Source organism: Passer domesticus, unplaced genomic scaffold (genome assembly GCF_036417665.1).
Source record: "Passer domesticus isolate bPasDom1 unplaced genomic scaffold, bPasDom1.hap1 HAP1_SCAFFOLD_102, whole genome shotgun sequence".
Classification (NCBI taxonomy): Eukaryota; Metazoa; Chordata; class Aves; order Passeriformes; family Passeridae; genus Passer; species Passer domesticus.
In genome coordinates this window covers 83,341-221,081 of record NW_026989903.1, presented here as the reverse complement: position 1 = coordinate 221,081, position 137,741 = coordinate 83,341, and the positions used below count along the sequence as shown (strand labels likewise).

At 49.8% G+C, this 137,741-nt stretch overlaps 6 protein-coding genes and 1 long non-coding RNA gene across 13 annotated transcripts; 1 reads left to right on the top strand and 6 right to left on the bottom strand.

Annotated features, from left to right (window-relative positions):
- Window positions 1-6,741: 6,741 nt before the first annotated feature.
- Window positions 6,742-15,147, bottom strand: LOC135291686 (serine/threonine-protein kinase PAK 3-like). Of its 3 annotated transcripts, XM_064405944.1 has the most exons (8): window positions 14,511-15,135; window positions 13,651-13,699; window positions 12,300-12,409; window positions 11,360-11,477; window positions 10,426-10,525; window positions 9,803-9,999; window positions 9,342-9,476; window positions 7,397-7,827 (listed from the first exon to the last, which is right to left on the bottom strand). In XM_064405944.1, exons 3-8 carry the CDS (start codon window positions 12,341-12,343, stop codon window positions 7,783-7,785), a joined length of 639 nt encoding a protein of 212 aa, XP_064262014.1. In that variant the 5' UTR covers window positions 12,344-12,409; window positions 13,651-13,699; window positions 14,511-15,135; the 3' UTR covers window positions 7,397-7,782. The 3 variants fall into 3 exon arrangements, with proteins under 3 accessions (XP_064262013.1, XP_064262012.1, XP_064262014.1); XM_064405942.1 differs by lacking the exon at window positions 13,651-13,699 and having other exon boundaries at window positions 7,382-7,827; window positions 14,511-15,136; XM_064405943.1 differs by lacking the exons at window positions 9,342-9,476; window positions 13,651-13,699 and having other exon boundaries at window positions 6,742-7,827; window positions 14,511-15,147.
- Window positions 15,148-17,160: 2,013 nt separating this feature from the next.
- LOC135291692 (uncharacterized) lies at window positions 17,161-19,916 on the bottom strand. The gene is made up of 6 exons (XR_010354444.1): window positions 19,855-19,916; window positions 19,582-19,653; window positions 19,396-19,494; window positions 18,838-18,951; window positions 18,044-18,209; window positions 17,161-17,519 (listed from the first exon to the last, which is right to left on the bottom strand). It is a non-coding gene; the product is annotated as an uncharacterized LOC135291692 (long non-coding RNA).
- A 179-nt stretch (window positions 19,917-20,095) lies between these two features.
- On the bottom strand, window positions 20,096-23,384 carry LOC135291690 (uncharacterized). The gene is made up of 9 exons (XM_064405946.1): window positions 23,329-23,384; window positions 23,056-23,127; window positions 22,867-22,968; window positions 22,321-22,437; window positions 21,930-22,001; window positions 21,770-21,841; window positions 21,581-21,682; window positions 21,026-21,133; window positions 20,096-20,369 (listed from the first exon to the last, which is right to left on the bottom strand). Exons 3-9 carry the CDS (start codon window positions 22,940-22,942, stop codon window positions 20,272-20,274), a joined length of 645 nt encoding a protein of 214 aa, XP_064262016.1. The 5' UTR covers window positions 22,943-22,968; window positions 23,056-23,127; window positions 23,329-23,384; the 3' UTR covers window positions 20,096-20,271.
- Window positions 23,385-31,443: 8,059 nt separating this feature from the next.
- On the bottom strand, window positions 31,444-41,913 carry LOC135291676 (uncharacterized). Its single transcript, XM_064405935.1, has 25 exons — window positions 41,841-41,913; window positions 41,411-41,482; window positions 40,989-41,045; window positions 40,716-40,787; window positions 40,527-40,616; window positions 39,982-40,098; window positions 39,591-39,674; window positions 39,431-39,502; window positions 39,242-39,343; window positions 38,674-38,781; window positions 37,946-38,017; window positions 37,777-37,857; window positions 37,588-37,689; window positions 37,042-37,158; window positions 36,651-36,722; window positions 36,491-36,562; window positions 36,302-36,403; window positions 35,745-35,852; window positions 35,021-35,092; window positions 34,599-34,655; window positions 34,326-34,397; window positions 34,140-34,238; window positions 33,582-33,695; window positions 32,788-32,953; window positions 31,444-32,265 (listed from the first exon to the last, which is right to left on the bottom strand). Exons 2-25 carry the CDS (start codon window positions 41,466-41,468, stop codon window positions 32,208-32,210), a joined length of 2,124 nt encoding a protein of 707 aa, XP_064262005.1. The 5' UTR covers window positions 41,469-41,482; window positions 41,841-41,913; the 3' UTR covers window positions 31,444-32,207.
- Window positions 41,914-54,590: 12,677 nt separating this feature from the next.
- On the bottom strand, window positions 54,591-86,258 carry LOC135291679 (TOG array regulator of axonemal microtubules protein 2-like). Its single transcript, XM_064405937.1, has 24 exons — window positions 85,546-86,258; window positions 84,715-84,752; window positions 83,237-83,340; window positions 82,164-82,302; window positions 77,296-77,456; window positions 76,806-76,852; window positions 74,164-74,378; window positions 73,150-73,310; window positions 72,650-72,696; window positions 70,905-70,993; window positions 69,806-69,953; window positions 68,550-68,711; window positions 67,691-67,823; window positions 65,944-66,049; window positions 64,973-65,208; window positions 63,806-63,958; window positions 62,547-62,664; window positions 62,054-62,098; window positions 61,481-61,584; window positions 59,897-60,101; window positions 58,508-58,724; window positions 57,338-57,424; window positions 55,470-56,046; window positions 54,591-54,988 (listed from the first exon to the last, which is right to left on the bottom strand). Exons 1-23 carry the CDS (start codon window positions 85,619-85,621, stop codon window positions 55,811-55,813), a joined length of 3,027 nt encoding a protein of 1,008 aa, XP_064262007.1. The 5' UTR covers window positions 85,622-86,258; the 3' UTR covers window positions 54,591-54,988; window positions 55,470-55,810.
- A 2,963-nt stretch (window positions 86,259-89,221) lies between these two features.
- LOC135291688 (uncharacterized) lies at window positions 89,222-95,910 on the top strand. 3 transcript variants are annotated; one of them, XR_010354441.1, is made up of 5 exons: window positions 89,222-90,058; window positions 90,146-90,311; window positions 94,599-94,771; window positions 95,016-95,107; window positions 95,568-95,910. XR_010354441.1 is itself a non-coding variant. In XM_064405945.1 (5 exons), the coding sequence occupies exons 1-5, from the start codon at window positions 90,005-90,007 to the stop codon at window positions 95,585-95,587; spliced, it is 525 nt and encodes a 174-aa protein (XP_064262015.1). In that variant the 5' UTR covers window positions 89,222-90,004; the 3' UTR covers window positions 95,588-95,910. The 3 variants fall into 3 exon arrangements, 1 of the variants encoding a protein (XP_064262015.1); XM_064405945.1 differs by having other exon boundaries at window positions 94,996-95,107; XR_010354442.1 differs by having other exon boundaries at window positions 90,146-90,308; window positions 94,599-95,910.
- Window positions 95,911-105,300: 9,390 nt separating this feature from the next.
- LOC135291680 (TOG array regulator of axonemal microtubules protein 2-like) lies at window positions 105,301-131,510 on the bottom strand. Of its 3 annotated transcripts, none has more exons than XM_064405938.1 (23): window positions 131,440-131,510; window positions 131,072-131,241; window positions 130,184-130,255; window positions 128,370-128,530; window positions 127,893-127,939; window positions 125,274-125,485; window positions 123,793-123,953; window positions 123,324-123,370; window positions 121,648-121,736; window positions 120,547-120,694; window positions 119,294-119,476; window positions 118,436-118,568; window positions 116,688-116,793; window positions 115,718-115,953; window positions 114,551-114,703; window positions 113,287-113,404; window positions 112,793-112,837; window positions 112,220-112,323; window positions 110,636-110,840; window positions 109,249-109,465; window positions 108,080-108,166; window positions 106,233-106,787; window positions 105,301-105,751 (listed from the first exon to the last, which is right to left on the bottom strand). In XM_064405938.1, exons 1-22 carry the CDS (start codon window positions 131,501-131,503, stop codon window positions 106,552-106,554), a joined length of 2,994 nt encoding a protein of 997 aa, XP_064262008.1. In that variant the 5' UTR covers window positions 131,504-131,510; the 3' UTR covers window positions 105,301-105,751; window positions 106,233-106,551. The 3 variants fall into 3 exon arrangements, with proteins under 3 accessions (XP_064262008.1, XP_064262009.1, XP_064262010.1); XM_064405939.1 differs by having other exon boundaries at window positions 105,301-105,691; XM_064405940.1 differs by lacking the exons at window positions 125,274-125,485; window positions 127,893-127,939; window positions 128,370-128,530.
- Between the last annotated feature and the right edge of the window lie 6,231 nt (window positions 131,511-137,741).

Here is a 137,741-nt window from a genome sequence, read left to right as displayed (position 1 = left end):
ACATTGAAAAGACCTCTTCCTCTCTTATTTGTGCTATCAACTGATGTTCTCATCCAGAAGGTCAGGCTAACCAAAATTCTTATCAAACCCAAACCGTAGAAGGAATAGTAGAAGTACAAACAGTCATAAAAACAACACCAGCATTAAACCAGCCACACAGACAATTAATTTCTGGGAAGTATTTTGTCTCCAATGGCTGGTGACAAGTCAGGAGTCTAAAGGGAATCTAGGAAGCCAAGTGTTCTCATCAGTTTGGCCAGACTAGCACACACACCTTCACGGAGTCATTGGCTGGGTTGCAGCCTTCTGCTGCTTGCAAAACAATCCCTGCTTTTGTCTTCACTGCACAGGAAAGCTCAGGCAAAGCCCACCCACTCCCAGCTGATCTCAAAGGCAAAAGGAATGCCCCAAAGTGCTGCCTGGCTGTCCCCGAGCACAACACTGGCTTCTGAGGGAGTTCACAATGTCTCTCTGACACCAAAGGCAGGAGGAACATGTGCTCCAGCCCATGCTGAGGCACACACACCATGCTCTGCTCCATCAGACAAAGAACACACAGGACGTACTCAGCAGCTTCAGGCACCTCCTCAGCAGCCTGACAGCCAGCCTGCTCCCACAGCTCCAGCCTGGCTCTGCAGGGAGCTTCCTGGGGGACCTCCCTCCTTCTGAGACACAGCTCTGCCTTTCCCATTCTATTTGGCCTGCTGTGCCATTCCTGCCTTCCTCAAACCTGCACTCTGGTAGCCTCTCACCTGGCCAGTCCTTTCCCTAATGGCACAAAGGTCTCTCCAGCACTGTTTACCAAGAGCCAGCATGGAGACAAAGCCACCCAGACTGACAGAGCGCAGAGAAACAGTGCCCATAAGGAGTGCAGAGCAGCCCAAAACAACACACAAGCTCTCTTTTCACACCATTTGCCTTTTGACTGCCTCAGCTTCATACCTCTACTTGGTCAGCTTGCATGGTGGCAACTTCCTGCTTCATCTCAAGCAGCCTTTTCTCCTGCTCCTTCTCTACCTCTGCCAGGAAGTTTGCCCCTTGTGCCAGCAGCTGTTGTGCCTCCAAACGCTGTCCTTCCAGCTCCTGGTGAGGGAAGGAAGACACTTCCCATGAAGTCCCAGCCAAGCTCCCCAAATAATCAGTGGAAGCTTCATGCCTCACACCACCCTCCACCAGAAAAGTGCACATCAGTAGTGACTCTGTGCCGTCCAGAAATGCTGTCCTAAGCAGAAATTCAGCAGATGGGAGAAAAGGAGATGGCACCTTCCTTTCCTGCTCTGATGGCTGCCTGTTTTCTGACCCCTCTCTCCTCAGGATTTCTACCTGCTCTCAGAGGCTCTGTTCTCCAGTGCTGAAGTGGTCCTTGTGACACGATTCGTCCTAAGGACGTGATTCGTGTAGGTTCTTTTTCACTGATCTCAGGGTGCAAAAACTGACACGACAAGGTTATTTGCAGTAAAATCAAAATACATGTACTTTTATTAAATAGCCATAGCGAAGATGCGTTAGAGAGAAGGGGAATGAAGAAAGGGAAAAGAGTAAGGAAAAGAAAAAGAAGAGAGGGAGGGCAAGGAGGTATATAGCTACCAGACGTGCAGATGACAAAGTCCCTCGAAGTCCGGTCGACGAAGAGGCCTGTCCTCTTCACGTCAGGGGAGATCTCAAAGGTGTCAGTCAGGTCTAACCTTTTTTATAGTCCTTTTGAAATGGGGGAAGGGGACCCATTTCAAAATAGTCTATTGATAAAGGGTACAAGGAATCCATCAGTAGTCCATCAGGAACAGGCGTCATCAGCAGCAGATGTCGTAGGCAGGAACCATTGTCTTCTCGGTCCAGTGGTCGCTTGCAAAACTTGCTTTGGTCCCCACGCATACCTTCCCTCACCCTACGGTGGGGATTTCAGTCTTAGTCCTTTTGGGAAAAGAGGGAAGATTTTCCATGTAGGGGTCGCACGTCTCAGTCCTTGAGGGGAGAACCTTCTCCCATCTCAGTCCATCTGTCACGGTGGTTGATGTACGGTGAATGGAGGGTCCTTTTGTGGTGACCTCCGGAAAGGTCATTCCAGAGAGAAAGTCCAGCCAAGTCAGAAGGGTTGAGAAATTCCAGCACTAGCGTTGCTAGGTGATGCAGGCGAAGGAGAGCACACTGCCCCTTCTTGGGTGCAGTGTTCCATGAGTTGAGCAAACACACCCATAGGCAATAATCTGGCTTGGTGGACCAGACAGACCTGGATTTTCAGAACAGGATCTTTCCCTTTCCCCGGTGGTCTTGGCTTTCATGATGATCGAGAGGCAAAAAATGAGGGAAGTTTCGGACAGACTCTCACATGACCCCGTGACTCACGATTGTCTTGAAAGGATCTTCATCAGCAGGTCTTCAAGTCTCCTTCACGCTGGTAGCATACCTCAGAAAATAGGGACAGTATGACAGAGGGAGAGGAATAGAGGAAAAAAAAAGATAAGAAGAAATAAAAGAAGGGTGAAAAAGAGAAGCAATTAGCAAAACAAAATCAAAACAACTTTTTTAGCAAATAATTAAATAATAATTGAAAATGATCAAAATAATAATTGGAACAAAATCACAAATTATTATCTTAAATAATTGAAAAATCACAAATGGTAATCAAATAATCAAAATAAAATCACAAATGGTCAAAAGTAAAAGCAGTAATAAAATGAATATAAATTTAACAAAGTTACAAAATGGAAGATAAAAAGTTATTTCAAAACACATCTACTGATTCATAATTATCTTGTGTCAATTGTCTTGGGGACGTCCATAGTAAAAAGGACATCAGCCAAATTGTGTGCATTAATTATGGACGTCAGTCTTGTGAACCGTTTCTCCAATTCATGACAAACAAGATTGCTGACAAAACAAAACCAATCGAAACCAGGATCAAAAGGACAACAATAGGATGACACATGGTGTTCAGGACACTTGTGGCAGTTGGTGACCACCCAAAAAGAGTATCCCACCACTTGTGCTCGGCATCTCTCTTTACTCTTTCCCATGACACGGTGTATTTGTTTTACATTGTGATGAACAGTTACTAGGGTCTTCTGCCCATCTTTCTTGATCTTTCCCAGAATCTCAGCCAAGTCTTGGTGGAGCAGCAACTGCTTTACCAAAGTGAGGTTCATCCCAATTGGAGTAGGTATTAATTTGTGAATCAGGGTGTAATTAGATTGCAAAAGCTGGTGAGAGGTAACTGGAGCTACATAAGAAAAATCACATCCTACAATTCTGGTAAAATTACAAGCACAGAAATTTGAATGATTCCTAGTATCCACTACTACATTTTCTACAAATACAAGATCACAGGCAGTTCTGAAGCATGTACATCCATTGCCTATGTATATGAGAACCCTTTCAGAAGTCTCGTTAGGATGTATTTCAAAGTGACAGATATTCTGCTCTGTGTCCAGACAGATGTCCTGGGCTATGATTGCATTGCTTTCACAGATGAACCCTTGTTGTTCACGGACAATACAAGATTCCAGATTGACAGTTTGCCATTTGTTGTTAATCTGACGGGCCCATTCCTTATGCTCCGAAGGATAGAGGATAGCTCCGTCATGATTTATCCCTAATGCTATAATAGGAAAAACCAAATGTACTGAAGCACTACGTATGGTTAACACAAAAGCTGTGGCCGTGTTTGAAATGGGGTTATAAGTGAAATTCACCAAATTCCACCAGAATTGGAATTCTCTTTCAAAGTCAGTAGCACTGTCCCAGATTATTTTTCAAATTTCAGTGGGAAAAGTGCCTTCTTCACCTTCTTTTATAATTGAGCAACTGACTGCATCCACAATTGAGCCTGAATACAGCTGAGAGACAAAGAAACATTATTTTGTGTGGCATTGAGTGCATCAATCACCAATTTGTGGTCGTTTACATTTACCTTTTCCCAATTTGGTAGTATGTTTGATAGCAGCCACTGATGTGTTAAGGATGATTGCAGTGGTTGCTGTAATTTGGTCAGATTTTCACTCATAGCGGCCAATTTGTTCAAGTTTACTTAATTTACATGTTAAGTGTAATATTATCACTTTGTGTTACCATAAAGGGAAAGGAAAACATTATATTTGTTGTATAATGCTAGTGTTATCATGGTTTCTCAGGTCTTCATGTCCCACAGAGTTCTTCTGTAAAAAATAAGCACAACAGAATCTGCCACGAAGAGGCAGAAAGAGTTAGAATAATGGGATTGTCAGAGAGGTTTTTAACACCAGTGGTACTTCCCCTACAATAGGGGGTGGTCCACCAAAACCAGGTTGTCCAGGGTAATGTGCTGGGTTCTTGAAATCATCTGGTCCGTGTAGTGAAGGAATTATGCTTGGAGCTGTCAGACAAAAAGCAGTGATTTTAGGACACCCATTTGCCCCCCATCTATCATAAGGGGTGTGAGAAGTCCATTCAATCCCTTCACCTTTTGCCCAATCCTGCGCACTTTTGACCGTAAAGTGAGAAACATTATCAGATTGAATTTCCTGTGGGGTTAGGAAAATTCCAAACCATCCCTGTATTGCTTTAACAGTATTATTTCCTGTAGCTCTTTTAAAAGCATTGGCCTGAAACAACACAAATACAAGTGCGGCATAGGACTTGATGTTAATACCGACAAGAAAATAATTCTGTCCCTTACACTGGAAAATACTACAAATGGTTAACAGTTCCTCTACCTGAGCACTGCCTTCTCCCTCTCTGTTAGCAGAAGTGGGGAAGAAAGGAGGGGTTGCTTTAATCACAGAGGCAAGCTTGTTTTGGCTGCTACCCAAGCTCTCAGTTTCTTGTATTGCTAAGTTTTTTTCTACTCCTGTGAGAGTTAAGCCAACCACAGACAAACCTCTTTCCCAGGTAGAGTATCTTCTCTCAGCATCTTTGAAACCATGGGAATAAAAACCAACAGGCCTTGTCGGACCCTCGGGACCCCGCTGCCCAATGTGTACTGATAACCCTGAGGAGGCAAATCCCCACTCTACCTGAAAGGGATCTGTAGGATGGATAGGGTCCAGTGCTTGGTGAGCTGTTGCTTCAAAAATCAGCGATTGCAGTGCTTTCTCTTGAGAAAGACTCCAATCCCATTTTATCCCTTTTCTTGGCAAGTCATAAGAGGGAACAAATGAGTTATTCTGGTTACTAAGAAGTTTATCTGGTGTTTCTATAGGGGACATAGCTGCTATGGGTTTTTGAGGGAACATTGCTATAGGTTTAAGTGTTTCTGTAAACCTTTGAATTAAAGAGGTCATAATTTTAGACTTTACAGGTGATTGCATTGGTGACTCATAGCTTGTAGTTGGTTTTCTTTCATGCATTATTTGCAAGCAGGCAGCTTTGTGAATGTTTTCCAGGAGTTGGTCAGGGGTACCAGCTATGGTTAAAAGGTTTCCCCTTTCCGAGGGGTTAAGCCCCTCTGTCCAATAAGCTATATGCTGAATTAGGGACCATGGGATGCGTCTGTCTCCCGTTGTTAAGAACACTCCATGTCCCCAGTACCCACTGGCTTCTTGTTCTGACAAATGTGTTTGAACTTTCCCAGTGAGAGATTTTGTTTCAGTTTTGTGGGAGAGAAGCCCATACTGCTTTGCAAGTTTTGTTAATTCAGTAGCAGTGTATGGGATTTCTTTAGTGATTATATGTGGGTCAAAATCCTCATCATTAATATAGTTGCATTCTGTTTTAATTTGAGGTTTCATGCTATTGCAACAACAGTGTTCCCCAAAATTTTTCATCAGAACTAATTCTTTTTGGGGGTAATTTTGATTAAGGTGAGAAGTTTCCTTCTCCTCTGTTTCTTTTGAGGAATCAAAGTTCTGTGAATTTTTAACATGTACCTCTCTCAAGGCAGCCCGTAATAAATTATTTTCATTTCTTTCTTCATCTAATTGTTTTTGCAAAACTCCAACTAAGTTTTGAAGGGAGTCTATTATAGCATTTTCCTCACTTCTTCGCTTAAAGCGAGTTTCTATGGCTGCTGTGAGGCAGGCTCCCAAAACTGAGCAGAGGATGGTTTTATCTTTACCAAGTTTAAATTTTGTTTCATGCTGCAGAGAACATATTCTACCAACAACATTTTCTAAATTAAACCAATTGTTCTTTGCCCAGGCCTCTCCGCCTGGTGAAGGTTTTGCATTGTGTTTAGCAAGTAGTGTGTAAAAATCAGTTTTTGCCTTGGCACCAAAATCTTCATTCATCTTGTGAAGGGACTAGGGACCACAACAGGGAGGTGTTTTCGGTTACACAATCACACACTGTGTTTTCTCTTCACTCAACTTTTTCCCTGGGTGGCTGAAGAGACAGAGTCAATCTGAGAGGCCCTGCTTAGTTTCTTCAAGGTGTCTCTTCCTTCCCAGACAGTTAAACACTCACACAGAGTTGAAGAGACAGTATCAATCTGGGAGGCCCTGCTTAGTTTCTTCAAGGTGTCTCTTCCTTCCCAGACAGTTAAACACACTCTTACAACAGAAACAGTTTTTGTTTTGTTTTTTTTTTCCCCTTTTGCACCAAGAGATCTTTTGTGATATTCTGGAGACAGAACCTTCAAAAAGAGTTTGGAGAATGATTTTTCCGCCTTGGTTCGTGCAGTATGCGGGAAATTCGAATCACAGCCCTTGCTTTCTAAATCCGTTCAACCCCTTTCGGGAAACTTGACGGTTTAGGTGCGGCTGCCGTGAAACATCCTTCCCCTGTTACAAACTACACGTAGTTTGCAGACTCCTCCGTCCCCAGAACCCAAGATCCGTGACCCAAGATCCAATTTATGACACGATCCGTCCTAAGGACGTGATTCGTGTAGGTTCTTTTTCACTGATCTCAGGGTGCAAAAACTGACACGACAAGGGGATTTGCAGTAAAATCAAAATACATGTACTTTTATTAAATAGCCATAGCAAAGATGCGTTAGAGAGAAGGGGAATGAAGAAAGGGAAAAGAATAAGGAAAAGAAAAAGAAGAGAGGGAGGGCAAGCAGCTATATAGCTACCAGACGTGCAGATGTCCCTCGAAGTCCGGTCGACGAAGAGGCCTGTCCTCTTCATGTCAGGGGAGATCTCAAAGGTATCAGTCAGGTCTAACCTTTTTTATAGTCCTTTTGAAATGGGGGAAGGGGACCCATTTCAAAATAGTCTATTGATAAAGGGTACAAGGAGTCCATCAGTAGTCCATCAGGAACAGGCGTCGTCAGCAGCAGATGTCGTAGGCAGGAACCATTGTCTTCTCGGTCCAGTGGTCGCTTGCAAAACTTGCTCCGGTCCCCACGCATACCTTCCCTCACCCTACAGTGGGGATTTCAGTCTTAGTCCTTTTGGCAAAAGAGGGAAGCTTTTCCATGTAGGGGTCGCACGTCTCAGTCCTCTAGGGGAGAACCTTCTCCCATCTCAGTCCATCTGTCACGGTGGTTGATGTACGGTGAATGGAGGGTCCTTTTGTGGTGACCTCCGGGAAGGTCATTCCAGAGAGAAAGTCCAGCCAAGTCAGAAGGGTGGAGAAATTCCAGCACTAGCGTTGCTAGGTGATGCAGGCGAAGGAGAGCACACTGCCCCTTCTTGGGTGCAGTGTTCCATGAGTTGAGCAAACACACCCGTAGGAAATAATCTGGCTTGGTGGACCAGACAGACCTGGATTTTCAGAACAGGATCTTTCCCTTTCCCAGCTGGTCTTGGCTTTCATGATGATCGAGAGGCAAAAAATGAGGGACGTTTCAGACAGACTCTCACACCTTGTCATCTCCTTTGCTTCTTGCATTCCCTTGCTGCAGGGATGGCAGCAATCAGGCTGTCAGAAGAGGCTTAAGAGAGGCTCCGCTGATTGCAGAAATGGATGCTGCCCAAAGGGAAAAAGAAACAAAACAAACCAAATTAAAAGAGACAAAGGAAAAAGGAACCATTTTTCCAAACTGAGTTCCTAACAGGGTCGACCTGGATTCCTCCAGCACCCAGAAATACACAGACATGGGACTGAGGGTACCAGCAGCACAGCTGCCTTCATGTCCAGCATGCTGCTGGCACAGGCAAACACGGCCCAGAACTGCACTAGTCCATTCCTCATGGTGTCGTCACTTGCTGGGATTTTTGTCCTGCTATCACTGTGGGATATCTGCTTGCTGTCCTAAGGATTTATTCCTTTCAGGAAAGTCACCAGACTTATTCAAGCTCCTCTTTTCTACAGACATGGGCTCTTTGAGTGTCCAAGAGAGATGTGGGGTATAAGTCAAGAGACTCCCAAGAGCTCTGAAAAATGTTGATCCCACGTGTTGATCTCAGGAAAGCTGGACATTCAGGTTTTCAGCAGCAAGCCAGGAGCAAGGACACAAGCAGCAGGGTGCAGATGTGCTCAGCTCTGGCTTGCAGGAAGAGCAGTGTCTGCCTCAGCACACCCCACTCCCTCCTGTGCTGGCTGGCATCTTCCTTCACAGCAGGCACAGCCAAGGAAGTGGCCTGGTCACCAGCTCCTTGTCTGCCACCAAACCTGGCAGCAAAGCCACAGCCATTCTCATCTACTTGATGGGGCCAGGCAGCACATGGGGCTGGCACAAATCCTGCACAGCTGTGCCTGTTTGGCTGGCAGAAACCTCCAAGGGTGGGCCAGGCGGGACAAGCTGGGTGCCCTCGGATGCTCACAGTGAGCTCCACCCCAGCTCCCCCCTTCCCACAGACCAATCTAAAACTGCTTGGCAGGGACTGCTTTCATTGTGTTCCTCAAGCCCCCGTCCCCAGCATTGCAATACTTCAGTTCCTTTGCTACCAGGCAAACCTGAGAGCACCTGAGAGCAAAAGAGGGACACAGAAATGACCAGAAGGTAGGAGCTCTCCTCTGAGGAAGGGTTGGGAGCCTTGTGCCTGTTTATCCTGGAGAAGAGCAAGCCCCAAGGAGACTTTTCAATATTTTCAGGGGCTTCTAGGAAAGTTGGGGACATTTCTTTTAGCAGGGCCAATTGCAAGAGGACAAGGGGGAACGGCTTTAAGCTAAAAGACACTCAATTCAGATTGGCTCTGAGGAAGAAACTGCTTGTGAGGAGAGTGCTGGAACACTGGCACAGGCTGCCCAGAGAGCTGGGAGGAGCCCCAACCCAGCAACATTCAAGCTCCGCTTGGATGGCCCTCTGAACAACCTGATCTACTTGAAGATGTCCTTGCCAGTGGCTGGAGTTCTGGGCTAGATGACCTTCACTGGGCCCTTCTAACCTCAAGCAGTCAAGATCCTACTTGGTTTTCATTTGAAAAGCACCCAGAGTGGAGATTACTCTGTGGGGGGCCCATCTGATTCCCTGGAGTTTGGCCAAGGAGCAAACCCTGGCAGGGAACAGCTGTTTGGCCTGCAGCCGCTTTGTCTTGTACCTGCAGAAGTTCCTTGGCAGAGCCTCGCCTGTCCACATCCATCTGCAGGCAGCAGCCCAGAAATTCACACAAGCCAGGGGGTAGCCTGAGCTGGTGCAGATTTGGAACCCCTTGCTTGCCTATCAGGTAGCTGGCCTGAAGCAAAAGGAAACATGAGACTCTATGTGATTCTTCCATATCCTTCAGGGCTCACCTAGACTCCATCTTTAAAACTCCAGTCTGCAGTGGCAATTTCTTGCCCAGCAGATGCTTAGAGATGAGCCTTCTCTCGCAAAGGAAAAAAGGCCCCAGTGCAGCCCCAGCTATTCCAGCACCAGGTCTTGCCTTGACGGCTGATGTGAGCCCCAGAGACCTTTTTTGAAGTGGCCCTTGCTGGAAGCACTTCAAGCTGTGGGAATGGGATTTTCTCTAATGGACATGGAGCAGAAGGACACGGCTATCTGAGCACATTTGCACCTTACCTTGTCACTGGTCTCCTGCATATAAGGAGCCTCTCCTGTGGCCATTTCTATTCCCACAATGCCAAGGGACCAGGTGTCCACTTTGGGGCCGTAAGGCTCTCTTCTCACCACCTCGGGTGCCATCCAGTAAGTGGTCCCGACCATCGACCTCCGTTTCCTGTGCTCAGGGCTGAGCACAGCACAGAGGCCAAAATCAGCTGAGGAGGAAAACAAACACTGCTTCAAGTAGGAAACCAAGGAAAAGGGCTTCTCACTCTCAGTCCCAGAACGCAGTGCTGAATGGAGCTGGAAAAGCAGCTGGGCTTTCCTTGCTCAGGGCTGCAGCCAAGGACATGGGCAATTGTACAGGTAACAACCCACCCACGATTCCCACAAAACCTTGGCTTTTCCTGGTTGCCCTGAACGTTTACACTGTAACTCTCTCCCTTTGGAAGGAACACCCACAAACCAAAGTTACTCTGGATACCTGGTTGCTCTCTAGACCACTCAGCACCTTCCAGCTGCGGCCTGGGCTTGCGCAGCGCTCCCTGCACTCTCAGCAGCCACTGCTGGCACCCGGCAGCCTCTCCAAAGCAGCCCCACACCGCCTCCCCGCAGCGCTGCGCCTCAGCAGGAATACCCACCCAGCTTGACGGAGCCGTCCCGGCCCAGAAGGATGTTGTCGCTTTTGATGTCTCTGTGGATCACCTGCTTGGCATGAAGGAAAGCCAGGCCTTGCAGGCACTGCCAGGGGAAAAAGAAAGAGGAGGCCAAGAGTTAGCCTGATCTGATTTCATCACATGCAAAAGGAGGCTGTTCCTGAAGATTCACAGATCTCCAAGGAGCAGTGAGTGCTGGCAGGAGGAAGAGCTTGCTGCTGCAGCACTAGGAGAGCAGGATCTTTCCAAGGGAAGGCATATTAGCTTTGGAGGGGGAAGCATCAGTCAGTCGTTGCTCCAGACTGTCCCCTGCAAAGCCAGCCAGAATGAGCGCTGCTGCAGCGGATGCGCTCTCCCCGTCCGGACGACAAACAAGGGTTTGCCAAAAGAGGAAAACGTCCCTGCCTTGGATACCAAGGGGATCACTGTTGGGTGGGAGACTGGAGGACAAGGGTTCTACGGCTGCCTCGACAGCAGACTTGGAAGTAGCTCTTTTGTCAGTTTGCAGCAGCAAGCACCATGCTGGGTGCCATGCCATCCTTTGGAGTGGAGACCTGTGACAGATGAGTCTCTCTTTGGCTTGGCCTCTGGTTTAAAACTCTTACAGCAGCACCTTTGCACTTACAGGCAAAGAAGGCAGTGCAGAAAGGCTCTGGGCAAAGGCTTGGGGAGGCAAAGTGCAGAACAGAAAATAAAAAGGAAAAAGAGAGAGAGAGTTCAATAATGGTGGATAAGAGTGAAGAACAGAGTACAGGAAGGGCAGGGACACTGGCAGGCAGTTCAGTCCAGATGCTCTTTCTTCTCTGAAGCAGAAGAACAACACAGAAAGAAAGCTCTGAACATGAAATCACTCACTTTGCAGTGCTTTCAAAGGACTAGCCTTGTCCAAGCCATCCCAAGCACAAGCAGGACCCCTTACCTCCCGACACACTGTTGCTATGTGTCCTACAGCCATCCTTCTCACAGTGACCACATCAGCTAAGGAGCCTCCATCCATATATTCCAACACCAGCAGGACAGCCTCATCCACAAGGTAGCTGCAAGAGGAAAGCAACAGCGTAGAGCTGAACGTGCACAGCTGAATTGCTGTGGGGAAGAAAAGACTACAGCTGAGTTTTCTTTCCAGGTCACTGGTAAATGAAGATGGAATCAAATGAAGACACACTCCACCTAGGCTAGCCAGTGCCTGCCATCTGTGCCACCTAAAGGAGGAAGGCACATCCATGGAAAAGGAGACGGCTTAGGTGGCAAGCAGGGGAAAAAGGAGGTTTAGTGAGGAAAAAGATCAATCTGGAAGTGGACACATCCCAGCAGCTGCTTCATCATCTTCAGACACAAATTGCCCCATTCCCTCCAGCAGCAAGGAGACACAGTTTTCACAGCTTTTACTAAAGGCAAGTGGGTGTGCAGCACTGCCAACACCCTTTGGAAAACCTTGCAGAAAGGACAGTCACAAACAGGAAAATAATTTCAGACCTGGCAAATTATGTGTCTCCTAGCCTAGTCTTTTGGCATGCAAGGCTATGGAAAATAGTGGGAACAAGGTGCATAATCTCTGGCATGTTTTCTCCTCCAACACTTGGAAAAAATCATGCCCCAAACCAGCAAAACCACATGCAGCAAGTGAACATACAGGCTGCTGGCTTAGTAAGAGAGCCAGGTTTCTGAGATCAATCTTCAAGCTGTTTATGTCAGGAAGCATTCATGGGGACAGAATGCAAACTCCTCCCATGCCTGGTGCAGGAGTGGATTGATGTTCATTGAAAGATCCATTTTCTGCCAGTGACTAAAGAGCTTTTAAATCTTTGCCTTGCAAGTATGGAAATGAACGTTCCCAGAAAATCACCAGAACTACTTACCTTTCTAAGTAGCTGACAATATTGGCGTTCTTATTTTCTCTCATGAGCAGGATTTCTTTTAATATTCCCTCACAGCCCTGGTGCTGGAGATAAAGTTCCTTTACAGCCACCTACAATGACATCAAAAGCTCTTAGGGACAGACATGACCACAGCCTCTTTCTCCGGGCACTCACGGGCCCGGATGCCTTGTCACCTCGGATAAAAGGGACTCTAAACCATCAACCACAAAGCGCTGACACCACCCTCTGCACCCGCAGGCTTCTCAAATAGACTTTGTTTAGCACTACTATTATCATTTACACACGCTTTGAAAGCCAAAAGTAATTTTTCTCCTGTGAAGAGACGGCTGCCAATTCAATTGTGTGCCAGAGTAAACACATACAAACATGATGGGGAAAATGCTGTCAAAAAAGAACTGCAAAGTGACTCAAGGTAAAGTTACAATCCCAGCACATCCTCACTTCTTCAGTTTGGCTTTTGCAACTTTGAAGAACAATCTTTAGACTTGAAATTATTGAATGGGTTTAAAAATGAATACCCCTTTCTGTGGTACACTATGGATGTGCCCCAGGTTCTAAGCACAGGGCTCAGGGCATTCGGACGCCTCCAAGACCTCCCTCCAAGTGCAGTTCCTGAGCACAGCTCTGCAGCTGGATAAGGAACTACCTTCTCTAATTCCTTACTATCAAGGAAGATGGAATGTATTTCCTGAGAGTAAAAAAGGAGAATTCAGGACTTGGAACTTCTAGCCCCAAAGAGCAGCAAGACTCTCCAAGACACCACCATGCCTGGTCAGAACAGAGAGCATCTCTCTAGTGGAACACAGGATCAACACAAGGTTGTATTATTTAAGGCTCTTCATCAACTTCTTCTCATTCATCTGTGCACGTGTCTCTCTGTGTCTCTGTGTGTGTAGGTGTGTGTGTATGTGAACTAGGTTCCCTAGGACTGAAAGGCAAAACTGTGCTCCAGACAAGATCTCTCTTTCTGAAGGGCTTGCATTGTATTTTCCAACTGAATCACGTGATAGAAAACAAAATATCTGTGTCTGATCCTGGGCTTAAGAGGAATTGGTCTGGAATGATGGCTCTTGCCATCAGCTAATCTATGCACATTTATCCAGTAAGTCCAAGCTAGCGTGTCCTCTGAAAGACACCACGGCCATCCTTGCATTCATTCAGGTAGGTAGGAAGGACAAAGTCTGTCCCAAATGCATTTTGCAGCCTGCCTCTAGACAGACTGCTTCTGCAGAGCAGCCTCTGCAGCAAAGACAGGCGGCCCAAAGCTCTGGCCACAGATCACATCACAGGGAAAGCACTCAAGAGCTGCAAGATCTGCATGGGCACTCACCGCTTGTCCTGTGGCAGTGTCGAAGGCCTTATAAACAGCTCCAAAGCCCCTAGAATCAGAACAGTAGCAAGAACAGAGAAGTTGTTCAGTGCTGAGGAGCAAAAGGCAGCCCAGGCAGGAGCTCTCTGCTGCCTGCAGTGGCTCTAAAACACTGGGCTTTGTCTACTCTTCAGCCAAGGGCACAGCAGCCCAGCAGCCCTCTGCCATGCAGAGTGTCCAAGAGAGAAGCTGGCTCCCACAGGAAGAAAAAGGGCTGCTAGAATTCTCCAATGCACACACTAGCTTATGCATGTGGGGGGGTTTTCTCTGCCTTTTTCTTCTTGTGTCTGTGCCTGTGACGTGCTTTTCCAGGCAATGAAACACACAGTGCTGCTGGGCCTTCTCACCGCTCTCTTTTCATCCTACCTGCCAAACTCAGGCAACGCCACACAGCCTTTCTTATTTTCCTGACCAGTGAATATTGTTTCCAGAAAAATACTACTAAGAAATGCTACTGAGAGCTGTTATCTGACAGCTATCTGGTGGGAAACAACACACAAAACCTGCTCTCTCAGGTTTTCCTTCCTTCATGAGTGTGGCCATATTACTTTGAATCATACAAAACCATGTCTCCTGGGAAAATAGGCAAACTGGTGCCCCATCTTGGAGGGACAGGAGGGCTTCCAGGTCCTGCTCCTTGAGGCAGCCAAGACATTGTCAGCATCCAGTTATCTTTGATGATGCCTTGTACTGCCTCAGTAGTGAGACAGGGACAATCTGCAGCCAGGCTCTGAAGATGCTTGCAGCTTGCCTGACTCCCCACATGCTATTGCACCACCAAAACTCCTGGCCCGTGGTTCTGTACTCCTGGCTGCACTCACCCACTGCCAAGATGTTCCCATCCAGTGTACTTCTTTTCTGGATCTTCCACACTCACCACACACCCTGAAAGAAACAAAATGCAAGAAGCAAAGTTCAAAACAGAGAGATTGAGCTTGCAGGAGATCTGAAACCCAGCTCCACTCTCTGGGGCTCTGAGCAATTTGTGGTCTTTTAGCTAATGATAACATCAACAAGAACAACAACAACAGCAGCCCCAGCAAAACAGGCAGCTCTGCACAGAGTCTGATTCTCCCACACTCCTTTGCAGGGTTGCCTTGAGGGGAAACTAAGCCCATGGAAAAACCATCAGAGCAGACAGAAATCAGAAGACAAACAGGCACCAAGGCAAGTGGCGGTCATCTACAAACGGGAAGGAGGGCTGAAAAATCAGGAGTCTTCATTTTCTTGGGAAGAAACACTCTTGGGAGATTCAGCACAAGGTTACATACTTCCAAAGATTCAGTGCACCCTGGGATCTGGAATGAATTTTTATCAACATCTGCTTTTTTTGCAGAGCAGAAAGAATATTGCAAAGTGAATTCCAGGAGAGGAGGGGATGTTCCCTTCCTCTCAGCAGTTTGCCTAAAGAATGCCTTGACATTTTCAGAGAACAGCAGCTCATGCTACATCCAAGAACAATGACTCTAAGAGTTAGAACCCTTTCATTTAGGAGCAGGCTAAGTTCTGAAGACCACTTTGCCCGTTCCTCATTTAGTGAAGAACTACAAGTGCTGGTCTTCAGCCTGGGCTGCAGCAGCCACTGGCACTGGACTTGGCCCCTTGAACACCCACGTGCCCCATCTTCCCAAAGAGCACAGCCCAGACGGGTCACAAGGACAGCGCCGCTCCTCAGGCGCTGCCGTGACACAGACACCTGCACAAAGGAGATGCTGATCCTCTCACCAGCCCAGGCAAAGCTGCAGCAACGGGGCGGCAGCTGCAACCCCACAGCTGAGGAAGGCTCCAGCCCCTGCAGGCACAGCAGCTGTCAGTGGCAGGGCAGGATGACAAAAAGCTTGGCAAAGCCCACGAACGGCCACTGACAGCCACTGTCAAGAAGCCAGAGGCACACCCAGCTCTGTTACAAGCTGTTGACCCCACTCAAGGTAGAACATGGTTGTCTTTATGTTCAGACCCACGGAGGAGTCAATCAATCCACCTTTTGTCCCAACAGCTGATGGCAGACACTGAGTAAACTGGGCTCTGCTCTGTGCCTGACCCGTTAGTCCCTGACAGCACTGCACTGGCAGCTCTTACTAGTTGTAAGAAGCAACTCATCTGTACTGCAGAGTCACCAAGGCCTTGGTGTGCTTGTGTTCCTCGAGTGCAGGAATCTGTGCAGGGATTGAGGCCAATGCTTAGTATTCCAAGAGTGTTTACCAGCTGGGCATTAGCAGTGACAAAGTGCCTGCTACTGGAGGAACACGCAGCAGAGGGGCTGCAGGCTTCCTCCTGAGAATTGCCTGCAGGGCAGTTCTGTCTGGAAATGCCACATGGATGTGTCTCTTTGATGCAACTTCCTAAACATACAACTAAAATATCCAACAGGGATTGTAAAAAAACGTCCTTCTTCTCTTGAGGCACAATGAAAACAACACTTCCTATCTGATACCTCGGGATTGTTCTAAGAATGTAATGTTTTAACTTTTAGGGCACATTGAAAAGACCTCTTCCTCTCTTATTTGTGCTATCAACTGATGTTCTCATCCAGAAGGTCAGGCTAACCAAAATGTCGAATTCTTATCAAACCCAAACTGCAGAAGGAACAGTAGAAGTACTAACAGTCATAAAAACAACACCAGCATTAAACCAGCCCCACAGCCTATCAAGTTCTGGGACGTATTTTGTCTCCAATGACTGGTGACAAGTCAGGAGTCTAAAGGGAATCCAGGAAGCCAAGTGTTCTCATCAGTTTGGCCAGACTAGCACACACACCTTCACAGAGTCATTGGCTGGGTTGCAGCCTTCTGCTGCTTGCAAAACAATCCCTGCTTTTGTCTTCACTGCACAGGGAAGCTCAGCAAAGCCCACCCACTCCCAACTGCCCTCAAAGGCAAAAGGAATGCCCCAAAGTGCTGTCTGGCTGCCCCCAAGTACAACACTGGCTTCTGTAGAGATCCACAATATCTGTCTTGTTGCCATGATAATTTAGGGAAAAAGCCTCTGCTAGGATTTTTCCTGTCCTGAGGGGCTGAGAGCCTCAGGAAAGAAATGTAAACAATAACTATGTACTGCTGTGGAATGCCATGGGTGCATCTTCCATTAGTTCATGTAGATTGTTTTCAATCAGTGACCAATCACAGCCACCTGTGCCAAGGCTGTGAGCAGTCACAGGTTTTTGTTATTGATTCCTATTCTATTCTTGTCTTTGTAGCCTTCTGATCTTCTTCTCTCTGTTCTTTTAGTATAGTTGTAATGTAGTATTTTAGTGTAATATAATAAACCAGCCTTCTGATGAAAATGGAGACAAGCCTCGTGTCCTCGTCCAAAGGGTCGCAGTTTAAACAAGAGAGCCTCTCACTGGTTTTGCTTTCAAACTAGGACACAAATCCATCTCTTTATTTGAACACAGGAATGGGCCATTGCCTACCCTGCAAGCGGGAGTTGGAAGTGGGGGGAGGGTGGGGTGGGGTGGGGTGTCACCTTCAGTGTTGCCTAGAGGGCAAGGCCAGGGGGCTCAGGGGCAGAGGAAGGGATGCGTTGGTCTCAGGAGGTGCTGGAAGGTGCTGGGCTGGTCCTGGGGTCCCTAGCGGAACTCGGGTTGGCTGGGATGGGACAGACTGAGAGAAAAAAAGGAATGAAGGCAGCTTGGGGAGGCCCATGGGGAGAGCAGGTGGCAGTGGGATCTACGGGGCAATAAGAGGCTTCCTTGTTGACGGTTGTTCTGGGGTCCTCTTCACAGAACACTTGAGAGGGCTGTCCAGGCCGTTCCTGCTGCTGGAGGGGCTGCTCACACTGTCTGGGTGTGAGGTGCAGCCACCGTCTGCCAACTCTGTCCCGAGGTGCTCCTGTGCAGAGAGGAGGTGGCTGAGGCCCCAGCTGCCAGTGGCACACAGGGACCCTCGTGCACAGCAGGGCCCAGAGCTGGCAAGGCTCCCCAGCACGGCTGGAGCTGCTGGCACAGCTGGGCAGAGCTGGACAGCTGCCCCTCAAGGCCCCGGCCAGCAGGGCACGGCTCTGGGCAGGGTCCCTGGCCAGGAGTGGGCCCCAGAGCGCCTCTGCCTTTCAAGGGCAACCTCGGCCCTGCTCTTTCTCCTCCCCACCTCGCTCTGCCTCTGCCCCGTGCCCCTGGGGCTGCTCTTGGCCAGGCAGCCTCAGTGGGAGCCAGCTCTGGCTGCAGCCCCAGCCCCAGGACAAGGCCCAGCAATTGAGAGGCCAATGGAAGCACTGGGCAGCAGCAGAACCCTCAGCAGAGTTATTTGGACAATCATGGACTGGCCACAACCCCACTGCAGTCTCAATGGGAATGTTCCCTGACCACGTTAGACTTTCAAAAGAAGCTGTTTGAGGGGGAGAGCAACAAAACACTCACTGTTTTCTCTTCCAGGAATACCCGATTCCAAAGCAGCCCAACATGAAGACAAGCTCCAAAGAAAGCACGCCTCCCAGTAACCCTAGCCAGCAGACTGTTCCCTGACAGAAACCCCTTCCGAGGCCATCCTGGGCATCGGTAACAGGTCTTGTGGTGCCGGCTGCATCTGTGGGAGCGATGGGGAGCGTGAGCCCATGCTGTGCTGCACTGCTGAGCTGGCAGCACGGTGGATACGGGCAGGACGTTCTCTGTTTCCCCCAGAGCTGGGGCCTGCAGGCACCTTGCCGGCCCTGGGAAAAGGCTGTGCCAGCCAACAAAGCCCAGCAGGCCGGGAGGAGAGCCCGGGGGCAGCGCAGCTGCTTGGGCAGTGGCTGCTGCCAGGGACACGGGCCAAAGCCATCCCTGAGCAGCCACTGCCACCCCTGGCCCTCCCTGCCCCGTGACAGCACCCCCAGCCCCAGGGGACAGGCTCAGGCCCTGTCAGGACCGAGCGCAGCCCCTGCTCAGTCGGGAGCCAGGGCTGGCTCTGGCCCTGGGCTGGCGGCAGGGCTCCCGCTTGGGGCTGCTCCTGTGCCTTGGGCCTCTGGGCACTCAGGGCCAGCTCCGCAGCAGCTGCAGTGCGAGGGACGTTGCTGCACCAGTCCCGTTTCCCCGGGGCTCTGAACGAGCTCCAGAGGCCTGGAAGCCCAGGCGCCTCCAGCTCTGGCTGCTGCCGGGCCGGGCAAGGGCAGGCCCTGGGGGAAGAGCTGCTGCCACACAGCCCCGGCCAGGGCTGAGCCCGGCACAGCAATTACCTGCTGTGCCTGTGCCCGTGTCTGGCATCGCCTTCCTTCCCGCAGCAGGGGCTGCCAATGAGCCACTGCTTCTCCCTGAGTGTTCCTCCTCCTGAACAGCCTTTTGGTCCATCACTTGAAAAAGGAAAAAAGGGACAACTGGATCAAATGGAAATATTCCCCCCTGGGGAGGTGGCACCTTCAGGAGGCAATGCTTGTCTAAGTCACAGGTAAAGATCAGGAAAAAGCCCAGGTAATTGGGGCTGGGCCAGTGCACTCCCTTGTGCAAACAGCTGCACCGCCTGATCTTCTCAGAGACTGGGAAATGGCAGGGGATCTCAGGCCCACAGTACAGTTGGGGCACCCAATCAGCTAATGCCAAATTCCATCCTGCAGAGGCTGGGGAGGAATTGCAGCCAGGCCAGGCTGGGAAACAGCCCTGCAAGGTGTGAAAGCAGCAGCGGGGCAGCGAGGCTGCCATGGATCCCTTCACGCTGTGCCGGGCACGGCGTGTCCAGATGTGCAGCCAAAGCCCCCGGCTGCTGAGTCCCAGGGGAAGCATGAGGGAAAGGCACCCACCTTGTCCTCCGGGTGCTTCCTTCTGTGTTTGTCTCAAGAATTCATCTGAGTCATGAGAATTTTTGGCTGCAGTATCTTGGGTCTTTCCTTTTGGAGGACCTTAAGAGAAAGTAGTTCCATTTCCCAGGAATGGATCCCACAAAAGCGGGGCTCAGCCTGTGGGGTCAGCAGGGACACACTACTCACCCCTGCCATGGGAGCTGGGTTGGGGCCAAGCATCCACCCCTGGAGCTGGAGAAGTCCTCCCTGCAGACACACCTGTAACTCAACAGCCACAGAAGCTTCTGCCATCTCTGCTGATCTGCACGGGCACCACTGAGCCGCAGCAGCGGTGAGGGGATCGTGCAGGGCAAGGGCACACACGTGCATGGTTCTGTGCTGGCACCTGCAGCGCTGCCTGCCTGGCCCAGCTTTGGGCTCTGAGCTGGCAGCTCTCCCAGGGGAAAGGCCTTGACCTACCCTCAGCATCTCCCTGAGCCTCAGTCCTGGATGTGGGGCCTTCACCGGCAGGTTCAGCTGCAAAAAAGGCAGGACAGAAGAGCTCCTGTGGCACTGCAGGAGATCCTCAGGCTGCCCACAAGTCTCAGCCCCGGGGCACAGCCCTGGGCCCGGCCCCTTCCCTCTCTGCTCTTCTCTTTGACTGCACAGAGCACAGGGAAGGACACACTGGCACAGCACACAGGAGGAGGACTGAAAGATCAATGCTCCTTCCTCCCACTGACAGTGATCCTGTGGGATCCCTCAGGGATCCAGAAGGGAGCAGGGAGGGATCCAGAAGGGAGCAGGGAAAGATTCTCAGAATCCTTCAGCCCTTACATAATGTTAAGGGAAATGGTTTATAAATGAGCTTTTGTTGCATTGATCCTGATTATTCACTCAGGAAAGGCAGAATGAAAACTTGCCTCCAGCATCCTCCAGGAACTTCAAACCATCCTTCATCAGGACTTCCTGAAAACCCATGTCACGATTCCAGGCTAGAAGGGAGCAGAGATCAGAACCATTTCCATGGTGTGCTGGGATCCCCTTCTGCCACAGGGAACTGGGCAATGCAGGGGTGTTGGGTAAGGCTGTGGGAGCCAGATGGGAATGGACATGGCCAAAGCTGCACAGGGGCCTGGGGAGCTCTGGGCTGGCTCCTGGTCACTCTGCACACTCTTTCCCTGCCCTCAGCAACATCCCGGGGAAGGGTGGCTGGAGTAGCCCAGGGCCCTGGGGCTCTCTCCCTCAAACTCAGAGGAAATCCTCCCTAAAGCCCTGGGGCAGACTGCAGCAGGCAGTGCCACAGCTATGCCTCCCTACCTCCCTCTGTCCCTCCTGCCCTCCTTCTGTGGGGACACCCCCCAGATCCCAAGGGCAAACAGCCAGGCCCTCTCAGGACACACTGGAGCCTTGCTCTCCCTCTCTGTCCTTTCCCCACCGTGGGCACCCCGTGCAGTCACTGCCAGGTTTCAGGACATGTCTCCCATGGAGGGACCCCAGCAGGACTGCTCAGGACCCGAGTGCCCTGAGCCTGCTGGGGATAATTCCCCTGGGCTGCGCAGCTCTAGTCCAGGCTGTGCCCGCACTGCCAAGCAGCAGAGAGGGCAGCTCAAGCCTCAGCAGGGCTCAGGCCCAGAGGCACAGCAATTACCTCCTGTGTCTGTGCCTGGCATGGCCTCCCTTCCTGCAGCAGAGGCTGGCACAGAACCACTGCATCCTCCGGGAAATGCTTCCTTCTGCACAGGCTCTCCTTTCATTTCTGGAAAATGGAAAAGAGACAGCTGGATCAGATGGAAACATTCCTGACTGGGAATGGGGAAGGTGAGGCATCACTTGTGAAAGGAATGGATAAGGATCAGAAAACACCCAGGATTTTGGGACAACCCAAGGCTGCTTCCTTCCTCAAACAGCCCCAGCTTCTGATCTGCCTGGACATCAGGAAATTGCAGGGGATCTGAGGGTGGCCATGGACTGTGGTGCAATTGGGGCTGCCTGTCAGCTGATGCCAAATGCCTTCCTGCAGAGGCTGGGCAGAAGCTGCAGCCAGGCCAGGCTGGGAAGCAGCCCTGCAGGGCGTGAAAGCAGCAGCGGGGCAGCGAGGCTGCCATGGATCCCTTCCCGCTGTGCCGGGCACGGCATGTCCAGATGTGCAGCCAAAGCCCCTGGCTGCTGAGTCCCAGGGGCAGCATGAGGGAAATGCACCCACCTTGTCTTCTCTGCAGACATTCCTTCAGCATTTGCCACATGATTTCTAATGGGTCCTGGAATTTCTTGCCGGCCATGTCTTTGGTTTCTCCTGTCGTAGGACCTTAAGAGAAAGTAGTTCCATTTCCCAGCAATGGATCCCACAAAAGCAGGGCTCATGCTGAGGGGTCAGCAGGGACACACTACTCACCCCTGCCATGGGAGCTGGGCTTTTGTGCAGCATCCAGGGTAGGAGTTGGTGAAGTCGTCCCTGCAGACACATCTGTAACACAACAGCCACAGAAGCTTCTGCCACCTGGTCCTGACCAGTCAGTCAAACATTACGCCTTGTTGGGACAGTGAGAACATACCTGCAGAATGCTCGGAGGGCTTCACAACTTCAGAGCGCCAGGCTAATGGGGAATCCTTCCCAGCCTCCCAGTCTGGAAGCAAACCAAGATGAGAACTGTTTCCATTGTGTGCTAGGGCTGGCTCTGGCCCTGGGCTGGCGGCAGGGCTCCCGCTCGGGGCTGCTCCTGTGCCTTGGGCCTCTGGGCACTCAGGGCCAGCTCCGCAGCAGCTGCAGCGCCAGGGACGTTGCTGCACCAGTCCCGTTTCCCCGGGGCTCTGAACCAGCTCCAGAGGCCTGGAAGCCCAGGCGCCTCCAGCTTTGGCTGCTGCAGGGCCGGGCAAGGGCAGGCCCTGGGGGAAGAGCTGCTGCCACACAGCCCCGGCCAGGGCTGAGCCCGGCACAGCAATTACCTGCTGTGCCTGTGCCCGTGTCTGGCATTGCCTTCTTTCCTGCAGCAGGGGCTGGCACCGAAGATGGAGTGCTTCCTTCAAGAAATGCCACCTTCCACTGAAGCACTATGTCTATCTCTTGACAAAGGAAGGCAGACAGCTGCATTAGATGGAGCTGTTCCCCACTTGGGCGGTGGCATCAGAGGTAATATTTGTGAAATTTATGGAGCAGGAAAATGGCCAGATTACAGTGGCATGATGTGAGCACTTCCACCTCCAAACAGACACCCTTTTCCTAATCTGCAGGGCTGGTTATAGTGGGGGATCTCAGGGTGTGTTACAGTTTGGGCTGCCTGTCAGCTGATGCCAAATGCCTTCCGGCAGAGGCTGGGCAGAAGCTGCAGCCAGGCCAGGCTGGGAAACAGCCCTGCAGGGCGTGAAAGCAGCAGCGGGGCAGCGAGGCTGCCATGGATCCCTTCCTGCTGTGCCGGGCACGGCGTGTCCAGATGTGCAGCCAAAGCCCCCGGCTGCTGAGACCCAGGGGAAGAATGAGGGAAATGCACCCACCTTGCCTTCTCTGTAGACGTTCCTTCAGCATTTGCCACATGATTTCTAATGGGTCCTGGAATTTCTTGCCTGCCATGTCTTTGGTCTCTCCTGTCGGAGGACCTTAAGAGAAAGTAGTTTCATTTCCCAGCAATGGATCCCACAAAAGCAGGGCTCAACTTGTGGGGTCAGCAGGATCACACTACTCACCCCTGTGATGGGAGCTGGGTTGGGGCCAAGCATCCAGCCCTGGAGTTGGTGAAGTCCTCCCCGCAGACACACCTGTAACTCAACAGCCACAGAAGCTTCTGCCATCTCTGCTGATCTGCACGGGCACCACTGAGCCGCAGCAGCGGTGAGGGGATCGTGCAGGGCGCGGGCACACACGTGCATGGTTCTGTGCTGGCACCTGCAGCGCTGCCTCCCTGGCCCAGCTTTGGGCTCTGAGCTGGCAGCTCTCCCAGGGGAAAGGCCTTGACCTACCCTCAGCATCTCCCTGAGCCTCAGTCCTGGATGTGGGACCTTCACCGGCAGGTTCAGCTGCAAAAAAGGCAGGACAGAAGAGCTCCTGTGGCACTGCAGGAGATCCTCAGGCTGCCCACAAGGCTCAGCCCCGGGGCACAGCCCTGGGCCCGGCCCCTTCCCTCTCTGCTCTTCTCTGTGACTGCACAGAGCACACGGAAGGACACACTGGCATTGCACACGGGAGGAAGATTGAAAGCTAAATGCTCCTTCCTCCCACTGACAGTGATCCTGTGGGAGCCCGCAGGCCTCCAGAAGGGAGCAGGGCAAGGTTTCCAGATTCTTTTAATCTTAAGATTTTGTTAAGGGAAATGGTTTATAAGTGAGCTTCTGTTGCACTGACCCTTATTATTCACTAAGGAAAGGCAGAATGAAAACTTGCCTCCAGCATCCTCCAGGAACTTCAAACCATCATTCATCAGGACTTCCTGAAAACCCATGTCACGATTCCAGGCTAGAAGGGAGCAGAGACCAGAACCATTTCCATGGTGTGCTGGGATCCCCTTCTGCCACAGAGAACTGGGCAATGCAGGGGTGTTGGGTAAGGCTGTGGGAGCCAGATGTGAATGGACATGGCCAAAGCTACACAGGGGCCTGGGGAGCTCTGGGCTGGCTCCTGGTCACTCTCCAACTTCTTTGCAGGCCCTTTGCAACATCTCTGGAGGGGTGGCTGGAGTAGCCCAGGGCCCGTGGGGTCTCTCTCCCTCCCACAGAGGAAACCCTCCCTAAAGCCCTGGGCAAAACCATCCCCAGCGCTTCCCAGGGAGCCGGGAGCGCTGTCCCGGGAAACGGCAGCCAGGCTGCCGGCTCACCTGCTCGCCGCGCTTGCAGCGGTGCAGCCTGGGCAGCCCTGGCAGGCAGGGCCACGGCCAGGAGCAGCAGGAGTAGGAGGCGCAGAGCAAGGGCCATGGTGCCTTGTCCTCCGCCAGTCCCGCAGCTCTTGCTGCCACCGCTGTCCCGACACCGCTGTCCCAACGTCAGCACCGCTGCTGCCACCGCCGCTGCTGCCGCAACAGTTGTGCTCAGGGACTGAGTGCTGGCTCCTTGTGCTGCTGTGCAACCACGGGGCTCTGGCACCTCTGGCACCTCTGTGACCTCAGGGCCTGCTGAGAGCTCAGCCTGCTGTGACCCCAGAGCCCTGCTGTGACCTCATGGCCTCAGCTGTACCCCCAGAGTGTGCGCCCGTCTGCATGAATGGACTGCCCTGATTGTAAATGTTTTGCTTCATCAAAGGGCCATTGCAAAGCAAAACCTTTCTTTTGCCTGCTGACATTGCTGGTCAGGCTGCGTCCCTCAAGATGCTCTTATTGTTGCAGTTCAAATTTATTTTATTGATTTCATTTTAAGTGTTGTTTAAGGGCTCTGTTGTGCCCCCATTTTTTTCCTGACTTGGTTTACCTGTGGGTTTTACCCTCCCTCCAAACTGTCCCTCGTGCCCTTCCCCACCCCTTGTTCCAGCTCTTTCCCTGCCTGTCAAGGCAACCCAGCCCCTTGGTTCCCAAACCTTTGGGCCAATCCCTGACTGCAACTCCCCTTTGGAATTCCCCTACTCCTGGGAGCCCCATTGGCCCTTGTGACCCATCCTCTCCACCCTCCTACCCCAACTGGCCCCAGACACTTGATGTAATCCCCTCACTCCTCTCCTGAGCATTCCCTATTGGTTCATTGTTTGCATCCACCCCATGACTTGTATGTGTACAAAACCCCTTGGGCAGTACAGCTAGGGGCTTTTCATCCTGTTCTCTTTGCCTGGACTAAGCTGTTCCTTGCGGAACCTGAAGACGGGACGCCTCCTCCTTTCTCCTGTGCCTCGTCCCTGTCGTGAGTTGTGTCTGGCACTGGAGAGCAAGTGGCAATAAGGCTCTGCCTCTGGTAAATCCCCATAGCGAGGCAGTTCCCGACTCCTGCCGTAGTGCCAGAGTTCTAAGAGCTAGCCCAGGTTCCAGCACTCACTTCACTAATGTACCGAATGCCCCTTCTTCAGAGCCTGCTCTGGTGCTCTGCCAGCTCACACAGCAGAGTGAGATTCACATACTGCAGCCCAGAGTTAGGTTGTTGCAACATTGAAATGGGTGTGGTTGGCAGGATGGCTGGGCATAAATCACTACAGAACTAAAGCAAAGGCGTGCACGGTCCCAGGCTGGACTTGAATAGACACAGGAATTGTGGAAAGATGAGGACAAGATAGCAGAGAACAATGGAAAAACCAGCTGAAAAGGAGGACATGCTAAAGGAGTTATTTGTGCACATTTGGGGGTATATTTTTCTTGGGTGCAAAGCAAAATGAAAAGCTCCTAAATGCCCAAAAGATGAGAACTGTGTGTGGTAAATAGATATGATTCATGCTGACAAAATTGAAAGAGTAATCAATATTAATAAAGTAATTAATATTTGGAAATAATAAAACAGTTAAAGGTGTAATGCCAAGCAAGAAAGGGAGAGGAGGGTTTATCCCTCTCCCCACCGTTCTCCTGCAGCTGTTCAGAACAGGAAGAAGCAAGAGATAACAATTACTGAATTTAGTTGGAAGGGAGGAGAATTTGGTTGGACACCAGGAAAATGTTGATTATATGAGATCCACTGCTTTAATGTTAGAACACAATATTGGTTTATACAGTACCAGCTTGGTGCACATGTGTAATCCAAAAGATGAACTCCAGGACATGGAGGAAGAGGAGAGGCCTTCCTCAAAGAAGATCCCCAAAGAGTGGTACAACTTACTTAAAGAATGGTGGAGCATGAGTGGTAAAGGTGATGATGAGGGCGGTGATACAAGTGTGATGAATCGAAAATGGGAGGAGATGGTAATGACATACAGCATAAAAAGGGGAGTTTTGTCTTGACAAGCTAGTCCATGAGGTGACGGGGGTCCAAAAGCCCTGCACTCCCTACCCCACGCATACCCCGCATGGTTAGTTTTGCTCATACGCTATTATCAGGACCAAATTATTCGTAATTTAAACCAAATTATATAGTCAGTGTTTTGAGTTTATTCAATTGTATATATATTAAGTTATATAATTAAAATTGCTGTTTTATTTAATTTTGTTTGGGTTTGTTTTTTTGGTTTTTTGATTGGAAAATTGGGCAAATATGACCTGTGGAATGTCCTCCACAGCAGAGTGTCAGACCTCTGGATCTTTTTAAACAATTTTATCAAGGTGGAACTGTGGCAGCTTCAGCTGGTGCCTCTGGAGGACCTTGAACAAAGACCTCCTGAGCTTTTCTACCCTCCCAGGTGAAGTGTGATAGTCTGGGGTCTTCCTGCTGTGTCCGAGTGCCAGGCCACTGGCTGGCACCACAGGTCCCCAGACCCTCTGCTGAGGCATCCCTCTCCTAGAGTCAAGTTTAGTCTGTCACATTTCGCTTTTCTCTCTGATCCACCGCCAGGACCAAAGATCACACGGTCTTGAGGATGTAAAAATGCCTGTTCCTTCTGGAACATTGCTGTTGTGTGACAGCCGTGCAGGCAGAGCAGGCAGCTGTAGGGATACTGACTCAATTCCCTGGTGCCAGCCGTGCTGCATCCATTGAGCTGCTGGGTGTTGATGCTCGCTGGGACGCGGCCCAGCCCGGCACCACGGGAGTTAGGAAGGGTCTTGAAGGAATCCCCACGCGTTAAAGCAGACGATTTAGCCTGGGATTTTAAGTTGTTTCTCAGTTAACCTTGTAAAAGGCCAGAACAAGTCTCCTATGAATTCTGTCCCTGTCAAGTTCAGTTCTGCCCCGAAAGCCCCTCAGCATTCTCAGGGCAGTGGCAGGAGCCGGGTGCTGGCCCGGAGCCTAGCTGGCTGGGGAGAGCACGGCCCAGAGCGAGCCCCTGCTGCCCGGGATGGCCACAGGCCCGGGGGAGCCGGGCGGGCAACGCCAGGGCCCTGTACAGGGCTCCTGGTGCTCCTCTGGCATCTGTTCCGTCCCCTCGGGCGCTGAGTGGTGCCCGTCCCACGGGGCTGTCTGTGCCCGGCCCCAAAAGAGGCAGGGCCGGGGCTGTGGCCCCTGGGCTGGTGGTGCCGACTGCCCGGCGCTCAGCACCGCCCGTGCCGTGCCGGTGCAGCGTGACCCGGCGGGGCAGCTCCGCCTCGGCGCCTCGCCACCGCCATCCCGGCACGGCGGCTGGCCCTGGGCCGCGGCAGCCCCGAGCCGCACAGGCCCGGGAGGGACTGCCGGAGGTCCCCGTCCCCTGCGTGCCTCAGCAGACACTCCGGCCCCACTGTGTACAGCAGGAGGGACACAAAGCACCTGCACGCTTACGAGAGTCCACAGCCCTTTCTACATGTGAAATGAGACCCCAGAACCGTGACATGTGCCTCAGGAGAGATCCCAGCACCCTGCACACCTTGGGAGAGATCCCAAACCCTCTGCATGCCTCACACAGGATTCCAAATCCCTTGCATGACTTGAAGTGGACCCCAGTGCCCTCCATGCCTCAGAGGAAACCTAAAATATCCCTGGGTGTGCCATGAGGGACCCCAGCCCCTCGTGCACCTTACTGGGGACTCCAAAGCCCCCACGTGCCCTACAGGGAAGTCCAGGCCAGCTACGCCGAGTGTTTTGACCTGGAAAACAAGCATGGTTGGACCTGGGTTGTTGTGTCTCTGGGGCTGCTCACCAGCCCTGTCGGACCCCGAGGCCACACAGCCCTTCCCTTCCCTTCCCTTCCCTTCCCTTCCCTTCCCTTCCCTTCCCTTCCCTTCCCTTCCCTTCCCTTCCCTTCCCTTCCCTTCCCTTCCCTTCCCTTCCCTTCCCTTCCCTTCCCTTCCCTTCCCTTCCCTTCCCTTCCCTTCCCTTCCCTTCCCTTCCCTTCCCTTCCCTTCCCTTCCCTTCCCTTCCCTTCCGCCCTCGCTGAGAGCAGCAGACCCTGTGCAGCACCCTGCATTGGTGATGGCCCATCAATTAGGTCCTATCAAGTGTGTGTTAATTAGGGAGGAGCTTTGTTTTGCCTGCTGACATTGCTGGTCAGGCTGTGTCCCTGGAGATACTCTTGATGGCTTCCCTCTTTTCCTGGGCACGGCACTGGAGGAGGTCTGGGCCCAGATGATCCCACGGAAGGAAATGTCCCTCAGCCCAGGGACGCTCAGCATGGGCTGCCCCATCCCCTCGGGGCCCCACCACTGGTCACAGTGAAGCCATATGCAGAATAAATAGACTCCACTGTCGCCCTGGTTTTTAATGTTCTGTCCTGGATTCGGGTAAATCTGGGAGAAAACCTCCAATGGGGCCCCCCAGAAAGCAACCCCACATGGCCCCTTCCCCCCAGCGGTTCGGGAAGGATTCCTTGGAGAGAAGTGGAAAGAACCTGTTTATTTGACAGGCAAAACACCCCCAGCACACAAAATGAACAATAGCAGATGACAATGCTTTCACCCATCTGAAAAGGATGACAAATTCAGAAAGTCTTTCCTGGCAGTGGTGGCTCTCTTGTTGCTCCATCCGGCACTGGGGATAGCTGCTGCAGCCAGAGGATGCAAACTCTCAATGTTTCCCAGGTCCCAGTCTGGAGCAGGTGTGAGTGGTTCCAAAAAGGGAAAGGAAAAACAGTCCAGGGAAAAATTTGGACTGCTTAGCTAAACTAACTAACAAGCAGAAGCCAAAAAGCAAAAGCAAAGCGGGAGCACAGCAGAAGCAAGAGCAAAGCAAGCAACAGAAAGCAAAGCAAAATGCAAAAGCTGCACTATGTACTGCGCCGTCTGTCTGTCCTGCCAGCTGTGGGGGAGCAGGCTGATAACAAACCAAAACAAACCTTGCTCTTCAGGGCCAGTCGTGAAGGCACAGTACGTAATATCCAGCATTAACAGAACACACGACTGGGGATGCAAGCATCATAACCTCACCCTAGGACAAGTTCTTCTCAGCCTTCTGATGTTTACATTCTTGTAACAAACTTTCTCACACACTTTATGCAAATAACGTATTGTTATGCATTCTTTTCTGCAGGAGGAGAAATTTGATGGACTGTTGGTTTGTCCAGTGTCATTGGAGAGGTGGCACTTTCACCCTCCAATCCACTCTCACATTTGGAAATCTGTAAATGTTCGAGTCAGAAATTTAACTGCCCCCTTTTCTACCTTGGAGAGATGCGTGTCTGCGTTGCTTTATTTCATGTCCTATAGCGACACTCCACAACCTGATGTAGTTATGAAGTGGGGATGCGTGTCAGGGCCTGGCACAAGTGAGATGGCTCTTGTGAAAACTTGTGCCCCGAGCCCTGGTCCGAGCCACATCTTTGTTCACAAACATGTTCCATATGCAATGCATTACACAATCTCTTCATGCACATTCAACCCCTGGCCCCGCCTGTCCTCCCCTCACATGGCGATGAGATCCACGCCCTTCTGGGCACGCGTTGTTTCCTGTGGTGGTCACACTGGGGTCTTTGGTGGTCTCTGAGGCCGAAGGCTGTGGTCTTGGTCATGACTGAACTTTTGAACTTTTCTCCTTTGTGCGTGCACTGTGGTCCCCTGGTGCTTATCTGAGTACGTCTGTTGGTTTGGATCAGCTTGGAGACAGAGGAGCTCCTTAGTCTAGGCTTCCTGCATTCCCTGGTCTTCTCCTGGTGTTATGAGTAAAACAGTTATCTGTAGCTATGATATTTTATTAAAAATCCTTTCCTAGGATTTTTCCCCTCCTGAGGAGCTGAGGGCCTCAGGAAAGAAATGTAAACAATAACTATCTGCTGCTGTGGAATGCAAGAGGTGCATCTTCCATTGGTCCATGTGGATTGTTTTCACTTGATGACCAATCACAGCCAACTGTGTTGAGCCTGTGAGCAGTCACAAGATTTTTGTTATGCATTCCATTCTATTCTTCTTCTTTGTAGCCTTCTGGTCATTTTTTCCTCTCTGTTCTTTTAGTATAGTTTTAATGTAGTATTTTAATAGAATATATAATAAATCAGCCTTCTGAAATGGAGTCAAGTCTCGTGTCTCCACACCTGGGGTGTTCGCCCCAACAAATTATCCATTTTTTTTAAGGCTGCAAAGTTAAACAAGTTGGGCCAGTTGTTGTGAGTTGAAATGTTGACTATTTGTTGTTGATAGCTTCATGTTGCAATCACCTCTTGTTAATAGTTTTTCTTCAATTACCTGTTAATGGTTAGAAATCAAGCGCAATTGTCCCCCTGCTGCTTCCCCAGAGCCTGCAGGTAGCAGGGTGGGGGGGGGGGGACATCAGAGCTAGTATGCAGATGAGAATGCATTTCACCAAATTTTGCAATTTTCCAGGAAAAAACCCCTAAAAACAATGAGCCGACATAAAATTAAGAAACCTAAGTAAGGTCTAAAGGTGAGGAACTTAATCCTTAGTATCTGCTAAGATCCTTTTTACTCCTCATCCTAACCTGAAAGGATGTCATCTAGAAAGAGGACCTGGAATGTTAGACCAAAAAAGCGGAATTCCCACTACTCCCTCGAGGATGGAAGCCCCAGCTCTGCCTGCATACCAGCGGACACAGCTGCATCATCCTCCTCCTCTGTGCCACTCCTGGGAGCAGTGGGGTGCGGGTGACCTGTCCTTTCTCCCCAACGTGAGCTGAATGTTTTTAATAAAGGCATTAAAAAGGAGAAAGATCTCCTGCCCTATTTATGACACTGGTATTGTCCTTCATAGCAAGAAGCTTCAGAAATTTGCATTTTCCTATGCCCTTTGTACCATGGCAGAGGTTTCTTAAGTAGAAGGGTAAAATTCAACACATAATTCTACAATTTAAAATTTAAATGCTTAGTCCATATTGCTAACTTAATTGAACCCCCCAAAACCTCCATTTTAACAGCAGCCCCAGCCTGGCTTCTGCCTGCCCACACCGTGGGCATCCACGGCTCCTCCTGGGCATGGAGCTCAGTCAGTGCTAGTGCTGGGTGGGCTTTGCTGCTGCTGCCACCTGGACACTGGGGTGACCGCTTGTCCTGGGTTGCAGTGTAAAGATGTATTCTAATGCCATCCTGAAGAGCTGCTGAAACCAGGAGGGGCATTGTTTCTTCCTTATCTCCTGTTAATGGGCCCATCAATGTCTTGCCACATGACTCAGAGATAACTCCCTCCCAGAGCCATTTCTCTTTCATGGCTAATCAAGGACCCACAGCATGAGGCAGAATGATATCAGCCCACTGTGAGATGCTCTGCCCATGGGGGAGGAGCTAAGCATCCCCAGCTGGATATAATCTGGGTTTTGGGACACAACAAGCAGTCTTTCCACTGGATTCCCAGAGGAACTGCTGCCCTTACCCACTGCTTTTCCAGAGGATGAGAGCTACCAGATTGTTTCTACAGGATCACCACTACCACAAATCCATTTCAGCTGGACTGCTACCACCACCCTAAGTAGCAGGGTGTCAGGCTGTATTCTGACCCTGTCAGTGGTTTTTCTTTTGTATTATTGCATGTATTTTGTTTTTTTTTCCCTTTTCCTAATAAATTGTATTTCTCACTTGGAGCCTCTCACTGGTTTTGCTTTCAAACTAGGACACAAATCCATCTCTTTATTTGAACAGAGGAATGGGCCATTGCCTACCCTGCAAGCGGGGGGTGGAGGGGTGGGGTGTCACCTTCAGTGTTGCTTAGCGGGCAAGGGCTCAGGGGCAGAGGGAGGGATGTGTTGGTCTGAGGAGGGGCTGGAGGTTGCTGGGCTGGTCCTGGGGTCTCTAGAGTAATTTGGGATGGCTGGGATGGGACAGACAGAGAGAAAAAAAGGAATGAAGGCAGCTTGGGGAGGCCCATGGGGAGAGCAGGTGGCAGTGGGATCTACGGGGCAATAAGAGGCTTCCTTGTTGACGGTTGTTCTGGGGTCCTCTTCACAGAACACTTGAGAGGGCTGTCCAGGCCGTTCCTGCTGCTGGAGGGGCTGCTCACACTGTCTGGGTGTGAGGTGCAGCCACCGTCTGCCAACTCTGTCCCGAGGTGCTCCTGTGCAGAGAGGAGGTGGCTGAGGCCCCAGCTGCCAGTGGCACACAGGGACCCTCGTGCACAGCAGGGCCCAGAGCTGGCAAGGCTCCCCAGCACGGCTGGAGCTGCTGGCACAGCTGGGCAGAGCTGGACAGCTGCCCCTCAAGGCCCCGGCCAGCAGGGCACGGCTCTGGGCAGGGTCCCTGGCCAGGAGTGGGCCCCAGAGCGCCTCTGCCTTTCAAGGGCAACCTCGGCCCTGCTCTTTCTCCTCCCCACCTCCCTCTGCCTCTGCCCCGTGCCCCTGGGGCTGCTCTTGGCCAGGCAGCCTCAGTGGGAGCCAGCACTGGCAGCAGCCCCAGCGGGGCCCCCAGGACAAGGCCCAGCAATTGAGAGGCCAATGGAAGCACTGGGCAGCAGCAGAACCCTCAGCAGAGTTATTTGGACAATCATGGATTGGCCATAACCCCACTGCAGTCTCAATGGAAATGTTCCCTGTCCAAATTAGACTTCTAAAAGACGCTGTTGGAGAGCACAAACACTCACTGTTCTCTGTTCCAAGAATACCAGATTCCAAAGCAGCAGAACATGAAGACAAGCTCCAAATAAAGGACGCCTGCCAGTAACCCTAGCCAGCAGACTGTTCCCTGACAGAAACCCCATCTGAGGCCATCCTGGGCATCGGTAACAGGTCTTGTGGTGCTGGCTGCATCTGTGGGAGCGATGGGGAGCGTGAGCCCGTGCTGTGCTGCACTGCTGAGCTGGCAGCATGGTGGATACGGGCAGGACGTTCTCTGTTTCCCCCAGAGCTGGGGCCTGCCGGCACCTTGCCGGCCCTTGGCACAGGCTGTGCCAGCCAACAAAGCCCAGCAGGCCGGGAGGAGAGCCCGGGGGCAGCGCAGCTGCTTGGGCAGTGGCTGCTGCCAGGGACACAGGCCAAAGCCATCCCTGAGCAGCCACTGCCACCCCTGGCCCTCCCTGCCCCGTGACAGCTCCCCCAGCCCCAGGGGACAGGCTCAGGCCCTGTCAGGACCCAGCGCAGCCCCTGCCCAGTCGGGAGCCAGGGCTGGCTCTGGCCCTGGGCTGGCGGCAGGGCTCCCGCTCGGGGCTGCTCCTGTGCCTTGGGCCTCTGGGCACTCAGGGCCAGCTCCGCAGCAGCTGCAGCGCCAGGGACCTTGCTGCACCAGTCCCATTTCCCCGGGGCTCTGAACCTGCTCCAGAGGCCTGGAAGCCCAGGTGCCTCCAGCTTTGGCTGCTGCCGGGCCAGGCAAGGGCAGGCCCTGGGGGAAGAGCTGCTGCCACACAGCCCCGGCCAGGGCTGAGCCTGGCACAGCAATTACCTGCTGTGCCTGTGCCCGTGTCTGGCATCGCCTTCCTTCCTGCAGCAGGGGTTGCCAATGAGCCACTGCTTCTCCCTGAGTGTTCCTCCTCCTGAACAGCCTTTTGGTCCATCACTTGAAAAAGGAAAAAAGGGACAACTGGATCAAATGGAAATATTCCCCACTGGAGAGGTGGCACCTTCATGAGGCAATGCTTGTCTAAGTCAAAGGTAAAGATCAGGAAAAAGCCCAGGTAATTGGGGCTGGGCCAGTGCACTCCCTTGTGCAAACAGCTGCACCGCCTGATCTTCTCAGAGACTGGGAAATGGCAGGGGATCTCAGGCCCACGGTACAGTTGGGGCACCCTATCAGCTGATGCCAAATTCCATCCTGCAGAGGCTGGGGAGGAATTGCAGCCAGGCCAGGCTGGGAAACAGCCCTGCAGGGCGTGAAAGCAGCAGCGGGGCAGCGAGGCTGCCATGGATCCCTTCCCGCTGTGCCGGGCACGGCGTGGCCAGATGTGCAGCCAAAGCCCCCGGCTGCTGAGTCCCAGGGGAAGCATGAGGGAAAGGCACCCACCTTGTCCTCCAGGTGCTTCCTTCTGTGTTTGTCTCAGGAATTCATCTGAGTCATGAGACTTTTTGGCTGCAAAAACTTGGGTCTTTCCTTTTGGAGGACCTTAAGAGAAAGTAGTTCCATTTCCCAGGAATGGATCCCACAAAAGCGGGGCTCAGCCTGTGGGGTCAGCAGGGACACACTACTCACCCCTGCCATGGGAGCTGGGTTGGGGCCAAGCATCCAACCCTGGAGCTTGAGAAGTCCTCCCTGCAGACACACCTGTAACTCAACAGCCACAGAAGCTTCTGCCATCTCTGCTGATCTGCACGGGCACCATTGAGCCGCAGCAGCGGTGAGGAGATCGTGCAGGGCGCGGGCACACACGTGCGTGGTTCTGTGCTGGCACCTGCAGCGCTGCCTCCCTGGCCCAGCTTTGGGCTCTGAGCTGGCAGCTCTCCCAGGGGAAAGGCCTTGACCTACCCTCAGCATCTCCCAGACCCTCAGTCCTGGATGTGGGACCTTCACCGGCAGGTTCAGCTGCAAAGAAAGGCAGGACAGAAGAGCTCCTGTGGCACTGCAGGAGATCCTCAGGCTGCCCACAAGGCTCAGCCCCGAGGCACAGCCCTGGGCCCGGCCCCTTCCCTCTCTGATCTTCTCTGTGACTGCACAGAGCACACGGAAGGACACACTGGCACAGCACACGGGAGGAGGACTGAAAGATCAATACTCCTTCCTCCCACTGACAGCGATCCTGTGGGATCCCTCAGGGCTCCAGAAGGGAGCAGGGAAAGATTCTCAGAATCCTTCGGCCCTTACATAATGTTAAGGGAAATGGTTTATAAATGAGCTTTTGTTGCATTGATCCTGATTATTCACTAAGGAAAGGCAGAATGAAAACTTGCCTCCAGCATTCCCCAGGAACTTCAAACCATCCTTCATCAGGACTTCCTGAAAACCCATGTCACGATTCCAGTCTAAAAGGGAGCGGAGATCAGAACCATATCTGTGGCATGCTGGGATCCCCTAATGCTACAGGGAAAAGGGCACTGCCAGGGGGTCGGGTAAGGCTATGGGACCCAGATGTGAATGGACATGGCCAAAGGTTCTTAGGGGCCTGGGGAGCTCTCGGCTGGCTCCTGATCACTCTCCACACTCTTTCCCTGCCCTCAGCAACATCTCAGGGAGGGGTGGCTAGAGTAGCCCAGGGCCCTGGGGCTCTCTCCCTCAAACTCACAGAGAATCCTCCCTAAAGCCCTGGGGAAAACTGCAGCAGGCAGTGCCACAGCTATCCCTCCCTCCTACACTCCCTCCTGCCCTCCTTCAGCTGGGACAGCTCCCAGATCCCAACGGCAAACAGCCAGGCCCTCTCAGGACACACTGGAGCCTTGCTCTCCCTCTCTGTCCTTTCCCCACCGTGGGCACCCCGTGCAGTCACTGCCAGGTTTCAGGACATGTCTCCCATGGAGGGACCCCAGCAGGACTGCTTAGGACCCGAGTGCCCTGAGCCTGCTCGGGATAATTCCCCTGGGCTGTGCCGCTCTAGTCCAGGCTGTGCCCGCACTGCCAAGCAGCAGAGAGGGCAGCTCAAGCCTCAGCAGGGCTCAGGCCCAGAGGCACAGCAATTACCTCCTGTGTCTGTGCCTGGCATGGCCTCCCTTCCTGCAGCAGAGGCTGGCACGGAACCACTGCTTCCTCCGGGAAATGTTTCCTTCTGCACAGGCTCTCCTTTCATTTCTGGAAAATGGAAAAGAGACGCTGGATTAGATGGAAACATTCCTCACTGGGAATGGGGAATGTGCGACATCACTTGTGAAAGGAATGGATAAGGATCAGAAAACACGCAGGATTTTGGGACAACCCAAGGCTGCTTCCTTCCTCAAACAGCCCCAACATCTGATCTGCCTGGACATCAGGAAATTGCAGGGGATCTGAGGGTGGCCATGGACTGTGATGCAATTGGGGCTGTCTGTCATCTGATGCCAAATGCCTTCCTGCAGAGGCTGGGCAGAAGCTGCAGCCAGGCCAGGCTGGGAAACAGCCCTGCAGGGCGTGAAAGCAGCAGCGGGGCAGCGAGGCTGCCATGGATCCCTTCCAGCTGTGCCAGGCACGGCGTGTCTAGATGTGCAGCCAAAGTCTTCCCCAGCTGCTGAGACCCAGGGGAAGAATGAGGGAAATGCACCCACCTTGTCTTCTCTGCAGACATTCCTTCAGCATTTGCCACATGATTTCTAATGGGTCCTGGAATTTCTTGCCTGCCATGTCTTTGGTCTCTCCTGTCGTAGGACCTTAAGAGAAAGTAGTTCCATTTCCCAGGAATGGACCCCACAAAAGCAAGGCTCAGCCTTTGGGGTCAGCAGGGACACACTACTCACTCCTGTGATGGGAGGTGGGCTTTTGTGCAGCATCCAAGGTAGGAGTTGGTGAAGTCGTCCCTGCAGACACATCTGTAACACAACAGCCACAGAAGCTTCTGTCACCTGGTCCTGACCAGTCAGTCAAACATTACGCCTTGTTGGGATAGTGAGAACATACCTGCAGAATGCTCGGAGGGCTGCACAACTTCAGAGCGCCAGGCTAATGCAGAATCATTCCCAGCATCCCAGTCTGGAAGCAAACCAAGATGAGAACTGTTTCCATTGTGTGCCAGGGCTGGCTCTGGCCCTGGGCTGGCGGCAGGGCTCCCGCTCGGGGCTGCTCCTGTGCCTTGGGCCTCTGGGCACTCAGGGCCAGCTCCGCAGCAGCTGCAGCGCCAGGGACGTTGCTGCACCAGTCCCGTTTCCCCGGGGCTCTGAACCAGCTCCAGAGGCCTGGAAGCCCAGGTGCCTCCAGCTTTGGCTGCTGCCGGGCTGGGCAAGGGCAGGCCCTGGGGGAAGAGCTGCTGCCACACAGCCCCGGCCAGGGCTGAGCCTGGCACAGCAATTACCTGCTGTGCCTGTGCCCGTGTCTGGCATTGCCTTCTTTCCTGCAGCACGGGCTGGCACCGAAGATAGAGTGCTTCCTTCAAGAAATGCCAACTTCCACTGAAGCACTATGTCCATCTCTTGACAAAAGAAGGGAGACAGCTGCATCAGATGGAGCTGTTCCCCACTTGGGCGGTGGCATCAGAGGTAATATTTGTGAAATTTATGGAGCAGGAAAATGGCCAGATTACAGTGGCATGATGTGAGCACTTCCACCTCCAAACAGACACCCTTTTCCTAATCTGCAGGGCTGGATATAGTGGGGGATCTCAGGGTGTGTTACAGTTTGGGCTGCCTGTCAGCTGATGCCAAATGCCTTCCGGCAGAGGCTGGGCAGAAGCTGCAGCCAGGCCAGGCTGGGAAACAGCCCTGCAGGGCGTGAAAGCAGCAGCGGGGCAGTGAGGCTGCCATGGATCCCTTCCCGCTGTGCCAGGCACGGCGTGTCCAGATGTGCAGCCAAAGCCCCCGGCTGCTGAGTCCCAGGGGAAGCATGAGAGAAATGCACCCACCTTCTCTTGTCTGCAGGGGTTCCTTCAGCTCTTGCCTCATCTGTTTGGAAGTTTGCAGGGACATCTTATCTGTTGTATCTTGGACTTTCCCTGTTGGAGTACCTTAGAGAAAAATATTTCCATTTCCCAGGAATGGATCCTACAAAAGCAAGGCTCAGCCTTTGAGGTCAGCAGGGACACACTACTCACCACTGTGATGGGAGCTGGGCTTGCGTATAGCATCCAAAGTAGGAGCTGGAGAAGCTGGAGAAGTCCTCCCTGTAGACACATCTGTAACACAACAGCCACAGAAGCTTCTGTCACCTGGTTCCTGCCCGCTTGTCTACAATTCTTCCTTGGTGGCACACTGAGAACATACCTGCAGGAGGCTCCAAGGGCTTCAAAACTTTATTCATCCAAGCTGATGGAGAAGCCTTCCCAGCAACCTCATCTAGAACGGAGCACAGATGAAAACACTTTCCAGAGTGTGCTGGGATCCCCTTCTGCCACAGAGAACTGGGCACTGCAAGGGGGTCGGCTAAGGCCGTGGGAGGCAGATGTGAATAGACATGGCCAAAGGTGTACAGGGGCCTGGGGAGCTCTGGGCTGGCTCCTGGTCACTCTCCACACTCTTTCCCTGCCCTCAGCAACATCCCAGGGAGGGGTGGTTGGAGCAGCACAGGGCCCTGGGGCTCTCTCCCTCAGACACAGAGGAAATCCTCCCTAAAGCCCTGGGGCAGACTGCAGCAGGCAGTGCCACAGCTATGCCTCCCTACCTCCCTCTGTCCCTCCTGCCCTCCTTCTGTGGGGACACCCCCCAGATCCCAAGGGCAAACAGCCAGGCCCTCTCAGGACACACTGGAGCCTTGCTCTCCCTCTCTGTCCTTTCCCCACCGTGGGCACCCCGTGCAGTCACTGCCAGGTTTCAGGACATGTCTCCCATGGAGGGACCCCAGCAGGACTGCTCAGGACCCGAGTGCCCTGAGCCTGCTGGGGATAATTCCCCTGGGCTGCGCAGCTCTAGTCCAGGCTGTGCCCGCACTGCCAAGCAGCAGAGAGGGCAGCTCAAGCCTCAGCAGGGCTCAGGCCCAGAGGCACAGCAATTACCTCCTGTGTCTGTGCCTGGCATGGCCTCCCTTCCTGCAGCAGAGGCTGGCACGGAACCACTACTTCCTCTGGGAAATGCTTCCATCTGCACAGGCTCTCCTTTCATTTCTGGAAAATGGAAAAGAGACGCTGGATCAGATGGAAACATTCCTCACTGGGAATGGGGAAGGGGACAATTTCAGGAGGCATCACTTGTGAAAGGAATGGATAAGGATCAGAAAACACCCAGGATTTTGGGACAACCCATGGCTGCTTCCTTCCTCAAACAGCCCCAACATCTGATCTGCCTGGACACCAGGAAATTGCAGGGGATCTGAGGGTGGGCATGTCCGTTGGTCCAGTTTGGGCTGTCTGTCAGCTGATGCCAAATGCCTTCCTGCAGAGGCTGGGCAGAAGCTGCAGCCAGGCCAGGCTGGGAAACAGCCCTGCAGGGCGTGAAAGCAGCAGCGGGGCAGTGAGGCTGCCATGGATCCCTTCCAGCTGTGCCCGGCACGGCGTGTCCAGATGTGCAGCCAAAGTCTTCCCCAGCTGCTGAGTCCCAGGGGAAGAATGAGGGAAATGCACCCACCTTGCCTTCTTTGCAGACGTTCCTTCAGCATTTGCCACATGATTTCTAATGGGTCCTGGAATTTCTTGCCTGCCATGTCTTTCGTCTCTCCTGTCGTAGGACCTTAAGAGAAAGTAGTTCCATTTCCCAGGAATGGATCCCACAAAAGCAAGGCTCAGCCTGAGGGGTCAGCAGGGACACACTACTCACCCCTGCCATGGGAGCTGGGCTTTTGTGCAGCATCCAAGGTAGGAGTTGGTGGAGTTGTCCCTTCAGACATGGCTGTAAAACAACAGCCACAGAAGCTTCTGTCACCTGGTCCTGACCAGTCAGTCAAACATTTCGCCTTGGTGGGACAGTGAGAACATACCTGCAGAATGCTCGGAGGGCTTCACAACTTCAGAGCGCCAGGCTAATGCAGAATCATTCCCAGCATCCCAGTCTGGAAGCAAACCTAGATGAGAACTGTTTCCATTGTGTGCCAGGGCTGGCTCTGGCCCTGGGCTGGCGGCAGGGCTCCCGCTCGGGGCTGCTCCTGTGCCTTGGGCCTCTGGGCACTCAGGGCCAGCTCCGCAGCAGCTGCAGCGCCAGGGACGTTGCTGCACCAGTCCCATTTCCCCGGGGCTCTGAACCAGCTCCAGAGGCCTGGAAGCCGAGGCACCTCCAGCTTTGGCTGCTGTTGGGCCAGGCAAGGGCAGGCCCTGGGGGAAGAGCTGCTGCCACACAGCCCCGGCCAGGGCTGAGCCCGGCACAGCAATTACCTGCTGTGCCTGTGCCCATGTCTGGCATTGCCTTCTTTCCTGCAGCTGGGGCTGGCACCAAAGATGGAGTGCTTCCTTCAGGAAATGCCAACTTCCACTGAAGCTCTATGTCTATCTCTTGATAAAGGAAGTGAGACAGCTGCATCAGATGGAGCTGTTCCCCACTTGGGCGGTGGCATCAGAGGTAATATTTGTGAAATTTACGGAGCAGGAAAATGGCCAGGTGAGAGTGGCATGATGAGAGCACTTCCACCTCCAAACAGCCACCCTTTTCCTAATCTGCAGGGCTGGATATAGTGGGGGATCTCAGGGTGTGTTACAGTTTGGGCTTCCTGTCAGCTGATGCCAAATGCCTTCCGGCAGAGGCTGGGCAGAAGCTGCAGCCAGGCGGGCTGGGAAACAGCCCTGCAGGGCGTGAAAGCAGCAGCGGGGCAGTGAGGCTGCCATGGATCCCTTCCCGCTGTGCCGGGCACAGCGTGTCCAGATGTGCAGCCAAAGCCCCCGGCTGCTGAGTTCCACGGGAAGCACGAGGGAAATGCACCCACCTTGTCCTCCCTGCCGCATTTTCATCAGCTCTTGCTTCATCTGTGTGGGTGGTTCCAGGGATATCTTGTCTCTTGTGTCTTGGATCTTCCCTGTCAGAAGAACTTAGAGAAAAATACTTCCATTTCCCAGGAATGGATCCCACAAAAGCGGGGCTCAGCCTGTGGGGTCAGCAGGGACACACTACTCACCCCTGCCATGGGAGCTGGGTTGGGGCCAAGCATCCAACCCTGGAGCTTGAGAAGTCCTCCCCGCAGACACACCTGTAACTCAACAGCCACAGAAGCTTCTGCCATCTCTGCTGATCTGCACGGGCACCACTGAGCCGCAGCAGCGGTGAGGGGATCGTGCAGGGCGCGGGCACACACGTGCATGGTTCTGTGCTGGCACCTGCAGCGCTGCCTCCCTGGCCCAGCTTTGGGCTCTGAGCTGGCAGCTCTCCCAGGGGAAAGGCCTTGACCTACCCTCAGCATCTCCCAGAGCCTCAGTCCTGGATGTGGGACCTTCACCGGCAGGTTCAGCTGCAAAGAAAGGCAGGACAGAAGAGCTCCTGTGGCACTGCAGGAGATCCTCAGGCTGCCCACAAGGCTCAGCCCCGGGGCACAGCCCTGGGCCCGGCCCCTTCCCTCTCTGCTCTTCTCTGTGACTGCACAGAGCACACGGAAGGACACACTGGCACAGCACACGGGAGGAAGATTGAAAGCTAAATGCTCCTTCCTCCCACTGACAGTGATCCTGTGGGAGCCCGCAGGCCTCCAGAAGGGAGCAGGGCAAGATTTCCAGATTCTTTTAATCTTAAGATTATATTAAGGGAAATGGTTTATAAGTGAGCTTCTGTTGCACTGACCCTGATTATTCACTAAGGAAAGGCAGAATGAAAACTTGCCTCCAGCATCCTCCAGGAACTTCAAACCATCATTCATCAGGATTTCCTGAGAACCCATGTCACGATTCCAGTCTAAAAGGGAGCGGAGATCAGAACCATATCTGTGGCATGCTGGGATCCCCTTCTGCCACAGAGAACTGGGCAATGCAGGGGTGTTGGGTAAGGCTGTGGGAGCCAGATGTGAATGGACATGGCCAAAGCTGCAGAGGGGCCTGGGGAGCTCTGGGCTGGCTCCTGGTCACTCTCCAACCTCTTTGCAGGCCCTTTGCAACATCTCTGGAGGGGTGGCTGGAGTAGCCCAGGGCCCGTGGGGTCTCTCTCCCTCCCACAGAGGAAACCCTCCCAAAAGCCCTGGGCAAAACCATCCCCAGCACTTCCCAGGGAACAGGGAGCGCTGTCCCGGGAAATGGCAGCCAGGCTGCCGGCTCACCTGCTCGCCACGCTTGCAGCGGAGCAGCCTGGGCAGCCCTGGCAGGCAGGGCCACGGCCAGGAGCAGCAGGAGTAGGAGGCGCAGAGCAAGGGCCATGGTGCCTTGTCCTCCGCCAGTCCCGCAGCTCTTGCTGCCACCGCTGTCCCGACACCGCTGTCCCAACGTCAGCACCGCTGCTGCCACCGCTGCTGCTGCCGCAACAGTTGTGCTCAGGGACTGAGTGCTGGCTCCTTGTGCTGCTGTGCCACCATGGGGCTCTGTCACCTCTGGCACCTCTGTGACCTCAGGGCCTGCTGAGAGCTCAGCCTGCTGTGACCCCAGAGCCCTGCTGTGACCTCATGGCCTCAGCTGTACCCCCAGAGTGTGCGCCCGTCTGCATGAATGGACTGCCCTGATTGTCAATGTTTTGCTTCATCAAAGGGCCATTGCTCAGCAAAACCTTTCTTTTGCCTGCTGACATTGCTGGTCAGGCTGCGTCCCTCAAGATGCTCTTGATTGTTGCAGTTCAAATTTATTTTATTGATTTCATTTTAAGTGTTGTTTAAGGGCTCTGTTATCCCCCATGTTTTTCCTGAGTTGGTTTACCTGTGGGTTTTACCCTCCCTCCAAACTGTCCCTCGTGCACTTCCCCACCCCTTGTTCCAGCTCTTTCCCTGCCTGTCAAGGCAACCCAGCCCCTTGGTTCCCAAACCTTTGGGCCAATCCCTGACTGCAACTCCCCTTTGGAATTCCCCTACTCCTGGGAGCCCCATTGGCCCTTGTGACCCATCCTCTCCACCCTCCTACCCCAATTGGCCCCAGACACTTGATGTAATCCCCTCACTCCTCTCCTGAGGATTCCCTATTGGTTCATTGTTTGCATCCGCCCCATGACTTGTATGTGTACAAAACCCCTTGGGCAGTACAGCTAGGGGCTTTTCATCCTGTTCTCTTCGCGTGGACTAAACTGTTCCTTGTGGAACCTGAAGACGGGACGCCTCCTCCTTTCTCCTGTGCTTCGTCCCTGTCGTGGCTTGTGTCTGGCACTGGAGAGCAAGTGGCACTAAAGGCTCTGCCTCTGGTAAATCCCCATAGCGAGGCAGTTCCCGACTCCTGCCGTAGTGCCGGAGTTCTAAGAGCTAGCCCAGGTTCCAGCACTCACTTCACTAATGTACTGAATGCCCCTTCTTCAGTGCCTGCTCTGGTGCTCTGCCATCTCACACAGCAGAGTGTGATTCACATACTGCAGCCCAGAGTTAGGTTGTTGCAACATTGAAATGGGTGTGGTTGGCAGGATGGCTGGGCATAAATCACTACAGAACTAAAGCAAATGCGTGCACGGTCCCAGGCTGGACTTGAATAGGCACAGGAATTGTGGAAAGATGAGGACAAGATAGCAGAGAACAATGGATAAATAGATATGATTCATGCTGACAAAATTGAAACAGTAATCAATATTGATAATTAATATTTGGAAATAAAAAACCAGTTAAAGGTGTCATGCCAAGCAAGAAAGGGAGAGGAGGGGTCCACCCCCAACCTTCTCCTGCAGATGTTCAGAACAGGAGGAAGCAAGAGATAACTATGACTAAATTTCGTTGGAAGAGAGGAGAATTTGGTTGGACACCAGGAAAATGTTTATTGTAGCAGGCACAGGGCCTGCACGGCCTCCCTGGCGATCAGAAGCCTGAGCTAGGAAATGCCAAAGAGTAGCATGACTAAGGCTTTAGAAACCCCTCTCTTCCGCCTTTCCGGACCCTGTTATCTCCCTGTATATCCATAGGTCACTTTTCCCCTGACCCTTACTATTGGACAGTTTTCAAAACCCCTGTAAGGTATAAATCCCCTAACTCTGCCCACTTCGGGAGAGAAGAGCTGTCACTGGACCCTTCGCGGAGACCCGAATAAAAGAACCCTGCGGAACCCATACAGCGCTTCTCCCTCTCTCTCTGCGTCTGCTGCGGCGGCGGTACCGACGGCACCAGGCAAGCTAAAAGAGCTGAAATCACTAAAGAGCTGACTGCAAATCACTATAGCCTGCCTGGGTTGCCTGAGCCCCCCGCTGAGCTATCCTGGCCCTCCGCTGAGCTATCCTGGCCGGCCGGCATTCCCCGCTGGGCTTCTGCCCTGAGGGTAATAGCCCAGCCATAGATGGTGCACTGAACATAGCGGACGCCCGAACAGCGAGGGGCCCCTGGGCCGACATCTGAACCGCCGTGATATCCTGGCCGCGGAACTGAATGCCGGACCTGGCATTTCAGAGGAGCAGCATTTCTTCGTGAAATTGTCACTGCCTCCGCGCCAGAAATCCTGGAAGGAGAAGCTCTCCGTTATAGAAGGACTCTTCTGGACAGGAGGTCAGCCGACCCGCACCCCGACACCTGAACACTTGTTCATGGAGGCTGATAAGCAGACAACCCCCAGCAGAACTTTGACCCACAACAGGCTGAAAAGTGTAAGTTTAACACAGCCTTTCTTGCGCACAAAATATTTTTCCTTGGGTCCTTTTTTTTTGGGTTTTTTTCTTTTTTTTTTCTCTTTTTTCTGCTGGCGGGAACTGAAAAATGGGATCAAAGCTTAGTACGTTTAAGCCATCCCAGAACGAGAGAGATTTATATTCCCTAATCCTAGAAATCCTATCTTCTAACAACTTTTCTTTTTCTAAAGGTAACCTTTCAAAAACTAACCTGAAAAAATTTATAAAGTGGATTCTCTGCCACTTCCCAAACACTAATACACAGACTATTACCTTAGACTCCTTTTGGGATACAATTGGGACCACGATATATAAGTTTCAAACTAACCAAGACTTTTCTGTAACCCGGTTTTTACCTATATTTCACGCTATCACTAAAGCTGTAGAAAAAACTAACAAAAAGATAGTAACTTCAGGGCTAACTTCTGTTGAACGAAAGGGGAAGTTCTTATCTGACTCAACAGAAGCGCCTATTTCAAATGCTAATCGAGGAGATAACACCCCCTCCACCATGGATTCCAGTACTCCTCTGGATCCAAGCGTCCTGCCATCTGCGCCGCAACCCCCCGACCCTAGGGCGCCCATGGCCCCTGCCCACCCCCTCTTCCCCCCTGCCTGCCCCTCGGGAGCCACATCCTGCGTGCCTCCTTGCTCTGTGTTATCTCCGAGAGCATCTGCGCCAGTTCCCGCCAGGACCGACCCAAACCCCACCCCTCCCCCTGCTCCCCCCGACCCTACTGGGCCCCCCCCACCCCCTTTGCCGTCCCTCCTGCCCCTGCCATGCCCGCCCCCACTCCCTCCCCCACCCTCGCCCCCCCCGCTACCATCGTGTCTTTCCCTGCCCCCGGCATCATCCAGGCTGCTGCAGGGGATCAGCCTGCCTGCGTATCCGCGCCCCCCCCACCATCGCGCTTTCGCCTGCCGCCGGAATCGTGCCTGCCCGCGTATCGGCCCCAGACCCAAGCCACCCTGTATCCGCCGCACCCTCTTCCAGTCCCGCCGCCTCCTCCATCCCGCACCTCCCCTGCCCCCATACCCACGCTCCGCAGCCCCCGGTCGGGACCCCCCAGACTTCCTTCAGTTCTGCCCCCCCTCCCCACGCCCCCCAGTCCTGTGCCTGCTGTATCACGCATTGCATGGCCACTCCAGCCCTGCTGCCTCCCTGTAGCCACGTTCTGCCATGTGCTGCCTTACACTCTCCACAGACACATGCACCTCTGCCAAATGTTGCTCCAGCCAGCCATAAGAAACATAAGGCAAGGCCTGATAGCTCTCACTTCTCGTCATCTGATGACAGCAGTGACAGCGATTCTGATTTGGAAATAGAATATGTTGATCCTTGGGCAATAATAAAAATGGAAGCCACACAGGCAGGGGAGTGGCAATTAGCTCAGAGAATTACTGCCTTTCCAGTAGATTATAAGAAGGGAAAAAGAGGAGGTGCCACTACTAGAAAGACATGGGAACCTATTACAAATAAAGAACTTGTGCAGTTAAGAAATACAGCCACAGAACATGGTAGAAGTTCACATATTTTTAGAAATTTCCTAGAGGCTACGTTCTCAGCATATGTTTTGGTACCCCACGATATTAAAAATATTGCCCAGTGCCTCCTTTCTCCCGCCGAGTACATGCTTTGGGAAAGGCATTGGAAAAAGCAATTAAAAACATTATCAGATAACTACACTGCAGATGCTGATAAGTCAAATTTTACACTCGAACAGCTGGCTGGTGAAGGGGATTTGCAAAAGCCCTCTGACCAAGCTGATACTTTACCTAAGGCAACATTACAAGACGTGGCTATAGCAGCAAAAACCTCCTTACTCCTTACCCCTGATGACCCTACCCCTACCCAATATTTTTCCACTATCAAACAAGGAATAGATGAAAGCTTTACCAAATATGTGGATAGAATTAAGGATGCTCTGGAAAAACAGATAGAGAGCACAGAGGCAAGAAAAGAACTGTTGTGTAAACTTGCCACGAGTAATTCAAATGAAAAATGTAAAGCAATTCTGAGAGCCTTACACTTAGACACAGAACCTACCATAGAGCAAATGCTGGAAAGCTGCACACGCCACTTGTCCACTGAAGATACAGTGGCCCAAGCAGTAACTAAGGGTGTTGCAGAAGGAGTTTCTAGTGCATATGCAGTAATAGCTTCTAAAGACCAGGTCCGCTGCTACTGAAATAAATGGGCAGGAGATCTTTCTCCTTTTTAATGCCTTTATTAAGAAGAATCAGCTCAGGTGTGGAGAAATCGACGGGTTGCACCCTCGCCGCCGTTGCTCCCAGGCGTGGCACGAAGAAGGAGGATGATGCAGCTTTGTCCGCTGGTCTGCAGACAGAACTGGGGACTCTGTCCTCACGGGAGAGTCGTGGAGTCCTTGGTTTGTTTGTTTAAAAACCCGGGGGATCTCTTTAATCAGTTTCTTTTCAGGTTAGAGTGAGAAACAAAAAGGTCCAAGCAGGTACGGGACTATGCTCCCATCTTTAGACGTCACTTAAGTCACTTGCTGGCTGGTGATTTTAGGGGTTTTTCTTGTAAAAACTGTAAAACTGTAAAAACCCAAGGTGCACTGCATTTCTTATTTGCATACTGGCTCCGATGTCACTCCTATTTTCTTTACCTTGGAGGGGTCTGTCCTGGTGTCTTTTTTTGGCAAGTGGCCAGCATCAGGGAAACAATCAGTTAATCACCGGCCATTAACGGGTGATTAAGGGCTTTTCTTTGGCAGCACACCTAAAGAAGTCTGACAGGTTTGACTTGCTTTTTTTTAACTCTGAAACTAAAAAAAATACAATTTTCTATTCATAACAGCTCCCCCCTTTTTTTCTTTGATCAGGCTTAAGCTTAAGCTTGCATCAACTTATAATTTTTGGCTCATTAACATAGAATTTCCTATATTTTTTATATTGATTATACTTTTCCTCAGCACTGAGGTGATCATATTTACTAAACTTCATTACCCTTTTTGGTTTTTTCAGGTTAATTCCTTTAGAGATCCTTAAGTTATTCTGTACAGCAGATGTCACTATTTTTGTTAAACATGGAAATAAGAACAGACTAACAAGTGTGCCCACAGTGAAGGTTATAGTTTTCCAACTTTTTTTGAAAATCCATAGATTATCCCACCAACTGGAATCAAGTGTAAGAGTCCTTTGATTTCCTAAATATGCAATTTTTTTTATTTCGTTTAAAGTGTTTCTAATGACTGCTACAATTAATTTGATTTGATAAACTACTGTTTTGGTTTGGTTGAGTTGGTCATTAATATGATTAAGAGCTAATGCGGTCTGATTAGATATTACTTCTAATTCTGATTGTAGCTTCAAAATTTTGTTTAACATATATTGTTTCTTCAGTTTTGTTTTTCTCAAATCCTCATATATAGGAACTCTTAAACTTGATCCAGATTCTTTGTGTAATATAAAGACAGTTTGTTTTAGAATTCTAATGATGCCACCACTAGACCAGCCTCTTGGCAATTCAGTGGATGTTGTGGTACCATTGACCCAAAACAGGTGTTTATGGGTTTCCTGAAAGATATTAATTTTTGTCGTGCCCTCCCAATATTTAGAAATACTTTTTCTTTTTATCAGATTTACCAGGTTTGCTTCAGTAGCATCACATTCAAAGCACCACCAGGTTTCTCCTACAGGGTGCTCTCCCAGGAGTGGCTGCCTAAAGGTGGCAGTGTTCCGGGTCATCCAATATATTTTTTTATTCTCTTGATAAAAGATCAATTGGGAGAGGTTAACACAATTGTTGTGGACTCTCAGCAAGGAGCTTACTTCTTTCTCATAGAAAGGTTGGTAGTACTCATTGCACAGCTCTCCTGGGCTCTCCAGAGCACCACTAGCAATCAGAGCCAGCACTATTACCCTTCCCAAGAGTCCGGTATGGGTCATCATGCACAGCGTGCCCACCTGGCCTTGCCTCTTGAGGATTTTACTGAGAAGAAGTCTCCAAGCTCTTTAGAGTCTCTTGCTCCTCTGGTTAAACCTCTCTTGATCTGTCCGTGCTAATTTGGTCTCTCCTAGGGGAGCACTCTGGAGAAGATTAACCTGGGGTCTTTAGTACTAAGTTGGGACGACTTAACCAGAATTACTTATTAACAATTTTTAACTTTTACAAATATCTTAAAACACTTCAAGACATGTTATGATTCTAAACTTTTTTCTTATGCAGTTCATCAGTCTTTTTGAATGTCAATTTTAAGTCATTTGGTCCTTTTATAATAGTATATTCAGCTGAATTAACTCCTGATGCAGTTGAATCCTGTCCTGAGTTAGAGTGTGAGGGTGGTGTGGAATCTGGTCCAATACCAGAGGGAGACACTGAAGAATTTTGTCCCATGCTCGGGGGTGGGACTGGTCCTTTAATTCTCGTGATGTGGGTCCAACCTTTTTCTCTGGTTCGCACAGCCGAATTAGTGATGAGGAGTACCTGAAAGGGGCCTTCAAATTTAGGCATTAATGGTCTATAATTCCAGGATTTTATTAAAACCCAATCTCCTGGGTTGATGTCATGTGCTTTTGTATCAAGAGGGGAGGTTTGGGGGAGGTATCCTCTCTTTCTAAGTCCTTCTAGGGTTCTTCCAATTACTTCTAAATATTTCCTTGTAGCTTCTTCTCCTTCCAGATAGTCTCCTGTGCTATAGGGTGTTAACAAGAATGGCAATCCGAACATTATTTCATAGGGTGAAATCCCTATATCAGACCGGGGTCTTGTTCTGATGCGCAAGAGCGCTAGGGGCAAACACTTTAGCCAATTCATTTTTGAGAGTTTTGTTCATTTGCTCCACCCTCCCAGAACTCTAGGGGTGCTACGGAGCGTAATCTCCATTTTATTCCTGAAGCTTCAATTATAATTTGCAATGTTTGGGCCACAAAATGTGGACCTCGGTCTGAGTCTATGGTATTCACTATTCTATTCTGGTTCACTTTTTGGCAAGTTAAACACTCTTTTATAATTGTTTTTTGCTAGGTCATATACGCTTATGCACAGGTTATTTCTTAGGAAATAATCACATAGTCCTTGGACTCCCCAGTGGGTTAGTTTCTGTAGTTCTGTTAGCACCATCCCAGCAAGTGCTTTGTTTAGCAACACCCGTCCGTCAGATATTAACCACTCCCCCATATCCCTTGATGTAACTTTAAATTTCACAAAATATGAGTTCTTTTTTTCTTTTTCCCTTCTCGGGTGTGGTTTCTGCTTAAAAAAACTTTTACCAGATCTTCTGGTCTTAAAGCTGCTTCCTTTGCTATCTTGATCAGCTAGCAAAGATTTCACAACTTTAGGCTAAACAGTCTGAGGGGGGTCCAGTTGCTCCACAGTAATAGCAGCAGCTTTCACTCAAAGGGACTCGAGGCCTCTCCATGCCTCCTGCCCCTGACAGTACTGCCGTATCCTTGCCTGCTCCTGGTGGTGGACCCCCCCACTCTTTTGTGGCCTCGTACTGTAGGAAAGAGTTGTTTGCTCCCACACTTTCTCTGGCTATAGCAAGCATGATCTTAGCTTTGGCCTTCGCTTTTTCTTCTTCCCCCCTTAAATACACTTTCAATGCTTCCCTCAATAACTCGTTAATATCTTTTTCTTGCCAATCCTCTATCTTTTCCAGTTTTCTCCGTATATCAGGCCAAGATTTAGTAACAAATTGGACTTTTAGTAGCATTTCACCTTCGCTGGTGTCCAGGTCTGTTTTGGAGTACAATTGAAAGTTCCGCCTCAGGCGATTAAGCCAAGTGGCCGGAGTTTCATCTTTCTCCTGTATACCTTCAAATGCCAGTTTTGTATTAGTTCCTTTGGGAATTGATTCTCTTATCCCTCGAATTATCAAGGACCTGTACTCCATCATGGCCTTCCTCCCTTCCTCCTGGTTAGGATTCCAATTGGGATCCACTAGTGGCAATTTTTCTTCTCCTGATGGCACTTGGGGCCCTGGACGGTTATCTTTTTCCCAAACTCTTATGCTTGCGGCCCTAATCATTCGGGACTCTTCTGGGGAAAATAATATATTTAGCATTTGAGGGGTATTAGCATTAGCTTGGACTTGCTGTAGGCTAATGGCTGTACCTGGTGATAAGGGGTTACTAGATAAGGAGGAATTTGTGTCCCAGTTAGGAGGAGGTGGAGGGACTGCAGTAGGAGGGGGAGAAGAGCTTGGGTGCATATTAGGTGGAGCTGGAGAAGGGGTGGAGCATGCAGCAGGTGTAGTAGGTATTAGTGGTGGTGCCGAAGCAGCTAAAGGAGTCAAAGGGGGTGGTGAGGGAATGGCCCCCATGGCAGCCGGGAGAAGAACTGGATCTGCTATTTGAGGTGCTCGAAGGAGAGGGTTATAAGGTGGAGGGGCATCAGGAGGCAAGTAGTCTAGGGGGTCCCACCTTTTACCAATTTCTTTAATTCCAGCATCTCCTCTTTCATTCCCTTCTTTCTTGCTCTGCACTTTACAAATTTGCACTCCTTCATTCTTTATAGCATTCAACCAACAAGCTACATACAATAATTCCTCAGGATCAGTATCTCGAGCCGTCAGATAGTTACTCAGCTGTTGACACATCCACTTGTCTTTCGTCCCACACCATGGCCATCCTCCTTGCACTTCTAATTCTGGCCACACTTCTGAACAGTAATGAATCATCTTAACTTTATCTAATCCTTCTGTGCCTTCTATAAAGTCCCATTTCTCTAATAGTTCACCTAGGGGACTGTGGGGAGGTATATTCTTCAATCTTTGGCCACTTTTTTTACTACCGCACCCTCCCATATTTTTCTGCCTCTAAACAAATCACAAAGATGTCTTTTTTTCTCTAAAGGAAATATTTAAGAAGTCTTAATTATTTAAGAAGTCTCGACCTCCTGCCAAAACTCCAATTTCACTGACCCTTTTCGTCAGGACTTTGTTAAGACCTTGGCCTTCTCTTGCCAAGACTCAACAAACAATCAAAATACAAAAAAACATCCTCGAGGTCCTGACCTCTGAGGTTTGCCTGACCTCCTTCGCCAGGACTTAGAGAGACCTTGGCCTCCTTTGCCAAGGCTCAAACAGTCAAACCTCGAAACCCTGGCTTCTGAGGGGTGCCTGACCTCCTTTGTCAGGGCCAAACTGCCTGATATCCTAAATCGCCTAACTTCCTTCGTTAGGACCTGTATCAGAGCCTTTGGGGTGCGTGCCACTCACAAAGTATTTCCTCCGCACGCCCGGAGGGCGGTCCTCTTTACCCCTCTGGAGGCGCCTCAATCACCAATTCCACTCGCTTTCCCCTGTTCCCGTCTGGCCCCCTCACGGGGGTGCGGAACCGCGGTACTGAGGGGTCCTCACTCGCTTCAAGGGGCCGAGCTGCCGGCCCTCGTCTCACTCACACACACTCGCTCGCCTCCCTCTCCCACCGCCGGATATTCTCACCAATCCGGCGCTGCTCCGTGTCACTGTCCCAAGCCGATCTTCTCTGGTCCCGATAGCCAGCTGTCCTGCAGGTCCAGGGTGGGCGGCCGTCCCAGTCCTGGTGTCCTCTTCAGGCGTGGCTATCCCGGACGAGTCCCCAAGCTGAAATAAATGGGCAGGAGATCTTTCTCCTTTTTAATGCCTTTATTAAGAAGAATCAGCTCAGGTGGGGAGCAATCGATGGGTTGCACCCACACCGCCGTTGCTCCCAGGCATGGCACGAAGAAGGAGGATGATGCAGCTTTGTCCGCTGGTCTGCAGACAGAGCTGGGGACTCTGTCCTCACGGGAGAGTCGTGGAGTCCTTGACTTGTTTGTTTAACACTCCGGGATGTCTTCTTAATCAGTATCTTTTCAGGTTAGGATGAGAAACAAAAGGTCCAAGCAGGTACGGGACTATGCTCCCATTCTTAGACGTCACTTAAGTCACTTGCTGGCTCGTGATTTTAGGGGTTTTTCTTGTAAAAACTGTAAAACTGTAAAAACCCGGGGTGCAATGCATTTCTCATTTGCATGTTGTCTCTGGTGTCACTGCCCATTCTCTTTACCCTGGAGGGTTTCCCTTGGTATCTTTTTGGCAAAGGACCAACATCAGAGGAACAATAGTTAATCATCGGCCATTAACGGGTAATTAGAAACTTTTTCTTTGGCAGCGAAACCAAAGGAGTCTGACCCGGTCTGACTTGTTTTTTTTTTTTGTTTTTTTTTTAAACTCTGAAACTTAAAAAAAATACAATTTTCTATTCATAACAAGAACGTCCTTGTGGACCTGGGCACGGGCAAGGCGAAGCTCATCGACTTCAGGTGCGGCACGATCCTCCAGGACATGTTCTACACCTAGATGTCAGGTGAGCCCAAAGCCGGGGCCCAGCCGGGCAGGGGAGGTTCCCCCTTTGCTGGCAGAGGGGGAACAGGGAGGGAGGGAGGGAGGGATGGAGGGGGAATACTCCTTCAGCCGGCTGCAGCCAAGTTGCTTTTTGGCGGGGCAGGGGCTGGCTGCTGTGGAACGGGAGCTGGCTGGCAGGGAGAGGGAGCAGCATCGCCTGATGAGCTGCACCTGCGTCCCATAGGAACGCCATAGGAGTCCCATAGGAGTGCAGCCCACCGGAGTGGATCCTCTTCAGCTGCTGCCATGGCCAGCCAGCCACCATCTGATCCCTGGGCATTCTGCTCCATGACCTGGTCTGCAGGCACTTTCATTTCTACAGCAATGAGGACATCGTCAGGGGCTAGCTCTTCTTTCCACCCTGGGTGTCTCAAGACGAGGATGCACCTTCTTACAAACGGTGGCCCTTTTCTACAGGAAACAAAATTCAGCCCCCAGTGTTTCGAGGTCGGGTCAGAGGTGGAGTCTGGAGCTCCAAGAGCACGCAGAGTCCGAGTTACTAGACTGTTGATGTTTGCAATATTTAGAGGCTGCCTATATGCATGTACTCACAAAAGCTTTGCCTCCATCTGGATTAGCTCTCCTTCCTCTGAGCCCCACATGCAGCAGAGAGAAGGAGAATGGGGAAAATGGCACCGGCAATGATGATGACAGAAGAAAAAAAGAGGAGTTGAGTTCAGAGGAAAAAGGATGTAAGGTAAGGAGACCAAGCTAAGTCCTGTGTGGTAGATTTTTGGTTCATGTGCTGTAGGTGTAGCTCTGAGAACTTTTCTTGTGGTGTGGGCCCAGGGAAGCAGCTGGCCAAGGACGAGCTCACTGTGCTTCAAGCTGTGTCCAGAGGGAAGGGATGGCTGGTCCATGGGGACAGCAGCCCAGATCCCAGGCACACGATTGCCTTTGCAGCAGGGCCAGGACGTGCAGTTGTTTTGGGTTTGCTCTGGCATACAGGAGGAGGCAGATGAACAACAGCTTTGGTAGACAGAATGTCCAATTAAAGGTTTGGGAACTTGATTTCAGCCTTGCAGAGAAAGGGCCCAATGTATACAGGAACTGACCCTTTCAGTGTACTTTGAACAGGTCCTGATTTGGCTCTCTAGCTGGGCCAGAAATGATGGGATACTAAGCATGGATGTGCATCTGCCCCTGCTGCCTCCTCCCCCATTCCTGGCCCTGGCATGGGGGCCCTGGAGCAAGTTGGGCAGGCAGAGACCTTGCAGAGAGCAGCAGGGCAGGGAGCTCTGCTGAACTCCCTAAATGGCAGTAAGGCTGAGATGATGGATGTGTGGGAGCTGGAGAGCAGCGAGCATCCCGAGAGCTCAGCAGCAGCATCTGGGCTCCAAGGCTGCTGGGGAAGTGTAGGAGGGAAGGGCAGCAGCAGAAGGAATGAGAGGCTTGAGACAAACAGGTTTGGACATGCTGCAGAATGGTTTTGTGGGGATTTGGCTGGAGATCAGCACTGGCTGTGATACACCTTAGGGGCAGGGAGAGAAGAGTGATCTAAACCCACTTCCATGGCATCCAAAAGGCCAGGGGAGGCAGTGGCACCCCAGAACACCTTGATGTCAAACGTATGGATGCCAGCTGGGAATGCAGCCACACTTGCAGAGCAGTGAGCAGGAGGTGAGCACAGAACTCATCTAGGTAGAGAACTTTTGACTAGACAGGTTCTTTTGGATCCATTGTCCCCCAGACATGTCAATGTGTGGCCCTGTTGTCATGACAAGTCAAAAACAGCAGCACAAGTGACACAAAGAAAACATGGCAAAAGAGGAAGAGGAGAGGCCCAGCAAGGAAGGGATGTGGTGAGACACTGGCACATCAAGTGAGCTGCACTCCCATAATCTCCAGGCTAGGAGATCCTGGTCTCATATTCTCCTTTGGTTTATATAAATTTTATTTATTTTTTTAGTTTTTTAAAATCATCAAAATAAAATATATACAATTAAAATATCTCATCAAAATTTAAATATACAATCAAACACATTTATTCAAAACTATCAGAACACAGATACATCCGTAACTATGAAGCCTAAACCTATTCCAAAATCCTAACTTCTATTGCGGATAATCCTATTCTTGATGAATTCTAACCTGGGTGAATCCTATTCTTGATGAATCCTAATCTGGATGAATCCTATAGTTGATGAATCCTATTCTTGATGAATGCTCTTCTTGGTGAATCCTCTTCTTGATAATCCTAAAGCCTAAATCCTAACTTGAAATATTCTTTGGACAGTCGGCAGCTTCTTCCTGATCTTGGAGAAAGGGCGCTTCTGGACTGCAGGCAAGGACTTTCCTGGTAAGGGAATAGTGGAAATGTCCAGAGAAAACTTCTTGGAAAGACTGTAGCCGGTCGTATCTGTGGAGACACAAAGTTTAACAGAGCCTGGAATGCAAACCTAAAGCATCTGAAGCTCCGTATTTCATGGGACAGATTCCTTGGAAGCTTCTAAACGGCTGAACAGGGAAACCTGCTCCTGCTGGCTGCAGCTTGAAGCAGACCAGGGGGAAAACCCTGCCCCACTTCCACAGAGCTGCCACAGGAACAGCCTGGCCTCTGGGCTGCCCTGGGACAGCAGGGAGCCCAGAGCCCTGTGCTCTCCAGGCATGGCTCAGCTGCACATGCACCCTGCTGCTGCTCTCCCTGCCCCACAGCTGAGCAGCCCTACAGCTCCACAGGGCACTGCCACCAGCTCAGCTCATTGCAGGTGCACATGCAGGGCACAATGTGCACAGCCATTGTGTAATTCAAGCCAGTGTTCCCTGCCAATGTGCACAGCTTCTCTGGGCTGCCACAAGACCCTTCCCCCCAACAGAGAGCAGCCCAGCTCCCACCTCACCTCTGTGTGAGGCAGATCCATGCTTGGTCTTCACCTTGTCCTCAGTCTGCAGTTGCTTCAGGCTGATTCATGCTTAGTCTTCACCTTTTCCTCAGTCTGGGTTCACTTGAGGCTGATCCATACTTCATCTTCACCTTGTCATCAGTCTGCAGTTGCTTCAGGCCCCCCATGTCATGACTAGGAAGGGCAATGCTGATAACAGAGTGGGGGCAGATGCACAACAGAGTGGGGGCAGATGCACACCCTTCCTTAGTATTTTGTCATTTCTGGCACAGCTGAAAAGTCACGTCTGGTGGTGTCCAGCTCAGAAATTTGTCCGCTTTCTGGAGAACATCAAACCTTCACCAGCCCAGAAGGCTGTTGAGGTTTTCCTGCACGTGTGGAGGTGTGCTGTCAGCAAACTTAATGATCTGGCTGCCCAGTGCCTCGCAGAGGGCACAGGCCAGCTTGGTGACCACAGCGCAGACGTTGGCGCTTCGCACAGGCAGCGCCTTGTTCTCCAGGCAGGACCAGAGCACGGGCAGGGCGTAGCGCTCGACCGCTTCAGGGCTCCTGGCATGAGCCCATTCCACAAGCACTGCCGGGAGAGAGACACAGCTGCTTACCCACCAGCCTCCATGCAAACAGGGATCTACCTCTGCTCTTGCTTCTTGGAAGCCTCTTGGGCCAAGATCAGTGAAACAGCACACACAGCCCCGTGACCCAGAAATGGGCAAAGCCGCTGATCATCCTTGAAACACAACCACCAACCCCTCGGGACTAATATCTCCAACCAGAGCCTTGTACCTGTGGCAGACTTTGTACCTTTACTCAATTATTGCACAATTTCTTTCTGCATGAACAATGAATGAAACGTCAAATTGCCTACTATTTCCATTAACAAGTTGTCTAAACCCACGTAGAAGATTTGGAAATGCACCCTAGAGAGACAATTGAGAGATTTCTAATAAAAGCAATGATTCCATTTTTGTAACTTTGATGTCAAGGGCCAAAAGTCTAATCTGGCTCTCCCCTTTGCTCTGTGGCCCACAGCAAAGGGCAGTATTAGAACACACTTCAAAACTCCAGCCCACCAGAGATGACTGCTACTTGACAGCTGGATGAGAACCACCAGAGACTAGCTGGTGTCTTTGGTGGAATGCTTTTGTGGCTTCCAACAAAGAGCTGTTTCAAACCTCAGGGTGTCTTGGAGAATTACCCAGACCCATTGCCCTGGCATTTGCCCTGGCACTTGAGCATCTCCACATTTTAATGGCATTTCCCCTCCCAATGTTAATAGCATTTCTTCTTAAAATGTGCACTGAAATAGGGGCATAGAGAGAGAAAAAGGCTACACAGGGGACTGAAATTTAGCCAAAACACGAGGGTTTTCTCACATTGCCTCTGGAATCTGCTCTCTGCTCATTTTCTGAACTGAACTATATCAAACACAGACAAAAAGTGACTACCAACAGGCTCCTTGCATGGCAGATTTGGCTGAAAGATCAAAACCTGAAATGCTCAGGAGACCAGTCTTGTTTCCTGATCAGGCAAACTGTTATGTAGTAGCCATTTACTATTCTGTGGTGGAAGAAACTTCATTTCCTCTATGCTGTTAATCCACCAGCAGTCAAAAACACTGAAAGAGCTCCTGAAAGTACCCAAAACCAATTTGGCTAAGCAGGAAAAGGGTTATGGTACCCATTCAAAAACTGGACTTCATTTGAGTTTAAATGCAATTAAAGACATTGGCCACTATGGAACTTGAGAAGGGCCCCAGTGAGAGCTCAGCACCTCCTGATGTGGAGGAGCTACTCTACTGTCTGTTCACTGGCATTCCCTGTAAATACTCCCTCGGAGACCTCTTGGCTTAGGAGGGGAGGCCGTACCTGTGATACGCTCCGTGACATCCAGCAGAGCTTGGCCACTCAGTTGTCTCCATTGGTAGCAGAGCTCTTTCATCAGTGATACTTCATCTACAAGTGAAACACACGTTTCTGTTCACTCTTCTGAGGGCATAGGAGAGAGGACAGTGGCGAGGGAAAGGACAGAGGCAACCCCATTTTATACAATAAAGTCCATTTCTGCTGATTTTTGAATCCTTTTCTTCTTTCCTTCCAGCCTACTTGTCGGTGTTTAAAACGCCAAAAGAAAAGCTCTCCTTTTACATTTGTAAATCCAAAGTTGTCCGCTCCACCAGGAGCTATGTTAAAACATTTCACATCAGGGTCCTCGAGAGTTCAGTCACTTGGAAGCAATGAAAAGGTTCTGCATCCCAGAGCCAAAAGGAAGAAGCCCATACTTGGGACACAGAAAGGCACTGAGTCAGGCAGTCCATGACTTCACAGAGCAGCTGAGGTGGAGAAAGTGGAAACTCCCCTTGAAGACCTGCCTCTTCAACACTCCATTGTTCAGCCATATTCCCCCAGTGTGGCATTTTGAGAGCTGACATCAATCTGTGTGGCAGAAAAATTTACAGCTGCCCTTGCCTCTATAGGTATTTGCCATTTCCTTCTTGTCCCATGCAAAACAACGTGTGGAACAAGGCATCATTGACAGATGGATTTTGACCCATGTGTTATAAAGAAATGAACTTGATGAATCCTATGGTCCCCTTTGAAAAAAGAAGACAAAGAAGAAAGGTGGAAAATGGGCAGCTACTGCCTATAATGTAGAGCCTTCCAGGTGGCTGCTGTGCAGAAGCTCTGATGGGCCGGTGTCCCTTCATGCCAACAGCAAAGCTGTTCATTTGGCAAGTCAGACGGGGCCCAAGCAAACTCCAAAACCCCTTTGCCTCTGAATTGCAGCAAAGCTCTAGTCCAGGACTTGCTCTTCAGACCAGCAGCACAGAGCCAAGGGCTCCTGGGACTGTTGGGAAATGCTGCTGCACATTCCAGCCAGTTGGGGATGGTGCATAAGGACTGCACCTGCACAGCTTCTGGTGGGTGTCAGCTGGAGCATTCCACAGACAGCAACAGCTACCAAGGCACTCAGCGTTCTCTTGTGTCGAAGAGACAGACACACAGGTGAGGAGAGTCCATGCCAGGGCTCAGCCTTACCTAAATGCACAACAGATTGGTCCAGTGCCGTCATAGCTGCAGCATGAACCCCGGGATCCTTTGAGTTTAGGTTCTTTGTTATGCCTTCAACCAAACGGATCATCAATGGGTTCATGGCATCCTGCAGCAGTCCTATGATTTCTGCCAGCGCCTCCAGCGCCTTCTGTTTCACTTTCTTATGTGTGTCACAGATTCTCAGGCCAAAATAATCAAAAATCTGTGAAGAGGACAAACAACATGAAAGCTTGATTAAAATGACCTTTTTTGAAGAGGCGATGTAGAAATGAGCACTCAGGAATCTAAAAGGTGAAAGTGATCCTTTCTGTCAGGTCAGCCCTTGCTTGCACATTTTCACTGTTTTCCTGTGGGCCACTCACTGGAATGGTTGCACAACCTCATGCTGCTTGAAAGATTTTCATCTGTTTTTAAGAGGTTTGGGTGGGGACAGAAAAGTTCCTATGGTGTTTCTCACCACCTATAAATCATTGAATCAATTCCATTTATTAATTCAAAAGACTACCTTTGCTTTACAAGTATGGAAGCAGATGTTTACAATGCCCATTTTTTTAATACAGTTGCCTCAAGTATTGAGGGCAGCTATGATTTTGCCTAAACTATGGCTGGAGGAGATCTAAGTTTTATTTTGTCTGTCTCAGAACCTGTGTCTGGAGAAGGGCAGGGCTCAGATCAACTCTTCCAGGATCCAGACCATTGCTCTGACTAACAGGTGGACTTGTGAAATATAATGTGCTGTACAGCTCTCATTCCAGCAGGTTCAGTCCCTTGACAGCCACATTATCAGGCACACTTTTCTGGAAAAAGGGGAAAAGCAGCTACTGGGAGGAGAGGGGATGGATCTGTCCTTATTTGTTTTCTTCCTTTCCAAAGAGAAAAAAAGGCCCCCCAAGAAGGGTGAGCACCATCTTTACTAAGAGGAATAGGGACGAGGATGGAAATGAGTTTTACCTGTGCAAGACAAGATGGAGTTCACAGAAGTATCCTTTTAAAAACATTTTGTTTAAACCAACCCAGCCTGATAGTTCTCTTCCCCATGCAAACCCGTTTTTTCTCTAGAGAATAATTGCCATTTCTTCAATGGCTCAATTCCCTCCACTTAACCCAACTGGGAGTAGGAGACAGCAGAGGTTACACCAGCAGAAAATTCTGCCATCATCTGATGAACAGCAGCAATAGGCACCTGCCAGACAAATACAGCTGGACTGAAATAACTTGTCCTGAAGCCTGGAGCTCAATTAATTTGTCTGGATAAGAAGGGCCAGTCTGTCCCAAACAGCCAGGATATAGTGCCAAGACACACTGAATTGAATTTACTTCTGCAGGCTTGGGAAAGGAGCGAAATGAAAGGAGCAATGAAGATATCCTACATACTTGGACAATGTTAGTGGAGATCAGCTGGGGTCTGGTTTTGGACAGGTCTAGGAGGAGTGCCACTCCTTCCATCCGTGTCTGGAACGCCTTGGCTTCCAGGAGATGGTAAAGCTTCTGGAGCAGCTCCCTTTCTTCCACAGATGCAGGTAATGTGACCTGGGCTCTTGCACGGTGTAGGCGGCGTCCACCAGTGGCAGACTTTGCCCTGGAAAATAAAATCAAATTAGGATCTGTTTCTGATAATCCCTTCAATTAATTGTGAGCCAAACAACTTGGGGAGCTTTCCTAATGATGTGGTTTCAAGCTAGAAAATCATGAGGCTCTGAAGTGAAGAACAACGTGGACCTCATGACAATCATTATGGGAAACAATCTGCAAGTCACATTCTCCAAGTGCTCACGCAGGAAAACCAAGGATGAGATGCATCTGATCTATCTTCAGATGGCTTCTAAGACACACAGGCCACGTTGCTTTGTGGGGAAAGAGAGACACTGCTTCCAAGTTTAAATGCCTCCTCATACGGGACGTGTGTGTCTTATAATAAGGAAACTCATCACTCTGGAGAAGTGTCTCTACAACCAGGCATGACAATCTGCAAAAGTAGCTCAGATGCATCTGAACAGATGAACAGGGGCATAGCTAAATGATCCAGAAAAGCAGTAACAGAGAGAAAAACAGAAGTCAGACATCTCCCAGAACTACACTCACATTTCATTTGCTTTCCTAGAAACTAGATGCACAGCGTAACAAACCCACTGGGAATAATCCTCTTGGATCAACCTGCCTCTTCCATGAGAATGGGAAGATGCTAGCTATACTACTGAGGCATGTGGTCACTTTCTTGCCACCGCTGAGCATGACAGAGCTAAATAAATCCCCTCTGTTGTCAGAGGAAAACAGTACAAGTAGCTCTGCCACTGGCATGAAGAGACAGCAAGGACCAAATTCCTGTCTTAAATGCTGATTGCAGCACAGGGGGAAATAAACCAAACACACTGTCCATCAAGCAAACTGTAGGAAGGACAGGAATCGCAAGACAAAAAGTCTACCTTGAGACACCTGTTAACCAAAATGGCTTAGGAATTGTCTTGCTCCTTACTACTCAAACTTGGTACTGCTGTTTGAGGGTAAGAAAACCAACAATCAGCTAGACCAAACCTCATGGAAGGGAACTGCTTGTTTGAGGAATGGCATCCTGCCTCTAGACTGGGACTTCTCATTAAAACACCTATCTAAAAAGGACTCCACTTGGATGAAAAAAACCCCTGGTTGAATTTACTTGTCTCAAGTCAGGCAGCAGAGACTTGACCCTCTCCTAGCCTCCACAGCCCTCCCCTTGCCACTGCACTGGAACATCTGAACTGCAAGCAATGGGTGACTTTTTGTCACCCAGTATTTGTGGAAAGCCCTCCAGAGAAACTGTGTTCAACACAATGCAGAAATAGATATTTTTTATCCTAGAGCATTTGTAGGGAAAGGAAACAATCTTTGGCACTGGTCATCTCCATCAGAAAGATGTGCCTGAGGAAGAGGCATGTGAAGCTTGTCATGGGCTTTGTCACATCTGGCAAAAGTGCTCAGTACCGTTTGCTAGGAGGTGATGTGGCCTGGGGCTTCTGGGAGCCTTCATTCCTCTTCTTCACCGGCTCCTGCACAGGTGGGAGTTCAGCCTTGTTGTTTTCCATCCCCTACAGAGACACAGAGAAACGCCATCAATCTTTAGAATAGAACTAGGAAATTCCCTCTTTAAAACACCAGTTAGAACCAGGATCACTGCTACCAAGGCCTAGGGAAACATTTCCTAACTTACAGAAATAAACAGACCAGAGATTCAGTGATGCCAACTCTTTGTTTTTGGTAGCCCAAGGCAGGTTATGGGTGCTACCATACTGAGCTGCTGTCTAAAATCCCAAATTTATTAGTTTTGACCATAAATGGGAATTATGCAAACTGGTAGGCAATGAGTGGTCTTAAAGGAAGCAGCAGAAAAAATTGGACTCTTTGGGGGTGGGCCCATTGTGTTGGAAGTTGATTTGGTTCAACACTTATTCTCCCTGCCCCTGCATAAAGAAACACTCCATTCTGTAATGTAGATAAAAAGAATAAAATCCCTCCCAATCAAAGAAATGATTTTCCACTGGATGCTGCTGAATTTACCAAGTTTCTTCCAGCTCCACAGGGCTTGACAGCAGGGCAGTATTCCTAAAAGACAGACAATAATTGTAGTAACTAGATTGACTTGGACATCTTTTGTATATTTGGAAATTTTCTTGGTACTACTAAGAGACTTAGAGTCTCTTTTGCAAAGACTCTGTTATGTTCAGAAGCACTATTGTCATTTAATTGCTTTACTGAGGGCAGGGTAGGGAGAGTGCTGTGGGGGCTTACACATGAATGTAAACCCATTTTCTCCTCTCTCCCTTTCCTCTTTGTGACCCATATTCAAAGTATTCAAAACCCCACTTTTCCCCTAATAATACAGTTCCTGTGTGGTCTGCAGAAGAACAGGCTGAGGATTAACAGCTCATTTTCAGGAATAAAATGATTCAGCAAAAGAGGAATGAGATACAGACACATTGGGTGTGTTGGATCTCCTATTAACAGTGGCAATACTTGCACAAAGGAGACATTTCTCCTGCCATGCACTTACTTTCTTCTTAATTCTCTTCAGGATATCTTCCAGGTCATGCGTGGAAAGAGATTGTTCCAAAAGCTTTTTAAATTTTTGATTACTAAGCAACATCTTCACCATCTCCTGTCCATAATGCCTAAGGAAGGAAGGAAGGAAACCAAAGAAAAGTGAAGAAAGGAAGAGTCTTAACAGAAGAGGCTGATGCCTTAAACTCATTGGGTGCAAGGTTTGCATGAGAAGGTGTTACCTACACTCAGCAAAGAGGGAGATTTACCTCACTTGACACTGCACAGTGCTGTCAGCTGAACACAAGAGGCAAGAGGAGAATGTGGGCCAACAGAAAAATACCATTTCTCTCTGAAACTGGGGGTGTGCTTCTGTGGGATCAAAGGACCCCAAGGCAAACACATCTGCTTTGTTGTCAGAGCCTATTAGCAGTCTTCTGCTGCCCTTGCACATCCATTTTCGTTTCTTTAACTGGCAGGGAAGCCAGGAGAAAACACCTCATCCTTGCTTTTGATTATTCTATACTATCTGTATACACATGGGCAGCTAGTTGCTCTGGTGTTCTTGGCAGCTATTAATGGGAATTTCATCATCAAAGGAAGGGGATTTTGGTGGCTTGGGGTGATTTTGCCACTAGGAAACCACAATTTTCTTCAAGAAGAAATTTGGTGGTCACTGAGCCACAGATAATAGCACTCTAGAAATCTGCAGAAGAGGTTTAGAAAGACTGAATACATTGGCTAAAGACCTCTAAAATATTTCTAGGGAAGTCTTAAGTTAATGAGAAACAGATGTTTGGGATCCTTCAGTGATGAACATTAGCCTACTCTTGGCTTTCTCTTGTGCGCCTAAGGCTAAACAAAACTGTTGGACTGGCTAATCAGAGCTCTTGTGATCTCAGTAAAGAATCTTTCAAGTCACAGGAAGTTGGCAATGCTCCTTGCTGCCAACCTCAGGTTACCCAGTACAGTCATTTCCCCAGACAACCCAGAGCAGTGGTCACAGCACCAAGCCTGACAGAGCTCAAGAAGCGTTTGGACAATGCTCTCAGGCACATGGAGTGACTCTTGGGCCGTCCTGCACATGGCCGGGAGCTGGACTGCATGATCTACATGGCTCCCCTCCAACTCTGCATATTCCATGATTCTATGCCCCTTAGCCACACTGTGAGGTCACTTATTATTGCCTTGAGTTTCCACTCTTTCTGGTTTTAGCTTAAAGCCAAACACAAAATGGTTTTCCTGTTTTAGGAGGTGAAAGAAGATCATTACCTCGTGTCCTTGTGACTGTCCTGAGCGAGTGTCCCTGCCACCTGTGCCAGCCTCTCAGCCATGGGTGTGCCTGCAAGCTTCGTGACTCCCATTTTCTCCATCAAGGACAGGAGGAGTTCGGCCGTACACTTCCGCGCCGGGACGTAGCGGCTCCTGGGAAGGAGAGAGCAAACCCTGGGACACAGGGAGAAGGAGCAGCAGCAGCACAGGCCTTGGCCACAGCCTGCTCCTTGTCCTTGCTGGGGGAAGGAGCCTGGCTTCTCCCTGCAGCTGTAGACACCTGTAGAAGGTTCGGTCCTCAGATAAACACAAAGTTAGCATTGTACAGAAGGGCTGTCTGCATGGAAAAGGGAAGCATTCAGTCTCCCTGCACTATCGGATGCTCAATTTCTTTCCCGAAGTTTACTCGGAGAAAGATTAAAGTAATAGATTACATATGAATTATTTAGAAATTAAGGACAATTCGTGCTGACCCATCAGAGGGCACCCACCACCCAGAGTTGCAGCAGGATGAGGCTCTTTCCACCCATTCATCCCCAAATCTGCAGACCCCTGGGAAAACACAAATGCAGAGAAAACACGCCGTGGGCCGTGAAGTTGAGGAACACCCAGCAATGCAGCCTGTTTCTTTTGTAAAGCTTGGCAAGGGATACGTCCGAGTGTTTTACCCTATTCCAAAGCTGAGGAAAGGGTGGCAGTCAGTTTAGCCAGCTTGTCCTATTCTAGAGACTGTCTCTTGGGAACTATCAGGCCCAGCACCAACACTTAAGGCAGCATTTGCTTCAGCTGTCCCATGGCACTCAGCCAGTGAGGGTGCCTGGAAAGTGCTTCATCGTCTCAGGGCTAACATGAAACATCAGTTTGAATAGAAAGCAGAGCTCTAAGGCCAGGACAGTCACACAAGACTCCTCTTGGCAGGAGCTGCACCTGCTGTGCGGGCTGTGCCACAGCCAGCACATTCTCCCTGATGTGCTCCATGCCCCAGCAAGTACCCTCCTTATTTCTCAGAAAGGAGAAATGAGGTTGATCAGAGAATCAAGTCACTGAGTCCACAGAAGATGCAGGATACAGGGCCCTTCCCTTCCACCATTCCTGTACTCTCTGTCATCCCTTCCCTCACCCACACACTAGAAGGTCAAGAGTATCACAGAAAGAAGAAGAACCTACTTGACTCCATTGTCCATGAGAGCAGTCATTGCTCGTGTAGGAGTCACGTTCTCTACCATCATGCCCAGGCTCTGACAGGCTGCCTTCTGAATAAACTCTGGGGAGTTCCGCAACATGTGGAGAAGGACTGCAGCAATCTGATCCACCTCGGAGTCCATGTCCTTCCCCATGATTGCAAAGAGCTCTCCCAGAGTGACAATTGCAGAGCAGGACACGTTGGACCGGAGGTTGGTCACCTGGGGAAGTCATGAGGGGGAAACATAAGCATCACCTTGACAGGAAAACCAGTTTCCTTAGACAAAACTCCCAAAAAATCACAACACATCCCACTGTGCATAAAAGCACAGTAGGAGCAGAAGAGCCCAAGCACAGAAAGGCACTTACTCTGGCACCAATTTCTGCCCACACACCTGCTTACTGCAGGCATGAAAAATAGGCTTCACTAAAGTGTTCCACTTAACCCTTCTATAATGTCTACTGCTTTGATTTTAGGCCCTTTTATTTGAAAAACATAGAAGCAAAATAAAGAAACCATATGCTTTCAAACCATAAAGGCACAAGTCATAAAGATAAAACAGTCAGATGCTCCTGTTCAAAAAAGCAACACCTGTAGTTGAAGCACCCAGGCAGAAAACAGAAAACACAGGCTCAGGTCTACAGACTCATTTGCAGTCTTCAATTACAGCTTGAGCAGAGATTGGGACTCTGGTATATCATGTCATTAGTGTCTCTTTTCTGCCTTGCATTATAATGGTACCTCACTCACAGACAAGTGTCAGATACCCATCCTGCCAGTAAATACAGCTACATGTACACACAGATCCTACAGATAGCTGACAGACACTAGAAATAGAAGGTCTAAAACCAGAAATGAAGGCAGACCCTGAGCACACATGGAGATGAACAAGCACATATTCTACTCTACAAGCTGTATATCAAGTATGGGGGACAATTCAGAGCAATGTTCTCACCTCTCTGGTAACTGCCAAGCAAATCTCACGAAGTCGACAGAGCAGGACTTGTGAATGGGACTCAGCCAGCAGTGTGATGTTCAAGAGTCCTTTCTTCTTCCGTTCCCTGAAAGGCAAGTACAAAAAAGATTGATTTTTCTCTCTACCCAAGCACTTGGCAGCACCCTCTGAAATCACCAGGCTGGCAGCTCAGTCAAAGCATGGCAGGTGCTTTTCAAGGAGTACTTAATGAAATCGTGGAACACATTGCCACAGGATGCTGTGGCTGTCAAAAGCGTACACAAATCCAAGAGGCAAAGAGAGGGCTTTCAGAGTCTTCATTTGTGACCTTTCTGAAAATCTCTGCTATGAAGTCCCTCTGTCATCACTGCTTCCTAGAAGCTGTGAGGCCAGGCCATGCTGCTGGTTCTTGTCACCTCCCTGTACCTGTCCCTGAGACACAGTCCCATTGGGCTGTTACTGGGACATTTTCCTTCTTTGGCAGCCCCAGCAGGCAGTTCAGCACTGAGAGTCTGCACTGGCACTCTGGAGCTGAGTTTCTACTCCACAATCGAGGCCTGTGTGTCACCCACTCCATCTCACACATTCCCCAAAAAAGCAGCAGGATGTCCCAGAAAATTAAGATTCCACCCCTGGGCAAGAACTGTTAAAACTCTGGCTTTTCCCAGAACACTCCGACCTAAAACAACGCCCACAACAGCAAAGTGTTATTGAAAAGGGGCAAACAACTCCATCTCTCAGCACTTGCTTTGTGCAGGCCCTCAGCTCCAGGAAGGTGTGTGAGGCATCAGGGCTGCAGCCAGGGCTGGCAACTGATCCCACAGGCACCCCTGAGTGTCATCAGGACCCCCACACCTGCAGAAGCTCTCTGCACCTCCCAGGGCATCAAAGAGAATGGGGAAGAGAAAGCAGAAGAGAAAGGGCAAAGCAAAGGAGACTGCACAAGGAGATGCAACGTGGCTAATTTTTCATGGTTATCCCTGTGAGAATGAAGCATCCACCAGTGAGTGGATGCTAACCCAGACATCAAAAAGACAACCAATATCACCTAACATTTGTAAGGGTATCACCTCTGGGCCTCCTTCTGTCTGTGTAGAGTTTTGGGACACATTGTGAGTATTGACAAAACATCTCAAGCCCGTATGACTCCTTGAGAAGGAAAAGTTGAATTGCAAAAGTGCAAGATTCCCAGAGGATTTTATTTCTCTTTCTTTCTCTTCTGCCATGAGCCCTTCAGGAGTACTGGCAGGAAGAGGGACTTGAAGGCATAACTCAGTCCATTTCTCAAAAAGAGGAGCTGCCTGGAGCACCTTCTGGAACTCACATGCAGGAGTCATGCCATTGCTGTCAGCAGTGGGAGCAGAGAGGAATCTTACTCAGTCCCACTGGGCCAGTGGCCCAAGGCACCCAAATCTCTACACTCAAAACTGCTGCCATCCTGCTTCTGCCTTCAGCCAGCAAAGCATCTCGTCCCACAGTTTTCTCTCTTCCCTCAGCATTTCCTTTGCAGCTCCATGGAGCAGCAGCCAAAGCCAGGAAACAGCATGGACCTGCTGCAGTTGGAGCAGTGCTGCAGAGCAAGGCCAAGAAAAGGCTGCTCTCCACTCTTTATCCTCTCACAGCTCCACAGTGGTTTCAGCAGTGCCCTTTGGCCCTCTGGGCTCTCGGGGCTCAGAGGCACCAGCAAGACTCTCTTCTGACCGACCTTAACGCCAAGAGGGACACAGAGTGATGGGGCCTTTCTTACCAGTCGTCGCTGCCCAGCAAGGACAGTGCCTCCTGCAAGGCCTGCTGTGGGTCTGAAAAGGCTCTGTCCTTCTGCCTGTGCCCACGGAGCGGCTCCTCTCGGCGCAGGGCACCAGTGGCTGTCTGCGAGGTCTCTGCAAGGACAGGGTCGGCCATGGGCGCTGCAGGCCCGGGCAAGGCACCCGCCATGGAGCGGCCTGCAGCCCATCTCCCAGCCAGGATTCCCTGTGGCACACACTGCCACTGGGGCACAGACTTCCCTGCTCTCTGGATCCTGGGGCTCCCTGCTTTCTCTCAGCCTCCCCAGCAGGGCACAGCTCCAGGCTAAACCTGACAATTGCCCCACAGCCCCAGCTCCAAGTGCCACAGGTGCCACAGCCAGCGGCAGGTTCCTGAGGCCGCAGAGCTCCCACTCCCTGCCAGGCAGTGCCAACATCAGGACTGGCCAGCCCAGGAGGGAACCCCTCAGGTGCCCCTCTTGTCTCAGCACCCTGATTTCCCACAGTCCTGAGGACAGGGGCTCTCGGCAAGTCCCTGAGGAGAGACCTGCAGCTGCCTCGTGACAGCACCAAGCCAAGCCTGAAGAACCCAGCCCTGCTGGGCCCAGCTCAGTCCCCAGGGAGCAACAACCAGGGAACAGCCACACCTGACCCTTCACACCTGACAGTGCCTCTGTTTCCATTGACTTCAAATATTCTAGACTACCAAGCTGGAGTAACTCCAAAGTAGATTTGCTGTTCATTCTCAGGACAGACTATGAACCCAAGATCCCATCTGTGCTGGCTGAGGCAGGAGGCAGTTCGTGCTCCTTTTGCAAGGACAAACCCCTGCAGGAAAATGCTGCCACGGAGCAGGCTTACCTGAGGAGCTGCATGGGAAGCTGCCATCTCCATGGAGGGTGGGCGTACTGGGCTGTAAGGGCACCTTGTCCTGCTTTCTCACAACCATTTTCTTCATGGCACTACCAGGGTCTTTTCTCTGTACACTGGGAGCTGTGCCATTGATAGGTAGTAGGCTGAAGCCTGCAGGGACCAAAGAGGAGCTTGTAAGTGGAGAGTGCTGGACGGGGTGATGATGGAAAAGGCCAGAGAAGTTGCTAGAGCTGGGTAACATTCTTTGTTGTCCCAAAGAACTTCAAGTATAACAATGGCACACTAACATGGGACAGTGATCACAGAATCCCAGAGGAGTTTGGGCTGGAAGGCACCTTTAACCACCATCTAGTCCAACCCCTGTGAGCAGGGACATCATCTAGATCAGGTTTCTCAGAGCCCTACGTAAACTGGCCTTGAACACCTTCAAGGATAGACCAACAACAGCTTCCCTTGGCAAATCCTGCCAGCTTTTCATCCCCTTCATTTAAAAAAAAAAAATCTCCTTAATATCTAATGTAAATCTGCCCTCTTCTAGTTTAAAAGCAAACTGCAGTGACGCTTCTCCTTAGAAACAAGGAAAACCCAGTATTGCTTTGCTTTTGTTCTCCTGTTCCAGAGGCAGGCAGGGAAGTTACCAAAGTGCAGATAGCCTGGTGTGATGCCCTTGGGCTGAGTGCTGCCCCTGAGGGCCCCACTGCCGCCCTCGGGCAGCGCTCACGGCCCTGCAGGCTGAGTCCCTCAGCCAGGATTCAGTTGGGAATGCTGCTTGCTCCTGGGACGAAAACACAAGCACTGCCTGGGGCTTCAGCACAGCTCTACAGCGCCAGCTCCTCAGCAGGGAGCGGCAGGAGAAGGATCTCTGGTGTTTTCATCAGAAGGAATGGAATTTTGTTCCTTCCAGGTTGCAGCCTGGTTGAAAAGCATCCTTTTGGCCTCACCTTCCCTGGAGGCTGCTCTCCAGGAGAGAGTCTGAAGCCCCAGTGTACTTTGCAAGACAGAATTTTCTACTCTGAAAGACTTTACAAGTGGAGGTGGGAAGCTAATATTCTGCTACTGACTCAATGAGGCCATGGGCAAGACACTTCATGTCTCTCTATTTTTCTTTGGGAAACAGAATTAAATCCTAATGCAAGCTTCTTACTCAGATGCAAGCAGAACAGCCCCCCCAGTCTGATTGCAACATTGTGCAAAGGGCAAGCAAGTGGTCAAAAAGGACCACTACAAGTGTAGCCACCACTTACTTGCTTCAGCTGCATCCCCAAGCTCAAATGTCTCTGGAGGAAGCTGCAAGGACTTTTCATTTTGTCTCCTCTTCATCTCTTCCAACAAAATCTCCATTTTCTTCTGCTCTAAGTTCTCTTTAGCCAACCTGCACAATTCAGCGTGGGTCTAGGTGCAATGGAAACACATCACAGACTGTAAGCAGAGACACACCAAGCAGACACAACACCTCATCAGGAGCACAGAGTGCACAGAGTGCCATAGTCTTCCATGCATCTCCATATCCATTCCAATAGTTTCAGAGGAATGTCTCCCATGCTCACCTTGGCAATTACACACAGTGAGGTGGAACACTTCACTGCCACAACCTCACACTGCTGCAACTGCAACCTATGTCAGGAAGCCCTGCTTGAAGCATGAAAGTCATAGGAGTGCTCCAAGACACATGAAGAGCTCACATGACAGTGAGCAGGCAGTGCAGTTCCTACAGGCCATGGCAGAAGAACGAAAACCATGTGCAATACCCAGCAAGGAGGGGGAATGGCTGTTGCTTAACACTCATGGCCAGGAATTGCAGCTGTTTCTCACTTCCTGGCTTCTGAAGGACTCAGCTCTGAAGGACTTGGTCTCTGAGGCCAGCAGACCAAAAGGAGGAGTCTTGTGAAAACAAGTTGCACAAACGCTGATGTTAATGAGCAGAAAACTTGAGAATGAGAGGGCTGTGACATACAGCCACAAAGGTAACCAGGAAAAAGCAAACTCTCCCATTTTAGTTTGCAGCCTTGCTTACACTCAACATTAGAGTCTTTGCTTCTCTGCATCCAAGGATGCACTTCTCCCACATTCACTGATGTCTAGCATGATCTGCCATTCAGAACTTCTCTAAACCAGCCTTTGCACATAAAGAATGCTTCTGGCATGACTTAGCACCATCTCCAAACCAGTCACCTTGGCACTACTGGAAATAGCCAAGCAATTGCTCTGTAGCTGTCAAATACATTCCCAAGAGAATCCCCATCCCCCAAGGAGTGGAAGATTATGATTTTCAGTGGCATTTTGGGCCAAGCACTAAACAGCCACTGGAAAGGAAGTCTGCTCATCCCTGTTCTTATCCCTTACCTTTCCAAAGCTGTCCCTCCGCTCTTTGTCACTCCTAAGACCAGGACTGCTGGGATGATCTGTCTCCTTGGCCTGACTCAGTGGGAGGCCTGGGAATGAAAGCAAAGGTTCCTGTAAATCTCTGGCACCACGTGTTGGAGGCAAAAGAAGCTTTGCTTTCCTCATTAGATGTGCCCAGTATTCTGCAATCCTGTATTTGCAGGGGACAAAGTGCTCATCCAAAAGTTCCACTTTTGCTCTCCTTCCTCGTTCCAGGGGTTTATTCTCTGCTTTCTTTTCAGCAGAGACATCCAAACCCAAATAAACATGACCTATCTCAAAATAAATTTGATCTTGGCTGATATTGACAATTCAAAATGTCCTTAATAGAAATAGCTGATGGCTGGTCATTCTGAAACACTCCCCAACAGAGCTGGTAGAACTAGGAGAACTAATTCTTCACATGGTTTCACAGAGGATAAAATCATGTAGCAGTCAAGCACTATGAGAGGTATACCTGTCTTAAAACTGGATTCTATCACCCTGCTAAATGATTGGGTCAATAACAAAAGAAAGACCAGAAAGGATGAATGACAGAAGTGATTTATAGTCCAGAATTAATCCATAAAAAATGTCATTTACTTACTGAGGACTACTACTCCCTAGCTGCAGTAAGCATTGCAGTTGCATATACACAAGGAGTTATTCCAAGGGTGCCATATTCAGGATGTGGCAGAACAAACCCTGAGCAAAGGGACCAGGTGATCTGATCCCTTTTTCTGCATCAGCAGAATTAGTTCTCCAAGTCTCATCTCTCCTATCATTACACAACCAGAGATGCCAAAGGAACAACAACAGTGTCATTGAGCCTTACAGCTTGAAAGCAGTGGATGACCTGGATGTGTCAGAGACTGCATTTTGTCTGGCACAATTCCACCTGTCAGGGATCAGGCAAGGCAGGGACAAGGCAGGAGGCATCTCCTCCCCAGCCTCAGCCTGCAGCACTGACACAGGCACAGACAGTCGCGGAAGAGATTTGTCATTGGGAACCTGCCACAGGTGGCTTTGGCCTTGTGCTGTCAGAGGATGACAAACTCACACCCTGCCTAGGCTGCAGCCATTTGGAAGTCTCCTTCTCCTTCACTGGAAAATTCAAAAGGACTTTCCATCATAGGAGGTTTCCCTGTTCCTCCCAGTGCAAAACCAGGCAATATACACGAATCTCCTTCAAATCTCAAGGGATTCAGATCAGAAACTACCCCAAGGAATGGTTTTCTCCTTCAAGGGCAGTCGGAAGGAGTGGGAACATTTCTCATTTCATGCTATTTGGCTTATTTTTCCTATCCCCATTTGGCACTAGAAAAGCTGCAGGGAGATAAAAGGGATGTGCAGGATGGAGAGGAATGTTTCCTTTTCCTGCCCAGCTTATCCAAGAGCCCAAGGTACCCCTCCAGCTCCTTCCACTCAAACATTCACACTGGAGGAATTTTCACTGCACCACCAGAGAACACTCCTAGGGACTGGGCTCTGGGAGAGTCCACTGAGCCCATTAGGAAATTGAAATACATTTAAAGATACCTTTAAATGAATGGGTTTTAACCAAGATTTCCAAATGTCAACTCAGTGTGAAGACTAGAAAGGCCACTTTCGGACAAAATGTGGAATACAAAAAAGTTTGCCTAAATACATGGGACAGCTGACTGTGCCAACCCACCACAGGAGATGGGAAGAGTGAGGTGAACAGTACACTGGAGCCCTGTACCTACCTGCATACTCCAGGGTCTTCTCTTGGCTTCTGTTGCTGGGTCTTGGACTGGAGAAAATGGAAGACAAAAGAACATATGAGGAGCTAGTAAGAGAAGGGAGGGAATGGGCGTACCATGCAAGGGGGCAAAACTTCTTGGCATGGTCATTGTGATGAAGGAGGAATTGCAAAACATAATCCCAAAGATGATTCATTGCCCTTAAGCTTTCAGTTGCTGGAATCGTACAGAGCTGGCCAAGTTCTGGCTGAAATAACAGCCAAGTCCAGCTGGGGACCCATCCTGACATGCTTTGAAGCCCTGCCTCCCCTTCTCCAGCACCACCTCTGCTCTTGGGGCATTGCTCTTGGGTTTGACATTCTGCTGGATCACCATAGATGGGCAAAATGTGGAATACAAAAAAGTTTGCCTAAATACATGGGACAGCTGACTGTGAAAATCACCACAGGACATGGGAAGAGTGAAGTGAACAGCACACTGGAGCAGCAGACACCTTGGCTTACCTCATCTCCTGGGACTCCTGCAATTCCATCTGGGGAGAGCTGTGCACAGACCCAGCAGCACTGCCCACAGGGGGAATTCCTGCCTTGCGCAGACGGGGGATCAAAGATTTACCCAATGATCTCTTCTTCATTTCTTTACCAACAGGAGAAGGCAAGGATGTCTGGAAAGAATAAAACACAGTGCTCAGATCAATCATCCACACTTGCCTCCACTCTGCCTCAAGACATTTACACGTGTTCTCAACTGGGACCTGGCAGTAATAAACAAGACAAACTGATGCAGCAGCTTGGCAAAGGATGGGGAATGCAAAGGGAACTGGACAGGGAGAGACCACGTCAAACATTTGACACCTCTCCCCTCATGCTCATTTCTTTGCAAGTGTGGCTGCATTCCCAACTGACATCCACATGTTTGACATCAAGGTGTTCTGAGGTGCCACTGCCTCCCCTGGCCTTTTGGTTGCCATGGCAGTGGGTTTAGATCACTCTTCTCTCCCTGCCCCTAACGTGTCTCACAGCCAGTGCTGATCTCCAGCCAAATCCCCACAAAGCCATTCTGCAGCATGTCCAAACCTGCTTGTCTCAAGCCCCTCATTCCTGCTGCTGCTGCCCTTCCCTCCTACACTTCCCCAGCAGCCTTGCAGCCCAGATGCTGCTGCTGAGCTCTCGGGATGCTCGCTGCTCTCCAGCTCCCACACATCCATCATCTCAGCCTCACTGCCATTCAGGAAGTTCAGCAGAGCTCCCTGCCCTGCTGCTCTCTGCAAGGTCTCTGCCTGCCCAACTTGCTCCAGGGCCCCCATGCCATGGCCAGGAATGGGGGAGAAGGCAGCAGGGGCAGATGCACACCCATGCTTAGTATCCCATCATTTCTGGCCCCGCTAGAGAGCCAAGCCAGGACCTGTTCAAAATTCAGTGAAAGGGTCAGTTCCTGTCAGGGAAGAGGTCTCAGAGCTCTGCTGACAGCACATGAAATGAAAATTTAGCACAAAGGACTTAGCTTGGTCTCCTTACCTCTTTTCCTTTTCCCTCTGCTGTGAGCTCCTGGTTTTTTCTACTCTCCTCATCCCAGCCATTGCCAGCATTCCCAGTCTCCTGCTCTCCGCTGCACATCTTGCTTGGCGTGGCAGAAGGAGAGCTCCTCTGGATGGGGGGCAATGGCTTGGAGGGAAGGAGCATCGAGAGACTTGCCAGGGAAAACCTCTTGGCAAGAGGGTAGCCAGTCAGATCTGCAAAGTGGAGACACAAAATATAAGAGAGTCCACAAAGTAAATCTAAATCATCTGAAGCTCCGTATTTCATGGGACAGATTCCTTGGAAATTTCTAAATAGCTGCACAGGGAAACATGCTCCTGCAGGCTGCAACTTCAAGCAGACCAGGGGGAAAACCCTGCCCCACTTCCACAGAGCTGCCACAGGAACAGCCTGGCCTCTGGGCTGCCCTGGGACAGCAGGGAGCCCAGAGCCCTGTGCTCTCCAGCAACGGCTCAGCTGCACATGCACCCTGCTGCTGCTCTCCCTGCCCCACAGCTGAGCAGCCCTACAGCTCCACGGGGCACTGCCAGCAGCACAGCTCATTGCAGGGGCACATGCAGGGCACAGCTGTACCCTGCCAATGTCCACAGCCTCTCTAGGCTGTCACAAGACCCTTCCTCCCAACAGAGAGCGGCCCAGCTCCCACCTCACCTCTGTGTGAGGCTGAGCCACGCTCACAAGGGAAGAAGTGAGTTCGGTGAACTCCAGTTTTTACAATCAATGTATCTAATGGGTGAGGCATGCAAGGGGTGTTTTCATTATTTAGAAGATCTCTCTGCTTTTTCTTTTCATGGAACTACCATGTAGAACTACTACTACTACTACTAGAATTCCATTGAAATGTATGGAGCTTGCAAACCAGGAGAGAAAGCTTCTACAACTTTGCTTATGTGTTGTTCATTACCCATCCACTACTTTGAAATCCCTTTCCTTCTAAACTGTGGGCAACCCACAGTGGTCAACAGAATTTGACAATTACAACCCAGAAGTAATTGCTTTCCAAAGCTAGAGTTCATGGCCTTTGTTTCAGTAACTCCCACTCAGTTCCAGGTTGGGTTTTATTGCTTCATTGCTTTTCTTTCTCTTCACAACAGAGGAAGTGCTGGCACATGAACAATGGCACCTCATGTTGGAAGAAGCTTTGCAATCCAGGTTACATGACCCCAGTACTCAAGGAGTCTGCATTTCCAGGGCATAAACTGGCCATTCAATTGGAAATTGCCACTTTTACTGTGCTTCATTGCTCCATGGGTTTTTCTCCCTGCGTTCTTTCATGCAGACAACAACCAACCAACATAAAACCCAACAGCAACATAAACATGATCTGCCACAACACATTTCTTATCTTGGCTAATACTGCCAATTTAAATTTTTCTGAATGGGAAGAGTGGAGGGCAGGTGATTCTGAAATGCCCTCCAAGAGAGCTCTTAGAAGTAAGAGAACTAATTTTTTACATTATTTCACAAAGGGGAAAATAAAAAGGCAGCCAAGCAATACAAGACAAACACATCTTTTAAAACTGGATACTTTCAGCTGGTATATTGCTCTGAGAGAGCAAAAATATCACCTGCTTACAGAGCAATACTGGTCACTTGATGCATTAAGTATTGCATGTGCATACCAGCAATGAAGGAGTCATTCCAAAGGGGCCATACCCAGCATTTGGCAGAACTAACCCTGAGCAAAGGGACCAGGGGATCTGATCCCTCTTTCTGAATCATTTCTCCAAGTCTCATCTCTCCTGTCTTTACATGCCCATAGATGCCAATGGAACAACAACAGTGTCATTGAGCCTTACACCTTGAAAGCATTACCAGACATAGATGTGCCAGAGACTGTATTTTGTCTGGCACAATTCCACTTGTCAGGGATCAGGCAAGGCAGGGAGAGGGACAAGGCAGAAGGCATCTCCTCCCCAGCCTCAGCCTGCAGCACTGACACAGGCACAGACAGCCAGGGAAGAGATTTGTCATTGGGAACCTGCCACAGGTGGCTTTGGCCTTGTGCTGTCAGAGGATGACAAACTCACACCCTGCCTAGGCTGCAGCCATTTGGAAGTCTCCTTCTCCTTCACTGGAAAATTCAAAAGGACTTTCCATCATAAGAGATTTCCCTATTCTTCCCAGAGCAAAACCATGAATAACCCAGTGCAGAACCAATATCCATGAATCTCCTTTAAATCTAAAGGGGTTCAGACCAGAAAATACCCAAAGGAATGGTTTTCTCTTTCAAAAGCAGGAGGAAGGAACGGGAACATTTCTCATTTCATGCTAAATGCCTTCTTTTTCTACTATAATTTTGACACAAGAAAAGCTGCAGGGACATAAAAGGTATATGCAGCGTGGAGCGGAAATGTTTTATTTTTTGCGCTGCAGTTCCAGAATCCCCAGGTACGACTCATGCTCCTGCCACTCAACACTTCACACTGGAAGAATTTTCACTGCGCCACCAGAGAACACACTCAGGGACTGGGCTCTGGGAGAGTCCACTGAGACCATCAAGGAATTGAAATTAATTTAAAGACTTTTTTTAAAGAATGCGTTTTATCCAACCTTTCCAATTGTCAACTCTGAGTCAAATTCCCAATGGTCATTTTAGGACAGACGTGCCCTGTACATACCTGCATGCTCCGGGGTCTTCTCCTGGCTTCTGCTGCTGGGTCTTGGCCTGGAGAAAATGGAAGACAAAAAAACATATGAGGAGCTAGAAGGAGAAGGGAGGGAATGGGCGTACCGTGAAAGAGGCAAACCTTCTTGGCATGGTCACTGTGATGAAGGAGGAATTGCAACACATAAACCCAAGAGGATGCAAAGATGATGCATTGTCCTTAAGCTTTCAGTTGCTGGAGTCACACAGAACTGGACAAGCTCTGGCTGAAGTAACAGCCAAGTCCAGCAGGGGACCCATCCTGAGACACTTTGAAGCCCTGCCTCCCCTTCCCCAGCACCACCTCTGCTCTTGGGGCATTGCTCTTGGGTTTGACATTGGATGGGCAAAATGCGGAATACTCAGGGGTTTGCCTAAATACATGGGAGACTGTGCCAAATCACCACAGGAGATGGGAAGAGTGAGGTGAAGAGCACACTGGAGCAGCAGACACCTTGGCTTACCTCATCTCCTGGGACTCCTGCAATTCCATCTGGGGAGAGCTGTGCACAGACCCAGCAGCACTGCCCACAGGGGGAATTCCTGCCTTGCGCAGACGGGGAATCAAAGATTTTCCCAATGATCTCTTCTTCATTTCCCCGCCCGTGGAATACAGCAAGGAGGTCTGGAAAGAGTAGAACACAGTGCTCAGATCAATCATCCACACTTGCCCCCTTTGATGCCTCAAGAATTTTATCAATGCTCTTAACTGGGACCTGGTAGGAAAAGTCAAACTGATGCAGCAGCTTGGCACAGGATTGGGAATGCAAAGGGAACTGGGAGAGACCATGTCCCACATTTCTGAGCTCTCCCCACCTTCTTACTTCCCTGGAAATGCGACTACATTCCCAGCTGGCATCCACATGTTTGACATCAAGGTGTTCTGGGGTGCCACTGCCTCCCCTGGCCTTTTGGATGCCATGGCAGTGGGTTTAGATCACTGTTCTCTCCCTGCCCCTAACGTGTCTCACAGCCAGTGCTGATCTCCAGCCAAATCCCCACAAAGCCATTCTGCAGCATGTCCAAACCTGCATGTCTCAAGCCCCTCATTTCTGCTGCTGCTGCCCTTCCCTCCTACACTTCCCCAGCAGCCTTGGAGCCCAGATGCTGCTGCTGAGCTCTCGGGATGCTCGCTGCTCTCCAGCTCCCACACATCCATCATCTCAGCCTCACTGCCATTCAGGAAGTTCAGCAGAGCTCCCTGCCCTGCTGCTCTCTGCAAGGTCTCTGCCTGCCCAACTTGCTCCAGGGCCCCCATGCCATGGCCAGGAATGGGGGTGGAGGCAGCAGGGGCAGATGCACACCCATGCTTAGTATCCCATCATTTCTGGCCCTGCTAAACAGCCAAGCCAGGACCTGTTCAAAGTTCACTGAAGCAGTCGGTTCCTCAGAGCTCTGCTGTGTCCTGGGTTGACTATATGATGCTTTTATCCCCAATTGTCTTGTTCTGTTTATACCGAATAATAAGTTTTACACCTTTAAGACTCTCTTCCAGACAGTGAAGAGGGGAGGGAAGAAGCGCACAGTTTGTTTTCAGACTGCTCTCACTCCTCCACATTCCTGCTCCTGGACTGTTTTGTCTGCGGATGGACAGACAGCCAGACAGAGCTCCTTTTTCCCTTTTTTTCTGCTTTTAGTTAGTTTTAACTAGCTGAGGCAAAGAAGTTCCCTGGACTGTGATTTTTTTCCTTTTTCCTTGGACCTGTTCAACCCTGCTCTGGACTGAACACCCAGAAGAGCACCGGCAGCTCCACCTGTGGCCCCCTGGCCAGGCCTGGGCCGCGGCGTTTCCAGCACCAGAGACTGGTCAAAGACTGAGTGAGCCGAGCTGCAACCCGGGGAGGGGACTGGTCTGAGTTTGCTTTCGTTGGAGCACTGAGAAGTTTTATTGTTTAATATTGTTTGGGTTCTATTGTTTAATAAACAGGTTTCTTTCCACTTTTTCTCCAAGGAGATATTTTCTCCCAAACTGGTTAGAGGGGGGAGGGGCAATTGAATCTGCTTTTGTAGAGAAGCCCCTTTGGGGGTTATCTCCCAAACTTGCCCTAAACCAGGACACAGTGCCACCCAGACAGACGGTGCCCAGAGAAGCAGTGTCCATAAGGAGCCCAGAGGAGTCCAAAACAGCACACAAACTCTCTTTCCACACTCTGTGCCTCTTGACTGCCTCTGCTTGGTAGCTTTTCTTCTTCAGCTTGCATGACAGCAATTTCCCCCTTCATCTCAAGCAGCCTTTTCTCCTGCTCCCTCTGTACCTCTGCCAGGAAGTTTGCCCGTTCCTCCAGCTGCTTCCGTGCCTCCACATGCTGCTTTTCCAGTTGTCTCTCCTGATGAGGGGAACAGACAATTCCTGATGAAGTCCAAGCAATGCTCCCCATAGAAAGAAATGGAAGCTTCATCCCTCCAACAACCCCCCCACCTGGAAAGTGCACATGAGTTGTGACTTTGTGCCCTCCAGCAATGCTGTTCTAACCCAAAATGTAGAGGGAGTGTCAGCAGGTGGAAGGAAGGAGATGCCACCTTCCTTCCCTGCTCTCATGGCTGCCTGTTTTCTGGCCCCTCTCTCCTCAGCATTTCTGCCTGTTCTCAGAGGCTCTGTACTCACATTCCCCCTGCCCTTTGATCAAGGAAGAGCTGCACATGGACTGCAGGATGAGGATGAGGCCAGCGCCTCAATGATCCAGTCACAAGGCAGGCCACCAGCTGAAATACCAGCAACACGGGGCCTCTTGCATATGATTCAGGCCCAAAGACATCTGTCCACCATGGGAGGACAGAAAGCAAGGAACCCAGTTGCTGGGACTGCAGTTGGCAGCAAGGTCAGTAGCTGCCTGCTGCATGGCACAAGGCTGTGGGGAAGATCCTGCCCCTTCTCTGCCATGCTTTGGGTGGCGACCACCCAGCCTCCTAGGGAACTTGGCTGATGCCCATCCTGAACCTGTGCATGCATATACTGTCCCAGCATTGTCCTCTGGCTCTTCACAGGCCTTCAAGTATGAGCCCTTGAAGGCCCCTGCTGCCTGGCCCAGCAACGTCTGGCCTACAGCAGATGCTTGCGGCCATGTCACATACTCAGGCTGCTCTTCTGCTGAGACAGCCCACCAAACCTGCCTGAAATCTTCAGGTGCCTCTTGTTTCTTACCAGTTTTTGCTCGAGATTCCTTTTTTCCTCTTCCTGGGAAGATTGCCAGAGTCTCAGAACCTTGCAGCACTGCTCTTGTGCCCAGCGCAGCTGTTCAGCCATGTCTTCACATTGCTGCTGGCTGAGAGCTCTTACAGCCAGCAGCTCACGACGAAGGCCCCTCACATCCTCTGCAAACATGACACACAGCAGCAGTCAGACACTCCACAAGCAGAGCAATCTGCTGGCCTTAAGCCCTTCCAGTTTCAGGCAAGGAGGGACCTGCCCTCAGCTGCTTCACTGCTCAGAAGCCCTGCGCACAGAGCTGCCTTGGCAGCCACTGCACTGGGCAGGGCCATCAGCAGAAACAAAGTGCACCAGGCTCTCACCCAGTATCGCCTCCTTGGCCTGCCTGGCCCTGCACACTTGGGCTTCCACACGGCTCCTGGCCATCTCCTGCTCCCATATGTGCTGCTGTGCCTCCAGCAGGCTGCTTTGCAGGCTCTCCTTCTCTGACCTACAAGGCGTGAAGATGAAGAGCAATTGCTCCTGGCACACAGGGGCAGCTTCTCCAGTAAGATGTGCCTTAAGATCCCTACACCTTAGTATGCAAAATGGCTTGCATGGAAACTCAGATACAGCAGGACTATTTTGCCACTTTACATAGCAAATCAGGCCCCTTCAGGTGACTGGGCAGCCTTTTCTCATGACCTAGCCCAGCTCAGTTTGGTCTCAGCAGCCAAAGCTGAAAAGGCTGTTGCCTGACCTATCACACACGGGTGTGCCCACCAAGTATCTGCAAAGGGACAAAAACCCAGCCTCTGCTCACAGCCCTGAGCTCATCAGCACTTCCAAGTCACTCTGCAGGTGCAGGACAGAACAGGGCTCTCCTGGCTGACTCCTCAATGCTTCATGCCATTCATAGTGGATGTATAGGTACTTTGTTGGCCAGGCACTCTCTAAGTAAAAGGGACTAAAGGAATTCACCAAACCATATAGCAAAACCTCTGGCTTCTGGCAGCATGAGTAGGAAACCAGAAGTAGGTTTCTATCTGCACAAGAACTCACTAGGAGGAGGGACAGATATCCGGCCAATTAAATGACTGGAATTGGATAAACAAGACCACTTGCTACCTTTATTTTTGCCTAACTAAGCCGCAGTGCCCAAATATCTGGGCACTCTTTAAAAAGGAAGAAGGACCAGCCAAAAAGATCCTTGACAGGTTACAGAGGTGGCTGGACAAGTGGGCAAGAATCAGTGTGCAGCAAGAATCCCCAGACACTGTCAAGAAGTCACAAGACCTTTCCCTTCTGCTGCTGCTGCTCTTTGTAAGCAGTTCTAGGTTCTGCACCATCCTTCACAGGAGTCAGCTCTGCAGGCTCTCAAGATTTTCAGCGTGACCCTCCAGCTTCACCTGAAGCGTCAGCGCCCTACTCACAACATTCACATCTAAGAGCCTTGAATTCCAAAAACCCCATGTCAAACAACTTGGCAAGCAAAGATTGATGGTCAGATGCACTGAAGGAGAAAGCAAAACCAGAGGGAAACTTCTGGTTTCAGCAAACATCTGCACAGTGTCCCTGGTCCTGAATTCAGTGCCAAGTTGGCTTGCTTTGCACTTGTCACAGGAATGTGCAAGGGGTCCCAAGCAGGCACCCAAAAAAAGCTTTGAGAGCTTGAGCTGGCAGAAAAGTAAGATTCACATCACAGTATCCTTCCCTTTTTGCTTGTATCTCTTTGCTTCTCTGCCCAAGAAACATCTGGAGAGCACAGAGCAGGCAGTAAATCCTGGCATAATGCTCACCACCTTTGTAACTACAGACCTTCAGTAATGTCCCACCCAGGGTCTCCTCCCTGCCTTTACCTGGCCTCTGCCAGCTGCTCTGAAAGGCCTCGCAAGTCCCGCTCCGTGGCTGCCAGTCGGGCTTCCAGGGCAGCGTTCTCCTGTGCCAGCACCGCCTTCTCTCTGCACACCTGGGACAGGGTGTGCCCTTGGCGGGAGAACTCCTGCAGCAGCTTCTCCAGGCCCCTGTGGGCTGGCCGCTGCAGGCGGAAAACCTGGCAGTGGGGGGGCACCATTTTTCAAGAGGAACAACAACAACAACAACACAGGCTCGGTCTCAGCTTGCTGCCAGAAGCAGCATTCGGGGGGGTCTTGCTAGGACAAATCCCTCTCCCACAAGTGCTGCCTAGGAACAAGGTGAGCGTACCTTTGGCACGGCCAGAGGAACCGCTTCCTTCAGCAGATCCCTCTGAGGCTGCCATTCCTCCGCTGTCGCTGCCGCCACTTCAGACGCCCTCTCTAGTGAGGAGTGGTGCTTTCTCTCACATGCAGCCAACTCCTTCCACCTACAGCAAGCAGACAGACAAACAAGCCTTTAATTGCAACACAGTCTCCTTGCAAGAGCAGGACTGCATAGCATGTCCCACACAAGGCAGTCTCAGGGGCTTCCAACAGCCCTCTACTTCCACCTCAAGAGTATGCTGCAATTCCCTCCCTATACTAGCATCTCTCTTTGTTGTTCCTGCAGGTGAAAGAGTCACCGCTGAGGAAGTCAAACAAGCTTCCAGAAGCCACAGAACACTTCCAGAAAGCTCAGGTACTCTCAGGGTAACAGCTTCCTGCCTGCTAGCTCTTACACTCCTTTCTGATTACGGTGGATACTGGACTTGTAAATGTTCTTCTTTGGCTAAGACATACTTGCTAAGTCGAGATGAGTACTGCCACAATTACTCTTGCTTTCACTAGTGAAACAAGGAAAGAGAGCCTGCAAGCCATAGCTTGGGGAGGAGGTGGGGATGATTTTCCAATCCAGTTATCAAAGGATGGGTTAGGCTGGCAGAGATCCCAGGAAGCCTCTAGCCCAGGCTTCAGTTCCAAGCACTTGGGGTCAGCATCTGGACAGGCTGCTCAAGGCCCTATCCAGCCAGGGCTTCTGAATTTCCAGGGCTGGAATTTGCACAAGCTCTCTGAGACACTTGTTCTGCTGCATGACTGCCTTTGCGGGTCAATGCTCTGCTCTCCTTAAGCCCAGCCTGACCCTCCCTTGCTTTTACTCTGGTCTAGTTTGGAATGCTTTTTGTCAGGGTTTAAGGTGTGAGTCCCAGGAGGCAGCTGTGCTCTAGGTTGCTCGGCAGCCAGACCTGCCCTGGGCTGCCTTCCCTCATCTGTGCTGAGCAAGTCCATCAATGAGAAAGCCAAATTTGTTCTTTGACACTGGGCCTCCAAAAGCCCAGCAATGCCCAGCCCTGCTCAGAGAAAGCGAGAAAGCTCAACACACACCTGAACTCCTGGGCGCCATGCACTCTGTCCGTGCTCTCCTGCCGCTCCGCCTTTCCTGCCTGGGCCCGGGAGTCCTGACTGGCAAGATCCTCTCCTAGCGGGACCTGCAAGGAATAGGCAGGGAAAAAGCACAAACAAGCAATCAGGAGCAGGGAAGTTGGCTCCTGAGAGCTGGCAGAAGCAGCAAGCAGCAGCTCACCTGAAGGCAAAAGCTGTTGTGTGGGGCTGCTTATGTGGTGTTGATGTGGTGTTTATGTCCCAACTAACCCTGGAGTTGCTCTGGAAGTGTCTGAATAGAAGCAGGGAACATTTCCCTGCTCAGCTCTGCTCAACTGGCTTCCCCTCAGGATTTCAGACCTTTAAGAGCAGCCAACAGGAACTGCATTCCAGCCCTTCACAGACAGATTTTGTCTCTGCCATGCAGAGCTGCTCAGGGGTCTTCTCAACACACTTGGGTCATGTCAAAGTTAAGGAGGCAGTCGAAGCAGTGCCTGTAGCTACCTAGATAGGGCGTGGAGAGGGGTGGGTCCCTGCAGGCAACAGCGGCTCCTCGGCACCCCACAAGGCTGTGAACTGCACCTGGGGACCTCTCTCTGCTGACAGCAGGGAGCCTGCACAGACTCTGTGCACAAAGGGGCTGACTTCCACACCAGTAGCACTAAAGGACATCATGCTACCACTTCTCTGACACCAAGGCAAGTTCACAGTCCCTGTGAGAATGCCAGGAAAACGATGCCTGCATGTCAATTTTCAGATGCCATTTCCCACGGGTCAGTGGCTGGGCTGAAGAGTGAGGTCATGGCAGGACTCCAGCCCACAGCATCCTCAGCCTCAAAGGTCAAGGGCTGCCTGCTCAGAAACTTGCAGCTCTGCACTGCCCCAAAGCTTTGCACTCAACCAAGCAAAGCTGCCTCTAATTGCTGCAGGATGCTCAGGCCCTGGACTGACAACACCTAGAGGTTTGTTGTCCTTTGTGTCCCCTTTAACCTCTGGAGGCAGAGAGCGAGCCAGAGGAGGTTCTGCTGCTGCTGTGGTGCTCTGCAGACAGGCAGCAGTGTGAGGGACAGGGAGTCACCTGTCATTTAGAACCTGATTTCTCCTGAGCTCTATCCTCAGCTGTCCTAAGCACAAGTCATGAATTTGGATAAAAGTGAGATGCTCAGGCATTACAACTCAGTTAAAAAGGGCTAATAAGGCTAATGTTTAAACGGGATTGTGCATGCTTCTGCAGGAGATATTTCAGGCTGGCTACAATCAGCATGCAGCCTCCTGCCTGCAAAGCTTGACTTCCATTAGTTAAAACCTCTTCAGTGGAAAAGGAGGAAAGGGATGGAATCCTTCTGGTAGTGTTCATGCAGACGCTGATGTGGACTTTCTTTCAGCCTGCCAGGCTGGCACTCTACTGCAACAGGCCAAGCCCACAGCTTTCTCCACACTCCTCAGACACCAGGAATGTCAAGGGTGCCCGTCCCACTCACCGAAGCGCGCGCTTGACTCCTTCCACCTCTGAGGCGAGCTGCCGGGGGCAAGGGAAAATGAACCAGGTGCTGTTAGAAAACTGTTTGTGCGGAGGAATCCCACAGAACAAGCCCACCCAAGCAGAGAGCATTCTCCTTTCACAACATCCCTCCAGGAGCAACACTTCTTTAACACAGCAAGCAAGACTGTAGGCCAATACCCTAGGCTGTGTCTACCTTTTGCTCAGCTTTGCCACCAAGGAACTAGAAACTTGGCTGTGAAGATGCAAATTGTTCCTTAGCAGGCAGTGCCTACATTGGAGCTCATTGTCTACACTACAGCTAAAGCAGCTTTTTTCTCCTCTCTTTCCTGGACTTGCTTTTTTGTTTTGTAAATTGCGTGCAGCATGTACCACACAGTTGCTGTAAACAATTCCCTCCAAAACCTTCCACCAAACCCCTCCCAGTGCTTGCAGTTCTGTTGGGACACAGCACAGGCCCAGCTCCAGGCTTCAGGAGCACACACCAAGTGCTCGGCAGTTTGCCCTTCAGCGCAGAGCCAATGGCTCTTGGAGCACACAGAGGGGATCCAGTTAGACAGGCACATCCTTGAAGGATGGAATGCAATCAAAAGATGCTTTTCCTCAGTTCTGGAGAGACCTGCATAGTTTTTAGGAGGATGCCTGCAAGGCTCTCCCAGTCTGCATTTTGGAGGTTCCTACACCCTGCTGGGCAAGAGACACCCCCGTCTCCAGCTGAAGCTGTTGACAGGAGCTTCACCAAACATATGGCATCTTTATGCCATTTTTGGTTCAATGTGCTGCCCCAAGGGGAAAAACAACTTCTATTTACCAGCCAAACGAAGAAAAGCTTTCCGAGAAGCCACCAATGAAAAGGTGCTGCTGACTGCTCTACGGACTCGCTCCATCCTTTGAGCAGGGCTGCTTGAGTCCGTAGGCCAGGAAACAACAATGGAAAAAAAACCTACTTGCACAAGTCCTGGGACTGTGCAAGTAAAAAGGGGTAAAACAGGACACTTGCACAAGTCCTGAGACTGTGCAAGTAAAAAGGAGAAAAACAGGACACTTGCACAAGTCCTGAGACTGTGCAAGTAAAAAGGGGAAAAACAGGACACTTGCACAAGTCCTGAGACTGTGCAAGTAAAAAGGGGAAAAATGAGACACTTGCACCAATCCACGGACTGTGCAAGTAAAAAAGGGGTAAAACAGGGCACTTGCACGAGTTCTGAGACTGTGCAAGTAAAAAGGGGAAAAACAGGACACTTGCACAAGTCCTGAGACTGTGCAAGTAAAAAGGGGAAAAACAGGACACTTGCACAAGTCCTGAGACAGTGCAAGTAAAAAGGGGAAAAACAGGACACTTGCACAAGTCCTGAGACAGTGCAAGTAAAAAAGGGAAAAACAGGACACTTGCACAAGTCCTGAGACTGTGCAAGAAAATACAGAGACAAAACAACACTGTCTGTAATCTGAGAACAGCTCAGACGAGGTGATCCTCCTGCAAGGAGCACGCCAAGAGCTGCTCTGGATGCTGAGGCCTTGCGGGCACCAGGAAAACCTCCTGCTGACAACGCTGTGACGTGGCAGCCCTCTGCTGACATCACAATAGCAGCCGCTCTGGCTTGCTCTGTGAGTTCATGCATGGCAAACAAACCTTCCCTACAGCTAATGCAAAACAAAAGCCCAGAAAGTTCTCCTCTGCCCCAAAGCAGCACAAAACCCCCTTGCAGTCCATAACCCACAGCTCAAAGGATCCCAGAGTAACACACAACAGGCACCAAGCCCATTCACCCTGTACACCATGCTGAACACTCAGAAAGAGCCAGCATGTCAGGAAACCAAAGGCAATGTGCCCTTTTGCCCAGCAGTGCTTCTGACTAAAACCAAGAACTCTTGGTTAAATGCTGTGGATGAAATTGTGCTTTGCTAATATCCTGGAGAGTTCCCTCAACTGGAATGCCTGTCATTCCCACTCACTTGCTGCATGGCTAACATCAACCAGCAAACTGTAGGGTTTGCTGAAGGAACAATGACACCTAAGTGGGGAGAAAAAGCCAAGTAACCAACCTGCTGCACACACAGCACACTGCTGCTGCACAATTACAGCACCTCAAAGAAGCCTTTGGGGCCTGTGCCTCACTTCTGGCAGCTTCCCTGCAGTATGCATCTGGCAGTCACAGGGATCTGACTCCAATGGACACACAGAAAGAAGGAAAAGAACCTGAAATCCCAATGTGGGACAATGTAGAAGCTGGTGGTGGGAGGAAAACCACCAAAATGGGCAAGTGCCACCTATAAGGCAGTTATGAGGCAGAGACCAAATAGCTCAGCTGGTGGGCACACCTTAGCAAGGCAGGCTCAGGAAAACAGAGCAACCACAAGCTTTCCAAAGTTCAGAAGCTTCCTTCCCCCTCCTCTCCTCTGCCCTTGAAAACAGGTTTTTTTCTCCCTCCTAAAAATACCTTCCTGAGCATGAACAGAAAATGCCTGGAAAAACCACCCGGTCTCAGTTAAAAACTAAAAAGAATGGAGAAAGATCTGGGCTTTTGCTGTTTGCCTGCTCTTGCAGCCATGGCAGCATTTTGGAAGGGCTCTACACAAGTCCAGGTGTTTCCCAGCTCCAGGACCACCTCTGGCATGAGCCCAGCAAGTGGAGTGGAGAGAGCAGCTGGTCAGACACCACATGTGACAGCTGGGAGGCTGCATATTGTCCTGATGCAAATTCCCTCTGCGTGTCACACTGGAAGTCAGGACAATTCTCAAGAAATGTCTGATTAGATGAGGAATGCCTGTGGATCTGCAGACCCCACATCTGTGCCTTACTGTGTCATAATCCTGAAGACATAAGATGTTGCTGGGTGACCCTAATTTCCTCCAGGCTAGAGATCAGGGAATAGTTTCAAACATGCACTGCTTACAAAACAGTCCCCAGAGCCAGGCATACCATTTTCTGCCCACCATTCACAAAACACTGCTGTTTCCTCAAAGGAAAGCAAAAGGAAGCTCCAGCAGCCTGCCCCCAGCCCAAGAGTGTTGCCACATTCCCTTCACAGAGAAAAGCAAGGCACAAATCTTCCCAGGAATATTTCTGGGTTTCACATTTTCTGAACATCAGAGAAAGAGAAAACACAATTCTTATGACTGTGTTGTGCCAAAGTAGAATGCAATATGGAGATTGTTACCCAAAGTGAGGATGTTTTGTTCCCTTGGCCTGTCAGGGCCAGGAGAATGTGTGTGTTGGGACTGCCACGAGACAGACACGAGAGAATCAGAGGGGATGCAGTTCTGTGCAGCTGTGAGCAAGGGTGAGTGTGTGGCAGATTCAGTTTAGATGCAAAGTATATAGTATGGTATAAGAAAGTAATTATTTAGCCTTCTGGTAAGGTGGAGTCAGATGCATCACCCTCTCTCCCTCTCCACAATGTCAGAGTCGTCTTGATTTTCCATACAAGAGTTTCCAACTGATTTTTTCCTCTACTTTCTATGTCCTGTGTCTCAGCAAAAGTGGCTTCTGCCAGCACAATGAAGTGGACACAGACCATTGGTTCACATGCAACAGCACGGGTTGGTGCTCCAGCCTGAGAGCTGCAACTCAGCAATTGGGCAACTGTGCTTTGAGATGCAACAGCAGCCAGAGAACGAGGCTGGGGGTGACAGCTTGGGGACAAGGCTGGCCCAGCAATGGCATGGCACACAAGCTGTGCAGGAGGCACCGTCAGCATGACAGCCCTAAGAATGCCACAAAACCCACACAGTTTTAACATTTATGCAACGCTGGTTGCTCTGCATGTATGTCTGTACTGCTGCCTTTATAACCTTTTGGAAATGGTCAGAGCTAGCAGGATTCACCCCCACCAGGAGCTGATGCAGCCTGGCAACCTGCTGACTTACAGAGGCTTCTGGCTTTCCAGGTGAAGCCAAGGCAAGCCCTGCTGCTGCTGCTGCTGTGGCAGAAAGCCCCGTCTGGGCAGGGATGGCACCACTGTGCCACGGGCTGTTTCTCCTTCCAGAGCTGGGCGCTGCTTTTGAGCCACTGATGACAGCTGGCGGCAGAAGGAAGGGGCCTTTTCCTGCACCAGCACTCATGGACGCACCAGGGCCACCTTCAGGGGAGACGTTCGGCCCCACAGAGTAAAGCAGAGGGCCACAGCTGGCAAACGCTTCCTTTGGAGCCTCCCTCTCTCTGGAAAGAAGGGAGCCGAGGGACAGGACGAGCAGCAGGGCCCGATCCCGGCCCGGGCCTGCAGGGAGGGGCGGCTGCCGCTGGGCGGCGCCATGGGCAGGGAGCGCGCCTGCGCGGGGCGGGCGGGGCCGGGCAGCCGCCAGGGGGCGCCCGGGGCGGGACGGGGCCCCTGTGTGAGGGGGGAGAGCCTCGGGCAGTGCGGAGCCACAAACGGGACTGTCCGTGCGGCACGCACAGCGCCAGGGCAATGCACAGCGCCAGGCACAGCACAGCTTCAGCGCAGCCTGGCCAGGAAAGGAATGCTCCCATGGAGTGCAGGAGTCAGCTGGTTGGATTCCCAGTCCTGTGCTGAGCTGGCAGGGCACAGAGCCTCCTCAAGCACCGGTGCCTCCTCTCCAGGCTTCCTGCACTTCCTTTGCTGACAGGGTCCCATCAGCCAGGCTGGGGGCAGGCTCAGCTGATGTTACAAAGCACAAAGATTTTTACAAAGGTTTCTTCAAATCCCAAGATGTTGTCTTGAGCTAAGAGGCTTTGGCTCTTTTTATTCCAGAATAATGTATCCAGGATTTTACCCTGTCTGTTTCAATGCAGCAATATTGTCTGCAGAACTTGTGAAGGTTCAAGCCACAGAGAGACAAAATACTCCTCTTCCCCTGTTTCTCTTCTTTCTAGATATCACCTAGAAAAAACTCATCCCCTCTAATGCTGCCCTTTCCTTTTGTCATAACACCTTTTATAAATGGAGGGTGTGATGCTCTACCACCAAACCCAAAATGTTTTCCCTACTGGTTTTGTTCCACACAGCCCCCTTGGGTAGGTACCCCTAAAAGTTCCCTGTCTCCCTCACCCAAACCCCACATCTCCTCATGAGGCGAGGCAAGACCCTGGGCCCATCATCTCTGTCAGGTGTCCACACAGATGCACAAATGCAAGCCAAGAGCCACAGCCCCAGGGCTGATTGCCTGTTTCTTAGGTATGAAGTTTCCCCATGATCCTTAAAGCACATGACTGTAACTCTGCTCACCCCCACACCCCTTTCCAGTGCTGTATCACATGTATCTGTCCACGCTTCTGCCCTTGAGGATCACAAAGCAAAAGTCCCTGCCTCATGCAAGACTGGTGCTGCTGTCACCAAGCCACAGCTTTGTGGCTGGGCCTTGAGGTATGTGGTCATCAGCAGGAAGCAAAGACTGCATCAGAGCTGTGATGATTCAGGGGGTTTTAGGGTGTTTTTTCGCTTCCCCACCAGCCAGTAAGAGCAGTCACAGAAGCAGTTCTCCGGCAGGAAGCAGGGCAGTTGCTCCTCTGGCTGTCGGGCTCCTCCTCTGGAGTGGTGGAGATGGCAGCGAACTTCGCCTGCAGCTTCACTGCACTTTGCTGTTTGGCACTCTGGAGCTTCACCAGGACTTCAGGTGGTAAGAATGCAAAATAATTGCTGTTTTCCTTGTGGTTTACGTTCTGTGAGTGCTGCTACGTAGGGCTCTGGTAAATAACAGCCTTTCTCCAAGTGCTGCCCATGCTGGCTCAGCACTGCAGGGCTCAGGCTGCAGCTGAAAACCCAACTGCTCAAAAGACTTTCTCCTTGGGTAGTGAACCATGCTATCCTGGGATATCATTTAGGGGTTTTAAAGTCAATTTATGGTTTTAACTCATTTGTCAGTGTTTAAACTCTGCATGACCTTGATTATTAAATCTAAAGGCTGCGCGTAACAATCTGACTGCTAAGTACAGATGGACACTTGAGTGCAGATTAGCTGACTTTTAATGAAGCATTAACCTGTTTCATTTCTTTCTTTGCTGAGCAAGGGAACTCTCTTGACTGCAGCTGGCCTTAAGTCTTTAGAATGGGAGCTGCAGACATGAGTGTTTTTCTCTGAAGGTGTTGGTCCAGTACTACTGAATATATTTCAGCATTACTTTAGTTCACATATACAGAAAGAACTTAGGGATGGTGTTTTGTTAGCCAGTAGCTTTTTGTTTCTGCTGTGGTTTCCTTTGGGGGCTGCAGAGGCATGCAGGAACTCTGCCGCATCTTAAATGTAAAGATAAAGCCCTAGCCTTGCTAGGGAGAGGAAGTTTTTAAAGGAGGGAGAAATGGGGAGGAGGTTTTCGAAGCATCTGGTGGAAAAAAAAAAATCAACACATTGCAATCTGCTTATTTGTTTCACTGCAGCCAGGGAGGGAGCAGCCACAGGATTGCTCTCTCATACTGCAGGAACAAGGTCCCCAAAGCAATCCTCAAGGAGGAAGGCACAAGAGAGAGCCTCTTAATACAACATTCAACTTATATCTGCAAAAACAGCCATTGTTTGCTTTATAACAGATGGTTGCCAGTTAATTTTGAGCAACAAAAGGGTCTAAGTCTATTGCCCAACAGAAGGAGCAGGAGGAGGGCTGACTTTTCTCTCTTCACATTTCCAAATCCAGGAGCAAGGATGGGCTCTGAATATGATTGCTCTGGTCCTAAGCATCTCTCACTAGAGCAGCAAGAGTTGTCTGCTCAGACTGTGAGATCACACAGTCATGGCCTCTGGGTATTGTAGGTGCCTGGCCAAGTTGTGCTGTACCTCTGCTCCCACACAGCCTGGCTGTTTCAGGAATGCTGGTATGCCTAGAGCCCTGCAGTGCTATTTGACCCTCTGAGCCAAGTCTGCCTTGTGCCTGGAATGGGGCCATCACCTTACACAAAGTCTAATTTTTAGAAAATGGCACTCAAGCCAGGGATGAAAAGGCTGCAGAGATAAAATCAGAATTACAGGTACCTCACACCAGAAGAGTCTCTGGGGTTTGGAAATAGAGTATTGCAAACTATTCCAAAGACTAAAAGTGATTTCAGAGCTGTGTGTTTGCCATGCAGTGACCACCTTGAACAGGAATGAAAGCACACAAAGAAAACCAAATCCTAGCCTTAAGGAATCTGAGTCCCTAGAGGAAAATGTTGGGATAAAGATCTCCCACAAGGGTTCAGTAGATTTTATACCCACTTTGCTCTGGTATGAGTAATTTTCAACACCAAGTTGCAACTGGTGACCAAGGTAAAATGCCCAGAACCCCTTGGTGAAAACTGGGGGGAAAATGTAACCCATAACCTATCCCCTGCTTACAACACATGGGCTATTGAGTCTGCCTGTCTACAACACCTGTCCAGCTTGCTCACCTCTCCAGGTAATACACTTCGGAGGCCTGGCCATGTGTGACACTGCTAGATCTCCCAGGCACTGGAGTCAGGAAGGGCTCTTGGACTCTGACTCTTGGTTTGAATAATGCACGTAATAGTTTTCTTCCCATCCACACAGTGTGATTTCAGCCAGCCTCATTCACTCCATGCCTATAAAAGATGTCACCATGACTCAAGAGGTGTTGAGGGTTGTCAAAAGCCACAAAAGGACATTGTGTTAAGATTAAAAGAGGCTGTGGTTACCACCCCCTTCTACAAAGAACAGTATCTGATGTCAACACCCCCACCACTGCAACACCTGACTTTCCAACAGGTGTGAGAGCAGCTTTTCAAGCAAGGTGCTGGGGAGCAGCAAGAAGAGTCCAAGGCAGCAACTTGCTCTAAACCTGGCAGAGTGTGCCAGTTGCTAGGTGAGCTCAGGAAAAATCTGGTCCCTGTAGCTGTTGGGTTGGCATTGATGGCACAGGAAAAAGCATGGCATTTCTGAGGAAGAGGACAGCTGGCTTTGTGGGCAAACCTGCTCTGCCTGGAGCTTCATTTCTGCCTGCAGACAGGTCCTGCATGGCCCTCCTCAATCACCTGTGGATGCCAGTGCCTTAAACCCCTGTGAAAAGTTTTACCATGAGCTGAGCACTGGGTAAGACGTGCTGGCCTGAGAAATACCTTCGGTCCAAGGCTGAATGGTCGCAAGCTTCTGTGACTGTCGAGTCCCACCCTTGCTGCAGTGGGAAAACACCATCCCACAGAGGACAGTCTTAGGACCTACAAGTGGATTCTGGGCTGTTGGCTGAAAAAACACCACAACACTTGCCCAGCACTGGCTGCACACCCACAGTGCCAACACAGATCAGAGTTATGGCACAGGAGAGTTCATCACCTCCACAGCAGACAGAAAGCCACCTGCTGAACATCCATTCCTCTCCAACACATGGCCTGGGTCTCTCAGCTCCCACCTGCAAGAAAATATGGGGGTCATTAAGGCAGCTGGGGTATCAGCCAGGAAGAGAGATGGATTTGGACATCCGTGGGTTGTGGAGGGATGTGGAATTGAGTCTCTCCTTTGCAGGTCAAGGTGTATGTAAATCCCTGAGCACTGTTACAAGTGGGTGCAGCAATTAACACCTGTGAGAAGGATGTGACAGTATGAGTAGGATGTGCATAAGCAACATGTGAGATAAATTTTTGTCACCTTCTATGCTGATGATGGCATGTAATTCTGGTTTGTTTTGGGGTGGTTTTATTTTTTTGGTTGTTTGTTTTGTTTTGTTTTGTTTTGTTTTTTAAATAGACTTTGGATCATCAAGCTGCCCCTGCAAACTGGCTTAAGTACATAGCCCATGCTCTGTGCAGCTGGCTGTGGGTGAGAGAGCTGTCTGTGGAAAAAAAGCTAGAGGTGATAATGAGCTTGACTTTCACAGCAGATTTAGTACAACCTCTGTGTGCACAAGCACACCCAGGCTCAGTGCCTGCAGGCACACAGGTCACCTCCTGCACCGGCAGTCCTTGGCATTAGAAGTGGCTGGATGGCACCTTCTCCAGGATTGGGGATTTTTTCCTCTTCTTTGATTTCAGAATTGGGAAAATGGAGAGGAAGGGAAATGTAAAAGGGGGTGAAATAATGATATCAACTGTAAGCTCTGAGCTTCTTTTAAATGATTGAAAAATAAGCGGTGCATGGGGAAAGAGCTACACAATCAAGTAAAAATATACATTTATACAAATATAAATGGATTTATGGACTGCTCTAATGTGAAAGGTCATGGGTTAACCCCCCCCACTCCCCAATTTCCATTTCCTGCACACCTTGCTTCTCCACTCCATGACCTTGGTAATCACAGAATTATTTGGGTTGGAAGGGACCTTAAAGACCATCTGCTTCCAACTGCCCTGCCACAGACAGGGACAGTTTCCACTGGACCAGGTTGCTCAAAGCCCCACCTAGCCTGGACTTAAAACTTCCAGGATTTAAACATGTGCCATGTCTTACCACCCTTTGAGTGAAGAATTTCTTCCTAACATCTGAATCCTTCTAACATAAAAGCATCAAGATGCCATCAAAGGTTTAAGGGTGTGGTGTGGGATAAAAACTTGTATCTGTAAGATAAGATATGCAAATTAAGAGCAGCAGGACTCTCAAGCCAGTGTTTGATATGTTATCAAAACTATACTGCACTCTGAGCTACATGACCTATCTTTATAAGCAGTTTCAAAGTTGGTCCTTTCATAAACCAGGAGTTATAACAGAGACATTGAAATAATGTTTGTGATGCTCTGGCTTCTTCTAAATAATTTTGAGCTCTGCTTTCACTTCTGGCAGCATCTCTTTATGTCACTTCGTTTCCTAGGATTGTTTCACCATTTCAGGCATATAAACAAAAACTACTTTTTAACAGGTGCGGGTAGAGACCTTCTGAAGTACAAATGCATTGGACAAGTAAAAGGGTTTATCATTGGTTCAGAGGGCTGAAGCTCCCACCCTTTCATGCCCTGATGTGTTTTACCCTGGTGTTTTGTGTTGTTTCAGGTACACTTGTTACACCACCCCACTCAACCATAAGACCTGGCTTCCCTGTCCCAGTGAACACCAACAACCCCGAGGTCCGCAAGGCCGCTCGCTTTGGGGTCTACAGGTACAACAACAGCTCCAATGACCTCTTCCTGTTTAAGGAATCACAGATAAAGAAAGCCATGGTACAGGTAAAAGCAGCAGGCTCCTGATGGTTCTCCAAATCATCTTCTAACTGACCCTCCTGTGGCATATCCAAGGCACAAAATCCCTGATCTTCCTCAGGACTGCTAAAGAAGTCCCCTATAGCACTGCTACACAGGAGGACTCTGTGTAGGTGACACACAGTTCTCAGCTGTAGCACTTGATTCCTAGCCAAAGTTTGGGCGTCTCTTTCCCCTGCCCCACTTTAAAGGAGGAAACTGCTTTCTCTAGTCAGAGGGCTGAAGTACATGCTTCACGTGGAAATCAGGGATCACCCCAGCCTGGACAGCTGTCACTTCCAGAGGGAAAAAAACCTGCAACAGGTATGTGTTCAATTTATTTGGGGTGCCCAGGAACTACAGGGGATTCTTGGTCATCTCTAGCTGTAGAATCCCTTTTAGACCAGCTCTGCCATGTCTCCATATGTGCACAAGCCTCTCCTCTGCAGAGCCAGCTGGGGTGAGGCCAGGGTTTTGCCTTTCATGCATCCGGGGCCAGCTCCTGTCTGCAGGGAGCTGAACCAGACACATCCACCCAGCCCATATTCCTGGGTGACTGAGGAGAGTGTGCAGAAATAGAGTAGGTGCTAAAGAGATTTCCTGGCTGGGAAACACTTTACACAGGCTTTCCCACTAGACAGGATTACTTAGCAAACAGTACTTTTCCTAGGATAAAGTGGGCAGGCAAAAGGATGCTGTATTCTCCTGCCCCATCACAGCCTGCAATGCTGAGATCAACCAGCAGACACCTGAACTTTCTCACCTATTCCCCTTTTATTCACAGATGCTGAGATGATATTTTGAGGTCTGGATAACACCCTGGACACACAAAGTGCATATCCCTGTTGCCCAATGTCACCAAGACCTTTCCCCATGAGAGCCTGACTTACAGAGGATCTCCCACCATGAGTTTTTCCTTGCCTGGACTGCTGAGGTCAATACTGAAGTGGGGAACAGCTGTACAGAACTGCACAGAGCTTTTTTCTCAAACCACATGGTTGTTTTCTTCCTTGAGAAAGAACCTCAAAAGACAAGGCCTGCCTTGGCTGAATGTCTTGCTATCCAGTTTTGTATCTGTTTTTCCAAAACTAAACTGCACATGAACATGTGTTGTCATTCATTTGCCATCCATCCTCTGGCTGAATTTCCAAGCACTCCCAGGAAGCTCTGTTGCACTTGTTTTGTGATGAACTTTCACAAAGCCATGATGGAAACAAGTCTAAACCACAGCACATGTGAATACAACACCTAGCAAAGCTTGACAACAGTGGGGTGGTTTCCCTGGCTATACACACACACACAAGTTTTAAGATTTTCCAGTGCCAGGGAAATGGTCAGACACACGTGCCAGGAAGGCAAGAGGGAGAGCTGTTGTTTTATTTTTTTTTTTAAGACAGAGGTATGGATAAGGATTTCTTGAAACACGGACATCCCAGAAATTACACAGTCCAACAAGTGCTTCCACTTTAATCAAAAGCTAAGCTACACTGTGAAAGGGCATCACTGCAAACGCCAAGGCTAATAAATCTAATCATATTGCCAAATAATAATTCTGAGGTTAAACAGCATAGTTCCATTCAGGTTAATATACAACATTTAATCTCTGGCAGACCACAGCGTATATTCAGGTTCACTACAATGATGTTCTTCTCTAGATGGGCATCTAGCATTCCTTCAAGTCTTCACTCTTCTTCCACAGGCTAATTATTACTTACAGTGGAGTAAGGTCCCTATTAGGAAGGATTTGGGTAGCTGCTCACTTAAAACAGCCATAAAGTCTGAGCCTATGACCAGTCATACACAGACCAGCACTTCTAAATGGACAGGGCCCTGATCTAAGCCACAAACACTTTTTTTTAAATACAAATACTCCTTTTTTCTTGAAAGTTGTTGCCTTTTTGCAGCAATATTGTAACTCCTCTTAGCAGTAACACTCCCACTTTCAGCCTTTTTAACAACCATTCAGTCAAGAAAGGCCAGTGAATGGCCTGGTTCCAAGGCAAGGTCTGGGGATCTTAAAACAGATTGTATTAATAGTACAGCTGAATATCTGCTCCAAGGAACCCCAGAGCTGGGCAAGTCCCAAGTCCCAAGTTCTGCTTCAGAAACACCACTTGTGATGAACAGGTGGCTCAGCAGCAGCACAAATTCAGCATCCAGTGCTGGAGAGGCAGCTATGCTGAATCTTATCTTTGGGAACAGCAGTGTCTTGGCTGGGAAAAACAACAACAACAACAACAAACCCACCCAAAACCACCACCAACAACAAAAAAACAGTGCTCTAAAGAAAGCTCCAGAAGGGCTACAATGTAGGAGGACGTAACGTGATGCTACATTCAGCCACCACTAACAGCCTGGTGCCAAAGACAAGGAGAAAGAAAGTCAGCGTTGGTGGCTTGGGCTGTCCACAAAGCAGGAAAGCCAAGCCACAGCTAAGTTTGTAGGAGAGCAAGAGAAGCCCAGGAACAGCTTCTCTTTGCATCTCAGAGGGGTTAGGAATGGTCTCAAGCCCTCTTCTCTTTCAGCTGCACACTTCACACAATGCCAAGGGCTTCCAACCAGGCTGTCAGCTCTAGACAGACTGGGCCAGAACAGGCTGGGCAGATCCCTGTTCCTTCCTTCAGCCAGCAGGACAGGCTGGTGTTCAGGAACAGATGTCATTTGCCTCTCACATGCCACCAAGGGGGTGAGCAGGCAGCATGCTGTCACTTCAGGTCTGTGCAGAGATGCATGCAGGCAGGGAGCATGTCACACAACAGTGTTCCCTGTGCGACTCTCCAAGCCCCTGACACACAGTGCTTCATCTCAGTCACCTCGCCAAGCCAATTCTCCATTTGTCAGAGCAACAAAAGTTAAAGCCAGGTGAACTTGGCACCATGCAGGCTGACAAACCTTGGGAAGCCTTTGCTGCTCTCCCAAGGAAAATGCAGCACGACTGTTCAGACCTCTCTCTCCAAACAGACAAGCTCCTGCTAAGATCAGCCTTGTGTTCAAAGCTGCATCCAAGTGTTCACTGTGACACAGAATCCAGTGTGCTTACAAGAAGAAAGACACACTGGAATTGTAGTACCCATCATCCTCTCAGCTATGGTAACAGAGCTTTCATCAGCACCAGAGAAAGGAGCAGAGCTAAAGTCCACTGAGCTCTTTGTATCACCCCAGAACACTTCACTCAGGAAGGATTTGGGTAATTAAAGAGGAGGACACTGCTAGAGCTGACCTAAAGAACTGCAGCTAAATACCCCTTCATCACAAGGATATGCAGCAGTCAAAAAGGCAACGTGTTTGCTCTCTGCATCTTGGCTACAGTCTACACCAAGGTTAGCAGTTCACCCATTCACTCCAAGGAGTTCATACCCCTGCAGACCTTGCTGGGTCTCTGACATCTATTTCAGGTTACAATGGCAATTCAATAATATTTTTAGTAAAGATTTGGGACATGAGGTGAGAAGGAAAACTTGTTTCTGCCAGTATGTTGAGGAATAAAAGGAACAATCTCAGCAGTGAAATTAAGAGCTTGTGGGACAATCACAACCTGAGTTTTACCAGAGCTTCAAAGTGGCCAGTGATCCTTAAACAGAGATCTGCATTTACTCAAAAGCTCTGCTCTGCAAATATTTCCTCTCATACTCCCACTTTTTAAATGGCACAGGAAACAAACTGCCTGCCACCAAAATATAAAGCATTGCTGACTGACACACTTCCCACTTTGCATTCTCTTGACATCAGCAGCTCTACACGAAGGACCTGGGAGTTCTGCCTGTAGAAGATGCACCCAGTTTCACAACCTGACTGACTTTCAGAGCCCACTGACAGCTGGGGGAGTCACAGCTCCATGGAACCAGCAAAGATTTAGCTGGCAGCAGACAGATAAGGAGACACAACAGCTGCTGACTGTGAGGAAAAAGCCTTCCACACATAGCTAACTACAAAAATTTACTGCTAACTTTTTCAGTCCCTGCCTCAAAAAATCAGCATATTAGCAAAAATTAGCTGCCCCCTGTGCTCATTCTTTTGCAGCACTGTTTTTAAGCAGGCTAGATGAGAAAGCCCAAGTGTCAGCATCATCAGATCCCTGTTGTGATCACTGAGCAGACAGACCCAGAAGCTTAAGAGGTCATTATCTCACCTGCAAAGTTTTTACTGGCACAAAGCAGACACAAATTTAAAGGAATCAGATTTATGCAAAGGCTTTGCAATCATTTTCATCAGCTGTTCACACTGAGAAACCAACCTTTGCATAAAAGTGTCAGGGGCACACCAGTTATGTTCCAGAAGCTCTAGTACAGAAGTTTGCTCCAGACAAGAAACAGGGCAGTTAACAGGGGAGTAACATTTTAAATACTTTCAGAAAAGTCTTCTTGATACTTGTGCCCTGCAGAAACATCTCTTCTACTAACAAGACAAAACAAAATACATTTTTTAAATGCACAGCTATGGTGTGCTCCAGCTCTGTTCCTTTCCTTGGACAGTTTTACTGCAGGGGTTTACATTAAATCAAAAATTTCTCCAGGCCTTCCAGGAGACAGGGCAACATTCTCTCATATGCCATAGTCTGTCCCAAAAGAAACTTGGGTTAGACACAGGAAGCAGCCTCAGGCTTCTCTGGGAGTTATGCAAAGAGGACTTCCTCCCTTTTTAGGGAACCACAGCCCCTTTCTTTTGCCTCAAGAAGACAATCATGCTCTGACAAGACCTTTGGATACCTCTGTAAATGCTCTTGCATCCAGTAAGACTTCTCACACAAGAGAAGAGCCAGCCTTAGAGCTGCAGAGGTGTCATGTTCCTGCACTCCTATCATAAAAAGAGAAGACTGGCTGTTTTTTCCAAGTCTGACTTGTTCCAGGTTTCTCCCTGCTCAAGGCAGGTGTGTCACCATCCATCTGAAATCAACACATCATGGACTCAGCCTCTGTGGAAGCGGAATAAACCTGTAAAACCAGTCCTCACAGGAGCATCAAGAGGACTTTATACCTGTTTGTTTATTCCACAGGCATTTTAGTGCTGCTGCTTTACTCTTCCAGTGGAAAGCCAATCAAAGATTAGAGATTTGTTTTAGAAAAAAAATAGTTTCTAGAAAAATACTGTTCTTAAGCACCTCTTACGCTGAATAATGAGACCTCTGTGTCAGTCAACCTGTTTCATCTGGGTTTTACTACAGATCCCCCCACTTCTGCATACCATGGATGGATTACAGGATCCAGCACAACACCAGGAATGGGAGCAGCTAAAATGAAGCGTTAAGGCTCTTATGAGAAATGGAACACCAACAGTCTGGTTAAGCAGCCTGTCACCATGCAAAGTTTGTTGCTTAGCATTGTGCCACCCACTACAGTTGGGACTTTACAGACCAGAGAGATTTAATCTCTCAGACTGAATAAAGCCTGTCTGTCCAGCCTGTACAAACAGAGGGAGCTTATGGGGTACAAGTCCAGTCAGTCTGCAGTACCCTTAAAAAAATTGACTGAGAACTGCACCCTGTCCAAAAGTTACTTGGTGAAATACTTTAGCAAATAAATCACTAATGAAAACTGTGTACCAAGAGGCAAAGCTGTGCTTGGCCCAAGGGTGCCAAAGCAGCAGCAACAAAGAATCAACACAGCAGATTTGCTTTTTCAACCCCAGCTTGAGATCCCACCAAGTTTAACTTTCATATCCCACCAGAAGAGGACAAACAGCTGCAAGGGCTGGCAGAGTAGTGCTAACTAGGTGGTGCTGAAGCAGCCTACCCTGGACTGGGTTTTCCCAAAAAGAGCAGCCCCTGGCCTGTACAGGAACAAGTCAGCCTGATCCAGCAGCCATCAGCTACCTGCCACAGGACAGCTTGGCAGTAACACAGAACAGGCTGACAGAAGCACTGACAGGGAAGAGTCACTTTCATTTGCATAGCCCTCCATTAATAGAAGAGCAGGCCATTGAAATCAGGTGACATTTGTAGCATCACCTTCCCCTTTTCTGGTGCTTTTCATTATATATTTATAGCAAATCCCTTTCCTTTCCAAAGGTGAAGAAATGCAGCAATAGTGTAAGTTTAGGTTGGATTGTCACCCAGTGGCAGAAAAGGAGAGAGCAGCAAAAACTTCCAAGTACCAATGCACTAAATCACACAGCTGCTGAAGCAACCCCTTTAGTTCTTCAAGATGCAAAACCTCCTATTTAAAATTATACTATGCTTTGGGTTGGAAGGGACCTCAAAGATCATCAGGGACACTTCCCATGAGACTGGGTTGCTCAGAGCCCCATCCAGCCTGGCCTTGAACATTTCCAAGTGTGCAGCATCCACAACTTCTCTGAATAACATGTTCCAGTCTCTCTGCTCCGTGGTCCTGCTGGGCACAGAGGTGAGACTCACAGGCTGCAGCTCCCCAGGACTTCCTTTCTTCCCTTTTTTAAAAATGGGGTTTTTTTCCCCTCTTCTAGTTGGTGGGAACTTAACTGGACTACCACAACTCCTCAAATACAATGGATAGTGACTTCATCCATCAGTTCCTCCAGGACCTGTAGATGCATTTTAACAGCTCCTGTGCACCTTCATGTTCCTCAGATGATCTAAAATGTGATTTACAGCGGATGATTCTTCAGTCTCCCAGTCCCTGCCTTCCCTTTCTGCAACTCAGGCGGTGTGGCTGGAGCACTTCCTGGTGGAAAAGGGGGCAAAAACCTCATTGAGCACCTCAGCCTTTGCCATGTCTCAGGTAATCAAGTCTCCTCTTTCCTTCCAGAGAGGGTCCTCCTTTTTCCTAGTGTTCCTTTTTATCACTCACACACCTGCAGAAGCTTTTCTTGTTGTCCTTGATGCCCCTGGCCACATTTAATTCTCTCAGAGCTTTATCTCCTCTAACCTCCTTTACCTTTACCTTTACCTTTATCTCCACTAACCTGATCCCTGGCTGCTCAGACAAGCTCTCTGTATTCCTGCCAGGCTATAGCCCCTGCTTCCACTCTCCACAGGTTTCCTTTTAGTGTCTGACCTTGTCCAGGAGCTCCCTGTTCATCTACACAAAGCCTCCTGGCATTTTTACCCAGCTTCCTCTCTGTTGGGATGCATCACTCCTGAGCCTGGAGGAGATGATCCCTGAATATCAACCAGCTTCCTCCAGGGCTTTATTCATTGTACTCTACCAAGCAGATCGCTGAAGGTGCCAGACTCTGCCCTCCTGAATTCAGGGCAGCAAGTTTGCTCTGCACCCTTCTCCCTGCCCTAAGGAAGTTGGACTCCACCACCTCGTGATCCCTGCAGCCAAGGCTGCCCTTCAGGTGCACATTCCCCCTCCTTGTTGGTGAGCACAGGTCCACCATGGTCCCCTCGTCCCTGGCTCCTCTGTGAAACTTGAGTTCTTGTCTGGAATTCCTTTGTGCTGCCAGCCATTCCAGCCACAAAATGTACTAGCACAGGCTTTCCTTTGCAATAGCTGGCAGCAAAGCATTCTCCAGATTTACCAAGTAGAGCATCTGTTCCGGTCTCTTGTGGCATGAAAGCTGTTTTGGGGAGTGGGTGTAAACCCCCCCCAGTGTGTGGATGGAGAACATATTGCACTGTCTGTACATAACTGTTTTCTGCTGGGGAAGATCTTCAATATTAGAAGAAGACACTTTGATAGTGCTTTTACATTTTTAATATTTCCTAAAATCTTAATCACTGACTTTTTTGAGAGGTTTTGTTTTCAAACATCTGTTCTACCTTTTAGCATGTAACAATGAAAGACATAACAATGTTGTGGTATATCATAAAAAAATATTTTGTGCCCCATTGTGCGAGTAACAAAAGATGTAGAAGAAAAACCTGAAATTGCCTAGATGGATTGGTGCTCCTGTTGCGTTTTTTGAGGGGTGTGTGTAGTTGTGATATTCCCATTATGACAATATATCATCCACCTTTCTCCTCAGAACACCATCCAGCGCTGTAGCCAAATGTTTCAAGTAACTTTCCTTTGGTACTTTGAGGCAGTTTGTTCCCCTGCCGCCTGAACCAGGACAGGGAAAGACATGATCCGTTTGCAGTCACAGGCAGAAGGGATTACGGCAAAACCTCTTCATCTTTCCCAGTGCTGCAGATCCAATTGCAGACGCTTGGTGGAGCAGGATATTTACAAATTGTTTGTCACTGCACGCTGTTGGCTCTGCCTGTTCACAAGGAACAAAACCTCTCAAAAAAGTCAGTGATTAAGATTTTAGGAAATATTAAAAATGTAAAAGCACTATCAAAGTGTCTTCTTGTAATATTGAAGATCTTCCCCAGCAGAAAACAGTTATGTACAGACAGTGCAATATGTTCTCCATCCACACACTGGGGGGGGTTTACACCCACTCCTCAAAACAGCTTTCATGCCACAAGAGACCGGAACAGATGCTCTACTTGGTAAATCTGGAGAATGCTTTGCTGCCAGCTATTGCAAAGGAAAGCCTGTGCTAGTACATTTTGTGGCTGGAATGGCTGGCAGCACAAGGAACGCCTGGTAGAAAAGCACATTTTTTTTCAATTGTTTTTCTGCTTGCCCTCTCTACAGAAGATTGTAGGAGGGCAACAGTTCAGGCAGTTCATGAAGCCTTCAGTTCCCTCCTTGCCCACGGTGAGAAAGGAAACTGCACATCCAGCTGTAGTGCCCTAAAGAATAACTGCTGGATCCTAAGCCCATGCTGGGCACCTGTGTGAATTGCAAATGCACATGACTTGCAATTGAAAATGGGGAATTTTGAGGCAGTAGTATTTCCCCTGCAAAATACTTCTTCAGCCGGCTGCAGCCAAGTTGCTTTTCAGCGGGGCAGGGGCTGGCTGCTGTGGAACGGGAGCTGGCTGGCAGGGAGAGGGAGCAGCATCCCCTGATGAGCTGCACCTGCGTCCCATAGGAACGCCATAGGAGTCCCATAGGAGTGCAGCCCACCGGAGTGGATCCTCTTCAGCTGCTGCCATGGCCAGCCAGCCACCATCTGATCCCTGGGCATCCTGCTCCATGACCTGGTCTGCAGGCTCTTTCATTTCTACAGCAATGAGGACATCGTCAGGGGCTAGCTCTTCTTTCCACCCTGGGTGTCTCAAGATGAGGATGCACCTTCTTACAAACGGTGGCCCTTTTCTACAGGAAACAAAATTCAGCCCCCAGTGTTTCGAGGTCGGGTCAGAGGTGGAGTCTGGAGCTCCAAGAGCACGCAGAGTCCGAGTTACTGAACTGTTGATGTGTGCAATATTTAGAGGCTGCCTATATGCATGTACTCACAAAAGCTTTGCCTCCATCTGGATTAGCTCTCCTTCCTCTGAGCCCCACATGCAGCAGAAAGAAGGAGAATGGGACAAATGGCACTGGCAATGATGATGACAGAAGAAAAAAAGTTGAGTTCAGAGGAAAAAGGATGTAAGGTAAGGAGACCAAGCTAAGTCCTGTGTGGTAGATTTTTGGTTCATGTGCTGTAGGCATAGCTCTGAGAACTTTTCTTGTGGTGTGGGCCCAGGGCAGCAGCTGACCAAGGAAGAGCTCACTGTGCTTCAAGCTGTGTCCAGAGGGAAGGGATGGCAGGTGGCCATGGGGACAGCAGCCCAGATCCCAGGCACACAATTGCCTTTGCAGCAGGGCCAGGACGTGCAGTTGTTTTGGGTTTGCTGTGGGGTGCAGGAGGAGACAGATGAACAACAGTTTTGGTTGACAGAATGTCCAATCAAAGGCTTGAACACTTGATTTCAGCCTTGCAGAGAAAGGGCTCAGTGTATACAGGAACTGACCCTTTCAGTGAACTTTGAACAGGTCCTGATTTGGCTCTCTAGCTGGGCCAGAAATGATGGGATACTAAGCATGGGTGTGCATCTGCCCCTGCTGCCTCCACCCCCATTCCTGGCCCGGCCATGGGGGCCCTGGAGCAAGTTGGGCAGGCAGAGACCTTGCAGAGAGCAGCAGGGCAGGGAGCTCTGCTGAACTTCCTAAATGGCAGTGAGGCTGAGATGATGGATGTGTGGGAGCTGGAGAGCAGCGAGCATCCCGAGAGCTCAGCAGCAGCATCTGGGCTCCAAGGCTGCTGGGGAAGTGTAGGAGGGAAGGGCAGCAGCAGCAGAAATGAGGGGCTTGAGTCAAGCAGGTTTGGACATGCTGCAGAATGGCTTTGTGGGGATTTGGCTGGAGATCAGCACTGGCTGTGAGACACGTTAGGGGCAGGGAGAGAACAGCGATCTAAACCCACTGCCATGGCATCAAAAGGCCAGTGGAGGCAGTGGCACCTTAGAACACCTTGATGTCAAACATGTGGATGCCAGCTGGGAATGCAGCCACACTTGCAGAGCAGTGAGCAGAAGGTGAGCACAGAACTCATCTAGGTAGAAAACCTTTGACTAGACAGGTTCTTTTGGATCCATTGTCCCCAAAACATGTCAATGTGTGGCCCTGTTGTCATGACAAGTTAAAAACAGCAGCACAAGTGACACAAAGAAAACATGGCAAAAGAGGAAGAGGAGAGGCCCAGCAAGTAAGGCATGTGGTGAGACACTGCACTCCCATAATCTCCAGGCTAGGAGATCCTGGTCTCAAATCCTCTTTTGGTTTATTTAAATTTTATTTATTTTTTTAGTTTTTTAAAATCATCAAAATAAAATATATACAATTAAAATATCTCATCAAAATTTAAATATACAATCAAACACATTTATTCAAAACTATCAGAACATAGATACATTTGTAACTATGAAGCCTAAACCTATTCCAAAATCCTAACTCCTATTGTGGATGAATCCTATTCTTGATGAATCCTAATCTGGATGAATCCTCTTCTTGATGAATCCTATTCTCGATGAATGCTCTTCTTGGTGAATCCTCTTCTTGATAATCCTAAAGCCTAAATCCTAACTTGAAATATTCTTTGGACAGTCGGTAGCTTCTTCCTGATCTTGGAGGTAAGAGCGCTTCTGGACTGCAGGCAAGGACTTTCCTGGTAAGGGAATATTGGAAATGTCCAGAGAAAACTTGGAAAGACTGTAGCTGGTCGTATCTGTGGAGACACAAAGTTTAACAGAGCCTGGAATGCAAACCTAAAGCATCTGAAGCTCCGTATTTCATGGGACAGATTCCTTGGAAGCTTCTAAACGGCTGAACAGGGAAACCTGCTCCTGCCGGCAGCCACTTGAAGCAGAGCAGGGGGAAAACCCTGCCCCACTTCCACAGAGCTGCCACAGGAGCAGCCTGGCCTCAGGGCTGCCCTGGGACAGCAGGGAGCCCAGAGCCCTGTGCTCTCCAGCAATGGCTCAGCTGCACATGCACCCTGCTGCTGCTCTCCCTGCCCCACAGCTGAGCAGCCCTACAGCTCCACGGGGCACTGCCAGCAGCTCAGCTCATTGCAGGGGCACATGCAGGGCACAATGTGCACAGCCATTGTGTAATTCAAGCCAGTGTTCCCTGCCAATGTGCACAGCCTCTCTGGGCTGCCACAAGACCCTTCCTCCCAACAGAGAGCGGCCCAGCTCCCACCTCACCTCTGTGTGAGACTGATCCATGCTTGGTCTTCACCTTGTCCTCAGTCTGCAGTTGCTTCAGGCTGATCCATGCTTAGTCTTCACCTTTTCCTCAGTCTGGGTTCACTTGAGCTTGATCCATACTTCATCTTTACCTTGTCATCAGTCTGCTGTTGCTTTAGGCCCCCCACGTCATGACTAGGAAGGGCAATGCTGATAACAGAGCAGGGGCAGATGCACACCCTTCCTTAGTATTTTGTCATTTCTGGCACAGCTGAAAAGTCATGTCCGGTGGTGTCCAGCTCAGAAATTTGTCCACTTTCTGGAGAACATCAAACCTTCACCAGCCCAGAAGGCTGTTGAGGTTTTCCTGCACGTGTGGAGGTGTGCTGTCAGCAAACTTAATGATCTGGCTCCCCAGTGCCTCGCAGAGGGCACAGGCCAGCTTGGTGACCACAGCGCAGACGTTGGCGCTTCGCACAGGCAGCGCCTTGTTCTCCAGGCAGGACCAGAGCACGGGCAGGGCGTAGCGCTCGACCGCTTCAGGGCTCCTGGCATGAGCCCATTCCACAAGCACTGCCGGGAGAGAGACACAGCTGCTTACCCACCAGCCTCCATGCAAACAGGGACCTACCTCTACTCTTGCTTCTTGGAAGCCTCTTGGGCCAAGATCAGTGAAACAGCACACACAGCCCCACGACACAGAAATGGGCAAAGCCGCTGATCATCCTTGAAACACAACCACCAACCCCTCGGGACTAATATCTCCAACCAGAGCCTTGTACCTGTGGCAGACATTGTACCTTAACTCAATTATTGCACAATTTCTGTCTGCATGAACAATGAATGAAACGTCAAATTGCCTACTGTTTCCATTTACAAGTTGTCTAAACCCACATAGAAGATTTGGAATTGCACCCTAGAGAGACAATCGAGAGATTTCTAATAAAAGCAATGATTCCATTTTTGTAACTTTGATGTCAAGGGCCAAAAGTCTAATCTGGCTCTCCCCTTTGCTCTGTGGCCCACAGCAAAGGGCAGTATTAGAACACACTTCAAAACTCCAGCCCACCAGAGATGGCTGCTACTTGACAGCTGGATGAGAACCACCAGAGACTAGCCTGGTGTCTTTGGCAGAATGCTTTTGTGGCTTCCAACAAAGAGCTGTTTCAAACCTCAGGGTGTCTTGGAGAATTACCCAGACCCATTGCCCTGGCATTTGCCCTGGCACTTGAGCATCTCCACATTTTAATGGCATTTCCCCTCCCAATGTTAATAGCATTTCTTCTTACAACGTGCACTGAAATAGGGGCATAGAGAGAGAAAAAGGCTACACAGGGGACTGAAATTTAGCCAAAACACGAGGGTTTTCTCACATTGCCTCTGGAATCTGCTCTCTACTCATTTTCTGAACTGAACTATACCAAACACAGACAGAAAGTGACTACCAACAGGCTCCTTGCATGGCAGATTTGGCTGAAAGATCAAAACCTGAAATGCTCAGGAGACCAGTCTTGTTTCCTGATCAGGCAAACTGTTATGTAGTAGCCATTTACTATTCTGTGGTGGAAGAAACTTCATTTCCTCTATGCTGTTAATCCACCAGCAGTCATCAACATTGAAAGAGCTCCTGAAAGTACCCAAAACCAATTTGGCTAAGCAGGAAAAGGGTTATGGTACCCATTGAAAAACTGGACTTCATTTGAGTTTAAATGCAATTAAAGACACTGGCCACTATGGGACTTGAGAAGGGCCCCAGTGAGAGCTCAGCACCTCCTGATGTGGAGGAGCTACTCTACTGTCTGTTCACTGGCATTCCCTGTAAATACTCCCTCGGAGACCTCTTGGCTTAGAAGGGGAGGCCGTACCTGTGATACGCTCCGTGACATCCAGCAGAGCTTGGCCACTCAGTCGTCTCCATTGGTGGCAGAGCTCTTTCATCAGTGATACTTCATCTACAAGTGAAACACACGTTTCTGTTCACTCTTCTGAGGGCATAGGAGAGAGAACAGTGGTGAGGGAAAGGGCAGGGGCAACCCCATTTTATACAATAAAGTCCATTTCTGCTGATTTTTGAATCCTTTTCTTCTTTCCTTCCAGCCTACTTGTCAGTGTTTAAAATGCCAAAAGAAAAGCTCTCCTTTCACATTTGTAAATCCAAAGTTGTCTGCTCTATCAGGAGCTATGTTAAAACATTTCACATCAGGGTCCTTGAGAGTTCAGTCACATGGAAGCAGTGAAAAGGTTCTGCATCCCAGAGCCAAAAGGAAGAAGCCCATACTTGGGACACAGAAAGGCACTGAGTCAGGCAGTCCATGACTTCGCAGAGCAGCTGAGGTGGAGAAAGTGGAAACTCCCCTTGAAGACCTGCCTCTTCAACACTCCATTGTTCAGCCATATTCCCCCAGTGTGGCATTTTCAGACCTGACATCAATCTGTGTGGCAGAAAAATTTACAGCTGCCCTTGCCTCTGTAGGTATTTGCATTTCCTTCTTGTCCCATGCAAAACAACGTGTGGAACAAGGCATCATTGACAGATGGATTTTGACCCGTGTGTTATAAAGAAATGAACTTGATGAATCCTATGGTCCCCTTTGAAAAAAGAAGACAAAGAAGAAAGGTGGAAAACAGGCAGCTACTGCCTATAATGTAGAGCCTTCCAGGTGGCTGCTGTGCAGAAGCTCTGATGGGCCGGTGTCCCTTCATGCCTACAGCAAAGCTGTTCATTTGGCAAGTCAGACGGGGCCCAAGCAAACTCCAAAACCCCTTTGCCTCTGAATTGCAGCAAAGCTGTAGTCCAGGACTTGCTCTTCAGACCAGCAGCACAGAGCCAAGGGCTCCTGGGACTGTTGGGAAATGCTGCTGCACATTCCAGCCAGTTGGGGATGGTGCATAAAGACTGCACCTGCACAGCTTCTGGTGGGTGTCAGCTGGAGCATTCCACAGACAGCAACAGCTACCAAGGCACTCAGCGTTCTCTTGTGTCGGAGAGACAGAGACACAGGTGAGGAGAGTCCATGCCAGGGCTCAGCCTTACCTAAATGCACAACAGATTGGTCCAGAGCCGTCATAGCTGCAGCATGAACCCCGGGATCCTTTGAGTTTAGGTTCTTTGTTATGCCTTCAACCAAACGGATCATCAATGGGTTCATGGCATCCTGCAGGAGTCCTATGATTTCTGCCAGCGCCTCCAGCGCCTTCTGCTTCACTTTCTTATGTGTGTCACAGATTCTCAGGCCAAAATAATCAAAAATCTGTGAAGAGAACAAACAACATGAAAGCTTGATTAAAATGACCTTTTTTGAAGAGGCAATGTAGAAATGAGCACTCAGGAATCTAAAGATGAAAGTGATCCTTTCTGTCAGGTCAGCCCTTGCTTGCACAATTTCACTGTTTTCCTGTGAGCCACACACTGGAATGGTTGCACAACCTCATGCTGCTTGAAAGATTTTCATCTGTTTTTAAGAGGTTTGGGTGGGGACAGAAAAGTTCCTATGGTGTTTCTCTCCACCTATAAATCATTAAATCAATTCCATTTATTAATTCAAAAGACTACCTTTGCTTTACAAGTATGGAAGCAGATGTTTACAATGCCCAGTTTTTTATACAGTTGCCTCAAGTATTGAGGGCAGCTATGATTTCGCCTAAACTATGGTTGGAGGAGATCTAAGTTTTATTTTGTCTGTCTCAGAACCTGTGTCTGGAGAAGGGCAGGGCTCAGATCAACTCTTCCAGGATCCAGACCATTGCTCTGACTAACAGGTGGACTTGTGAAATATAATGTGCTGTACAGCTCTCATTCCAGCAGGTTCAGTCCCTTGACAGCCACATTATCAGGCACACTTTTCTGGAAAAAGGGGAAAAGCAGCTACTGGGAGGAGAGGGGATGGATCTGTCCTTATTTGTTTTCTTCCTTTCCAAAGAGAAAAAAAGGCCCCCCAAGAAGGGTGAGCACCATCTTTATCAAGAGGAACAGGGATGAGGATGGAAATGAGTTTTACCTGTGCAAGACAAGATGGAGTTCACAGAAGTATCCTTTTAAAAACATTTTGTTTAAACTAACCCAGCCTGATACTTCTCTTCCCCATGCAAACCCATTTTTTCTCTAGAGAATAATTGCCATGTCTTCAATGGCTCAATTCCCTCCACTTAACCCAACTGGGAGTAGGAGACAGCAGAGGTTACACCAGCAGAAAATTCTGCCATCATCTGATGAACAGCAGCAATAGGCACCTGCCAGACAAATACAGCTGGACTGAAATAACTTGTCCTGAAGCCTGGAGCTCAATTAATTTGTCTGGATAAGAAGGGCCAGTCTGTCCCAAACAGCCAGGATATAGTGCCAAGACACACTGAATTGAATTTACTTCTGCAGGCTTGGGAAAGGAGCGAAATGAAAGGAGCAATGAAGATATCCTACATACTTGGACAATGTTAGTGGAGATCAGCTGGGGTCTGGTTTTGGACAGGTCTAGGAGGAGTGCCACTCCTTCCATCCGTGTCTGGAATGCCTTGGCTTCCAGGAGATGGTAAAGCTTCTGGAGCAGCTCCCTTTCTTCCACAGATGCAGGTAACGTGACCTGGGCTCTTGCACGGTGTAGGCGGCATCCACCAGTGGCAGACTTTGCCCTGGAAAACAAAGTCAAATTAGGATCTGTTTCTGATAATCCCTTCAGTTAATTGTGAGCCAAACATCTTGGGGAGCTTTCCTAATGATGTGGTTTCAAGCTAGAAAATCATGAGGCTCTGAAGTGAAGAACAACGTGGACCTCATGACAATCATTATGGGAAACAATCTGCAAGTCACATTCTCCCAGTGCTCACGCAGGAAAACCAAGGATGAGATGCATCTGATCTATCTTCAGATGGCTTCTAAGACACACAGACCACGTTGCTTTGTGGGGAAAGAGAGACACTGCTTCCAAGTTTAAATGCCTCCTCATACGGGACGTGTGTGTCTTATAATAAGGAAACTCATCACTCTGGAGAAGTGTCTCTACAACCAGGCATGACAATCTGCAAAAGTAGCTCAGATGCATCTGAACAGATGAACAGGGGCATAGCTAAATGATCCAGAAAATCAGTAACAGAGAGAAAAACAGAAATCAGATATCTCCCAGAACTACGCTCACATTTCATTTGCTTCCCTAGAAACTAGATGCACAGCATAACAAACCCACTGGGAATAATCCTCTTGGATCAACCTGTCTCTTCCATGAGAATGGGAAGATGCTGGGTATGCTACTGAGGCATGTGGTCACTTTCTTGCCACCGCTGAGCATGACAGAGCTAAATAAATCCCCTCTGTTGTCAGAGGAGAACAGTACAAGTAGCTCTGCCACTGGCATGAAGAGACAGCAAGGACCAAATTCCTGTCTTAAATGCTGATTGCAGCACAGGGGGAAATAAACCAAACACACTGTCCATCAAGCAAACTGTAGGAAGGACAGGAATCACAAGACAAAAAGTCCACCCTGAGACACCTGTTAACCAAAATGGCTTAGGAATTGTCTTGCTCCTTACTACTCAAACTTGGTACTGCTGTTTGAGGGTAAGAAAACCAACAATCAGCTAGACCAAACCTCATGGAAGGGAACTGCTTGTTTGAGGAATGGCATCCTGCCTCTAGACTGGGACTTCTCATTAAAACACCTATCTAAAAAGGACTCCACTTGGATGAAAAAAACCCCTGGTTGAATTTACTTGTCTCAAGTCAGGCAGCAGAGACTTGGCCCTCTCCTAGCCTCCACAGCCCTGCCCTTGCCACTGCACTGGATCATCTGAACTGCAAGCAATGGGCGACTTTTTGTCGCCCAGTTTTTGTGGAAAGCCCTCCAGAGAAACTGTGTTCAACACAATGCAGAAATAGATATTTTTTATCCTAGAGCATTTGTAGGGAAAGGAAACAATCTTTGGCACTGGTCATCTCCATCAGAAAGATGTGCCTGAGGAAGAGGCATGTGAAGCTTGTCATGAGCTTTGTCACATCTGGCAAAAGTGCTCAGTACCGTTTGCTAGGAGGTGATGTGGCCTGGGGCTTCTGGGAGCCATCATTCCTCTTCTTCACCGGCTCCTGCACAGGTGGGAGTTCAGCCTTGTTGTTTTCCATCCCCTACAGAGACACAGAGAAACCCCATCAATCTTTAGAATAGAACTAGGAAATTCCCTCTTTAAAACACCAGTTAGAACCAGGATCACTGCTACCAAGGCCTAGGGAAACATTTCCTAACTTACAGAAATAAACAGACCAGAGATTCAGTGATGCCAACTCTTTGTTTTTGGTAGCCCAAGGCAGGTTATGGGTGCTACCATACTGAGCTGCTGTCTAAAATCCCAAATTTATTAGTTTTGACCATAAATGGGAATTATGCAAACTGGTAGGCAATGAGTGGTCTTAAAGGAAGCAGCAGAAAAAACTGGACTCTTTGGGGGTGGGCCCATTGTGTTGGAAGTTGATTTGGTTCAACACTTATTCTCCCTGCCCCTGCATAAAGAAACACTCCATTCTGTAATGTAGATAAAAAGAATAAAATCCCTCCCAATCAAAGAAATGATTTTCCACTGGATGCTGCTGAATTTACCAAGCTTCTTCCAGCTCCACAGGGCTTGACAGCAGGGCAGTATTCCTAAAAGACAGACAATAATTGTAGTAACTAGGATTGACTTGGACATCTTTTGTATATTTGGAAATTTTCTTGGTACTACTAAGAGACTTAGAGTCTCTTTTGCAAAGACTCTGTTAAGTTCAGAAGCACTATTGTCACTTAATTGCTTTACTGAGGGCAGGGTAGGGAGAGTGCTGTGGGGGCTTACACATGAATGTAAACCCATTTTCTCCTCTCTCCCTTTCCTCTTTGTGACCCATATTCAAAGTATTCAAAACCCCACTTTTCCCCTAATAATACAGTTCCTGTGTGGTCTGCAGAAGAACAGGCTGAGGATTAACAGCTCATTTTCAGGAATAAAATGATTCAGCAAAAGAGGAATGAGATACAGACACATTGGATGTGTTGGATCTCCTATTAGCAGTGGCAATACTTGCACAAAGGAGACATTTGTCCTGCCAAGCACTTACTTTCTTCTTAATTCTCTTCAGGATATCTTCCAGGTCATGCGTGGAAAGAGATTGTTCCAAAAGCTTTTTAAATTTTTGATTACTAAGCAACATCTTCACCATCTCCTGTCCATAATGCCTAAGGAAGGAAGGAAGGAAACAAAAGAAAAGTGAAGAAAGGAAGAGTCTTAACAGAAGAAGCTAATGCCTTAAACTCATCGGGTGCAATGTTTGCATGAGAAGGTGTTACCTAGACTCAGCAAAGAGGGAGATTTACTTCACTTGACACTGCACAGTGCTGTCAGCTGAACACAAGAGGCAAGAGGAGAATGTGGGCCAACAGAAAAATACCATTTCTCTCTCAAACTGGGGGTGTGCTTCTGTGGGATCAAAGGATCCCAGGCAACAAGGGAAACACATCTGCTTTGTTGTCAGAGCCTATTAGCAGTCTTCTGCTGCCCTTGCACATCCATTTTCGTTTCTTTAACTGGCAGGGAAGCCAGGACAAAATACCTCATCCTTGCTTTTGATTATTCTATACTATCTGTATACACATGGGCAGTTAGTTACTCTGGTGTTCTTGGCAGCTATTAATGGGAATTTCATCATCAAAGGAAGGGGATTTTGGTGGCTTGGGGTGATTTTGCCACTAGGAAACCACAGTTTTCTTCAAGAAGAAATTTGGTGGTCACCGAGCCACAGATAATAGCACTCTAGAAATCTGCAGAAGAGGTTTAGAAAGACTGAATACATTGGCTAAAGACCTCTAAAATATTTCTAGGGAAGTCTTAAGTTAATGAGAAACAGATGTTTGGGATCCTTCAGTGATGAACATTAGCCAACACTTTGGCTTTCTCTTGTGCACCTAAGGCTAAACAAAACTGTTGGACTGGCTAATCAGAGCTCTTGTGATCTCAGTAAAGAATCTTTCAAGTCACAGGAAGGCAATGCTCCTTGCTGCCAACCTCAGGTTACCCAGTACAGTCATTTCCCCAGACAACCCAGAGCAGTGGTCACAGCACCAAGCCTGACAGAGCTCAAGAAGCGTTTGGACAATGCTCTCAGGCACATGGAGTGACTCTTGGGCTGTCCTGCACATGGCCGGGAGCTGGACTGCATGACCTACATGGCTCCCCTCCAACTCTGCATATTCCATGATTCTATGCCTCTTAGCCACACTGTGAGGTCACTTATTATTGCCTTGAGTTTCCACTCTTTCTGGTTTTAGCTTAAAGCCAAACACAAAACGGTTTTCCTGTTTTAGGAGGTGAAAGAAGATCATTACCTCGTCTCCTTGTGACTGTCCTGAGCAAGTGTCCCTGCCACCTGTGCCAGCCTCTCAGCCCTGGGTGTGCCTGCAAGCTTCGTGACTCCCATTTTCTCCATCAAGGACAGGAGGAGTTCGGCCGTACACTTCCGTGCCGGGACGTAGCGGCTCCTGGGAAGGAGAGAGCAAACCCTGGGACACAGGGAGAAGGAGCAGCAGCAGCACAGGCCTTGGCCACAGCCTGCTCCCTGTCCGTGCTGGGGGAAGGAGCCTGGCTTCTCCCTGCAGCTGCAGACACCTGTAGAAGGTTCTGTCCTCAGATAAACACAAAGTTAGCATTGTACAGAAGGGCTGTCTGCATGGAAAAGGGAAGCATTCAGTCTCCCTGCACTATCGGATGCTAAATTTCTTTCCCGAAGTTTACTTGGAGAAAGATTAAAGTAATAGATTACATATGAATTATTTAGAAATTAAGGACAATTTGTGCTGACCCATCAGAGGGCACCCACTACCCAGAGCTGCAGCAGGATGAGGCTCTTTCCACCCATTCATCCCCAAATCTGCAGACCCCTGGGAAAACACAAATGCAGAGAAAACACGCCATGGGCCATGAAGTTGAGGAACACCCAGCAATGCAGCCTGTTTCTTTTGCAAAGCTTGGCAAGGGATACATCTGAGTGTTTTACCCTATTCCAAAGCTGAGGAAAGGGTGTCAGTCAGTGCAGACAGCTTGTCCTATTCTAGAGACTGTCTCTTGGGAACTATCAGGCCCAGCACCAACACTTAAGGCAGCATTTGCTTCAGCTGTCCCATGGCACTCAGCCAGTGAGGGTGCCTGGAAAGTGCTTCATCGTCTCAGGGCTAACATGAAACATCAGTTTGAATAGAAAGCAGAGCTCTAAGGCCAGGACAGTCACACAAGACTCCTCTTGGCAGGAGCTGCACCTGCTGTGCGGGCTGTGCCACAGCCAGCACATTCTCCCTGATGTGCTCCATGCCCCAGCAAGTACCCTCCTTATTTCTCAGAAAGGAGAAATGAGGTTGATCAGAGAATCAAGTCACTGAGTCCACAGAAGATGCAGGATACAGGGCCCTTCCCTTCCACCATTCCTGTACTCTCTGTCATCCCTTCCCTCACCCACACACTAGAAGGTCAAGAGTATCACAGAAAGAAGAAGAACCTACTTGACTCCATTGTCCATGAGAGCAGTCATTGCTCGTGTAGGAGTCACGTTCTCTACCATCATGCCCAGGCTCTGACAGGCTGCCTTCTGAATAAACTCTGGGGAGTTCCGCAACATGTGGAGAAGGACTGCAGCAATCTGATCCACCTCGGAGTCCATGTCCTTCCCCATGATTGCAAAGAGCTCTCCCAGAGTGACAATTGCAGAGCAGGACACGTTGGACCGGAGGTTGGTCACCTGGGGAAGTCATGAGGGGGAAACATAAGCATCACCTTGACAGGAAAACCAGTTTCCTTAGACAAAACTCCCAAAAAATCACAACACATCCCACTGTGTATAAAAGCACAGTAGGAGCAGAAGAGCCCAAGCACAGAAAGGCACTTACTCTGGCACCAATTTCTGCCCACACACCTGCTTACTGCAGGCATGAAAAATAGGCTTCACTAAAGTGTTCCACTTAACCCTTCTATAATATCTACTGCTTTGATTTTAGGCCCTTTTATTTGAAAAACATAGAAGCAAAATAAAGGAAGGGCTGCTTTCAAACCATAAAGGCACAAGTCATAAAGATAAAACATTCAGATGCTCCTGTTCAAAAAAGCAACACCTGTACTTGAAGCACCCAGGCAGAAAACAGAAAACACAGGCTCAGGTCTACAGACTCATTTGCAGTGTTCAATTACAGCTTGAGCAGAGATTGGGACTCTGGTATATCATGTCATTAGTGTCTCTTTTCTGCCTTGCATTATAATGGTACCTCACTCACAGACAAGTGTCAGATACCTGACCTGCCAATAAATACAGCTACATGTACACACAGATCCTACAGATTGCTGACAGACACTAGAAATAGAAGGTCTAAAACCAGAAATGAAGGCAGTCCCTGAGCACACATGGAGATGAACAAGCACATATTCTACTCTACAAGCTGTGTATCAAGTATGGGGGACAATTCAGAGCAATGTTCTCACCTCTCTGGTAACTGCCAAGCAAATCTCACGAAGTCGACAGAGCAGGACTTCTGAATGGGACTCAGCCAGCAGTGTGATGTTCAAGAGTCCCTTCTTCTTCCGTTCCCTGAAAGGCAAGTACAAAAAAGATTGATTTTTCTCTCTACCCAAGCACTTGGCAGCACCCTCTGAAATCACCAGGCTGGCAGCTCAGTCAAAGCATGGCAGGTGCTTTTCAAGGAGTACTTAATGAAATAGTGGAACACATTGCCACAGGATGCTGTGGCTGTCAAAAGCATACACAAATCCAAGAGGCAAAGAGAGGGCTTTCAGAGTCTTCATTTGTGACCTTTCTGAAAATCTCTGCTATGAAGTCCCTCTGTCATCACTGCTTCCTAGAAGCTGTGAGGGCAGGCCATGCTGCTGGTTCTTGTCACCTCCCTGTACCTGTCCCTGAGACACAGTCCCATTGGGCTGTTACTGGGACATTTTCCTTCTTTGGCAGCCCCAGCAGGCAGTTCAGCACTGAGAGTCTGCACTGGCACTCTGGAGCTGAGTTTCCACTCTACAATCGAGGCCTGTGTGTCACCCACTCCACCTCACACGTTCCCCAAAAAAGCAGCAGGATGTCCCAGAAGATTAAGATTCCACCCCTGGGCAAGAACTGTTAAAACTCTGGCTTTTCCCAGAACACTCTGACCTAAAACAACGCCCACAACAGCAAAGTGTTATTGAAAAGGGGCAAACAACTCCATCTCTCAGCACTTGCTTTGTGCAGGCCCTCAGCTACAGGAAGGTGTGTGAGGCATCAGGGCTGCAGCCAGGGCTGGCAACTGATCCCATGGGCACCCCTGAGTGTCATCTGGACCCCCACACCTGCAGAAGCTCTCTGCACCTCCCAGGGCATCAAAGAGAAATGGGGAAGAGAAAGCAGAATAGAAAGGGCAAAGCAAAGGAGACTGCACAAGGAGATGCAACGTGGCTAATTTTTCATGGTTATCCCTGTGAGAATGAAGCATCCACCAGTGAGTGGATGCTAACCCAGACATCAAAAAGACAACCAATATCACCTAACATTTGTAAGGGTATCACCTCTGGGCCTCCTTCTGTCTGTGTAGAGTTTTGGGACACATTGTGAGTATTGACAAAACATCTCAAGCCCGTATGACTCCTTGAGAAGGAAAAGTTGAATTGCAAAAGTGCAAGATTCCCAGAGGATTTTATTTCTCTTTCTTTCTCTTCTGCCATGAGCCCTTCAGGAGTACTGGCAGGAAGAGGGACTTGAAGGCATAACTCAGTCCATTTCTCAAAAAGAGGAGCTGCCTGGAGCAGCTTCTGGGACTCACATGCAGGAGTCCCTGCCATTGCTGTCAGCAGTGGGAGCAGAGAGGAATCTTACTCAGTCCCACTGGGCCAGTGGCCCAAGGCACCCAAATCTCTACACTCAAAACTGCTGCCATCCTGCTTCTGCCTTCAGCCAGCAAAGCATCTCGTCCCACAGCTTTCTCTCTTCCCTCAGCATTTCCTTTGCAGCTCCATGGAGCAGCAGCCAAAGCCAGGAAACAGCATGGACCTGCTGCAGTTGGAGCAGTGCTGCAGAGCAAGGCCAAGAAAAGGCTGCTCTCCATCTTTATCCTCTCACAGCTTCACTGTAGTTTCAGCAGTGCCCTTTGGCCCTCTGGGCTCTCGGGGCTCAGAGGCACCAGCAAGACTCTCTTCTGACCGACCTTAATGCCAAGAGGGACACAGAGTGATGGGGCCTTTCTTACCAGTCGTCGCTGCCCAGCAAGGACAGTGCCTCCTGCAAGGCCTGCTGTGGGTCTGAAAAGGCTCTGTCCTTCTGCCTGTGCCCACGGAGCGGCTCCTCTCGGCGCAGGGCACCAGTGGCTGTCTGCGAGGTCTCTGCAAGGACAGGGTCAGCCATGGGCGCTGCAGGCCCGGGCAAGGCACCTGCCATGGAGCGGCCTGCAGCCCATCTCCCAGCCAGGATTCCCTGTGGCACACACTGCCACTGGGACAGAGACTTCCCTGCTCTCTGAATCCTGGGGCTCCCTGCTTTCTCTCAGCCTCCCCAGCAGGGCACAGCTCCAGGCTAAACCTGACAATTGCCCCACAGCCCCAGCTCCGAGTGCCACAGGTGCCACAGCCAGCGGCAGGTTCCTGAGGCCGCAGAGCTCCCACTCCCTGCCAGGCAGTGCCAACAGCAGGACTGGCCAGCCCAGGAGGGAACCCCTCAGGTGCCCCTCTTGTCTCAGCGCCCTGATTTCCACAGCCCTGAGGACAGGGGCTCTCGGCAAGTCCCTGAGGAGAGACCTGCAGCTGCCTCGTGACAGCACCAAGCCAAGCCTGAAGAACCCAACCCTGCTGGGCCCAGCTCAATCCCCAGGGAGCAACAACCAGGGAACAGCCACACCTGACCCTTCACACCTGACAGTGCCTCTGTTTCCATTGACTGCAAATATTCTAGACTACCAAGCTGCAGTAATTCCAAAGTAGATTTGCTGTTCATTCTCAGGACAGACTATGGACCCAAGATCCCAGTTGTGCTGGCTGAGGCAGGAGGCAGTTTATGCTCCTTTTGCAAGGACAAACCCCTGCAGGAAAATGCTGCCACGGAGCAGGCTTACCTGAGGAGCTGCGTGGGAAGCTGCCATCTCCAGGGAGGGTGGGCGTACTGGGCTGTAAGGGCACCGTGTCCTGCTTTCTCACGACCATTTTCTTCATGGCGCTACCAGGGTCTTTTCTCTGTACACTGGGAGCTGTGCCATTGATAGGTGGTAGGCTGAAGCCAGCAGGGACCAAAGAGGAGCCTGTAAGAGGAGAGTGCTGGACGGGGTGATGATGGAAAAGGCCAGAGAAGTTGCTAGAGCTGGGTAACATCACTTTGTTGTCCCAAAGAACTTCAAGTATAACAATGGCACACTAACACGGGACAGTGATCACAGAATCCCAGAGGAGTTTGGGCTGGAAGGCACCTTTAACCACCATCTATCCAACCCCTGTGAGCAGGGCCATCGTCTAGATCAGGTTTCTCAGAGCCCTACGTAAACTGGCCCTGAACACCTTCAAGGATAGACCAACAACTGCTTCCCTTGGCAAATACTGCCAGCTTTTCAGCCCCTTCATTTAAAAAAAAATTCTCCTTAATATCTAATGTAAATCTGCCCTCTTCTAGTTTAAAAGCAAACTGCAGTGACGCTTCTCCCAAGAAACAAGGAAAACCCAGTATTGCTTTGCTTTTGTTCTCCTGTTCCAGAGGCAGGCAGGGAAGTTACCAAAGTGCAGATAGCCTGGTGTGATGCCCTCGGGCTGAGTGCTGCCCCTGAGGGCCCCACTGCCGCCCTCGGGCAGCGCTCACGGCCCTGAGGCTGAGCCCCTCAGCCAGGATTCAGTGGGGAACGCTGCTTGCTCCTGGGACGAAAACACAAGCACTGCCTGGGGCTTCAGCACAGCTCTACAGCGCCAGCTCCTCAGCAGGGAGCGGCAGGAGAAGGATCTCTGGTGTTTTCATCAGAAGGAATGGAATTTTGTTCCTTCCAGGTTGCAGCCTGGTTGAAAAGCATCCTTTTGGCCTCACCTTCCCTGGAGGCTGCTCTCCAGGAGAGAGTCTGAAGCCCCAGTGTACTTTGCAAGACAGAATTTTCTACTCTGAAAGACTTTACAAGTGGAGGTGGGAAGCTAATACTCTGTTACTGACTCAATGAGACCATGGGCAAGACACTTCATGTCTCTCTATTTTTCTTTGGGAAACAGAATTAAATCCTAATGCAAGCTTCTTACTCAGATGCAAGCAGAACAGCCCCCCCAGTCTGATTGCAACATTGTGCAAAGGGCAAGCAAGTGGTCAAAAAGGACCACTACAAGTGTAGCCACCACTTACTTGCTTCAGCTGCATCTCCAGGCTCAAATGTCTCTGGAGGAAGCTGCAAGGATTTTTCATTTTGTCTCCTCTTCATCTCTTCCATCAAAATCTCCATTTTCTTCAGCTCTAAGTTCTCTTTAGCCAATCTGCACAATTCAGCGTGGGTCTAGGTGCAATGGAAACACATCACAGACTGTAAGCAGAGACACACCAAGCAGACACAACATCTCATCAGGAGCACAGAGTGCACAGAGTGCCATAGTCTTCCATGCAGCTCCATATCCATTCCAACAGATTCAGAGGAATGTCTCCCATGCTCACCTTGGCAATTACACACAGTGAGGTGGAACACTTCACTGCCACAACCTCACACTGCTGCAACTGCAACCTATGTCAGGAAGCCCTGCTTGAAGCATGAAAGTCATAGGAGTGCTCCAAGACAGATGAAGAGCTCACACGACAGTGAGCAGGCAGTGCAGTTCCTACAGGCCATGGCAGAAGAATGAAAACCATGTGCAATACCCAGCAAGAAGGGGGAATGGCTGTTGCTTAACACTCATGGCCAGGAATTGCAGCTGTTTCTCACTTCCTGGCTTCTGAAGGACTCAGCTCTGAAGGACTAGGTCTCTGAGGCCAGCAGACCAAAAGGAGGAGTCTTGTGAAAACAAGTTGCACAAACGCTGATGTTAATGAGCAGAAAACTTGAGAATGAGAGGGCTGTGAGATACAGCCACAAAGGTAACCAGGAAAAAGCAAACTCTCCCATTTTAGTTTGCAGCCTTGCTTACACTCTAATATTAGAGTCTTTGTTTCTCTGCATCCAAGGATGCACTTCTCCCACATTCACTGATGTCTAGCATGATCTGCCATTCAGAACTTCTCTAAACCAGCCTTTGCACATAAAGAATGCTTCTGGCGTGACCTCAGCACCATCTCCAAACCAGTCACCTTGGCACTACTGGAAACAGCCAAGCAATTGCTCTGTAGCTGTCAAATACATTCCCAAGAGAATCCCCATCCCCCAAGGAGTGGAAGATTATGATTTTCAGTGGCATTTTGGGCCAAGCACTAAACAGCCACTGGAAAGGAAGTCTGCTCATCCCTGTTCTTATCCCTTACCTTTCCAAAGCTGTCCCTCCACTCTTTGTCACTCCGAGGACCGGGACTGCTGGGATGATCTGTCTCCTTGGCCTGACTCAGTGGAAGGCCTGGGAATGGAAGCAAAGGTTCCTGTAAATCTCTGGCACCACGTGTTGGAAGCAAAAGAAGCTTTGCTTTCCTCATGAGATGTGCCCAGTATTCTGCAATCCTGTATTTGCAGGGAACAAAGTGCTCATCCAAAAGTTCCACTTTTGCTCTCCTTCCTTGTTCCAGGGGTTTATTCTCTGCTTTCTTTTCAGCAGAGACATCCAAACCCAAATAAACATGACCTATCTCAAAATAAATTTGATCTTGGCTGATATTGACAATTCAAAATGTCCTTAATAGAAATAGCTAATGGCTGGTCATTCTGAAACACTCCCCAACAGAGCTGGTAGAACTAGGAGAACTAATTCTTCACATGGTTTCACAGAGGATAAAATCATGTAGCAGTCAAGCACTATGAGAGGTATACCTGTCTTAAAACTGGATTCTATCACCCTGCAGAATGATTGGGTCAGTAAAAAAAGAAAGACCGGAAAGGATGAATGACAGAAGTGATTTATAGTCCAGAATTAATCCAGAAAAAATGTCATTTACTTACTGAGGACTACCACTCCCTAGCTGCAGTAAGCATTGCAGTTGCATATACACAATTAAGGAGTTATTCCAAAGGTGCCATACTCAGGATGTGGCAGAACAAACCCTGAGCAAAGGGACCAGGGGATCTGATCCCTTTTTCTGCATCAGCAGAATTACTTCTCCAAGTCTCATCTCTCCTATCATTACACAACCAGAGATGCCAAAGGAACAACAACAGTGTCATTGAGGCTTAGACCTTGAAAGCAGTGGATGACCCAGATGCACCAGAGACTGCATTTTGTCTGGCATAATTCCACTTGTCAGGGATCAGGCAAGGCAGGGACAGGAACAAGGCAGGAGGCATCTCCTCCCCAGCCTCAGCCTGCAGCACTGACACAGGCAGAGACAGTCAAGGAAGAGATTTGTCATTGGGAACCTGCCATAGGTGGCTTTGGGCTTGGCTGTCAGAGGATGACAAACTCACACCATGCCTAGGCTGCAGCCATTTGGAAGTCTCCTTCTCCTTCACTGGAAAATTCAAAAGGACTTTCATCATAGGAGGTATGCCTATTCCTTACAGTGCAAAACAAGGAATACCCAAGTGCAGACCAAAAATCCATGAATCTCCATCAAATCTCAAAGGGTTCAGACCAGAAACTACCTCAAGGAATGGTTTACTCCTTCAAAAGCAGGAGGAAGGAGTGGAAACATTTCTCATTTCATACTAAATTCTTTCATTTTCTACTCTAATTTTGACACAAGAAAGACTGCAGGGAGATAAAAGGCATGTGCAAGAAGGAGAGGAATGTTTCCTCTTCCTGCACAGCACATCCAGGAGCCAAGGTATCCCTCCAGCTCCTGCCACTCAGCATTTCACACTGGAGGAATTTTCACTGCACCGCCAGAGAACACTCCCAGTCATTGGGCTCTGGGAGAGTCCACTGAGCCCATCAAGAAAATGAAATTAATATAAAGATATCTTTAAATGAATGTGTTTTATCAAAGCTTTCCAAGTGTCACCTCTGTGTCAAGATCCCAATGATCATTTTAGGACAGACGTGCCCTGTACATACCTGCATGCTCCGGGGTCTTCTCCTGGCTGCTGCTGCTGGGTCTTGGCCTGGAGAAAATGGAGGACAAAAAAACATGAGGAGCTAGAAGGAGAAGGGAGAGAATGGGCGTACCATGCAAGGAGGCAAACCTTCTTAGCATGGTCACTGTGACGAAGGAGGAATTGTAACACATAAACCCAAATATGATTTATTGTCCTTAAGCTTTCAGTTGCTGGAATCACACAGAACTGGCCAAGCTCTGGCTGAAATAACAGCCAAGTCCAGCTGGGGACGCATCCTGAGACACTTTGAAGCCCTGCCTCCTCTTCCCCAGCACCACCTCTGCTCTTGGAGCATTGCTCTTGGGTTTGACATTGGATGAGCAAAATGCGGAATATTCAGAGGTTTGCCTAAATACATGGGAGACTGTGCAAAATCACCACAGGAGATGGGAAGAGTGAGGTGAAGAGCAGCAGACACCTTGGCTTACCTCATCTCCTGGGACTCCTGCAATTCCATCTTTGGAGAGCTGTGCACAGACCCAGCAGCACTGCCCACAGGGGGAATTCCTGCCTTGCGTAGACGGGGGATTAAAGATTTTCCCAATTGTCTCTTCTTGATTTCCCCGCCAGTGGAGCACAGCAAGGAGGTCTGGAAAGAGTAGAACACAGTGCTCAGATCAGTCATCCACACTTGCCCCCTTTGATGCCTCAAGAATTTTATCAATGCTCTTAACTGGGACCCGGTAGGAAAAGTCAAACTGATGCAGCAGCTTGGCACAGGATGGGGAATGCAAAGGGAACTGGGAGAGACCATGTCCCACATTTCTGAGCTCTCCCCACCTTCTCACTTCCCTGGAAATGCGACTACATTCCCAGCTGGCATCCACATGTTTGACATCAAGGTGTTCTGGGGTGCCACTGCCTCCCCTGGCCTTGCTGAGCTCTCGGGATGCTCGCTGCTCTCCAGCATCCCCACACATCCATCATCTCAGCCTCACTGCCATTTAGGAAGTTCAGCAGAGCTCCCTGCCCTGCTGCTCTCTGCAAGGTCTCTGCCTGCCCAACGTGCTCCAGGGCCCCCATGCCATGGCCAGGAATGGGGGTGGAGGCAGCAGGGGCAGATGCACACCCATGCTTAGTATCCCATCATTTCTGGCCCAGCTAGAGAGCCAAATCAGGACCTGTTCAAAGTTCACTGAAAGGGTCAGTTCCTGTATACACTGAGCCCTTTCTCTGCAAGGCTGAAATCAAGTGCCCAAGCCTTTGATTGGACATTCTGTCAATCAAAACTGTTGTTCATCTGTCTCCTCCTGCACCCCACAGCAAACCCAAAACAACTGCACGTCCTGGCCCTGGTGCAAAGAAAATCGTGTGCCTGGGATCCGGGCTGCTTTCCCAATGGCCACAGGCCATCCCTTTCCCTATGGACAAAGCCATGCCAGAGCACACAGCTGCCCAGAATCTGATGAACTCTGGAAATAGCATCAGAGATTGCTGTGCAGGGGGGATGGCTGTACCACTCACAAACTGAGACAGCCTGAATTTGCAGGTTCCAGCAATCATCTTTTTCCATCCAAAGCAGACACAGCTGACAGAAAACATCAGCAAAACATACAGGTGCATCATAGATACCTGTAGATTACTCAGTGGGGAAGGATTGCTTTCCCAGATTGCACAGCTTTAGCTGCTTTGACTGCTTGTTGGTGTTTTCTCAGCCATAAGACAAAAGAGGAACCACAACACAGCCCAGAAACCATTCAAAGACCTCTCCTGCTATTGATACATGCTGAGGACATGAAGTCTGCACTACACACCCATTGCAAAGACAGCCTGAAGCGCAGCGTCCAGCTGAGCGCTTGCTTGGCTCAGCTGCTTCCCTAGGCTCACAGCACAGGAAAAGGCCTCCATGCTCTGCCTACAGCACATAAAATGAAAATCTACCATCCAGGACTTAGCTTGGTCTCCTTACCTTATGTCCTTTTCCCTCTGAACTCTGCTCCGCGATGTTTCTTCTGACATCTTCATTGTCAGTGCTACTTTTCCTTTTCCCTTCCTCCCCATCATACATCTTGCTCAGATTGATGGATGAGCTCTCTTGGATGGGAGGCAAAGGCTTCAAGGGAAGCAGTGAAGCAGGACGTGTCTGAGGAAGATTCGTGGCAGAAGGGTAGCCAGTCAGAGCTGCAACGTGGAGACAAAAAATGTAACAGAGCCCTCAGTGCCAACCTAAGGCATCTGAAGCTCCGTATTTCATGGGCCAGATTCCTTGGAAATTTCTAAATAGCTACACAGGGAAACATGCTCCTGCCACCAGCAGCTTGAAGAAGACCAGAGGGAAAACCCTGCCCCACTTCCACAGAGCTGCCACAGGAACAGCCTGGCCTCTGGGCTGCCCTGGGACAGCAGGGAGCCCAGAGCCCTGTGCTCTCCAGCCATGGCTCAGCTGCACATGCACCCTGCTGCTGCTCTCCCTGCCCCACAGCTGAGCAGCCCTACAGCTCCACGGGGCACTGCCAGCAGCACAGCTCATTGCAGGGGCACATGCAGGGCACAGCTGTTCCCTGCCAATGTGCACAGCCTCTCTGGGCTGCCACAAGACCCTTCTTCCCAACAGAGAGCGGCCCAGCTCCCACCTCACCTCTGTGTGAGGCTGAGCCACGCTCACAAGGGAAGAAGTGAGTTCGGTGAACTCCCGTTTTTACAATCAATCCATCTAATGGGTGAGGCATGCAAGGGGTGTTTTCATTATTCAGAAGATCTCTCTGCTTTTATTTTTCATGGAACTACCATCACTAGAATTCATTTGAAATGTATGGAGCTTGCAAACCAGGAGAGAAAGCTTCTACAACTTTGCTTATGTGTTGTTCATTACCCATCCACTACTTTGAAATCCCTTTCCTTCTAAACTGTGGGCAACCCACAGTGGTCAACAGAATTTGACAATTACAACTCAGAAGTAATTGCTTTCCAAGTTAGTGTTCACGGCCTTTGTTTCAGTAACTCCCACTCAGTTCTGAGTTGGGTTTTATTGCTTCATTGCTTTTCTTTCTCTTCACAACAGAGGAAGTGCTGGCATATGAACAATGGCACCTCATGTTGGAAGAAGCTTTGCAATCCAGGTTACATGACCCCAGTACTCAAGGAGTCTGCATTTCCAGGGCATAAACTGGCCATTCAATTGGAAATTGCCACTTTTACTGTGCTTCATTGCTCCATGGGTCTTTCTCCCTGCGTTCTTTCATACAGACAACAACCAACCAACAGAAAACCCAACAACAACATAAACATGATCTGCCACAACATATTTCTTATCTTGGCTAATGCTGCCAATTTAAATTTTTCTGAATGGGAAGAGTGGAGGGCAGGTGATTCTGAAATGCCCTCCAAGAGAGCTCTTAGAAGTAAGAGAACTAATTTTTTACATTATTTCACAAAGGGTAAAATAATGAGGCAGCCAAGCAATACAACATGAACACATCTTTTAAAACTGGATACTTTCAGCTGGTATATTGCTCTGAGAGAGCAAAAATATCACCTGCTTGCAGAGCAATACTGGTCACTTGATGCATTACGTATTGCAGGTGCATACCAGCAATGAAGGAGTCATTCCAAAGGGGCCATACCCAGCATTTGGCAGAACTAACCCTGAGCAAAGGGACCAGGGGATCTGATCCCTCTTTCTGAATCATTTATCCAAGTCTCATCTCTCCTATCTTTACATGCCCAGAGATTTCAAAGGAACAACAACAGTGTCAATGAGCCCTACACCTTGAAAGCATTGCCGGACATAGATGTGCCAGAGACTGCATTTTGTCTGGCACAATTCCACTTGTCAGGGATCAGGCAAGGCAGGGACAGGGACAAGGCAGGAGGCATCTCCTCCCCAGCCTCAGCCTGCAGCACTGACACAGGCAGAGACAGCCGGGGAAGAGATTTGTCATTGGGAACCTGCCACAGGTGGATTTGGGCTTGTGCTGTCAGAGGATGACAAACTCACACCCTGCCCAGGCTGCAGCCATTTGGAAGTCTCCTTCTCCTTCACTGGAAAATTCAAAAGGACTTTCCATCATAAGAGATTTCCCAATTCTTCCCAGAGCAAAACCATGAATAACCCAGTGCAGAACCAATATCCATGAATCTCCTTAAAATCTAAAAGTGTTAAGACCAGAAACTACCTCAATGAATGGTTTTCTCTTTCAAAAGCAGGAGGAAGGAACGGGAACATTTCTCATTTCATGCTAAATGCCTTCTTTTTCTACTCTAATTTTGACACAAGAAAGGCTGCAGGGCCATAAAAGGTATATGCAGCGTGGAGCGGAAATGTTTTCTTTTTTGCGCTGCAGTTCCAGAATCCCAAGGTACCACTCAAGCTCTTGCCACTCAACACTTCACACTGGAAGAATTTTCACTGCACTACCAGAGAACACTCCCAGGGACTGGGCTCTGGGAGAGTCCACTGAGACCATCAAGGAATTGAAATTAATTTAAAGACTTTTTTTAAAGAATGCGTTTTAACCAACCTTTCCAATTGTCAACTCTGAGTCAAATTCCCAATGGTCATTTTAGGACAGACGTGCCCTGTACATACCTGCATGCTCTGGGGTCTTCTCCTGGCTTCTGCTGCTGGGTCTTGGCCTGGAGAAAATGGAAGACAAAAGAACATATGAGGAGCTAGAAGGAGAAGGGAGGGAATGGGCATACCATGAAAGAGGCATGGTCACTGTGATGAAGGAGGAATTGCAACACATAAACCCAAGAGGATGCAAAGATGATGCATTGTCCTTAAGCTTTCAGTTCCTGGAGTCGCACAGAACTGGCCAAGCTCTGGCTGAAATAACAGCCAAGCCCAGCTGGGGACCCATCCTGAGACACTTTGAAGCCCTGCCTCCTCTTCCCCAGCACCACATCTGCTCTGGGGGCATTGCTCTTGGGTTTGACATTGGATGAGCAAAATGCGGAATATTCAGAGGTTTGCCTAAATACATGGGAGACTGTGCCAAATCACCACAGGAGATGGGAAGAGTGAGGTGAAGAGCACACTGGAGCAGCAGACACCTTGGCTTACCTCATCTCCTGGGACTCCTGCAATTCCATCTGGGGAGAGCTGTGCACAGACCCAGCAGCACTGCCCACAGGGGGAATTCCTGCCTTGCGCAGACGGGGAATCAAAGATTTTCCCAATGATCTCTTCTTCATTTCGCTGCTCGTGGAATACAGCAAGGAGGTCTGGAAAGAGTAGAACACAGTGCTCAGATCAATCATCCACACTTGCCCCCTTTGATGCCTCAAGAATTTTATCAAATGCTCTTAACTGGGACCTGGTAGGAAAAGTCAAACTGATGCAGCAGCTTGGCACAGGATTGGGAATGCAAAGGGAACTGGACAGGGAGAGACCATGTCCCACATTTCCATGCTCTCCCCACCTTCTCACTTCCCTGGAAATGCGACTACATTCCCAGCTGGCATCCACAGGTTTGACATCAAGGTGTTCTGGGGTGCCACTGCCTCCCCTGGCCTTTTGGATGCCATGGCAGTGGGTTTAGATCACTGTTCTCTCCCTGCCCCTAAGGTGTCTCACAGCCAGTGCTGATCTCCAGCCAAATCCCCACAAAGCCATTCTGCAGCATGTCCAAACCTGCTTGTCTCAAGCCCCTCATATTTCTGCTGCTGCTGCCCTTCCCTCCTACACTTCCCCAGCAGCCTTGGAGCCCAGATGCTGCTGCTGAGCTCTCGGGATGCTCGCTGCTCTCCAGCTCCCACACATCCGTCATCTCAGCCTCACTGCCATTTAGGAAGTTCAGCAGAGCTCCCTGCCCTGCTGCTCTCTGCAAGGTCTCTGCTTGCCCAACTTGCTCCAGGGCCCCCATGCCATGGCCAGGAATGGGGGAGAAGGCAGCAGAGGCAGATGTACACCCATGCTTAGTATCCCATCATTTCTGGCCCAGCTAGAGAGCCAAACCAGGACCTGTTCAAAGTTCACTGAAAGGGTCAGTTCCTGTCAGGGAAGAGGTCTCAGAGCTCTGCTGTGTTCTGGGTTGACTATATGATGCTTTTATCCCCAATCATCTTGTTCTGTTTATACTGAATAATAAGTTTTACACCTTTAAGACTCTCTTCCAGACAGTGAAGAGGGGAGGGAAGAAGCGCGAAGTTTGTTTTCAGACTGCTCTCACTCCTCCACATTCCTGCTCCTGGACTGTGTTGTCTGCGGATGGACAGACAGCCGGACAGTGCTCCTTTTCCCCTTTTTTTCTGCTTTTAGTTAGTTTTAGCTAGCTGAGGCAAAGAAGTTCTCTGGACTGTGATTTTTTTCCTTTTTTCTTGGACCTGTTCAAGCCTGCTCTGGACTGAATACCCAGAAGAGCACCGGCAGCTCCACCTGTGGCCCCCTGGCCAGGCCTGGGCCGCGGCGTTTCCAGCACCAGAGACTGGTCAAAGACTGAGTGAGCCGAGCTGCAATCCGGGGAGGGGACTGTTCTGAGTTTGCTTTCTTTGGAGCAGTGAGAAGTTTTATTGTTTAATATTGTTTGGGTCCTATTGTTTAATAACAGGTTTCTTTCCACTTTTTCTCCAAGGAGATATTTTCTCCCGAACAGGTTAGAGGGGGCAGGGGCAATTGAATCTGCTTTTGTAGAGAAGCCCCTTTGGGGGTTATCTCCCAAACTTGCCCTAAACCAGGACACAATGCCACCCAGACAGACAGTGCCCAGGGAAGCAGTGCCCATAAGGAGCCCAGAGGAGTCCAAAACAGCACACAAACTCTCTTTCCACACTCTGTGCCTCTTGACTGCCTCTGCTTAGTAGCTTTTTTTCTTCAGCTTGCATGACGGCAATTTCCCCCTTCATCTCAAGCAGCCTTTTCTCCTGCTCCCTCTGTACCTCTGCCAGGAAGTTTGCCCGTTCCTCCAGCTGCTTCCATGCCTCCACATGCTGCTCTTCCAGTTGTCTCTCCTGATGAGGGGAACAGACACTTCCAGATGAAGTCCAAGCAATGCTCCCCATAGAAAGAAATGGAAGCTTCATCCCTCCAACAACCCCCCCCACCTGGAAAGTGCACATGAGTTGTGACTTTGTGCCCTCCAGCAATGCTGTTCTAACCCAAAATGTAGAGGGAGTGTCAGCAGCTGGAAGGAAGGAGATGCCACCTTCCTTCCCTGCTCTCATGGCTGCCCGTTTTCTAGCCCCTCTCTCCTCAGCATTTCTGCCTGTTCTCAGAGGCTCTGTGCTCACATTCCCCCTGCCCTTTGATCAAGGAAGAGCTGCACATGGACTGCAGGATGAGGATGAGGCCAGCGCCTCGATGATCCAGTCACAAGGCAGGCCACCAGCTGAAATACCAGCAACACGGGGCCTCTTGCATATGATTCAGGCCCAAAGACATCTGTCCACCATGGGAGGACTGAAAGCAAGGAAGCCAGTTGCTGGGACTGCAGTTGGCAGCAAGGTCAGCAGCCGCCTGCTGCATGGCACAAGGCTGTGGGCAAGATCCTGCCCCTTCGCTGCCATGCTTTGGGTGGCGATCACCCAGCCTCTTGGGGAACTTGGCTGATGCCCATCCTCAACCTGTGCATGCATATACTGTCCCAGCATTATCCTCTGGCTCTTCACAGGCCTTCAAGTATGAGCCCTTGAAGGCCCCTGCTGCCTGGCCCAGCAACGTCTGGCCTACAGCAGATGCTTGTGGCCATGTCACATACTCAGGCTGCTCTTCTGCTTAGCCAGGCCACCAAACCTGCCTGAAATCTTCAGGGGCCTCTTGTTTCTTACCAGTTCTTGCATGAGATTCGTTTTTTCCTCTTCCTGGGCAGAGTGCCAGAGTCTCAGAGCCTTGCAGCACTGCTCTTGTGCCCAGCGGAGCTGTTCAGCCATGTCTTCACATTGCTGCTGGCTGAGAGCTCTTACAGCCAGCAGCTCACGACGAAGGCCCCTCACATCCTCTGCAAACATTACACACAGCAGCAGTCAGACACTCCACAAGCAGAGCAATCTGCTGGCCTTAAGCCCTTCCAGTTTCAGGCAAGGAGGGACCTGCCCTCAGCTGCTTCACTGCTCAGAAGCCCTGCGCACAGAGCTGCCTTGGCAGCCACTGCACTGGGCAGGGCCATCAGCAGAAACAAAGCACACCAGGCTCTCACCCAGTATCGCCTCCTTGGCCTGCCTGGCCCTGCACACTTGGGCTTCCACACGGCTCCTGGCCATCTCCAGCTCCCATATGTGCTGCTGTGCGTCCAGCAGGCTGCATTGCAGGCTCTCCTTCTCTGACCTACAAGGCGTGAAGATGAAGAGCAATTGCTCCTGGCACACAGGGGCAGCTTCTCCAGTAAGATGTGCCTCAAGATCCCTACACCTTAGTAAGCAAAATGGCTTGCATGGAAACTCAGATACAGCAGGACTATTTTGCCACTTTACATAGCAAAGCAGGCCCCTCCAGGTGACTGGGCAGCCTTTCCTCATGACCTAGCCCAGCTCAGTTTGGTCTCAGCAGCCAAAGCTGAAATTGCTGTTGCCTGACCTATCACACACGGGTGTGCCCACCAAGTATCTGCAAAGGGACAAAAGCCCAGCCTCTGCTCACAGCCCTGAGCTCATCAGCACTTCCAAGTCACTCTGCAGGTGCAGGACAGAACAGGGCTCTTCTGGCTGACTCCTCAATGCTTCATGCCATTCATAGTGGATGTATAGGTACTTTGTTGGCCAGGCACTCTCTAAGTAAAAGGGACTAAAGGCATTCACCAAACCATATAGCAAAACCTTTGACTTCTAGCAGCATGAGTAGGAAACCAGAAGTAGGTTTCTATCTGCACAAGAACTCACTAGGAGGAGGGACAGATATCCGGCCAATTAAATTACTGGAATTGGATGAACAAGACCACTTGCTACCTTTATGTTTGGCTAACTAAGCCAGCAGTGCCCAAATATCTGGGCACTCTTTAAAAAGGAAAAAGGACCAGCCAAAAAGATCCTTGACAGGTTACAGAGGTGGCTGGACAAGTGGGAAAGAATCAGTGCGCAGCAAGAATCCCCAGACACTGTCAAGAAGTCACAAGACCTTTCCCTTCTGCTGCTGCTGCTCTTTGTAAGCAGTTCTAGGTTCTGCACCATCCTTCACAGGAGTCAGCTCTGCAGGCTCTCAAGATTTTCAGCATGACCCTCCAGCTTCACCTGAAGCGTCAGCACCCTATTCACAACATTCACATCTAAGAGCCTTGAATTCCAAAAACCCCATGTCAAACAACTTGGCAAGCAAAGATTGATGGTCAGATGCAATGAAGGAGAAAGCAAAACCAGAGGGAAACTTCTGGTTTCAGCAAACATCTGCACAGTGTCCCTGGTCCTCAATTCAGTGCCAAGTTGGCTTGCTTTGCACTTGTCACAGGAATGTGCAAGGGGTCCCAAGCAGGCACCCAAAAAATGCTTTGAGAGCTTGAGCTGGCAGAAAAGTAAGATTCACATCACAGTATCCTTCTCTTTTTGCTTGTATCTCTTTGTTTCTCTGTCCGACAAACATCTGGAGAGCACAGAGCAGGCAGTAAATCCTGACATAATGCTCACCACCTTTGTAACTACAGACCTTCAGTAATGTCCCACCCAGGGTCTCCTCCCTGCCTTTACCTGGCCTCTGCCAGCTGCTCTGAAAGGCCTCGCAGGTCCCGCTCCGTGGCTGCCAGTCGGGCTTCCAGGGCAGCGTTCTCCTGTGCCAGCACCGCCTTCTCTCTGCACACCTGGGACAGGGTGTGCCCTTGGCGGGAGAACTCCTGCAGCAGCTTCTCCAGGCCCCTGTGGGCTGGCCGCTGCCGGCGGAAAACCTGGCAGTGGAGGGGCACCATTTTTCAAGAGGAACAACAACAACAACAACACAGGCTCGGTCTCAGATTGCTGCCAGAAGCAGCATTCGGGGGGGTCTTGCTAGGACAAATCCCTCTCCCACAAGTGCTGCCTAGGAACAAGGTGAGCATACCTTTGGCACTGCCAGAGGAACCGCTTCCTTCAGCAGATCCCTCTGAGGCTGCCATTCCTCCGCTGTCGCTGCCGCCACTTCAGACGCCCTCTCCAGTGAGGAGTGGCGCTTTCTCTCAAATGCAGCCAACTCCTTCCACCTACGGCAAGCAGACAGACAAACAAGCCTTTAATTGCAACACAGTCTCCTTGCAAGACCAGGACTGCATACCATGTCCCACACAAGGCAGTCTCAGGGGCTTCCAACAGCCCTCTACTTCCCCCTCAAGTGAATGCTGCAATTCCCTCCCTAGACCAGCATCTCTATTTGTTGTTCCTGCAGGTGAAGGAGTCACCACTGAGGAAGTCAAACAAGCTTCCAGAAGCCACAGAACACTTCCAGAAAGCTCAGGTACTCTCAGTTGAGTAACAGCTTCCTGCCTGCTAGCTCTTACACTCCTTTCTGATTACGGTGGATACTGGACTTGCAAAAGTTCTTCTTTGGCTAAGACATGCTTGCTAAGTCGAGATGAGTACTGCCACAATTACTCTTGCTTTCACTAGTGAAACAAGGAAAGAGCCTGCAAGCCATAGCTTGGGGAGGAGGTGGGGATGATTTTCCAATCCAGTTATCAAAGGATGGTTAGGCTGGCAGAGATGCCAGGAAGCCTCTAGCCCAGTCTTCAGTTCCAAGCACTTGGGGTCAGCATCTGGACAGGCTGCTCAAGGCCCCATCCAGCTGGGGTTCTGAATTTCCAGGGGTGCAATCTACACAAGCTCTCTGAGACACTTGTTATGCTGCATGACTGCCTTTGCAGGTCAATGCTTTGCTCTCCTTAAGCCCAGCCTGATCCTCCCTTGCTTTTACTCTGGTCTAGTTTGGAATGCTTTTTGTCAAGGTTTAAGGAGTGAGTCCCAGGAGGCATCTGTGCTCTAGGTTGCTCAGCAGCCACACCTGCCCTGGGCTGCCTTCCCCCGTCTGTGCTCAGCAAGTCCAACAAGGAGAAAGCCAAATTTGTCCTTTGACACTGGGCCTCCTAAAGCCCAGCAACGCCCACCCCTGCTCAGCGAAAGCGAGAAAGCTCAACACACACCTGAACTCCTGGGCGCCGTGCACTCCGTCTGTGCTCTCCTGCCGCTCCGCCTTTCCTGCCTGGGCCCAGGAGTCCTGACTGGCAAGATCCTCTCCTAGCGGAACCTGCAAGGAATAGGCAGGGAAAAAGCACAAACAAGCAATCAGGAGCAGGGAAGTTGGCTCCTGAGAGCTGGCAGAAGCAGCAAGCAGCAGCTCACCTGAAGGCAAAAGCTGTTGTGTGGGGCTGTTTATGTGGTGTTGATGTGGTGTTTATGTCCCAACTAACCCTGGAGTTGTTCAGGGAGTATCTGAGTAGAAGCAGGGAACATTTCCCTGCTCAGCTCTGCTCAACTGGCTTCCCCTCAGGATTTCAGGCCTTCAAGAGCAGCCAACAGGAACTGCATTCCAGCCCTTCACAGACAGATTTTGTCTCTGCCATGCAGAGCTGCTCAGGAGTCTCCTCAACACACTTGGGTCATGTCAAAGTTAAGGAGGCAGTCGAAGCAGTGCCTGTAGCTACCTAGATAGGGCGTGGAGAGGGGTGGGTCCCTGCAGGCAACAGCGGCTCCTCGGCACCCCACAAGGCTGTGAACTGCACCTGGGGACCTCTCTCTGCTGACAGCAGGGAGCCTGCACAGACTCTGTGCACAAAGGGGCTGACTTCCACACCAGTAGCACTAAAGGACATCATGCTACCGCTTCTCTGACACCAAGGCAAGTTCACAGTCCCTGTGAGAATGCCAGGAAAACGATGCCTGCATGTCAATTTTCAGATGCCATTTCCCACGGGTCAGTGGCTGGGCTGAAGTGCGAGGTCATGGCAGGATTCCAGCCCCCAGCATCCTCAGCCACAAAGGGCAAGGGCTGCCTGCTCAGAAACTTGCAGCTCTGCACTGCCCCAAAGCTTTGCACTCAACCAACCAAAGCTGCCACTGATTGCTGCAGGATGCTCAGGCCCTGGACTGACAACACCTAGAGGTTTGTTGTCCTTTGTGTCCCCTTTAGCCTCTGGAGGCAGAGAGCGAGCCAGAGGAGGTTCTGCTGCTGCTGTGGTGCTCTGCAGACAGGCAGCAGTGTGAGGGACAGGGAGTCACCTGTCATTTAGAACCTGATTTCTTCTGAGCTCTATTCCCAGCTGTCCTAAGCACAAGTCATGAATTTGGATAAAAGTGAGATACTCAGGCATTAAAACTCAATTAAAAAGGGCTGATAAGTCTAATGTTTAAACGGGATTGTGCATGCTTCTGCAGGAGATATTTCAGGCTGGCTACAATCAGCATGCAGCCTCCTGTCTGCAAAGCTCGACTTTCATTAGTTAAAACCTCCTCAGTGGAAAAGGAGGAAAGGGATGGAATCCTTCTGGTAGTGTTCATGCAGATGCTGATGTGGACTTTCTTTCAGCTTGCCAGGCTGACACTGTACTGCAACAGGCCAAGCCCACAGCTTTCTCCACACTCCTCAGACACCAGGAATGTCAAGGGTGCCCGTCCCACTCACCGAAGCGCGCGCTTGACTCCTTCCACCTCTGAGGCGAGCTGCCGGGGGCAAGGGAAAATGAACCAGGTGCTGTTAGAAAACTGTTTGTGCTGAGGAATCCCACAGGACAAGCCCACCCAAGCAGAGAGCATTCTCCTTTCACAACATCGCTCCAGGAGCAACACTTCTTTAACACAGCAAGCAAGACTGCAGGCCAATACCCTAGGCTGTGTCTACCTTTTGCTCAGCTTTGCCACTAAGGAACTAGAAACTTGGCCTTGAAGATGCAAATTGTTCCTTAGCAGGCAGTGCCTACATTGGAGCTCATTTTCGAGCCTGCAGCTAAAGCAGCTTTTTTCTCCTCTCTTTCCTGGACTTGCTTTTTCTTTTTGTAAATTGCATGTAGCATGTGCCATGTGCTTGCCGTAAACAATTCCCTACAAAACCTTCCACCAAACCCCTCTCAGCACTTGCAGTTCTGTTGGGACACAGCACAGGCCCAGCTCTGGGCTTCAGGAGCACACACCAAGTGCTCAGCAGTTTGCCCTTCAGCACAGAGCCAATGGCTCTTGGAGCACACAGAGGGGGTCCAGTTACACAGGCACATCCTTGAAGGATGGAATGCAATCAAAAGATGCTTTTCCTCAGTTCTGGAGAGACCTGCATAGTTTTTAGGAGGATGCCTGCAAAGCTCTCCCAGTCTGCATTTTGGAGGTTCCTACACCCTGCTGGGCAAGAGACACCCCCGTCTCCAGCGGAAGCTCTTGACAGGAGCTTTACCAAACAAATGGCATCTTTATGCCATTTTTGTTCCAACGTGCTGCCCCAAGGGGAAAAACAACTTCTATTTACCAGCCAAATGAAGAAAAGCTTTCCGAGAAGCCACCAATGAAAAGGCGCTTCTGACTGCTCTACGGACTCGCTCCATCCTTTGAGCAGGGCTGCTCGAGTCCGTAGGCCAGGAAACAACAATGGAAAAAATCCCCACTTGCACAAGTCCCGGGACTGTGCAAGTAAAAAGGGGGAAAACAGGACACTTGCACAAGTCCCGGGACTGTGCAAGTAAAAAGGGGGAAAACAGGACACTTGCACAAGTCCTGAGACTGTGCAAGTAAAAAGGAGAAAAACAGGACACTTGCACAAGTCCTGAGACTGTGCAAGTAAAAAACGGGTAAAACAGGACACTTGCACAAGTCCTGAGACTGTGCAAGTAAAAAGGGGAAAAACAGGACACTTGCACAAGTCCTGAGACTGTGCAAGTAAAAAGGGGAAAAACAGGACACTTGCACAAGTCCTGAGACTGTGCAAGTAACAAGGGGTAAAACAGGACACTTGCACAAGTCCTGAGACTGTGCAAGTAAAAAGGAGAAAAACAGGACACTTGCACAAGTCCTGAGACTGTGCAAGTAAAAAAGGGGTAAAACAGGACACTTGCACAAGTCCTGAGACTGTGCAAGTAAAAAGGGGAAAAACAGGACACTTGCACAAGTCCTGAGACTGTGCAAGTAAAAAGGGGTAAAACAGGACACTTGCACCAGTCCAAGGACTGTGCAAGCAAATACAGAGACAAAACAACACTGTCTGTAATCTGAGAACAGCTCAGACGAGGTGATCCTCCTGCAAGGAGCACACCAAGAGCTGCTCTGGATGCTGAGGCCTTGCGGGCACCAGGAAAACCTCCTGCTGACAACGCTGTGACGTGGCAGCCCTCTGCTGACATCACAATAGCAGCCGCTCTGGCTTGCTCTGTGAGTTCATGCATGGCAACCAAACCTTCCCTACAGCTAATGCAAAACAAAAGCCCCGAAAGTTCTCCTCTGCCCCAAAGGAGCACAAAACCCCCCTGCAGTCCATAACCCACAGCTCAAAGGATCCCAGAGTAACACAGAACAGGCACCAAGCCCATTCACCCTGTTCGCCAAGCTGAACACTCAGAAAGAGTCAGCATGT

What these genes read in the sequence shown, in the direction of transcription:
- LOC135291686 (XM_064405942.1), bottom strand. Translation starts at nt 14,807, where the DNA reads ATGGGCTTAGTTTCCCCTCAAGGCAACCCTGCAAAGGAGTGTGGGAGA. An exon ending in TAGCAACAGTGTGTCGGGAG is followed by an intron (nt 10,526 to 11,359) that starts GTAAGGGGTCCT and finishes TTCCCCTGGCAG; the next exon opens with TGCCTGCAAGGCCTGGCTTT. An exon ending in CTGCCAAGGAACTTCTGCAG is followed by an intron (nt 7,828 to 9,341) that starts GTACAAGACAAA and finishes CCCTTTGGGCAG; the next exon opens with CATCCATTTCTGCAATCAGC.
- LOC135291680 (XM_064405938.1), bottom strand. Translation starts at nt 131,503, where the DNA reads ATGGCCAGGAGCCGTGTGGAAGCCCAAGTGTGCAGGGCCAGGCAGGCC. An exon ending in CGAATCTCATGCAAGAACTG is followed by an intron (nt 130,256 to 131,071) that starts GTAAGAAACAAG and finishes TCCCCTCATCAG; the next exon opens with GAGAGACAACTGGAAGAGCA. An exon ending in TGGAGATGCAGCTGAAGCAA is followed by an intron (nt 119,477 to 120,546) that starts GTAAGTGGTGGC and finishes CTCCTCTTACAG; the next exon opens with GCTCCTCTTTGGTCCCTGCT.
- LOC135291679 (XM_064405937.1), bottom strand. Translation starts at nt 85,621, where the DNA reads ATGGAGCGAGTCCGTAGAGCAGTCAGCAGCACCTTTTCATTGGTGGCT. An exon ending in CAGAGGGAAAAGGAAAAGAG is followed by an intron (nt 73,311 to 74,163) that starts GTAAGGAGACCA and finishes TATTCTTTCCAG; the next exon opens with ACATCCTTGCCTTCTCCTGT. An exon ending in TTGCTGGGCAGCGACGACTG is followed by an intron (nt 66,050 to 67,690) that starts GTAAGAAAGGCC and finishes CTTGCCTTTCAG; the next exon opens with GGAACGGAAGAAGAAAGGAC.
- LOC135291690 (XM_064405946.1), bottom strand. Translation starts at nt 22,942, where the DNA reads ATGGCAGGCAAGAAATTCCAGGACCCATTAGAAATCATGTGGCAAATG. An exon ending in ACGTCTACAGAGAAGGCAAG is followed by an intron (nt 22,438 to 22,866) that starts GTGGGTGCATTT and finishes TCCTTTGTCAAG; the next exon opens with AGATAGACATAGTGCTTCAG. An exon ending in GCCCAGCTCCCATGGCAGGG is followed by an intron (nt 21,683 to 21,769) that starts GTGAGTAGTGTG and finishes CTTTCTCTTAAG; the next exon opens with GTCCTACGACAGGAGAAACC.
- LOC135291688 (XM_064405945.1), top strand. Translation starts at nt 90,005, where the DNA reads ATGCAAGACTGGTGCTGCTGTCACCAAGCCACAGCTTTGTGGCTGGGC. An exon ending in CTTTGTGGCTGGGCCTTGAG is followed by an intron (nt 90,059 to 90,145) that starts GTATGTGGTCAT and finishes CTTCCCCACCAG; the next exon opens with CCAGTAAGAGCAGTCACAGA. An exon ending in GGGAAAAAAACCTGCAACAG is followed by an intron (nt 95,108 to 95,567) that starts GTATGTGTTCAA and finishes TTTTATTCACAG; the next exon opens with ATGCTGAGATGATATTTTGA.
- LOC135291676 (XM_064405935.1), bottom strand. Translation starts at nt 41,468, where the DNA reads ATGGGTTCTCAGGAAATCCTGATGAATGATGGTTTGAAGTTCCTGGAG. An exon ending in ACCCAGCTCCCATGGCAGGG is followed by an intron (nt 34,239 to 34,325) that starts GTGAGTAGTGTG and finishes CTTTCTCTTAAG; the next exon opens with GTCCTCCAAAAGGAAAGACC. An exon ending in CACGGGCACAGGCACAGCAG is followed by an intron (nt 32,954 to 33,581) that starts GTAATTGCTGTG and finishes TCGCTCCCACAG; the next exon opens with ATGCAGCCAGCACCACAAGA.